Source organism: Caloenas nicobarica, chromosome 16 (assembly GCF_036013445.1).
Source record: "Caloenas nicobarica isolate bCalNic1 chromosome 16, bCalNic1.hap1, whole genome shotgun sequence".
NCBI classification, from domain to species: Eukaryota; Metazoa; Chordata; class Aves; order Columbiformes; family Columbidae; genus Caloenas; species Caloenas nicobarica.
Genome location: NC_088260.1, coordinates 10,705,585 through 10,825,657, shown reverse-complemented (window position 1 = coordinate 10,825,657; position 120,073 = coordinate 10,705,585). Strand labels below are relative to the sequence as shown.

The following is a 120,073-nucleotide window of genomic DNA, read 5'->3' as shown; positions in this document are numbered from 1 at the left end:
GCACTTGTAAGATTGCTGATGTTACCATCTTCTCTAGCTCCCTCCTGTTACAGAGATAAGAGTTGCCAGAGTCTGTAGTTACACAGAATGTTCAGGATTTCTCCCCAAGAGACTGACCATCTACAACAGATTACAGACTGGATAGGAGTTGTGGATGTTCAGTCCTGGGGCACCTACTGTCCCTCCAATGGCCAAAGGTCACTGTGGAGCTTCAGCAGATCCCACACCTTTCCCCAAAGCCATGTACCCCTCCCAAACAGAGTAAGAAACCTGTCATTTTAACTGGAAGGGCCCCCCAAATGCCTAACTAATAATTCACTGAAAGCCTACGTATAATGGTTACAGTAGGTCTTTGATGCTGGGTTGGCAGACTTGATCCTCAGAAAGCATGCAAGCATCTACCTTCACTAAAGCCAAAGGCGATCAGGGCGTCTACAAAGCTCTGGAAAGCCTGTGGCTTACTCTGTCCCACGCAGTAACATTATCTATGGCCTGACAAAAATCATGAGTATTTGTCCCTGCCTGCAGGTCATTTACTACTCAGCCCTTTGGTGAGCAGGCAGCCAAACCTCCTTTTGACTGAAGATGATCAGAGCCTGCTTTGCTGTAAGCACGACTGGATCAACAAGAAGGAACGTAGCTTATTTGGTGTATGGTGCTGGAAATCCTGCAATACTTCAGTGGGGACCTTCCCCACGCACTAGATGGGCACCTTACAGCTCTTTAACGCAGCCTACCATCACAAACCAGCGAGGAACGCCAGCCGGAGTTCAGAGATATCCTGCTGCTCTCATGCAATTTGCACACATTCTCCAAGCTCACGATACCCACAGGCCCTAATCTGTTTCCCTGTTGCTCTAATGAGGCTCCCACCCACACTGTCCCACCGCCACGGAGCGAGGTACCGTCAGCTCTGCCCTGCTCAGCAGCTTAGGTGCTAAATCACCATCCCACAGGAGCTGCTGTCTCTGCTCACTATGTACAGTGACAAGCTTTCTGCTAGAATTAGGTATCAAACACCTTCTTCTAAGCAGCAGGTAAGAGGTCGGTGGTTTGTTTTTTATTATTTATGGGATAGGACATCCATAATACCTCAGTACGAATACCCTTTCTGCCTACAAAGATTTGACCATTCCTGTATCTCCTTGTTGGCATGGAACTACCACTCTGGTATGAAATCTTCTTACACTGAGGTAGCTCCATGTTGCAAGGAGCAGAGTACTCTTTGGGATTGAAAACAACGGTAAAAAACTGAATGGTAAAACCTGTTTACTTGAAAGCAATGAAACCTGGATTGCAGATCCTACTCCAGGAAATTTGTAGGTAAAGCACCACCGATACAGCTTGATGCTCACAGGGAAAGGAATCTGGAGTCTCACAGGCAGGGAAGGACTGGACCTTGGCCTCTCTAGGCAATGCTCAGCTGTGGAGTATCTGCTTGTACCGACTTGTGCAAGTCAGGGAAAGGACTTAGTGCGGTGGCAAGTCCTCGCCCTCCCGACTTACCTGTGTTGTGACTCTTGATAGGGCAGAGACATGAGGCACGTGCTCAGCATCTCCTGCTGTCAGGACTCCATTACGCCCATCTACGTTAACACAAACTTTGATGCCTGCAAAATTAGGCGTGGATTCATGGATGCCAGCGATACCTGTGAACAGTTGTCTTCTACACGTTGTTTGGAAATGATGCTCTGCTGATTATGGGAGAGCCATGTGAACATCTTGGTCCTTACGGGCCTATTTTCTGCTGTCAGTTGTCACTTCCCAGGCCCCAGCAGCTCTTCAAGCCGCATGCCCAGCGGCAGCGTGGGACTCTACCCCCATAAGGATGCATGGATGTATGTACGTATGCAATCCCAAGGCAAGGGCCTTAAGTTATCCAATGAAGATGCCGTAATGAGATGAAGAAAGGTGCCTTCTGCTACATTTTTGCTGACAGAAAAGCAACTCCTTCAGTTGCAGGGGTATGCAATTGAAATACGCGGCACATCTCTTCATTTAAGGAGGAACCTACCTTAATCCCATTGCAATTTTATTTATTTAATAAGAGTGATGGAACAGATTGCAAGAGAAGAGTCAGCATGTTCTAAGGTGCCAGTTGGGTATGGTTTCTTAAAACTAGCCCTGTAACCCTAAAGATTTAGTTGCACTATTAAACCCTGAAATACAAGAGGATTGGGTTTAATGAACTGGACCACACACCAAAGGAGACCTCCTTGTGCTGAGCTGCTACTCAACAGGAACAGAAACTGCCTTAACACAGCAGCTAGGTTTTGTTTTTTCGTCTTCAAAAATCTCATCAACGCAGTCCTTCACGATCTCATTTGTCATGTTGTGTTTTAACAAGGTCCTGACTGTTTCACCTTGAGCTGTCATTAAAACACTCATCTCCATCCTGTCATGGCCAGGAGCCTGGAATCATCTTTGCAGCGTTGGGCTGGAAGACACTCTGCTTGTGATATTCGATACTTCTAGGACACATGGCGTAAAGGAAACATCCACTCCAGTGAATGAGATGGAGGAAGCACATTAATCCAGCAGGTACTCAGGATCCCAAAGTAGATCTAAAGAGTGGGATCAGCAGCTTGAAATACAACACTCACCCTTGTTTTCGAGATAATGGTAAACGAAACATTAGCGCTGCACAGTCACTGCTCAAACACTGCGCTGAGAGGAGATGCCTGCTGAGATTAAGGTTACAAAGAACTTCCCTACAGTTAAGTAACAGGTGACTGTTCAGAAAAGTGTTTCTTATGCCAGCCGAATGGAAAAGGATCAATCTCGCTTTAGGAAACCCTGCCAGGGAATCAACTGGAAACAAGGAACAAGTAAGTGTCAATGGGAGGCAAGTCACTAGCACTTTATCGTAGCCCAAACTTAGATCTGCAACTTGCCATCGTGGTGAACAATAGATCAGTTCATGACAACAGAATAATTTTGCACAGAGAAGCAAGAAGTGAGGTTACAGGTAGCGCTGCATGCACAAGGACTCGATAGCTGCACGCACTTGTCCTACTTAGAGTGGTAAACTCCAGATCTGCCTCCACATCAGGCAAACTCTCTACTCCCCACTGGCTATAAAAAGCAAGATTGTTTTAACCAAAAACCCAAGGAAGGAAGTGTCTGGGTGCTGCAGCAACGATTCCCTTCGATTGAGAGGGAAAAAGCACACAGCAGGGACAAGCAGAAAGAATGTATCCATAGATATGTACATATACCACAGTGCTGTAATTTTTGTATGTAGCAGTAATGTAAATAAATGTATGGTTTTTATAAGATACATATTATAAAAATCTATAAAGGCATATTTTTAGTAAAAATGCTCTACTTCTTTTGTAAATAGTTCTCTTCAGAATAAAACAGATCATTTATATGATACTGTCTTGGCTCTCTAGTCACTGCTTATCTTGCCTAGCCGCAGAACAAGCTCCCTTTTTGAACTTTCAGCACCTAACAGCACCTTTAGTACTTCATCATCGCAAGAAATTCAGCCACAGAAAGCACATAGCATGTGTTCAGAAGACGACAATCCTGGAAAAAGAACAGTTGAAGCTTTCGTATCTTCTGCCATGCAAGAAAACAGAAAGGCAAGCTTGTAAATCTCCTCCACCTTCCAACCATTTTTATCATTTACTGCCCTTTCTACCGCGGGATATTCAAACTCTGACAAGTTTAGACACAAAACACAGATGGACAATGAAACACCTGCAGCTTGCGCCAGGTCAGACCATCTACACATCCTCAGGATTCCCCTCCAGTCACAGCAGAACGGCGCGGCCACAAGAGGCATGTCCCCCCGCAGCGCTGGGCAGCGAGGACCTGCCCCCCACAGCCCGGCTGTGCGTCCAGGGCACGCGGGGGAGTCAACACAAGGGGCAACAAGCACAGCGGTGGTTGCACAGTTCCTAAACAGAAAAACATACCTTCATTTCCTGGGAAAGCAAGGAAAGAAGCCGTATGCTGTTTAATCACCCCAGGGCCTTTGAGGAGAAGCTTTCAAAGCTCACTCCACACTTTTTGTAGAAGAGAAAGACCAAAGATTATAGCAAGATCATGAGCATCTCACTGTCACGCAGAAACAAGGTTACCAATCCCAGCTTATTCTTTTATTCACATTTGAAACTAGAATAGCAACTAAACATTTGAAAGCATTAATTGTGGTTTTGCCCATTCTCCCTTTCCCAGAAAAAAAAACCCAACTCTACAAAGAGCAGTAGAGCTCACCCCTGACTTGCCACCCTCCACCTCCAGATGCTGGACAGCAGAGGAAACAGAGCCTCGAAAAAGATTTGGCAGCTTGTAACCTTTATTTTTAGTTTTTAAAAATTATTTTAAAAGCATAATTAGAAACTTCCATTACAGACATAATCCTAGCAAACCAGTTAGACATTCCATTGCTCGACATTTAGGAAACTTCACATCAGCACCACTACAGACACACTCCCCACCCCTTCCAATTGAATAGTCAGTGGCAAGAGCAGAGAGGTAACGGCTCCTCTACAGCCAGCTCTAGGAAAACACAACAAAATATCCCACCTGAAGCCAGGAAGCTGGACACCTGGATTGGCAGAGTTCAATCCATGGCCACAAAGACCTGGACTCAAAGAGGACCAATCTTTCCATACAAGAGAACACTCCAGGCTTGGGTGCACCAATTCCTCATTTTATTGCATCATTTCCAGTAAATTCAGACATTTTATTTACTCCTGCCTGTAGGAAGTTACTCTTTCTTAGATCTGCACACACGCTACCACAAGAGTCCCAAAGTAATGGAAGTGGCGACCGTCACGGGAGAGCTTCATTTCACCAGGAAGGTGTGAGGACCGACCCAGCTCCCACCTCGTGCACACACCACAGCCCACACCAGTAAGCAGATGGGATGGACTGGTGTCACGTCAGCCACCGCTTTCCACGGCCGCTCGAGTCTTACAGTGATCAGAGCTCACACTGTCATCCCAGCTCACTCTTATTCTTGGGTTACCAAGGAAAGATATGTGAAGAAAAGAGACGGGTGAAGGCAGCTGGGCACACACTCCCAGCACCTGAACTGATTAAAAACAAAAGTGTCACACATTCATAGTTTGCTTTTTTTAAAAAGTCTTTAAAGTGATTGATTGTGATGTGATTGTATGATTAGGGCTTTTACCACAACCCGTAAAATCTTAAAAAAATGCAGGCAAGATAAGTGACTAAAATTTAGCCTCTCCTCGGGGAGGAAGGGAGAGAAATGGGCTGACCCAAAGCCCATGGACCTCGGTGAATCACATTCTACCAAACTAAGGCCAGCAACTCCATACAGCCACGTCCTGACAAACCGAGTACGTCCACCTTCAAGGTCTTAAAGGAAGTCATACCCTCTATGCCTTTTAGTCATTTTAAGGAAAAATTCTTTTAATAATTATTATTTAAGCAATTATTCAGGCGCTGAGCATGTACTTTCAGCCCAGACATTTGATATTTTAGTTACACACACATACACTCTCCACCTTTAACTACATCTACTCGGGCTGATGAACTGAGCCCTTGTTTGCCCAGATCAGCCGACAAGGACCAGGAAACTGTTGCTGAGCACAGCGAGACCAGTTTATTTCCAAGGGTGATCCTCCACCACCACATAACCCAAGCAAGCAAGCTTTCCATTTCTTTAAGTTAAAGAGCAGTCCGCCTTTCTAACAGAAGAATCCTGGGAATGATCCTGCAGCAGCTTTCATATTCAGACATCAATCCAGAACAGCTGGATTTATTTTCATGCCTTTTCTCTCTCAAAAGCTTTGCCACCAAAATTCACATTCAAGTTCAGATCGCGTATTTGTGGACAGGGCAACAAGGACAAGTTTGGGGTTTTTTGGCAGAATCACATGGTTTTTTGTTGTTCTCAAAAGAAATGGACCCTCACTAAGGACCCTGGCAGAACCAGAAGCAGAGGTCAAAGGAGTTAAACTTTGCTTTAAAAAAAAAAAAAAAAAAAAAAGTTTTATCCAAATAAATCCCACTTCTGCAGGTCAGTTTGTTTTTCAGTATCTTGATACAAACTAAAGGAGAGCACAGGTACAGCTGGACTGCAGCACAAGAAGATGAAACCCAAGGACCCAGCCACAAACCTGGATCGTGGCAAACTGAAATTCAAGGCCCCAGCAGCAGCACCAGCTGCCAGCCCAGGGGCTGGTGATGTGAAACCCCAGGCTCCAGCAGCAACACCTGCAATCCTGGTACCTAGAAAAACAAAGCCTGAGCCCCAGAAAAAGCCTGGAACTCCAGGTGAAGCCACAGGCCCTTAGGGGCACCAGTTGCCAGCCTGGAGCCCAACAGAAACGAAGCCAGAGGCCCCAGGAAGCAGTTGCTGCCAGCCCAGGGCCAACTCAAATTAAGAACTTTGTACTATTTCTTTAAAAAGATGAACTCTGCAGTCCATGATTGGTTGACGTTAAGAAGGCATAAGCCAAAGCGACAACAGGGAGGCGAGACTGGTTAAAGCAATATACATTATATACAAACTCTTGGGTTAATTAGTCCACTTGGTAGGCAACGTCCTTTCTTGTCTACAAGGCGTACTGGAATGAGCAGGGGAGGAGAGGGGGGCAAGATTCCATCCGATACCTTCTTGGCACTGAAGTGGTAAGGTGCCAGCGCCTCTTGATAGAAAACACGGAGAAAAAATAATCTTTAAATAACAGCACAAAACTGAGAAAGTCCTCCCAAAGCCTGCCCCAGTGGAATTGCCCGAGTCTAGCTGGAGGGGCTGATCTGTCTCAGAGCAGAGTCTCTGCAGCGGGGAAAGGGCATTAGCAGCACCGCTTCTTCCTTTTACTGTTCTTCGTTAGCTTCACCACATCATTCTGTTGCTGCTGTTGCTGCTTTGCTAAGTTTTCTTTCTTTGCTCGCAGGACTAGCTCTGTAATGCAATTAAACATCTGCAAGAGAAATGAGCAAGTTCAGACCACCCAGGAACTCAGGCCAGCTTTTGTGGGAGTTGCTTCAACAGAACAGATATTTCAATAATGATTCGCGAGTCTTCCCCAATCCACTACAGGCCAAGCAGAAATACAGTATCTTCCTGACCCACTCCCACGCTAAATCAATCATCCCTCTATCCCCTTTCCATAACCAGTAAATAAAAACCAGTCAGTTTGCCAGCTGAGGCCAGGAGTGAAGACTGAGCAGTGCTCCCTCCTAGAAGCATCCTCCCTAGTGACAAATCTTTCCTGAGAACATCCCTGATACGTCAGCACTGTAAGGCTTGTGAAAATGCAACGTCGGCTCCTTCACTTCACTTCCCCAACTCTTCCAGGCACAGCTGGATGCCTCTTCTTCACATTTTACCTACTCACAACTTGTACAAAGGATTTGAACTTTATTCCTCAATGCGAAGAACGTAATTCTTTCTTTTTCCCCAAACCATTACCCCCAAATCATTTTATCTGTACTCTTCTGTGTATTATATTACCTCTTCCACATTAATATTTTCTTTGGCGCTGGTCTCAAACAATTGGATCTCCATCTGCCCAGCAAATTTATAGGCATCTTCTGTTTCTACCACTTTTCGCTCTGGGTCATCATTCTTATTCCCCACTAAAAAAGGAAAGAAAAAAAAAAAAAAAGGTCAGTTTGGTACTTCAGCAGGTCAGCCTGCTATAACCCCCTGCTCAGACACTTACCCAGTATTCGGCAGACATCATCACAATTTTGATTAATTTCATGCAACCACCGTTTTACATTCACAAAAGATTCTGCACTGGTTACATCATAGACAACAATGACCCCATGCGTTCCTCTGTAATACCTATGGAGCAGGAGAAGACAATAAATGTTAACTCAAGCTCTTTCTCTTTCACTTAGCTCCTACAAGACTCATAACAAATCCCCACATTACAGCAATCAAGTGCCTCCATTTTCTTTCCACTGGGAGTCATTTAATTCTTTTACAACAGCTAGATCACACGCCATTCCTCTAAACGTACAGAGTTCCCTGCTCGTTCAGCCCATAAAAGTAGGTTTCAAAGTCCAACGGCTGCTGTTTACTTCCTTGTTCAGGTTGTCAAGACGTTCCAAGATTAATACTGTCTTCCAGGTACAGGAGCAAAAGGAAGCGGTGACCCCAGTGTGTCCTCAGAACTGGCCATGGTGTGAACCTCTGCGTTGTACAAGCCACAGCAAGTTTTCACAGTGATCTGGTTATCTGTGAAAGATCACTTACAGACTAAAATTTCAGCAGATCTCCAAATATACTCAACCCTCAGTCACAGCTCTCTTGAGCTCACAAAGACTTGTCTTGTTGAGCGACCGTGTTCTGATCACACCCTCCTACTCAACAGATCGACTCGATATGTGCATTCAAAGCACTCTGCTACCTTTAGCCATTAAAAGTAAGCTTCATTTCAGTTTATTGCTATTAGTCTTGGGCAACCAGCACCTTTAAAAGATGATGAGCAATTCTGATATACAAGAAAAAGATCTGAATTCAAGTTCCAACATTATCACCTGCATGAACCTACTGAAGGCAGACAGTATGCACACCATGAGAATGCTACACAAAAAAAGCAAGCTCCACCTTCTCTGTTCCCAGCCACATTCTCAGGGCTACCAGGTATTTACTGCAAATGAGGCAGCTTTGACCGAAAAAACCAAATAAACCAAAAAAAGAAACAGTTGACAGTGAGATCTTTGCCAGCATCCTGTTTTCGTATGTTCTGTAGCTTTATTCTTTCCCTTTCATTTCCTCCTCTTTCTTATGATCAATATTACGATTTTTACTAAAACAAATTCAAGAACTCAACACATCAAAATTGAGGATTCTCCCTTAAATTGTGACAGCATTTCTAGACCTTGATCTCTTACCACAAGCACCTCTTGCAGCGCTGTCTCTTCCACTGCACTTTGCAGATCTCCACTGTGGCCACTCTGGTTCGCTTTGATCATTTATTCCAAGCCAGTGAACACATTTTGAACTTCAAAGCCTTTTAATCAAATCCAAATGCCCTACCTTAAGGAAGCTCTCAAAGCTTCACCTCACTTCTGCTACTGATGTGCCTGAGCACTTTAAGAAGACAGGCAAGTATTTCTTCCATGCCATGTTTTACCAGTAATTTATGCTGTACGTTCACTTTCCTTGGCAAGAACTCACTCAGGTAAGAATTATTTACTCCCAGACCATAAGAGATCCTGCACTTCCAAATATTCTACTCCATTTGGAATCATTTCCTTTAATAGCTTTAAAACTTGCTACAGCACTTCATTTGTGCTTCACTTTGTTACAAAAGCTCAACTTCATTTCATAACTTAGATCTTTTAGAGGGAAAAGTATTCCATAGCCTGAATCCACACATTGCAAAAATAATCCATCCTCTCCTGACACTAACATGTACTGCACACAGTTTTTGAAGAATACTGGGGTTTGTGATAGCAGCGGAAAGGGAGAGATCTCCGATCCTAACACCACACTGGATTTGTATACATCTGAACAATAAATTATCTTCAAACTCTCTCATATCACCTAATAGCCTTTTAATTCAGTAACCCCCAGGCTGACCTACCACTTCCTAACACTGAGAGTTACATTTGCAAAGACAACACTCAGCTTTAAAGAAACGCCATGGTTCATCTACACCTCTGCAGAGCTGCTTCGTTCTGCTGTGCACACCATAAACCACGCCTGGTATCCCTGCCACCCAAACCAGAGGGCCCGGCGGAGCACCCTGATGCTCTCACCTTGCCCACGCACCTGGGTTTTCTTCTAAGCAAAGCATATGATGTCAGGGAGTAGAATAACAGGCATCCTCAAAAGACGGATCCCACTCCTGACGTGCCATCAGCACAGTCGTTGTTTGCTCCCAGGGATGAGGACTTTGCATTCAAAACTCCGCAGGAGCTGGGAGCTCCTGCCACAAAGCGCTAATATTGCCAACCAGCCCATCAGAAATACCTTCCTTTGTGCCAGACAACAATCCCAGACTCCTGTGGAGTCCCTACCAGCACACGCTGCTTCTGTTTTTGGAAGGGAAAATTGTCTGGCACATCGTTCTAGAAAGGTTGCGAACCCCTCATCTACACTAAAATGTCATTTTCCCCACCGGCTGACACTACCTTTTAGCAGCCCCAGAGAGAAGACTATGACTCCCTTTTATTCTCTAACTCTTAAGCCACATAATACACATTTTTCTCAAAAAACTAGTCAGGCTGTTTTCTATCATTTGTTAGATACAGCCTTGTGTCCTAGATAACATTTCAGGCTTAACAAGTACAGCAAAGATTCTCCAAACCCAAGTGTAGGACAGTACTAGAAAACAAAATCCTATTTATCCTACCCCACACTTCAAATTTCAGAATGATGCAGTGCAGAATCGCTTTTATAACAAGTTGTAGGCTTTGGCAAGCAGAGAACAGATGGGGCTTTTGGCATTCAGGGAGGAGTAGGTGTAAATTTTGTGCTTTTAGCAACCAAGAGGTAGTCGATGCTTTGACAACAGGGAAAGAATGCCTTATCTTCTGCCCAGCCACATTTTAAGGAAGATGGAGACCATAGACATGACAGCAGAAGAGAAATGAAGTTCTCAATCTCAGCTTCCCATTCACAGACTAAACGACTGATGCTGTGCTCTATATGGCAGGAGCGCTCTGCCATGTACCCTAAAAACCTCAACAGCCACTCCCTGCTCCTGTTGCTACAGATAAATATGTTAATGAAATACAGAAGAAAAAAAAAGTTACAGAACAGTTATTCATGTTTAGAGTGTCTATGGAAGTATCCTGTTGAGGTAAAAGAAACTAAACCTGACCTGGACGTGTCCTTGGATGCTTGGTAGTAACCAACTATCTTCCATATGGTTGGAAAAGTTACCTAGTTCTACCACTTAGCTCTGGTGTAGAAAAGGCTTAAGAATGCGAATATTTAAGTTGAAATAAACACCTAAGTTGCTTGTTCTAGCTAGAGAATTATATTCAAAGAAGCTCAAAGACATAAACTCACTGCCTTTGAAACATTACCTACTACTACTGCAGACGTGACACAGAAAATCTCCAGAACTGGTTAACCAAACTCATCGTGTCCTTCAGCCACCTGCGTTCTCCCCTCACATCTCTCAAGACTGCTTCTCTGAGCAGAAGGGAACCTTCTGCCATTTGTTGTGGCATCCCCTACTACAAGATACCAATAAGAAAGTTCTTAGATTTCCTCTAGTAAATGCTTCCCAAGATTAGCATCTGGAGTTATAATAACTACTTCCAGGAAGCAAGACGGTAGCTAAGTAATATTTAGAAGAGACAGAGTATCATTGACTGTATCAGTTCAGTAGGGCACATATGGTCATTTTTCCAGAAAAAAACAAAACCAAAACCAAACAACAACAAACATCCCCCCCCCCCAAAATCCCCCAAACCAAACCGAAATAAAACACTAACCAAAAAAACCCTGGCCAACATGAAAGGCAGGTCATTGGTTCAATCTAGCATCTTTGTTAATACATCGCTAGTTTGTAATATACCTGTTTCCTTATTTTTCATCGCTCTAGAATTATAACCAATTCCAGAGACTTCTTTTTCATACTCATCTCTTTTTTTTAGGTTCCTGGAAGCACTTCTGTTGTCATAGGTCAATTGACTAATCTTTTGACCATCATATCTGGTCTACAAGACACATGAATTCTATCCTTTCAAAAAGCTATCCCTCTCTTGAGCAGGCCATTCCACACAAATGCATGGCAGAAAGTCCCTCTGCATTACTGTTCATCCTGAGCTACTATCTGACAACTATTAAAGCTTAAATCCTAAACCCAGAGTCCTGAATCAGGACAGAGTAGTCCTACCTACAATGGCAAATCAAGTACAGGAACTGGTTGTTCATGCATCTTAAGAATTCCTGCTAATACAGCTGAGTCCTGGCATGCTACATCTCCGGTGAATTTAAATCAAATTTAGAGTTTGCATGACATTCTATGCCAACCAAATTCACATAATTTGGCCTCTCTTCCCACTAGGCACCAGCTATCCCAGTATTTCCACATTTAATAGACAGTAAAAACAACTGCTGTCTTTTATACTTCCCAGTCTGAAATTCTGACCTAGTTTCTTTTTCCTGAGTTTCTATAGAATACTCCAGATCAATTTGATTTCTGTTTCTTAACAGTTTTATTATGCTTTTCAGCTTCTGTAGTGCTAGTCGAGTAAGATCAAAAGAGCATAACCTTTTAATGTTTCCCAATTTTCTACTATTAGCTTCCTACCACCTCTACCATTTTGCAATTCTAGGTCTACAAAGCAGTATTTCCAACCTATTGCTATTATTACCAGATAGGCTCTAATTTCAGACTTCCTTGCCAGGCTTGGCTCAACATCAATCTGAACTCTACCTTTAGACCAGGAAGTCCCTTTACAATTACAGTACTGCTGAAGGAACACCTTTTTATATTCTTAACTTCCATTTAAACCTCAGTCTAGTCAAAGACTAGACGAAGACTACTACACTGTTGACAGCGCACTTGCACTCCACCTATGATTTGGTAGCCAAGCCTTTTTGTAAGTACTACCATGGTAACTTGATTGGTCACTCAGTTTGAGATAAGCAAATCAGTTACAGCATCACTTTGCCAATAAAATAGATAGAACTATTTCTAAAATCCAAATATCGTTATCTCCTGTTTTTACAGGTGATATGTTTGGGCCCAGAATGACTCTTGAAAGATACTGGCGAACGCTAGACAGTCACAGCCTGCTGACCTAGCAGCAAAAGGAGTCCTCACCACAATGTAACCAGCATTCCGAAAGTGTTTTCTTCAACACTTCAAACGCACTTGGACACGGGAACTTCTTTGCTTCAAGTGGCACAAAATTAAAATCTTTCTTCCCTGACCATGGAAGATTCTGTAACTACCAGAATTAAGGCTGCAATGCTGGGGCCTTCACTTCCCCAACAGTAAAATATACCTTGCTGTGGTAAAAAGCTATGCAAAAGAAAGTAGCAGCAGAGTTCAAACAGATCATGGCACAACTGCCCTCAAAGCATTTCAGCTTCTCCATTTTAAATGTTAATTGAAGAAAAAAAAGACATACATCAAAAACTACACAAGGTTGCATTTGCAGCTATTCCCATTCCCAAAACAAAGCTCCCTTTCCTGGCATTCCCCACTCAGTGCCAGCCAGCACAGCGTTCTGAACCAGCTGGCATCGGCCCCGCCAACTAACGCTCATTAACGCAGCTCTGAGTCGTGTCAGGGAATCTGAAAACAGGAAGGCCGTTTGCTGACTCAGCAGTAATTGGGGCGCGCTGTGAGCAGGCTGTGCACACAGCTGACGGAGCCGCAGCCGCGTCGCTGCCCCCCCTCGCCCCTTCCTGCCCTGAGCTGCCTGCAGCGCCCAAACGAGAAGTGATGTCACCCACAGGAACCCTACAAGAGGCAGCTACGAGAGGCAGCCAAGTTTTTTTCAAGCCAAACACTTAAGAAACAATGGAAGTAATCCAGTAATATCCGTACAGAAGCGCAGAGGAAAGGGGCGGTGCACACCTCAGGTTCAGTTTTGCCATTTCTAGCTGTTTAGATGTAACGCGCATGCAACCAATCTCACTATTTTTGTCTGAGTAAGTTAACCAAGACATCAGCTGAAAACGATTCTGCTCTCAAAACAAGAGCCAAAAGAGAAGTCAGTCACCAAAGACCAAGTGAACCAACTAGGCCTTTCAAGAATTATTTTTTTTAAGTACCCAAAGGAAACAAAAGTTCGATTTCCAAGGGTATTTTTTTCTCCCCCCTAGTGCCACAGTGAGCAGTCCCACCTTCACTGCAATCAGCTTACAAATATATTTTATTCTTAGTTCCCACCACGGCAGCTCTGGGTGCGGCTTCTCCAGGAACAGGAAAAGCTGTGCACACACTGTTCAACAGGACAATGAGCATGAAATTGAACCCGAACCAAGGAAAAGGTTAAATTCATGTGGGCGCCGCTTCAACAGAACTCCACACAAAGATAGCTTCTGAAATGCATTTGTCCTAGAAGAAAACTAAGTGCTGGAAATCCTATTCTTCGATCTCAAAGCTACTCGCCAGTTACACCACAGTGATGGAAGGTTCACACTCTGTCCTTCTGCAATACAGAGGATGACCTTCTTGACTTCAGAGACAAGTTTTCTACCATGTGCAGAACAGTGAAATAATTCCAGTTCTACCATTCAGAAACTAGCAGGAGTAAGACAAAGTAACCATGGAAATGCACAGAAGAGTGAGGAAATCTGAAATCCCAGTTTCAAACTTGGCCACAATATCACCACCAACACGATTTGTTCTAAAACAGCTTAAAGAAGTCTAACTGTACAGACAGCAAAGTTACCATTCGCTAATCGACTGCAAAATTAAAATAACTAAACCATAACTCTAAACTACAAGATCCATACACTAAGCTCCACCTCACAAAGTCCAGTTATACTCACGTTGATGTAATAGTTCGGAAGCGCTCTTGTCCAGCTGTATCCCAGATCTGAAGCTTCACCTTCTCTCCATTGATCTCAACTGTCCGGATTTTAAAATCCACTCCAATTGTGGTAATGTAGCTGCCTGAAGAGAAAGCACAGACCAGTGAGAACCTAAGTCTTGTTCATTTTGGATGTCCCAAAGCATACTTTGGAATGCTATTTGGCAGCAGCACTCAGACTGGACAGGAGAACAAGGTTTCCCATATCTTTTAAAATGTCCTACCAGGTCATGCCGATCTGCATATTTTTATATGCAGCTAATAACAGATAAAGCCACTTCTCCCATGTTACCCTTAAAATTTAAATCTCAGTGGTACAAAGTAAAATTATTCTTCTACTATGCTGGTGGTCAAGAGTAAGCATCCAAATGTTTCAAGAAACAAGGAGAGTCATAGAATCATTTAGGTTGGAAAAGACCTTTAAGAGCGTCAAGTCCAACCATTAACCTACCTCTGCCATGTCCACCACAAAACCATGTCCCTAAGAATCTCATCTACACATTTCTTAAACCCCTCCAGGGATGGTGACTCCACCACTGCTCTGGGCAGCCTCTTTCAATGCCTGACAACTCTTTCAGTGGAGAATTTTTTCCCAAGATCTAACCTCAACCTCCCCTGGTGCAACTTGAGGCCATTTCCTCTGGTCCTGCTGCTTGTTCCTTGGGAGCAGAGCCCAACCCCCCCTGGCTCCAAGCTCCTTTCAGGCAGTTCAGAGATCAGAAGGTCTCCCCTCAAGGTCCTGTTCTCCAGGCTGAACCTCCAGGTCCCTCAGCCGCTCCCATCACACTTGTGCTCCAGCCCCTTCCCCAGCTCTGTTCCCTCTCTGGACTCACTCCAGCACCTCAAGGGCTTTCTTGGGCCCAAAACTGACCCCAGGATTCGAGGTTTGGCCTCCCCAGTGCCCAGTCCAGGGGGATGGTCACTGCCCTGGTCCTGCTGGCCACACCAGTGCTGGTACCAGCCAGGATGCTAGTGGCCTTTTTGGCCACCCGGGCACACGATGGCTCATGTTCAGCCGCAGTCACCAACACCCGCAGGTCCTTTTCTGCCAGGCACTTTCCAGCCACTCTTCTCCGAGCCTGTAGCACTGCCTGGGGTTGTTGTGACCCAAGTGCAGGACCCGGCACTTGGCCTTGTTGAACTTCAGACAATTGGCCTCGGCCCATCCAGATCCCTCTGCAGAGCCTTCCTACCCTCAGGCAGATCAACACTCCCACCCAACTTGCTGTCATCTGCAAACTTACTGAGGGTGCACTCAATTCCCTTGTCCAGATCGCTGATAAAGATATTTCGACCACGGAAATTCCGAGACAAAGCTTTGCTTTAAATGCCTGTGCAGTCACTTATTTTGAATGCAGTCTAAGTTTCCTCCCAATAAATTAGTTATGTCATAAATGTTAAGTGGTTTAGCCACAATATTCAATCAACCTAAATCCCAAATGGCCAATGGGAAATCTGGATGGATTTACAGCATAAGCTAAAAAACTAAGCTATTTCTGGAACCCTGTCAGTATTTACATATTGTGGTACTTTCAGTTACAAGTGAAGATCAGACAAGGTGGCTTGTGTAGGCTTATACCAGGAGAAGCAAAGTTAGAATCATAACAGATTCCTAGTACAGCGATCAGTTAGTAAATGCACAAGAAAAACTCCTGGTCAACCAGCAGCATGCAAGCAGATCTTGACCATTTCACTTACTGAAGTAAACAAAACACTCACCTGAGAACGTATTATCTGCAAAACGCAACAGCAAACTGCTCTTGCCCACACCTATGACAAACAAATACAACAAGATCTTTGAATACAGTCATCGTAGGTGTCAGGTAACATGACAGTATTTTACCCATTCATTGCATTCTTAACTCTAACTAGGATCTTCTCTCAGCAGATCATTTAATACCATCTGCCTTGACTATTTGTCTCAGCACTCTCCTTGCAGATTTGATCCAGCATGCTGCAGTTACTCCAAGACTCAGAATCCTTATTGTAGCAATTACAGGGCTTGTTTTGCTTTGGGGTTTTTTTGTCCCCTCCTTCCTCCAGCCCTCAGCAAACTCTAAAACAGTAGCTTTTGAACTGTGGTCAGTTCTAAGAGGAGATAGAAGAGTAATAACTAAAAAGTTTACAATCAGTAGACTTACATTTGCTGAGGAAAGATCTAAAAATGAGGGTGTCCTGCTAATTAACAAGCACTCAGAACACTGCTCTAAAATGCTCTGTTGAATTCCACTTGCACATCGTGCTTAACACCACTGCCTACTCCCCATTCACTGATGCTGTGCTGAACGGCAGTGGAATTTGGACTACTTAGACAATCAGCCCAGAGTTTGGTACCATAAAGCTTATGTTATCATGGCCACAGTTTAAAAGAAACCTAAACCAAACAAGGGAGTTGGGAACCATTGTTCTGTATTGCCGTCCAAAACAGGCTTGTTCCACATCTTGCAGGAAGGACACATACCTTTCTGAAGTTGTACCTTTCGCCAAAATGTTCCATGAAACATTTTTTTAAGTGCTTTGAGTAGCACTTCATCCAGGTTTTCCTTAAATGATTGTTTGCACCCTGAACACATCCTGGTGCAGGGAAGCATTTTTCACAGTGCTTCAAACAAGAATCTTAACAGACCCACTCCTGCACACCCAACCAAGGGAATTTGGGTATCAGAATGCCTCAAAGTCGTTATCTCTGCATAACATCTCTGCTGTTAATGTCCCTTCCTCTCCCTTCCCTCCAAAAAAGAAACTTGCTATAGCATGAAGAGGAAATTCAACTTCACCAGGGTGATTATCTATTACATCTTTTCAGGTAGAAGTTAAACTAATTGTTTTGATGATGTGTAACTTGCAAGTTCTTAACAGAAGACCTGTGCAAAACACATGAGCAAAGACTATACAGAACTCCAACAGTTCTCAGCTGCTGGCCTCTGAAGATAGCTACCAGCACACACACACAAAAAAACTCCCACAAACCAAAAAATCTGCATGATTCCAGATGTCATTTGCAAAGAGTACAAACCACCAGACATCTAGAGATGCCATCCTCAATTCTCACTGAGTGTTACAGATCTTCAAGAAACAAAAAGAATACTACTAAAAAATACGAAGTTACAGCATGCATACACTGAATACCTCTGAGCCCAAAAAAGGTAGCAGAGCTGTTCCTAAACTTTAACAGAAGACTGGTTACTTAGCAAGAGCTCGACTCCTGCAAAATACCAGTTGGCTAAGATTAAAATTTTTTTTTAAAGTTTCAGCAAGTACTGTGCTTCCTGATCAAGCAACCTTGGCCTCCAGCTGAATAAAAAGAAAGTAGATGGTGGAACCCACAGACTTGTCAGACCACACCACCTTCTTGAAACGTCAGTGAGCCTCGGGCTGTGCTGCAGAGCTGCACATGACCACTACGTTGTCACACTGTCCACAGACACCGGCTGGTCTGCCCTGCTCTCAGCACTCGGGCAGTTTCTAGAGAAAAGAAATCTCCTGGATTCAGGAAGTTCTACATGCTCCTGACAAGGATCTCACTATGCAAACGCTGCCTCTGAGCCACACTGTTCATGTACAGAGACACTACACTCCGCATGACCCTCCACCTCCTACACAGAGTTATTTGAAGAGCTGGAAAGAGAAGGCTGGCAGGGCCTCTTTGCTTATTGAAGACATCAAAACAAAACAAATAAAAAAGGCCTATTGGCTTTGCAAAATCGAAATTAAAAGCAAATTTCTGTGCCATACCAGTCTCCAAAGCCCATATCTTACTGAATGGCAGAGTGAATTAAAGAAGCACATGCAAAGCACAGATCAACTGTATTAATTTTAAGTATTTGGCACGACTGAGATCACCGGCAGCTTTTCAAGATGACCTGTTCTAAAAACACACAAACCTACTACCCTCTTGACATATTTGCATACGGGGAAAGCAGATGAGATAGAATCATCCTATCCAGCATCAGCCCACTTCCTATGGCAGGGAATAAACATCAATAAACAAGGCAAGCAAACTGTTTTGTGGAAGCTGGGACAAAGCCTTCCTGTTGGGGTGAGCAAAAACAAAAAAAGAAAAATCAATACTCAAACTACATAGTGAGATTTAATTACAACAACAGAGAACCACAGGCAACCCAACAATTCTCACAACGCTTTTTTCCTCTCACTATAGACTCCAGAAGACTCAGCTGAGAAATTTCATTTAATTGTTCAAAATGAGAAGTCTTCCTCAGAGTTTTCACCATGCTGTTTATCTTGCCTGAACAGTTTTGAAACTCATCAGCAAGCAACAGAGCTACTGCTCTACTCAGAATGCAGCATTTGGTTTTAATAATCCATAGGCTCCCAAAAGCGCTCAGGGTTCCAAGCTGGTTTGAAGCTGTTGCTCCTTCTCCCTCTTCCTTTTGTACTTCTTCATGCAGACGCAGCTTAGTATAGAATATTTTTACATACAGCTAAAGCTTCTGGAGGTGACAATTGCCAAGATCGTGCAGCATTACACTTGCACCCAAGCACCGTGCCTCGCTGCATGCCGGGACCTGCTGCCTGAGGGACCACACCTCTATTAAAAGCAGAGGGTGGATGCCATCTCCTCCAGTTTATGGAAATTAAACTCTAAGCTGTTGGACTGTTACCAACACCAAAGTGGACTGAAGGCTGGAACCTTCCTGGTCTCGATTCTTATGTGGCCAGACTAAAGCGCCAGACACAAGCTGAGCTCACACACCTCCAGGAGTTTCTGAAACTGCTGCAGAAGTATTCACAGGTTTATTTTCCAAAATCAAAAACTACTTCTTATCCATAGCTATTTCGGTATTTGCATCCTATATGAGAACTAGGAGTACACAAAGCCACCAGCTCTTCAAGGATTTTAAAAAGTGACAAACTCTAGAGCCGGGACTTCAGGTTGAAGCAGTACAAGAGTCTTAAGGAACAATTAAGATAATAAAGAGCATTAAAACGTCGTAGTCGCCACACTGGCAGCAATGGTCCGTAGGGCTGAGGAGCAGCCAGTGCTTCCCATGGATGCCTTGAACCGCCTGTCACAGGGCAGGGAATTGCCTCCTCAGCCCGAGGGATTAGTGGGCGCCCTCCAAACCCGCGGCTGAGGGCCGGTGCCGGCAGGAACGCCGATGCCGCCCTGACCTCTACGTGCCTAATCTGCCTTTTCCTACACCTGCCCGAGCTATTTATCAGAACATCCTGCGGCGGCCGGTTCGGCGGGTTCCCCGCAGACGCTCCCACAGCCCAACGCGCCCCCTCAGCGCGGGGTCCCCGGCCCGCCCGGGCACAGCCCAGCACCGCGGCACCGGCAGCACAGAGGCGGGGGAACCGGCCCTCCCCGCCTCCCCCGCGCCGCCCGGCCCCGCCGCCGCCCTCAGGCCCCTCACGGCCCGGGCGGAGGCGAGGGGCGGCCACCCCGCCAGCGGCCTACCCCCCGGGCCACAGCGCCCGCCCTCACCGCTGTCGCCGATGATGAGCAGCTTGAAGAGGTGATCGTAATCCCGGGCCATGGCCGGGGCGGCGGGAGCGGCCGCGGGCGGCGGAGCGAGCGGGGAGGGGGGGAGGGGGCGGCGGCGGCTCCTCCGGGCCGGATCCACTTCCCGAACAAACAGCCGGAACTGACAGCGGTGCCCGCCGCGCATGCGCAACGCAACGGGGCCCGCCAGCTGCGCCGGCACGCGGCCGCGCGTGCGCCGCCCCGCTCCCCGCGCGCATGCGCACAGGCTGCGGGGCGCGGGGAGAGGGCGGTGCCCCCTCGGGCTCCGCGGCTGCCGCTGCGCATGCGCTGTCCCCTCCCCCGGCACGCGGCCTGCGGCCGCGCCTGCGCAGAACGTGGGGCGGGCGAGGCGCCTCGTGCGCGGCGGCGGCCGTGGCGGGGACGTGAGGGACGGGGCTGAGAGGGACGGGCCGCGGGGGAGCTGCCGCCTGCCCGGCTCCGCGCCCTCATTCCCCTCCCCGGGAGCTCCTCTTCCTCCCGTGCCGGCCCACCTCGGCGGCGTGGCCCACCTCAGCTCCCGGAGGCCCTCGTGTGAGGCCCATGGATGCGGCAGGAGGGGAGGCCTGCCTCGGGAAAGCACCGAAGGCCTGAGGGCGCCTTAACGCTGCTTCAGCGAGACGCCTGTGCACCAAAGCAGCAGGTGCACAGCGGCAGGAACAGTTCCCGTCAGGGCCCGGCGGGCAGGTGAGGAAAGCACAGTCCCACAGCAAAGTCCTGTGAAATGGGTGGGTGTGCCGGGCAGGCCGGGCAGTTCAGGCCAGGCTGGAATTAGATTCCTGGGGTTTTAATGCAGAGGTGTGCATGGATATGGCTCAGGAAGAGCATTGGTTTCACACACGGGCAGCTGTGCCTGAGCCATCCACAGCCCAGAGACACAGGATTTCAAATGGCACTCCCACAATTGTCTAACACACAGCCTGAGTGATTCTTCTGTCACTTACACACATACCGCACAGACTGTGACTGTGATCACTTCCAGGTGGAGACACCACGCAAGAACAGCGCTGGTTTTCTCTTTGATTATTTTTCCTACAAAAATGTATGTTCTTACTGGTAATTCAGCTCCTTAGATCAAACAATGCAGTGTTTTGGTCTAGAATAAGTCAATTACTTAGGATTACTTCTTTTCCCAGTAACTAAGGTTCTCAATAATAATACATGAAACAGTAACAAAAGGCAACATACTAGGTATTGCTTGTATCTTAAAAGTAATTTTGGTTTCACATAGACTCAAACCAAAATATTGACATGATTAATTGATTTTTTTAAAAATTTTAACCACAAGTTTAGAATTCATTGACACAAATACTAACATGCATTTGTCTCTCATATGAGTAGAGCTTGACATTGACTGGAAAGCTATAGACTCTTCTCTCTGGATTTATACAATAGGGTTTAGTTAAGAGGAATAAGAATCGTTTTTTAAGGCAATTGTCTCTAACCAATTCTAATTTCCAATGTCTTCTCCATAGGATATTGTGGTATGGGTTCCACAGTTATATTTTTCATATTTGTATGCGGTTCTTCTGGAAAAGATGGCTAAAATAGCATGTTTGGATTGAAGATTATTTTTTTAGCACATAACAATTGCATCTCCTAAATATTTCTGATCAACAGTATGGCTAACATTGGTGGTTGTAGTTATAAACCTTCCTTAATCTCAGTCTTCAAGAAGCATTGAAGCCTTTAAAGCTCACCCCTGTCCAGTCTCACACATCTGAAATCCACCGAGATGATCTCCATCGTGCATTCACTATGGATTTAAAACACCACACCCTATAGCTCATTTTGCGTCATCCATATGACGTTGCTAACTGAGGAGCTGCAGTGTTAAAGGCTGGAGTGTTACCAGATGTGAACGTGTGTCATTTTACAGCCTCATGCTTACAGAAACCCTGCTGGAAAGCGGTTTGCAGCACCCCAAACCTAGCTTAGTGCTAAAGCAACTCCCCCCCCACCCCGCGTGTCACCTACCCAGTAAAGCACTTGGGCAGCCCATTGTGTAACCCAACACGTGCCCTGAGCATCGGGGTAACTGAGGGAGCTACGTGGCTGTGGGGAGATCCCTTGAATCCAGCATACAAACCACCAGCTCAAACCCAAAATGACAGCGACTTTATACCTTTATTTTTATACTCATGAAACCTCATCATGTGAAAAGCGTGAGACAACGTGCCGTTATCTAATAAAATGGACAGTACAAACTGTGACTTATCTATGAAAAAAAATCAAAATATTTGAATATTTTATACTTTCACATTTGTCTCATTTTCATTGAAATTTTTAGCGCCTTGTAAGTTTAAATATCTCTCATAAATTATTTTTTGATCTTCTTGAAATACACCCAATTGAGCTGTCACTCAGAGACAGTTGCTTGACAGTTCAAAGACGCTATTACAGTCAGTTGTGGGGAAAAGATTATCTTTTACTGACAACTGGTATTTTTAAGACATTTGAAATGAGAAAAAAAATAATTCTTTAGTCTCGAAGTCGGCACAATCAATTTATCAGATCTCATGTTGTGGCAAAAATTATGGGTATTTTATTATATTGCAGTGTATAAATAGTTTAGTGAAAAGTAGCTATCAAAATCTGAATTCAGTGTTATGCTCTAATTGAAAAATCAGCATGTTCTCAATAAGCGCAAGTGAGCTCCTGCCTTTTACTCCTCCCTCTGAGAAACAACTAAACTGAGTGCAGCAATTCAGCTGCTGTTTGGAAAGATGAATGAGTTTTTCCACTCACTGCCACATAAGATGGAAATACAAATCATCAAAATAAAATAAACAAGTTAATTTAAAAGGTTTCTATCTAACTGTAATTTTCTTTCACAGGTTTATGTGGAGCAGCAGTTAGAACCGGAGATAAAATAGGTACGCCAAGGTGTCCATGATCAAACAGCAATTTTTTTTCTTCCTTCTCGGCTGCAGTGATGAAGTGAGTGATGCCAATACAACCACTCCTCTTTTTACCACCTATTTAGTAGTTTTTGAATGTCAGAAAATCTTGTTAAATGTTTCAGTGCACAGATTTTTTGCATGGCATGGTTTAACTGCTGTTCCTTGGTTATCCCAAAACACAGCTAATTCACTACAGGTGAAACTAATCCTGATGACCTGAGACTGACAAATCCTTAGCAGCATTTAGTTGAGTTTTCACACTTTGATTATTACCAACTCAGTGCAAAATATATAGTTTTAAGATTCAAATGAAAATAAATCAAATACAGCTGAATTAGACTACTAGCAATCATGCTTGAGATCTTGTAGGTAAGAACTGAGATTTAGGACCCTGGAAGAAAGCAAATACGGTTTTGTTCTATAGAGGCAGGGAAGAAAGAAACACTCTGGAATTACTGACCAGTTCTCAGGATACTAAAACAAGTTATTCCCACCTAAAAGATGAGGGAGGGGGCATGAAAGAGAAACAAATGATAAAACTTTTGATGTCTAAACCTAAATATTTTAGCGGCATAGGCTTTGAATTTTACACAGCAGTGCGAGAAGCGTAACACTCAGACTAGATTAAGTGATTCCAAGGGATATCCACCAACAGTACTTGGAAGTTTTCAACTTTCTGTAGTTAGTTACAGCTCACTGGCAAACAATATGCAGCAAGTGGCTTTCTACAATGCATTACCCCAGGACTGGTGCTGCTCAGGATTTTCATTAATTATCTGCATGCAGGGATAGAGAACACACTTTCTAATCCGTAGAGAATAGAAAGCAGGACAGATTGGCAAGTATTTTAGAAGGCAAAATCAGAATTAAAAACCACCTTCAGAATGCAGGTAGATGTTATGAAATAAGTAGAATTCAATTTCAGTAAGACCAACTGGAAAATACTGCAGTTTTGTAGAAATAGCCAACTGCATAAATCCAAGGTTGGAAATAAATACCCAAAGAGTAATTTTGTAGCTTGGCTTCACAGCTGATCATAAACTAAATGTGTCAACAAGACCGTGCTGTTGCAAAAAAGAACACCCAGACCCTGTGTTGGGATAGACAAGTGTGTTATGTAGGGCTTGGAAAATCATATCTCCCCTAGAAAACCTGGTCCAGCAGTGGACACCATGAGGCAAATATGAATCAGAATGGAACAAATACAGAGGGCAGCAGTATAAGTTGAGAAAACACAAAAATATATGGAAAAAAAAAGACTCAGAAAATCTAAAATTGTTTCATCCAGGACTGAGAACACTGAAGTGACAATACAGTTGCTGCAAAAAAATAGCTATTTTCAATGCCTGTAGGAATAGGACAAGCAGCAAAGGGACTCAAATAGCAGCAAGGAAGATTTTATTTTTTTTTTAAGACATGAGGTGAGCTCTGACAGTCTGAAAAGTTTATATAATGAAATAGATGCCATCGAGAGGCTATGGAATGTCCATTGTACAATGCTACAAAAAAACAATGATACGGAAATCAGTTAGGAATGGTCCAGCTGGAGCTGAGCCTATCTAAGGTAAGGGGTAACGAGCTGACTTTCCCAAGTCCCTTCCAACACTATCCCAGTGACTCCTACGACACATCTCCGTTGCCAGGAGCCTGTACCACAGGCTTGGGAGCAGACATAACATCAAGAACTTTTTGACATGTTCTTGTACTTTTGACCAGAACAAAGCACAAACACTCCAAGTATCTCCTTGAGATCGCATCTTGCTATTTGAGGCATTAGTCCGGTGAAAAGAAAATGTTTTACTCTTTGCTGCTACTGCCATGGCAATTGACAAGTTGGTTCTAGAACAATGTGTGTTCCCATGTGGTTACATGTTACACTCTCAAATTTTACAATGTGTAGCATCATGTTCTCCTCCTCTCCTCATGGTCTGAGCCACCCAGACTTATATGCAGGGAAGATTCCCACCCTGGACACCACCTGCCCACTTGAAACAACAAATCTTAATGCTCTGGCTTCTCAGGTGCAACCAGCTTCTGTGTAGTTTCATAAAATAGGTAAGGCTTACTTAACTATTACTCTACATAGAATGTAAAGCTCATTTTTCCTTCTAAAATTTGCATTCTGCAACAAGATTTTCACTATTTCCATCAAGTGGCATAAAAGGTATTAGTAAATAAAAATAAACTTTTCAAAAATAAGTATATGTGGCCAGATAATATAAAATACTGCTTTTGTTGAGCAGCGCAACTCATTGACAAAAAAAAAAAATCTGTATGTTGGAAATACCAAGTATCTTGAGAAGACTTTGAAGACATAAAAATAGAGGACTTTTCACAAGTTGAATAACTAAAAAGCTGTCTGTAGTCAAAAATATTTTGGAAATTAATAGGAGTAATTACTTACAAATTTCATTAAATGTCAGGTCTGGCTTGGTTTTAAAGCCCTAGCTTGTCTCAGTTTTGCAAAAGAGTTTTATAGATCACAGTGCTACCCACTCTACAAACCATATGCCCTAGAAAATGCAGGTCCAAAAAAATAAATTACAGTGTAAGCTTGTTGACAAATGAATTTGAAAAAAGAACAGTTTACACCAGAAGGGATCAAAGTCAGAGCCTTTATTAAATGTTCCTTCTTTAAACAGACTGCATTTAATCCCCCTTTCGCATTTGCGACTTCTAAGGCTATTTTAAATACTTCGTTTTACAGGGATTTTCACTCTTCAGAACCGTCACAAGCAGCAAGTTAGCAGTACACAAAACCAATATACTTTAATCACTGAGTTCTATTCCTGCTTCACAGGGTCTGTAAAAAAGACTGACAATACTTCAGTACTGGACTTTTTGCACAGACCTGGGAAAGGAAATAGGTGTCACCAGAGTTTAAGCCTGATGTGCTCTAGCCACATCTCACAATTGGCCACAATTTACGAGTATTGATTAGTATATCTGTTTCTTGCACATTATCTGTTTCAAAAAGGGGACCAAATTTTCAATTTTCAGCTAATGCGGGTCTAATTAAGGCTATTCTGGTATATTTGATACTAAAATACTCTCTGGGAGTCCTTTTCATTAAATCCCGTCAGAATTATCATTTTCAAAAATGAAAACATTTAAAATAGGTGTTTGAGTTGAAATGCTGATGCAGTGGCCGGGTCAGCGTTTTCTTATCACGTGAGTATAGTGTCATCGATCTGTTCCTCCGAGTCGGCCTGGGCCGCCAGCTTCCTCAGAGATCGCCTGCAGCTTTCGTTGAGAAGCTCCAAGCTGGCAGCATCTAGAATCTTGGAAACCGACTGTGGAAGGAAGACAATGCCAATTACCGATTCCTTACAACATACCATTCAAAATAAGAATGTAAGCCCCGTAAAAGCTGTATTTATCTAAAATCTTTCAAACGTACCAAAATCCTTCATCTGGTTTTATGATTCCAGACATGGGAACTATCCAAAAGTAGCTAAGACTTAGAAAAGCAGTCTGGAAATGGCCGTACAAAGTAGTCCATCCCAAAATACTCTCTCTAGCAGCTCTACTGCTGTGGTGGGATTATACAAGTGACAAAAGCACTGAAGTCACAGTCCCAGCTAAGGAACTACAGCATGGTAAGGGTTGAAGGCATTTTGAAAGCAAGGCTACCACGTTAAACATGGGAGTTATGTTAAACACCTTGATTTTAGTAATACCACACTGTAGGGTTGTACAGTATCAGTATCGCGTATTTCTTCAAGGCTTAGCACAAGAATACTGATGCAGGTTTAAATCCAAACAGGAACGTCCCACTCTGGCTATTTCCTAACAGACTGAGGCTCCTGGCACAACACCGAACCACACGCAGAGCAACGTGACACACCTCTACCAATGATCACATATTGTTCTCTCTCATACCTCAAGTACTTCTTCACCCGCTCTCATCTTAAGAAGGTTGACGATAGCTTGGTCGCTGTAGGCTCTCACACTGGTGTTTTTGTCCTTTGTGTTGTCCAGAAGTGCTTTGAGAATTGGTTTAATTGTCGGAGGATCCAGTGAGGGAAGATGGTTTTTATTTGCCCACCAGATCATCTTTTCTGCCACTAGCTTTATGTCACTGGATGAGTTCTGGAGACACTGAAGGAGACAAAGATGGACTTAAATGCAGATATACCAAGGACAGGCATTTAAAGCAGTAGTTAATATTTTTTTTCTAATTTAAGTATTTTAAACTACAACGAGAAAAGCAAACAGTTTTCAACTCACAGGTACACAAGAGATAAACTTGTTAGCGACAAGTTTGACTAAACTGTGTAACAGTAAGAGAAGATCAAACCTTGAAAACAAGACACATTTTCAAAAGAAAACTTCTAAAAATGTGGTTGGCGACAGGGTCATAGGCTTCTGTCAACTGTCTCAGGGAATGACAGTGACCACTAAGTGCAGCAAAAGCACCTCTAAAATACACTCAATCAGCAGCAACAGCCAGGTCAGTTTCTGGTTGGCGTATAAGGCGCATTTCAACAGTGGATTTAATTTTAACATTTAAAAAAAAGAGCTTTGTATTTTTTATTTAATCTCAACATATTTAAAACATGAAAGCTGACATCTGAATGTCAGCTGCATTAATACTTGATAAAGGTATTGTGACAATGGTGATACTTGGATTTTAATGCAATACCATGATAGAAATTAATATATAAACGTAGGATTTCAAACAAAAAGTCTGCTTTGGAGAATGATGGTCTGCATCACGTCAGTCTACATGTTCGGTAGTTTTTTAAATAAATTGAAAATAAATGTAAAGCCTGAAGATGTAACACATTTTATTTACAATAAAGATGACAGCCAGAAGAAAAAGCAGGTCTCCTGCTCTAGCACTACTCCTATCTCCCTGTCTTTTCTAAAATGTTAAAAACATCCAGAGGTTCTAATGTTTAAAATTCAAATCCTGTCTACCATGAGGGATACTTTTATGGTGAAGGAAAAAAACAAAAACCAAACCAAAACCAAACAAACCCACAAACAAAACCACACACACACAAAAAACCCACAAACACAACAAAACCGCTACACAAAGCCAGAACATCCAAGAAAGGACGGACTTGTGAGGTAGAATATTTAAATATATGTCAGTTGAAAAAAGCATTAACTTCAATACTCTTTTATCTCAGTCTTTGGGATATACTCCCTTCCACAAAAGTGGAAGTCAAGGAGACCTGCAGCAAAACCAGGTAAGAGTTGGTATTTGATACATTTCTAACAAAGGCCCTTTGACCTTTAGCAACCTTAAAAAACTGACAACTCCCCCCCACCTCTTCTCTCCTCCTCCAACAGCTGTTTGTTACTGCAAATGAAAAAACAAATTCCTAAGAATCGAAATTTAAGTTTACCAAGGAAAGATCAAAAGTCAAATTTCCATATTACAGCAGGGGTAGTGGTATTGTATACACAGCTGCAAAGCGGGCTGATAAAGTGATTCTGTATTTTGCCACAAGAAGATCTATCTAGATTTTCAAGCATCAGGGGATTTAGAGCTTCCCAAGCTAAAGCAACCAAGCTTTCAGTTTTCATGCTGGTTACCATACAGAAATTTGACAGAGAAAGCCCCCCTTGAGTTAGATCCAACAAAGAGTCAGATGACAGGACAATACCGCCAGGTAGCTCTCGGAAAATGTCTTACCTTAATGAAGAGGCTGGAAAGCTTTGGAGGCAGGTTCCCTCCTCCTTCCATGTGGTATTTCATAAGGAAGCCCATCCCTCTGATGCCACTAACTGCAATGGGAATCTTCAACATAAAGATAAAAATTGGTGTTAATACAGCAGAGTTCAACGGCCTGTATAACTGCGCCCACAGTCACGTTGACTAGTGAGCTGCTGTGGAAGGCTAAACAGATCTTTAAAAGCTGCAGCATGCAAAGCAAGATAATGTTGAGTTAACGTTACTGGGTAATAAGAGAACTACAAGCCGCATGGAATAAGGTGGCAGGCCCCACAGAGCCCGCAAGTTCCCTACACCAAATTACTCATTCAACTCTAGACTTAAAATCTTCCTCCTAAAATGAAATATTGTTGTCTGTAAACCTGTCCCGTGGATGAGAATTTTAATAGGGGAACAGAAGCATAATTCCAATGAAAGCTACTCTGCACCTGAAGATTATTTAATCTTCATCTCCACAGAGATCAGAACTCAAAAGAATCACAACAGTCATGTAATTTCATTCTAAAACTGCATCTAGCCAAGGGAGAATCTTCAGACAGCACTTGGGGATTTTTATTCTGTCTGGTACCACAGCAAACCTGCACACCTTTTAAAACTACTCCCAACAAGAGCTTCCAACAGAACTGGCACACTCTTGTGTAGCACTCACCCTGTCGGCAGTAGCATTGCTGAGGATCATCTCCTGGACGCTGTTGTAGTATTTGGGGGAACACAGCCTGCTAGGAGCAACGCTGACAGCTACCGAGAGGGCCAGGCTTCGGCCGTGCCTCACCATCCAGTCGATGCCAGAGACATCTGCTGCAAGTGGAAAAAAAGAACAGATATCCATTCCTCTTCATTTGTCAGTCTATTTGTCAGTTCACTTCCATACAACGAAATAATAATCAGCATCTAAAGCAATGCCTTGCTTCCTCTACTCCTCCCAAAAAACCACAGAGTACTAACATGCAACACCTCTACCAGACAGGGACACCTCAGCAGATATGGAAACCAGACACAGGTGACTGTCTTGTTCAATCCTGTCCAGCCCACATCACTTAGTGGATGAAGTAGTTTGGCACTGGAATTACACAAGCTTTGGCTCTCTAATAAAAATATAAAAGTCATCTGTAATTTGAAAGCAGCTAACAGATTCCCTTTTTAATTCCATAGAGAATAATCCCATAGCACTCCCAACCACTCTGAGTTCCTACAAAATTCATGCTTTAATCTAACTTAGAGGCAAATTAGTTAATTCTCCAGAAGCTTCTGAAGCCAGCAGATGTGGTCCACTGTTAGCATAAGCCAACCTAAGATCAGTGTGTCATCAAAAAAAGCGGAATGGCCCCTCCTGCCCACCCTGCCTAAACGTCCTGTTACCTCCCATCCTCTCTGTCAGCACTAGTGATCACTCAGCCATGCTGGGACTTCCATCAACTGATGTGAAAACAAATAACCCCAAACTACAAGCACCACCCTGCGCTTGACTATGTACCGGGGTGCACAGATGAACCGCCACGAGCAAAGAAAAGTACAAGAAAATCTCGAGTGGAGATGCGGGTTTAAGATGAAGAGGAAGAACCTAAACAATTAGTCACCAGGTTTGCCTGAACCAATTCCAGTCACCGTAAACAGCTTCACCTACCCAGTAAGTGCTGGTGGAGAACAGTGCTGAGCTCCTCTTCCGACAGAAATGCGCACAGCTCTGCCAAGCAGCCGGCTGAGGCCATGCGGGTGGCATCCTAATGGGGAGAGGAAGAAAAGAGTAACACCCACTGAGCTCAATACTCAGAGACAAGGAACAAGAGCAGCAAGTGACAGGTGATGATATGAAATAGGAGGAAACATTTTAGTAGATACCCTTTCACTCCTATTACCTGTGGGTTTCTCACAGTTCCTAAGGTTTCTTGTACATAACAGAACTTAAAGCCAAAACCATAGTCAAAAAAACCCAGCAGAGAAGTGTTGGAGATCTTATATAAATTTTGATTTGTTAAATGGAAAAGTCATAAAGATGAAAGTGAATGTTTTAAAAGATGCGTTAAGAGTGAAGTTTAGGTTCACAGTCTAGACAGTATGTGTTACTTCCAGCCATCTCTAGATGAGCTTATCTCTGTGATAAACTCACACTACTTTTCATTTAAAACTGCCAGGTTTTGGTGCTTTGGCTGGCCTATGTGACCACCCCAACACTACTCCTCCTCACCCTGACACTTACTATCCAGTGGGAATTTTTCAATTTTTTTTATTCCAGCATGCCAACAGTTGCATGTCTAGGTTGCAAAGATTAAAACATAACAAAGAAATTACTAGGTCATTAAATTTAGTCTCAAAGATGATACTGTTGCTATCTGCCACGTACAGAAGACCCTCTGTTAAACATGAAGAGCTTCTTGCTCATTGGAAAAAAATCTGCCATTATCTGAAAAATGTCTCACACTAAATGATAAACCCACGTGAGAGCCTACAAATGCACGTATGTCCATATAGTGAAAGTATTGCAGGTTTTCTCCAAGATAAAAAGAAAATCCTGACTTCAGAGCTGCCTCAAACATGTTGGTGAGGAGCTGCAGGTCAAACCCACATATATGGTTGCTAAGGAAACATTAAACTCACAGATTTTCAGAGTTACCAGTGATTGGCTACAAATCTCTAACTCTTGCACCTGACTCTCAGCTAAGACACTACAAGGCACCAACAAGATCGATTTTACAGACCGTATTCAGTTTAGTGTGTCATGCCCAACCACATGCTTCTTTATATAAGTTTCTTTCCACTCTGTCATTAGTAATTTTCCCCAGAAGTTATTTTAGAAAATAATTCTGTTAGAAAGTTCAGATTTTCACTTTAGGGCTGTCCACAGCAGGGATCCTTTGCAGCTGGCTGCAGCCATACCTCATCGTGTCCCAGCATCCCCAGAAGCACCATGCTGATGTTCTTCCTAATGGCAGCATCTACTTTTGCACCAGCTCCTCGTGTTACAAACCGCAGGGCTTGCAGCATTGTGTCCCTGGAAGTGATCACAATGGACAGTCAGACACTGCCTCACCCCAAAGAAGAAACTGAGCTCTGGATACTGGTTACAGTTCATTATACAGCAATTACACTAATATTCCTTACAGTTTAGGAGACTGATACTCTCTGCACTGCTGAAAACTCCATGATAGATAACATTTCCATGTTTTGTCTCTCTCCTACAATGTAAATATTTTCTGACTATTCAAATATAAAAAAAATTCTCCAATGAGGAAGTTAATTTCTTAGGGATCTGTGCACTTAGGATACAACTTCTGCATTACTTTAGGTCAGATTAACAACTGAAACAGTCTTGTATCTGAAAGTAAGCTGCAGTGGGTTGCTGGGGGTTGTGCAGGGTAGGAGAACCAGGCCGACGCGAAGCAATGCTTCCCCAAGAAACTGTCACGGCTTCGTTCCTGACCCAGGACATCACTTCATCCACATTCTTTGGTTTACAACCCTTGATTAACAGTTAACACTGTTCCACTAATAAGTAAATATTACTCTCAGAATTAAGGGGGTTTTGTTCATTCACCCAAGCCCTTTCTTCCATCCTTAGTAAGCAGGAAGGCCCGAGGTATCACCCACAGCTCACCTGATGGCAGAGTCATCACTGGAACGAATTCCATTCAGCAGCTCCGTAAAGAGAGGATCCACTTTGACATGGATGACGATGAGTTTACCGAGAGCATCAGCAGCTTTAAGGCGAACAGCACGGTTTGAGTCTTGTAGGGCTTTGGTGAAGGTTGTTTGCAACTGGGGCAAGAATGGTTTCAGGGCAATCTCAACCTGTACCAGAGAGGAGAGAAGGGAAACTGGTGCAGTCAGGTCTGAAACAGTAGTTAAAATCAAAGCCTGACCTCTTCTACAGCAGTTTGGTATCACAAGTAGCCCTTACTCAGATCTAGCACACTGCTAAAATAGCAAAAACATGAAACAATACTTTACCACAAGACTTTTAACTTTTTCAAATCTTATTTTCTGCACACTGACATACAGGGGTCATGCTGCAAAATTTTACACTGTCATGAACAACCTTTTGTACACTAAATAAAAGCTCAAAGATACATAAATGATCACTTTGCACTTAATTCATAAAGATGGTGGACACACGAGAGACTAATTACATGGTAGTTTTTAATCACTTGAAAGCGGGATTGGCATTTAGCAATATTTCTAAGAAGCCCAGTGATTCAAGCATTGGGGGCTTTTTTGGTAGGCCAGGAGCTGCTGGGAGAATACAACCCAGTACCAGTGCCATGCTGAAATATCAAATCCACCCCAGCAGACAGCCGAGCTGCGTTTACACAAAAGGCAACAAATATTTCTGAAGGTTACCATGGCAAACATTCACAATAGCAGTCAATTACTTTGAATCTTACCTTAGCTAAAAGAAGGCTTAATGTTTCAAGCAGAGCCACCTTGACATTCCAGCTGAACCGATCTCCCAAGATCCGAATCAGTGGCCCAGTAATGCTCACCACAGATGGTTTAAGAGCTTCGGCAGAAGTAAGCTTAATAACCAGCCCTAAGGCCTTTGCTGCCTCCTCCTTCTGCTCTGGATTACCAGTTAAAACACCTTCCCGCAGCACCAGGAGTATGGAAGTCACTCCCTGTCACGAAAATCGGATAAGAAAGCTTAGACGCGAAGATGCGAAAAATGCGTATCTTATTTTTGCTCCCGTTATACACCAGATGCGCAAACTTGGGAGAGTTTCTCTCAATTTCCTGTTGACCTTCAGCTGCCTGCTTCCACATTTACAGAGCTACTTTTATTTGGTTTGATTTCATGCATCTACGCCTTACTAAGCCAGTTGCTATGAGAAAAGTGGTGGCAGCTCAGGCAATTTTTAAACCAGAGAAATTTGGCACAGAAGTCCAGCATTACTCCCCCACAGAAAGCAGCGAGCGACCATGACTTATGTGCATAACAGAATTGTCAAAGATCTTGTTACAAAAGGAGTCTTCTGTAGGGTAACAGTAGCAGTGACCTACAAAAAGCCTCTCTACAGGTTTGGAATGCCCAGACAGTCACTGCTTCTAATAGCTGTAAAGTTGTATCGATCAGTTCCCCCAAAAGTTGGGGTATTTTGGCTGGAACAAATCCACGCTCATTGTGACCCTTTACCTTCTTAGGAATACAGAATCCTGGCACATGTTCGCCTTTGGCCTCATTCCCTACGGTCCGGATATCCCTGTGCAGGTCCTCGATGAGAGCAAGCTGGTTCGCAGCGTCTAATTTCTGCAGGAGAGACGGGGAAGACAAAGATGAGGCAACATGGCAACCAGCTGTTCTTTGTGAATTCTTCTCAGGTGTGTCAAGAGAAGGCGCCTGTTTCCTGCCTCCTCCAAAGACCTGGCTACTGGCTCACAAAGCTGAGGCCAAGCTCATCTTAGAAATCTCAAATCTTTGCAGCGTTTGCAGATACAAATGTAGTTTACAATCAGAACGTCGGGTTCAATTTAGGTAGTATTTTACCAGTTATCCCCATTTTCTCCTTGACAGGCATTACCACTATAACCTTTTTCAGCTGCCTCTCACCTTGGTGATGGAATTAAGCGCATCCCAGCTCTCATTCAAAACTACAGGGTTGGTGTCATTAAACAGACGGATCAAGCCTGAAACCAAGCTCCTCAGATGACCAGTGTAGTCTGCTTTTGTCTTGGAGCAGTAGATATTCAGCATGACAGCTGCTGCCTGTCTCATTCCCAGCTCAGGGCTGCGGGTAGCTTCAAGTAAATCTTCAGTTATAATTCTTTGTCCAGCGTCATCTTCCACAGACAGGATTACAGACTGGCAGTTTGCCATCTCCTAAAGAGTCCAAATTAACTTCACATTAACTCTCAAATAGAACAAAGCCAAATTTAGCCCCTGGCTTCCCCATGTTATCCACAGCATTATGTCTTGGAGAGATACTACAACATACCCTGCTTGCTAATTGTTTCTCATTAAATAGCTGGTCATATCACCATTAAAGGCTCGAGTCAGTCCTGGAGCAGAGATAAGTATATAACCAGCTCTCAAAATCTAACAAGTGACCAAACTGTGGAACCGATTGCTGCGCAGGTTGCTTTCCAGCTGCAGAAGGGCTAATTTACAAAAATTAGAGTAGCTCAGTCTCCCCCATCTTACCCCTGAGAGACTGTGAGTCTTGTCAGATAACAGTTTTTTGATTTGGATAATTTAATGCTGTGCGTCATAATACTAATTACAAGCCGGTCTGTGAGTACATTAGAGATCTCCAGGTAGACTTGGGGCTAGAAGCTCATCTAATGGGCATCTACAGCAGACAGGCAACAGGACTCTGTCACTCACATTCCTGATTCACCAACTTATGTACATGTCTATCCGCAATCACAACTCCAGGATGTTCTCTGGAGTCCAAATATCAGATGTTTCGGAAAGCAGTACGGGAGCAGCGCTGCACGCAAAACAGGAGATTTCCTCCCTTCAGCCCTTTAATCTCTCGGTCTTCTATACCAAGAATAAATACAAAGTTAACTAGACACTCTGGCAGTCCTCCAAGAATAAGTAAACTGAGAATTATATCTTGTTGCAGGCGAAAGAGACTTTTATATGGATACAAATAGATTTGGAAAGCATACATTTTTCGACTCACAATATGCCACCAGGCAAAAAGACTCATCCTGAAGAAGCTAATGGACTGAATTAAAACATGCAATCTGGGACTCTAGAGAACACGGGTTCTGTGCGGGGAAGCAAACCCAGAGCTCTATCTTGAGGCAGCCTGTCATAACAAAGAGCTGAGCTGTGCTACTTGCCAACTGCTCTTCGCTGGTCCCCAGCTTCTCTTTCAGTGCAGACATCATAGCAGGCAGGATGACACCCAAGTGCCGTGTCAGAGCGTCCCCTGCCACCGACGAGAGGAAAGCCAGCACACGGGTGTTCACTGGGGGAGTAGTCAGCTAAAAAAAAGAAAAGCCCCAAAAAATGAGACAAGCAGAAAGTTTTTTCAGGAGGAATCTCACTTCATCCACACCATGAAAAATGTCTAAATGTAAACACATGACAACCCAAATGATAATATTTTGAGCACAAAATCAGAAGAAAATTTCAAACTATGCTCTTCCTCTTGGCATAATGGTCCAAAGAAAACTGGCAGCAAGCAGAGGAAAAAGCACAGTTCTGAAGTTTAAAATGTTTCCAATTTTACCTTTGGCACCAAATAAGGCAGCACCACACGGCTCTTGACAGCCATAACTTGTTTAAGACCATCCACAGCAAAGTTAGATGTCTCTTCATTATCCTACAGGGAAAGAGAAAGTCACGAACCTGAAAGATGATTTGTGACACAGCAAGCAAAACTCTGTATCAAGTGACAATTTGCCATAAGATCATATCACCAACACACAAGTCCTTCTATCCAAAAATGCTCCCATATTATCTAGCAAAAACTCAGACCAAGCTCTTCTGTCACATCAGGAAGATTTTCTGTGTCAGGAATGATGGCCAAGCTACTTAAGCAGGTGATGATGGCAATTCCCTAGCAGAGCCGAGGGGAGCAATTCCGAGGCCTGTGCTTCAGCCACAAGACCTTCCCTACCAATGGCTCCACGGAGGAGACAAAATAGAGCAGCCGCTCCCTGGAAGGTCTCCCACTACAATCCTGCTTCTCCTTTAGGCCAGTTATTCAAAACCTGTCGCACAACATCATTAATTGAGCTGCTGACTAATGCTGAGCAATGCTTACCAGCTGCTTCAGCAAAAATGGCAGGATGTCTTCAAGAGCTTGATGTCCAATTGTTGAGTGCAACTGTTCGAATGTTTTAGCTGCAGCCTCTCGGACTTCTTCCAGAGGGTCACAGAGCGCTTTTCTCACTGTAGGAACCAGGGACTCGGAGAAAAGCAGTACCTGAAGACGCAGAGATAAAATTGCAGAATGGCCAAAGCACAACAGACACACGCATCTCAGTAAAGCAGCTAAGAATGAAGAATTTGCACAACTGAAACTAAACTGCAGTTTGCTTGAAATATATTGGACGAAAAGTAGGATTAATCAATACAAATAGCTGCAGAGCTTTAAGGCTACCTAGTGGATGATTTCTATTATTATCTCTCATAAAAGTCAGAATTGTGCAATGTTTTAAATTTACCAACAGATATAAACGCTTACATTTTCCTGAACAACAGCTCACATTAGTTATAAACCCTGAGTTCAGTCCATAAATCAAGTCCAGCACAGCTGTTTTATTCCGTCTCAACTGCAATACCTGCGCCATAACATAGATACCTCAGAAACTGGAGATTTCCCCTTCCACATTTAACTCACCGCATCCCTGCTGGTGGATTTCATTATCTCGCTCAACCCAATGCAGACTCCTTGCCTCTCGTCACTCTTGTCTGACCTCAGTCCTTCTTCCAGAATAGGAATGATCTCAGGGAGGATCTTCTCTCCTAACTTTCGGACAAGGTCTCCTAATGTCCGTGCTGCAACCTGTCCCCAGAAATTTATTAATTAACTATTTTCCTGTTTTATAAACTTAAGAAGATGAACTGTGAGCAAATATTAACTTTTGACCATAAACCACTGTTCATAGTATAGACAGAGTAGTAGGAATGGGAATACTACTGTTGTAAGTAACCATAGCAAAATGGTTTTACTGTCATCACAGTTGCCATCAGCAAAGAGAGAACTCAGACATAGTCATGGTTAAATTAATTGTTAAATTAACGACAGCTTTGGAGTAATTTATAGAAAAGAATTATCCTGTGTTCTTCAGAAATGAGATCACACAGTCACCTGCAGTAATGGGAAGGCATTACTCAGTTTCTCACCGTTCGCTTATCTGCACAAGTACTGGCCAAGAATTTCAGCAGAAGCCCAAAGAGGGTTGGCAAAATTTCACGCAGCGTGCGAGGAGTGTTCGAGACCACGATCTTCCAGACGTGCAAGGAGGCCTGACGCACCACCAGCTGGGTGTCGGAGCGGCCCATGTACAGGCCTGCCAGCACCCTGTTCCTCCTCTCCACACCCAGAGCACTAATAATAGCCTGCAAAGAAATAGCACACAATTGTATTATCCACTCCTGAAACTTATTATAAGAACAAAATACATGATTATCCAATTTGCCTTTCCATCAGGATTTCCATGCTGATTTTTACAAAATTATAAGTAAAATAAAAAGGCACAAGAGACACAAACAGCTTTACCTTATTGGACTGGGCAGTTCCAAAGTTGTCATCCTCTGAGGCAGTTTCTGTGGTCATTTTTCCAGTGACTCCCGAGATATGGAAGAGAAGATCTCCAAGGAGCTGAACTGAGCTAAACCTGGCAACGGGAGCAAGTCAAGTGTTACAAACGGGGTAATTCAGGCGGTACCTGTCCAAATATGACAGTATGTCAAAAACAGACAGAAGCAAAACACAGGGCAAAGAGCTGGGTCAGCACCGAAATTCTGCATGGGCTGGTACATAAGATCAGTCTGCCCACACCACTGAGGAGCTGCATGCTAAAAAGAAAGGGAAGGAACAAATTCCAAGCTGATAGGGGCTGAAAGAATTCCTGTATCAAAGCAATGAATCATGGAATAGCCTGGACTCTACAAAGGAATGAGACAGCAGCATCAGTCCCAATCCAAAGGATCCTCACCTGGGATAGATGCACTCATCAGCATTCAGATGACACAAACCTTTTAGTACAGCTGATTTTTGAGCAATTGATACCAGCTGTGAGCGCTCCACTGCACATTTCTATGCACAGGAGAACAATAACTTACTCAGCATTTTGAAGAATGAAAAACAATACAGGAGGGCTAAATATTGCCACATCAACTGCCTTGGAAGTGCTTTTCAGAGTCACTACCAGAATTAATGACCTAGTAGGAATGCGCTGCAGGTACCAGGAAACCTGATCTACAGCTGGTAGGGCTTTGCAGACTCAGTGCTATAAGGCGTCATATTCAAATCAATAAGCAAAAAGAGAGACTTGCTTTTGCGTCCCAGGAGATCTCTGCATTTGCTTGAGGAGCAACCGAGTTGAAATCACACCAGTTTTCCAACCATGGAAGAGAACTGTCTGTGGGTAAGGTGGTTTTCTTTTACCTTATCCTCCACAAGTCGTCAAACAGGCCATCCTCAAGCTGCGGCAGGAGAAGTGCAATGGCAGTCTCAGCGTACATACTTATGATCCTCTGGCCAGCGCGCAGGGCGGTGTCCCGCACAAACTCATTCTCGTCTGCCAGTGCCTGAACAGGGAGAAAAGTGTCTGTGAAACTTTGGGGGGTTTTAAGCACAATATATAAAACCAAGTGGAGGAAAACAAAATGATATTTTCTCTCTCAGCCATGAAAAGTGAATGAATGATGGAGCTGTGAATGCACAAAGGTGATTTCAAAAAACTACTTGTGACTACAAACAGAAGATAGCAAAGCAAATCGCTTGGAACACAAAATAATTTATAATGTAAATTCTTTTACATTTTGTACAGTCCGAAGCTGGACAAGTCTCTGCATGTCTCACAATTACTGTAAATGATGCTTAAAATACTCTAGAGCATTCTTTTTATCCTCTAATAAATAAAACTCCTACGTACCTTAAGGATACAAGGAATGATGGGACCAACATAAGGAGTGAACTTGTCTCCAAAAGTAATTGGCAGGTAGTTGAACATCATGATATAACCATCTCGTACATGAGGAGCAATATCCACTTTACTGGCAGTAGCTACAATCTCTGGCATAAGTTTCTCCAGCTTTTCTACCCCCAAACCAGCCATAACTTCAGCCAGACCTGGGAAAAAAAAAAGCAGGTAACACAGTTGATAAACACAAGAATGAACAAGCTAATCTGATTTAATATGAGAAAGCCTGAGCTCAGTATTCAGCCACAACTGTCCTCACCTTGAGCAGCACCAGATCGATCCACTGAGCTCTGCTCATATGTCAGTGTCTCCATCAGCCACGGCAATAAATCCTCAAAGCACGATTCTCCCATCCCCTTCACCATGGCTCCCAGCGCCTTTGCCGACACCGTACGCACCTGACAGACAAGAGGAACGGAGATTTGCAAAATATATCCAGTCAAAGTTACTAAGACAGATGTGTCAGACTGATTACAGATCTACAGAAGATCGGGACAAAGTCTGACCTAATGCACTGAAATACAAATGGTATTTGTACAAAGGACGTACTTCAGGTACAGGATCCAGCAGAGATGCCTTCAGGCCGGGGGTCACACTGGGTAGGTAAGGAGCCAGATCCTGAAACAAAGAGCCCAAAGAGTAAGAACCAGATTCAAAACGAGAAAGAAACTGAAGCCACCTTCATGTAAAGGGCACTCAGCCCCTTATTATTAGCAATCATTCTTAACATCCTGAGAGTTTAATCAGTTGCTTTCACAATCTTGCAAATAAGCACAATGAATTGTTCTGCAAGTCCAGGAAACACCAGTTCTGTGCAGACCACTCAAAACCTTTTTGATGCTCACCCACAAGCTAGCGCCTCGTAGCTAAGGAAAATCCAACACTCTTAACATTTACACAAGGTTTAAAGGTAGAGATTATCAGCACCAAAATTAAACACAGATCTTTAGCCTACAGCGAGGTTGTACAAATACTTTTCAAACAAACCCTGGATTCATTTGTAAGCAGCTGATCTGTGTTTCACTGGTACTGGTTTTGCTTGCTTGTTTGTTAAGGCATTTCTTATAAGGTAAAAATTACAAGACCTTTTTGCAGGGATAAATCTGGTAATAACTAGATGACCAAAGTACAAAGCTGACAGTCTTAAGCACCTGAGAATTGCCACTGTGTAGCCATTATTTATTCATTTACATACATTTGATTAAAGAAGCTGTGTGGATTCTAATATTGTTTACCTTAACAGCAAAATTCCCAAACCAAATAAATTCTCCCTAGTGCTCACTCTGTAATCTCCTACACAGCATACACAGCACACAGAGAGAATTTTTAGCCCCGTACCTTCTGATCAGTCAGGGAGTACATGTTCCCAATGATCTGGGCAGCCATTTTCCTGGTGTCTGTGGAACGATCTTGAAAAGCTCTCTGGACGATCGGCATGATCAGCGCTAAGGATGGAGCATCAATGAAGTGGACAAATTTGGTATCCAGTAGAGTCTGCAGGCACTTCTGGGTCTTCCTGGAGGGGTCAGTGAGAGCATCCAACAGAACTGGAGCGATTGCTGAGCATTTTTAAAAAGGAAAGGAAAGACTTTATTTGTACATAAAACAAAAACTCGTGTCAGGGTGAGCTGGCGTTCTCTCACAGGATATTGTAGATCCTTCTAAACGAGCCAGCAGGAGAGGGACAGGGGGAACCTTGTTAACATCAGCTGTCAAAATGGATAGGAGGATTCAGAAAGCCTTGAAGCAGACAGCTGCTGTTAAGCTTTCATGTCATACTTTTCTAGGAGTAGTTTCATTTCTATAGAAGCTTGGATTTAATCCTCAATGTTGCAAACAAAAACCTTGCTATTATAAACCATGGTCACCTCAGGACGTTAAAGATGCAAACGGTTCTTACCCAGGATCTCTGGATTCCTGATGACAGACCCAATCTGCCGCAGAGCTTGCTGTCCTGCGTTCTGCACCTTCACGTGGGAATCCGTGAGCACTTCAGTCAGTTTGGGCACAATATTGGGTAAGCAGGAAGAGAGCTGTTTGGGAGCACAGTACGCCATAGCCCCCAGCAGTTCCACTGATCCTGTGCAGGAAGGACACAAAAAGAAAGAAAAATAGAAAACAAACAATACACACCATTAAAAAGAGGTATGAGAAGATGATCACATTTTCCTCAAACTCAAATCTACCAGTTGGACAACACACAGAATGTCTGAAATGCATTAAACTACTCTGTGCCTCTTAAAGACACTATATAAAGACACTAAAACTATGTGTTTGGGGGTTTTTTTTGTAACAGGCAAAAGAAGAGGGGGAAGAAACTTCCAGCTTCTGGAGTACTTAGAGAGAGATGGGGGTAAAAAGTGTCCTCTGAATCTGCTGGGGGAATAAAGTTGCTCAAATGTGTCAGGGTACCCATTTTTATCTCAGAAGCTGTAAGTTCCACAGTCGCTTACGAGACAACAAACTATTAATATCACAGTCATCTGTAGAGATGAAGGAATAAACCAGAGAACGACAGCGATGGGACCTGCGGGATACTCTCAGTCATGTCCGTCAGATATTGGTCCATACCGGCCTTAGTTCTCCACGATTCCTCTTCTAGTGCTGCAAGAAGTGATGGCAGCACCAGCTTCACTCCGTGAGTGCTCAAGTTGCTCATCACAGCTTTGGCACAGTCATCTGCAGCCTCCAAGGAGAAGAGAACATTTACAAGCTGTGTCACAACGCGTGGTTTTTCCTTCCTCAGGGACTCAATGGGAACAAAGCCTTCATGTGAAATAGTGTCTAAGTACAATGATGCAGCTAGTCAAGTAGCTCCCAATTAATGGCCGATGAAATAAGATGCTTTCCGTTATTATGAAGATCAAATTGTTATTAGCAGTGTCGCAAGGGATAGGTCCCTTCTCAGTTTGCCTCGTTACAAACAGCATTCATATCCATTCCATTTCAGTTTTCTCTTAACACTCTATGTTCTCAGAAATTTAAGGCATCTTACCTCTCGCACGTACTGGTTCCCATCTCCAAAACAAAGCAGCAAGTGAGGGAGCACATGAACCACGTAGGGCTCAAAGAGCTTTCCAAGCATGCTGCAGAGCATCTCGAAGGCAAACAGAGCCCCTACAGAAACAAAGAGGACACTCAGAATAAAATACAATTTCATTTAAAGGGGATGGAAAGATAAAATTTGCCAAATATCTGTAGAATTTCTCCAAAAGCACTCAGATCTCACAGGTGAAAGTTTCTTGCCTTCTTGCACTTGTGACTAGTGCTGTGGTGGGGATTTCTGCTGTCAGAAAGGACAAGAAGCCCAGCACCATTAAAAACATGCATCAGTCCTCCGAGCCCTCGCTCAGGTAAGCAGAAATAAGGACAGGAAACATCCAGCAGCCAAAGGGACAGCCAGGCTGTGACAGCCCCTCTGGACCAGCTGGAGGGGAACGTGTCCTGTCTCACGGGGAGCAGGAGCCCCCCCCCAGCACCACCCACCCATGAAAACAGGAGAGACGGGGGCATGCATGCTGTCTGGGACCAGAAACCCTCTTTCCACCACAATGCAAATAGAGCGATTTTAGGACACTATACACAATCAGTGGCCTCATGACAGACACTTCCCATTGCTTTCTCTGCAAATTTGAATAAAATAAAAGTAGATAAACCAAGCACAGGCGTTCAGGTATCATTTGATCTGAACACAGTGGTAGTAGGCACAAGAGAAATACTAAGTATTCCATGGGAAAAGCTTTTGTCCCTTACCCTCACGCCGACGGAAGTTCTTCTTGTCCTGGATAGCATCGGTCAGCGTGGTCATCATCTCCTGTTGCTTGAGAGAGAGGATGCCGAGGCCTTTCACCAGGCCTGCCAGCCCATAAGCCGCACCTTTGCGCTCAGCGTACTTATCAGACTCTAAAAGCAGCTGCATTAGCTTCTGTATCATTCCTCCTGCATCCTCCTTAATTGCAGGCACCAGAGGTGGCAAACAGCTCGCCACTGACTCCTGAACCTGTAAAACAATCCACCAGCTATCAGATCACAAAATATTAATCGCCAACATAACTTCCCCCAAGATCGCACCCACAATGATAGCTTCCTGTCACCAGAGCTTTTTTTCCATCTCTCTTGACATTCCTGAAAGTATCATAGTGCTAACCTGCCTCTGCGAGGAACCTGAGAGCTCCTCCAAGGAGGCTCCTACCTGCTGAGATGGTGTGGACAAGGCTGCAATCAGTTTGCCAACAATTGGTTTCACTTTAGGGTCACTCTTGTCCAGATGTTTTGCCAGTGAACCCATCAGAATGACCACACTTTGCCTGACAGCATCATAACTGGCATCGATAGGAGCATTTTTCAGGAATTCTTCAAACACTGGCAAGAGAGAGTTAACATTGTCCTGAAAAACAAAACCACAGAACTTGCCACTAGAGTCCACTCAGAATGCGATTTGCTGTGCTCACTGGACTTGTTTGTTCTTCTCTGAGCCAACAAACTGAACAATGACACTGTATTTACAGTTCACTTCATGTGTCACATCACATAAAACCTTGCACCACCCTGACAGGCAACAAATATTTTCTGCTAGAGGGAAGTTAGCTCTTAAAAATTAGATCCCCCAAACCTGCCAGCATGATCTTCTGCCAGAAGCAACACAAGCTACTAGGCAAGGCTGCCAGCCTCAACTTCAGTGCCTGCTCTTTTGCTTGCTGCATTTGCAAAGGGAGAACAGAAAGATAAAATAAACCTCACTGCTTTTCTAAGAAACAGAAAGAAAGAATGAATAGTATGAAAAATTTCCAATTTTCTCAGGCTAAACTGCAGCACTGTCCAGGAGACTGGCACACACAAGGAAATGAGAAGCTGAGCCATTTCCATCCTGCATACCTCCCCATCTAATGCTGCTGGAGAAGGGCTGGCCCTGAGGAGAAGGATGAGCCTCGATTCTCTGAGTGGCTTCAGCTGGGTTCAGTTTAATTAAGCCAATGATCAGCAAGCTTTCATGTTTTTCTTTGCATGAGGGCTGAAAGGGAATTCTCACCTCCCCAGGATTAAAAGATCTGTGGTCTAATTTTGCTTTTATTACTCTAGTTTTATACCATTTTAACTCCGCTTAATTCAGGGCTATTTCTTTTTTATAGCAACGACAGGGAAAAACTGCACTTCATCAACACTAGTCAATAACAGAATGACACTGAATACGCAGAAATTCCTACTACATGCGAGTTTTCAGCAACCTCTGAGAAAGAAAGAAAAAATAACTATGGGCTCCAACACAGTATCTACACTTTCATTCCATCTTTTTCCACTGCTAGAGAGAGAAGTGTTCAGACTTACTTTGCCATGAGTGTTGAGCGTTGAAAGGGCTGCATCTAACATGCACTTCCTGACTTCCGGACTGCGATCGTTCAGAGCGTCCGGTACAAAAAACTGGAAGAGGGGCTTCACCTGCGAACTGTCCAGATGCTGTGAGAGCTTGTTGAGGGCCAAGGCAATGCCACACCTGGGAAGACGGTGAATTTGTGAGCTTACTGGCTTTTTGCAGAATTTGCTTGAAGCCACAGTCACATTTGCTACCAGCAATACATTACAAAAATTGAGAAAGAACCACTACGAAACCGAAAAGCGTCAAGTGTCCAACCTACATGCATTTCCTTACACAACCCCACGCTGCAAGTTCCCAAAAGGACAACAACCCTTCAGCCATATAATTACTTTTATCCCAATTAAACATTACAGATACATGGGCCAACAAAGACAGACATCGGGATCACTTCATCTGCTGCTGAAAAACAGCAGCTCCGCAACAAGGTACATCAGCACTAACGAAGAGATTAGCTTAAGACAGGCAGTGAACAAGACAATCCCCAATTAAACCTGCATAGAGTGTACAAGTCAACAAAAAGTAATTACCCAAACTGGAATTTATCCAGTTCATTAAGGCTCGCACTGCTGCTCTTGAAACAATCAATTGCCCACACAGAGGTAGGAATACAGTAAGATAAGACAAAAATCAGACAGTCTGAGGGGGAAAGACTCCGTTCTTATCAGAAGGACATAGAGAAGATAGCATCAAATATTTGATGGAACTGAGAGCATTTCAGTTCAGCCTGCCTGAGGGGCACAAATATTCTCTACCAGAAGAGAGCATGAAACCAGCAAGAGAATACAACCCCATATATTTATTTCTTTTAACACTCCCCTATTTTTCCACTGCCTGAACTTCTAAATAAAAATCTGGAACATCTCATTTGGATGCACTGGAAGTGATGAGAACAATCTGAAGCTGACTGTACCTTGCTTCCCACTGGTCAGGTGGCGATTCAGATATCACTCGCCCCAAAGCATCCAGAACCGGAGGCGGCCTCTGCAAGGAGAAACGATTTCATCAGAACGACTTTCCCAAGGGCACGTCTGCAGAGAATACTGTCAGCCATAGCTGCACAGAGGTATGATACCACTAGTGGAAAAGCATCACAAAAAAACCCAAAACAAGCAGAGAGCTGGGTTAGGGCTAAAAAGACTTAGACTGACGCTTCCGTTACCACCTAAGGCCTGTACAATGGTACCATTACTGGCTGATAACTTGAAGATCAAGACATTAAAGTCCGTGACAAGCTCAAACACAGCAACAGTGAGCTTCATGCACATCCTTGAGACAGACAAAACGAAAAGCCATTAATAAAAGATACAAAATACGGCACAAGCTTGTGCCTGTCAACCCCTTAGGACTTACATAGAGCTTCTCCTGGTAAATCTCTGTGAGTTTATTCATGACCTCTGCTGCTCGGTTTTGATATTGAGCTACAGCTCTGGAAAGAGCTTCAGCACCCGCTTGTCGCACTGCCTCTTCATGGTAGATGACGTCTTTGATCAGCAGGGAACAGAGGTCAGGCTGCAGCTCCAGCCCCATGGACTCCCACAACCTGCAGCACACACAGAGAGGTGACGGATCAGCCTTCAGCAAGAGAAGCTGCTGCTCCATGCAGACAGCAGGGTGACCTAAACTGCCCTCCAGCCCCTGCCAGTGGAGCCCCACGAGGGGAGAAGAGAGCTCCCCTTACAACCCCATCAGCCAAGAAGAACCCTCACCTTCCTGCCAGCTTCTGAATCTCATCTTCCACATCAAACTTTACGACCCAAAGGCGACGCAACAGATTCAGTCCATTCTTTTCATCACTGTCTGGGGTTGGTAGAACCATTTGCAGCTCCATCAGTCCCTGAATTAGTTTACAGGAGAATCAGTGCAAGGATGTGATTTTAGAAACAGATACTGTAAAACACTTAAGACCTTTGCCAAGTCAAGTTCTCAGTGGTTGGAGGTGTCAAAATTCCTGTTTCCTTGCACAGCACACTGCCTGTGCAGATCGGGGACTTTCTTTTGCCACCAGGTGAGATGGTGAAGCTCCAGACCAGCGCTCCATCGGAAGGCTGCAGAGAGGCACCTGGGCACTACATTGTGCTCTGGTGCCTACAGTCTGTTCTGCTTCCTAGTACAGAGAAGCCAGCTTAGGTGAGCTAAGCTGAAAGTTGTTTCATAGCAAAGAAAATCAAGCATCCTTGTTTCTTTTTTCTGTGTTCTCAGAACTGACTAAGCCTGAAGCTTTCCAAAAACACTGGGCCCAGTGCAGACAAAGGAATTTTTTGACAGCTTCTCTTTAAGACTTAAGCTCTACACAACTGTAAACAGAAGGCGTTAAATTGCCGTAATTACACGTGTTTTAACAAAACAAAGGTGTGGATAGACCCAGAGTATTTCTTTTTGCAAGATAAATCTATCACAAAGAACATTACTTAGAGCATTATTGTTCAGTAGCTACTGCCTCCTGCAGACGCACTGCCTAGAGAGGCATCACAGCTGAAGCTTCTCTTCATCAGTGTCACAGAAGATCCACCTCCCAAAAAATGAAGGGATTCAGTGTGACTCTGAATGATTCCCACCTACCCTGAGAGCTGCATCTCGAACATTCATGCATGGAGATTGCAGGGCCTGTAGTAACACATCGATCTCCTCCTGCTCCGCGTAGGCACAGCCGTCCTCCCCGCTGCTGCTCATGCACAGAGCCGTCAGCGCGTTGGAAGCCAAAACCTAAAAGAGCCGTGAGGAAGTATTAGAGATTCTGCTGCTGACCTCTGCTGCTGGGCATTGGGTCAAAGCAAGCACAGGGTGGGGGTTCAGCACCATCACAAGAGAGGAAATTTTCAAAGGCCAGTGATAAGGGTTCATGATGAAAACAAGAGCTGGTGAGTTTGGTCCAACTCTTTGCTTTTTTGTTATTGACCTTTCTGCCATCTCAACCCTTAAAACAAACACACTGGGGAGCGACTACTAAACTTCTTTAACAGAGTAAGGCCTTAGAGAAGGAATACAATGTCACCGTTGGAAAACTGAAGAACATGTTTGCTGCAATAAATTGCACATGAAAAAAGATACAGGCATTTTATCCCCAAAAGAATACCACAAACCTATGATAAAACTGGTAATGTATCAACCACCAGCCTCAGAGACTTAAACCAGGCAGGTGTATTTCCCTTACATGCTGATGAAAGGCAGAATCCTGCCTGGGCTTATGAAGCCAAGGACTCACCTGTAACCGTGGAGAACCGGTTCCTATCACCCGCGTCAGCAAAACCAGCATTTCCCTCCGGGGCAGCAACTCTGGGCCATTCTGAAAGGTTGGGGGCAGAAAAGGCAGAGGAGAAAAAGCTTTATGTGAGAGAAAACAATCTTACATTGTTAACTCTAACTTATAGAATTCATCTGCTTTGCCTGGTTTTCACATCAGCTTTTTTACCCCATGCCTCATCCGGACAACTGTTGCCAGACGTCATCCAATCCCCACAGCTCCCGCTTACCTCGTCCACCAGCACAGCCTGGCTGTTTGCCGATGATCTCAGCTGAGCATGGACCGTAAGGATCTGCAGAATCTTGACCAGAAACTCCTCCTTGTCTTCACTGTCATGAGGGGTCTCCATCATAGCAGTCTTTAGCAGAGGGAAGACTAAGGAAAACGCCGGAGCTGATAATGGGGCAGCACCTGTGAAAAGGAAAAACAATCCCATGAGCGTAGCTGATCCTCTCATGCCTTCGTTTTATGATACGGACTGGTGTAAAATGTACACGTTGATAGTGTACAATGGATATGGACGGCTTCAGCCTTACGTACACACATGCTAAGAGAGCCGAAGCATTTCTAAGCCCCTAGAAACACTCGGCCTGAAGGACACTGCCTCGTGTTTATCTGGATTTACCGCACACAGCCCATGTTCAGGCCGTTGAGGCAGCGCACAGAGCTGGTACCCCCCGTTTCGCCTCTGTCACTTTGCCACTTCACTTAACGGCAACACTAGGGCTCCAACGGTGACATCTGGCATTTCGGTGGTAGCTCAATGGCTGGACTTGATGATCTCAAGGGTCTTTTCCAACCTAAATGATTCTATGATTCTACCTAATGTTGTTGTTGCTTGCTATGAGCTGGCTTTAATTAAAGTCACATCAGGATTCCAAATTACTTCCAATCCTTTAACAGTGTGAAAATAACCTCTGTAAACAAAATCAAAACAATTTAATGGATTGAAGTAGACAGACAGGCAAAACTGAGGTTTTGTCTATCCTGGAAATACTTGCAAGAAGGGGAGGGCAGGACACAAAATCAAGTCCATCATACAACCAAAGTTGAAATTAAATCTATTCTTTAAAGACCATTAAGTTTGTGTGCACGCTCTGATAATTAAAATGAATGAAACAAAAAAAAAAAAAAAAAAAAAAAGTCAAATTTACTTCTGAGCAGGAGGATCCACACGGGGATCTGATAAAATTTAACTAATTCACTTTTAAAGTTCATCTGTCCCAAAGTGGGGACCAGATTGCCAGTTACATTCCCTTTAAACACTTCCTACCAACCTAGCTAACCTGTCATTCCAGTCATCAGCTGGATTGTCGAGAATGAGGTTCCTCTAATTTTGGTGCAAGTGTCAACTACTCTTCCTCCTTGAAAACATTCAAGCTCTTGGATTCCTGTTGTCAAAAATTTTGCTCCTTACTTCTCATAGCAGCTGAACTATGGGACATCACAAATGCTCCTTCCAGTCCTCCAGTTAGTCCAGTTAAAATTCAAGTATTAGATATCTAGGGAAAACATTTGCTTTCTACATCCTATCTATGCTGTCAGAGAACGCCAGATTTTAAATTTCCAAGATGCAGATGAGGAGCACTGCAGACACAGTACTGCAGTATTAGTCAGCTTATGTAGGGCACGGAGACTGCAGAAGTAGTTAAAGGGAGAAATATTAAATACCAAACACACTGTGAGCTCCTAACGATTTCATATTAATAGCTTAGGTAAAACCCCCTCCATTCCTGATGTGGGATTTTTCACTCTGTTTACTCAGTATCTGTTTGCTTTTACACTTTTTTTTCTTTTTGTTTTTTAATTATTGGCCGTATATTTTTAGGCTTAAGCAACTGTGCCTCTATGTGCAGCAGGAGGAAGAAAGCTTTATCTCAGAAGATAAATGTTCTATTAATACAGTAGCTGGTATTGACCAATAGAAAAAATATTATAAAATGTATTTTGCTGTTTCAGCAATAAATGATAAATTCTATCATTCACATTATAAATGAGGTATGGTCTCTCTTAGGTTTCACGGTAACCTAAGAAATTAACACCTACTAAATAATACTGCAAAACTACACTCCAAAGAACTTTGAAAATTGGGAAAAATCATTTGGGAATACAACATGACTTGACCAGCAAAGTGTTACAGAACCTACTACCTTCCTCTTGCAGGGGAAGTGAAAAACAACAACAAAAAAATCAGATATTGATTCGATATTCATTTAACTGTAGGAAATCTTGAAGGAGGAGGGTTGAAAATACTTCTGCTCCTTCCCAGAAATAAGCCTGAAAATGGATGCAAATGTTAATGAACTTGCACTTACTATGGAAATAAATTACATAGTGGGGATGCTGAATTATCACTGAGGTGTTCAGCACAAAGTGCTGCTCGACATGGCCAAGTGCTGCTGCTGCGCTGTGACAATCACCTGTGCCAGAGTCACACAACCGGCAACAGAACAGCAAGAGGACTGAACTACTGGGGTAAGTGACCAAACGGAATCCTACATATCCTTTTAAAAATTAGAAACCTTCTACTACAGCAGTTCTTGACTGAGCTGGATGATGAACCACCTCTGTCACTGCAGTTCAGCAGAAGCCTGAAGATGGCTTAAGCCACCTCTGCCTCCCAAGGAAGCAGAGCTGCCCTCCCTCTTCTGTACTATTATCTCCAAGGTAGTGCTAAAAGTACTTATGCACCCCGCCACGAAGCACATTCTAGAAGTGATCTAAATTAAAGCCAACCCAGTGGGGAAAAGAAAAAAAAAACCCAGATCACATTCTTGCACTGTATAATATTGGCGCTTGCCTTCATGTTGCAGAGTGGGAAAGAACTGCTTCTTCTACAGCCATGCCAGAATAAAATATTCATGAACTGCAGCACTGCACAGCAAACAAGCAGAGGCCACAGGCACTTCACTGCTGAGATCACACATAACGAGTAATTATTTTGTCTTTCCACTTAGTCTCACTGAATCACTTATGCTAAGTGGTGTTGAAAGGTAGGAACTGTCCTTGGCAAAGATGAGTTTTAATTTCACTATTATTTCTGTATGAACAATTTTAGGAAAAAATATTGTTATTTCTACAGTTGCTACACTTGTAACATCATTTCTACTATTACCACCACATACTTATGAAGACTTAACCAATCTAAAAAAACCTATAAAACATTATACAAACCATCAAAACTAGAACAGTTCACGGAGTTATTGCTGGGGAGGTGGGTGTCAGAGGGATCTGCAATAGTTTTTACCTGGCTCTCCCTTGCCTGTTCGGCTAGGAATGGTGTGGGCATGCAGCAAGCTCACGACTCTGTTCAGAGCAGTAGGCAGCTCTTCTTGGCACCAGGACTCATCTAATTCGCATTCAGGTTTCATCAGGCGCAAGGTCACGTGGCTCACTAAAGTACCTGGTAGGAAAGAATAAAGAATCCATGAGAGGATTTCTTGGGAGAAAATCCCCAGGAAAACATAGAATTATAAACCAAGAATTATAACAAAGCTCTGGGCAACAGCCCAGGCTGCAGAAGAGGCAGAGAGAAGGAACCAAAGCCCCGAGGCTGACAGGGAACAGCTTCCTCCACAACAGTGACGTGTGCAAGTTCCCTTTGCAGAGTCTGGGGGACTCGAGCGCTTGAGAGTCCCATTGCAACTAGCTGCTACTGAGAGATGGGCACAATGACAACTCCGTGTCTTTGGACTCAGACCTATCCAGCAGTAGGATCTCCGGAACATCACAGTCATCAACCCACGCGCTGTTCCAGGCTGGATTTTCCTCTTGGTGGTCTGTGGGACATGGTCATGACCCACAGCTTGCAAAAGCAAAGACTGTCACCACCCTGCCATAAAAATAACACACCCTGCCCTTAAACAGCAACTGCAAACACTAACCAAAGGTTTTCAGTCGAGCAGGCATGACGCAGGAAGCTAAGGAAAGAAAAGGATTCTTAATCCTTGGAGCAGCCAAAGGTGATCGAAGAAGTGGCAAGAAGGAACCAACAAGAGCAGGGATGTACTGAGTTAAACCAGGAGGCCTTCTCTTTATAACAGTGTCCAGGAGTCCCAGGGCTGTTTCCAGCTCATTATCAAGCTGTAAGAGACACAATTCAAAAGGTTACCATGAAAAGTCCATCAGGAAAAGGTCAAGTTGTTAAATCTAATTTCTAATGAAACAAACAAATAGGTTGTTGCCAAATATTCTCTATGCTACTCCATTTTCCTTTTATCAAAATGATCTGGGTCACAGTAGCTGCAGAGGTGCAAAAAAGACCATCAAAACTTACCTCCTTTAGCCGTTTTCTTATCTGAGACTCCCTTTCCAGCTGTGCCTGCACCAGCTCCTTCTGCTTGCTTGTCAGTTGTACCTCATCCTTTATCCCTTTCTTCTTCTTTATTTCCTGCAGTAGAGAGCCATGGACATTATTAACCAGGAGCTATTAACAACGCCCCCTCAGACAGCAAAGAAAGCCGCACACATTGGGTTTTGGCGCAATTTACTTTTAGAACAGTACTAAAATATTCTTCCCAGCCTATTACTCTTAAGTGAAGATACGAAATGGAAATCAGTGGGTTAACGACACTTTAATGGTTTAAATTGGTCACAAATTATTTGATATTATTAGAAAGAGTCGTCCAGCTTTTTCTGCACTGGATGGGCACGTCATCCTCTCCAGAGCAAACAGAAGTCAACCTTTAATAAAAGAATGCTCCAGTCAGACTGGTACATTCCCTTCCTTTGACCAAATTCTTCCCCCCACCTATGCCCATTGCTCTGGCCAGACTGAACAGAACTGCTGGCTGTCTACAAGATGGAAGCACCTATTTAACTACCAACCCTTACCAAAAAAGTTACATGAGATACCTTGAACAAGAGACAAAGAGAAAAACCAAATATTATCAATTAGTAAGCACGCTCACAAACAAGTAGAATGCCACATAAATTGATACAAACACAAATATAAAAGAAACTAATACATACAGATATAAGAGCAGATAACAGGTATTCGAAGAAGTTCAAGGAATCTTTCCCAACTGTGTACACACACATGCCAGAAGCCACACAACAAAACAAATGAGACAGCAGTGAAGTTTTGACACCTGCCTTTCCTGTTCTCATCAACTCACCTCCTTCAGCTCCAGCTCAATGATCTGTTCCTTGAAGGAATAAGCTTTGTTCTCCCTCTTCATGTTAGCCTTTTTCATGCTATCCTGTTGAGCGCTGAGAAGAAAAAGCAGAGAAAAGAATCAGCACTGCTTGGACTAAGATCCAGGTACACAAATCCTGGAACTCCTGTCCAGAAAGAGCATCTGACAAATCCACTCACACACAGGCTAGATGCCAGCAGCAATTGATCCCCAGGTGCACTGAGAAAAGAAATTATAAAGCCTTACCTCTGTATTATAGATTTGTCATACAGTTCTCCCTCTGGTGTCTTCATGATGGCAAATTCCTCTCGAGTAACCTGGCACAGAGCTGGATTCTCCATCGATGCTGAGATAGTGCTGATGAGCTGTGGGAGCACTCTACCAGGTGAAAGCAGAGACAGAGATCCCACTGCATTCATGGATGACTATCACAAAAGCAAAGGAAAAAGCATTATTATCAGCATTTCTTGAAAATGTGTCCAAAAAGTATGCCCTTGTTGAGGCATCTCATGCTATGTTCTAATTCCTAACTCTTTGTTCAGTGGGTACTTGAATCTTAAACAGAATTCTACTCAGTTGCTGGTACACATTCTTCCCTCTTAAATTCCATCTCCTTTGCACTAGAGACGTTCTCTTTGAACCTGCCTTTTCCCCACCTTTCAGACAGATCTCCTTCCTTATACACCAGTTAGTACTTAACTCCTCCAGAAAACTCTCCTGTTCTAAAGTATCTCCCAAAACTAACAAAAGGAAAGCACAAGTTTATCACCTCATTCTCCAGAGCATAGGCAGTGATCCTGGGTAATATGTCATCCAGATGTTTGGCAATGAAGTCCTTGGGATCTATCTTCATTTTGATGAGGAGGGCTGGCCAAAGACCCGGCTGCACTGCCACTAGCAAGAAGAATAAATTAGCATAATAAATATGAAGCAGACTGCTAATACAATGAGACAAAAAGGTAAGATAAAAACCCCCATACACTGGCCATGAGAGTGGTCTCATCCCCTCACTTACCTACAGACGGATGGTGGGTCACCAGCAGCATCTCCAGAGCCAGCTTCTCCGGCTCAAAGGAATCGGCATCGAGCCCTGCCACGCTGGAGATGACACAGAGTGCCTCATGTAGGACACGGGGAGGAATGTACGTCTTTCCCAGCTCTGACAGCTCTCCCGACTCCATCACCAGGACCTCCTGAGGCAGAACCTGAGTGGACAACTTGTCATTAACACACCACACCAAACCTTCCTGAACCCTGAGCACACATCCCCACAGTAACACCACTGAACACCAACAATCAGCTCCCTCTGTCAGTACCAACAACCCAAAGTTTTCAAAGGAAACAAGGGATAAAGGGTCACAGTGGAACCGAAGCACAGAGATAACAGTGACAGAAACACCAAGAATGGGGGACTACACTAGATTTGGCAAGCAGGGCTAAAATGAAACTAAAATGATCATTTTTGGCAAAGAGGACTTTGGGAAAGGTTGAACCAGCTGGCTGGGAACAGTATGCCCAGCTTCTGCAGTCTAATTTTACCCAGTATCTTTTCAAAAATACTTTATTCAGGCTGTATCTGCGATATGGGAAGACTATTTACAAAGTCCCAGCCTTGGTACCTAATTAATGCAATTTAATCTATTATACAACTTGACAGGCTGCTTGCTTAGCAGCATGCCCAACCATATAGCACTCATTGTTCCCTTTTTTAACTTTCTTTTTATTTTTGATAATAGTTGCTACTAAAGTAATTACATTACGTTCATTTTAAATAGGCAGCCTGAGCCATAAGCCAAGGCCAAGGAACCAGGATACCAAGAAAGGAACTGAGCTTGGATTAAAATAATAGAAAGACATGGAAAATTGCAGCTTCCTCCCCAAATAATTTTCAATAATATGTCTTCTGTGTAGACAGGGGTGACTAGGCACACCACAGACACTGACACAGTAACATGCAGTAATCTAGTAACAAGTGGCATTCTGGGAGATGGTACAGCTGGAACTGAATCATCTTGATCTTGCACTGTATGTCAATACTAATGGCAAATCCAGGGAAGGGAGGTGACATACAAACAACTGGCTAAGCACAGACGAGGCTTCTTGACTACTGACTACTCACCTTATGGGAACTCAGAACCACTTTCAGCTCTTCCAAGAGCCCATATGCCAGTTTGTACCCTCCCAGAGAAGACAAGAGCTTCTTAACTGTTTGATGGGCTTGTCTTCGAACATGCCAGGTCCGACTCAACATCACGGCAACAAGGGCACGGTGAAACTGTCTGAAAACAGAGAAATAAACGGGTTTAGCAAAGGAGGCAGCTCTGCAAACCAAGTGGACACAAAAGCACAAAGAGTTCAACGCTTTGTGCAAAGTCCCAAGCCCACCCTCTCCACTGCCCGTCCTAACGTTCAGGGATCAAACACAGATCGGTGGCAGCAAGAGAACTCTACGTACTGAACTTTACTTTCCGGCAGCCGTTGTGCATGATCCAAGAGCAGGCGCTCTGTCAGCTGCAGTACTGTACACATTGCTGTGGGAAAAGACAAATATTTAAAATAGCATGAGACTTCTTAAGGATTTTTTTACCTAAAAACAAACAGCAAGCAGGACACATTAAAATAGCTAACCAAACAGAGCCTCTACATAATCTTCTCAGTGAACCCAGAGACAAATCCAACTCAGATCTGCCAAGAGTGGAAACAGAACCAGGATTTCACAGAAATGTTGTTAGCTGGACCCCAGCAGAATTTTCCTGACCACTATGTGTGACCTATTTTGTCTAAGTCAACAGAGCAAACCAAACGATAAACACGATGCTCACTGCATCAACACCATCAATTCCTAAGCGCTGCCAAAATGTCTTCAGTGACAATAAAACGTATACTGAATTCATACCCAAGGGCATAAAGCTGTTTGAGTAGTAGCCTTGGTATTTTATCTCACACCATCTTCTGAGCTTCCACTCTCACTAAGCCCTTTGGTTTGTGTATCAGTGTTCAACCATATCAATAAAAGCAGGAGCAGAAAGCCCTGAAACAGGGGGTGGGTTAAAACCCATGTTAACTATGGGGCAGGGGACTTTTGACATTTAAAGCATCCAATAGTTTGGGGATGTTATGCATGGCAGCTGGATGTTTTTGCTTAAGTAACCAATATCAAATCATGACAATATTTACTCTCAAAGTATCAGCATTAGGCTTTGGAGCTAAGATCCTAAGCGAGCAATATGAAATTTCCCAAATCATGCAGTTTCGGGGTATTTGTAGACTCAGAGGGAAAAGGAATGGATATACACAATGCCTTCAGGAAACAGGGATCACAGCAAGCAAAGGAGAAATTCTGTTCTTTCCCATTCAGAAAACTTTACCTCTTCAAAGCTTTGTACAAAAGATAAATTAATTCATTTCAGAGAAATTATTCACTAACTCATTTTCAAAACTAAAATGTAACGTATAAACTAATGTTTTTGTTTGGGCGCATTCAATTAATTTTTTTCAGTTAATCTTTACATACAAGAGAACAAACCAGAGCATAGATAGACTAATTTATAACCCAATTGATTTCCTATCTGTTATTACTCTTCCCCTACATACCTCAAGATTTCCACCTACGTGTTTTCTTCTCCAGCCTTATTTTACTTTTTCTCATCTTCTTAATTTTAGGCTTCTCCACATCCCTTAGATTGGCTGCAACTACATACTTACAAACTGGGACACCATGCAGATGCATTTTGCATTGGAGGCTTTTAAAGAACATATGGATTTGGAATTGTAAGTGTTTGATAACTCAGGTTCATTAAAATAAATTAATTCATTGTGATGTACTGCTGAAAGAGCACGATGCTCGTTTCAATCTGAAACTGGATCCTCCAAGGATCACAGAACAGGGCTAACAGCAACAGCAGCTCTTTAAAGTACTAACTAGTGGAGTTGAACAGCAACAAAAACTGACAATTTACCTTCCTCGGATGCAGACTGCAAGAACTTCTCAGATGTAAAAATTTGTTTCTTCTCATCCAGGATCAGCTGCCAGAAACCACTCAGCTTAGACTCTGACAGGAAAAGAAGAGATGTCTATCCAGGGTGTTTCAAAACATGTCACAACTCACCAGCGTACATAAAATACAGCAGAAATCTGTCTCCTGAAATCCCTCATTTCTAGTTCTACTTCAGTTATAAAGCCTTTCATCTCTCTCATTCGGAACTATAACCATGCCCAAAAAACACCTGCTGAAAAAAATTTCTCTGACTTAGACTTGTGAAATGTAAAAGTCTGTTTCACCTTAATCTTTCATAGGGCAACCCTTCCTAAAAATGAAGGAAAGGAGGAAACTGGTGTGTTGCTTTTGATAGACAGAACACATCTGGATTTTATAGCCTGGCAGATGTATGAACTCAGTTCTTGTAATATCCTCTAATGGAAGACAGAATTCCAGTCCTCACGCTTTTCAAAGACGCTTTGTAAAAATACTACACAAATAAGAAGCAATATTTTTAATGCATCAGCGAAGTCCTAACATGTAAGGTCTGGGTGAACGTCTTCTGTCAGAATAAAGAGGAATCCTGCCCGAAGCGTGTGGAAGTTGGAATTTGCAGAGCCATGGAAGAGCAAGAACTCTTCACTGACATAACTGAGAGAGATGGGAATAAATCTTTCCCTGGTTTACAAAAGGGCAGTGATTCTCTAGGCAGAAACAACACACAGGTTAAGGAATAGCATTTCACACACATGGTCAAGAAGTGTTAACCCTCAAAACCTGTTAATACCGGATTCTGCTAGATGTTTTGTGACCTTACCAGTTTGTCCCTCAATTACAGACATCCTGCAGATCAATAATGCTGCAGCAACTCCTTCAGTTACCATGGGAACCTGAGTACTTTGGGATGCTGCTTTTTCTACTGTCTGGATCAGCATCGGCAGCAAGTCCACTCCCTGTAATAACGTGTCACCTGAGGAGACAGAAAGTGACAAGTTACAAAACAACATGGTCCTTCACACCACAGGGTATCAATGGTGGTTCTGTGATCGTGAGACAAGGAAAGGAACCAGACACACTGGGCAGACGCTGAATCTCAGAGTACTTGACACTGACTGCTATCATTGCACTTTAGCTGTGAAAAGCTAGATGATACCCATTTGAGTCCTTTCCTCACAGATAAAACAGTCCCATCTCAATACAAGTTTCTGTTCATGGGATGCAAAATAAAATAGTAATTCAGTTACATTAAAGCAATTGGTTCAAATCACAGGAAGTCTGACTTCAAAGACTGTGTTCCCCTAAGAGAGAGAAATTCCTGGCAAGCTGTTTGAAGCGGAACAGATGGCCACATTCACAAAATGTTTGACACCAAAAGTTTAGAATTTCTGAAGATCTTTATTTCAAACCTATTAATTTTTTTTTTATGCTTCGAAGAGCCAAAGTCACAGATCAGGTTCCCAGTGTGCTGGGCACTATATAAAACAAAAGCATGGTCCCAGAGCTGGAAACCTTACAATTTAAGTGTAAGACAAAAATAAAGCAACCAAAAATCACTTCCGGGGGTATACGAAAAGACAGCACAATAGGCAGTGATGCTAATTATACAAGACGACAGACCATCTTTATAAACTTGAAGGCAAAAGAGAGTTTAAGGAAAAAAAGTAAAGGAGCTCAGCGAACAGACACTGCAAAATCTTTCTTAATCCGCACAGCTATCTATTAATACTTATAGCAAGAAGTACAAAAGTTGATCGCTCTTCTCTTAAGCCACACAGTCAAGAGAGTTATTAATGGCTGCACAGTTTTACCTTTGAAAGAGGCCAGCATGCACTGCAGGTAGGCATGTCTCACAGCTGAAGTGGAGGTTTTAAGGCTGAAGGCTTTCTTGAGCCATTCTACCAGCTTCTTGGGAACTTCCGTGGCAAAGCGAACACACCAAAGAGCCAGGACAGAGACCGCATGAACCAACGTGCCTTCGTGGACTACGAAATAACACAAAGCTCACGTCAGCACAGCAATTGCGTAAAACACGGGAACATAAAACAGAAGGCAGGTAACAACATTGGGAGGAGGAAGGAAAAGAATGCACATGCTTCTAAGAGACACAGCACTGTCACCATGGGGCTGCTCATCAAAACAGGGCAACAGATTTTATAACACGACAGGTGAGAATCCCAGTTTATTTATCCTGAATAATAGGCCATATGAAAATCCTGCTCAAGACAAAAGCAGCTTTGCAAACTGAGAACAAAGGAAAGAGGTCTCACCTTCTTGTTGCAGAAAAGGGATGAAAAGCTCAGCCACAGTTCCAGCCAGAGCTTGGCTAGAGGGTCCAGAAACCACATGGTGACTAAGGCTGCCAATCCCTGGAACAGCAGAATTCTCATTAGTTCCCAAACCACCAGCGCTCGCTGCAAAATCTAAAAACAACCAAGAACAACCCTTCACATCTCAGTCCTTGCACAGACATCTCTCCTTCTTGTCACTACATCTGGATGTCACTACATCTAGATGTCACCAACACTGCATGACTTCTGCCTCTATTTTTTACCCAGGATACAGACACCTTCTTCCTTTCAGAAAGCATTTTAGCCTACCCACCAACTATTTCCTTTGAGGAGAAAGTCAAGAACTGGCATGCGGTACCCAGCACCCTCTGTGACATTAACCACAGCCAATTTGGAATGACAGGTGGGGAATGCTAAAGGTTTAAGTACAGATCCTTTTCATTCAGCCTTCTGCTGATTTCTTCCACCAGAGAAGCAGCTTTTCTTCTGGGGTCCTCACCTGAGAGGACACTCATCTTCTGAGCAACAACTGTCAGCTTCCCTTCTGAGCCTGCCAACAAGAAACAAGTGAGTGATGGCTTAATTACAGACAGACACCGGCTATGTGGTACATCAAGAATCTTCTCTAACAACACAAAAGCTCGCCCCACCACCTCTGATCCAGGTTAAGCCATCCCACCCCATACAGGCAGCTAAAGACAACAGAAAACACCCTACCCAAAACTCCTTGAAGTGAGCAAATCTTTATTCGCCTCCACTGCTTATCATACAATTTACTCACCCCCTAATATGGCAAAAAGGTGTCTGCCCAGCGACTCCACAGCCGAAGGATCGCTACATTGTCGAGCCAAGTTCCTTAATGCCACAACTGCTTCATCCATCAGCTGCACACTGTTGGATTTCAGATGACCTAGAAAATAACACACAAGCCAAGAGTTCCTTACAACAACACAGAAAATCAGCAAGACAAGGACATATATTTACATGTGGTTTGACTCAGTGTCTGGAACTGTCGTGTGAACTAGTCCAGTTCCAAGTTACGGCATCATCCTCCCTCCCACATAAAACAACCTCTCCTCACCAGTCATCAAGCTGTAAGAGGTACAGCCAGAAAGTCGAAGAAAGCTTTATTCTGAATTCCTCATTCCCACCAGAAGTTAGAGTACTTACTGGCCAGTCCTTTCACAATGTCTAGAGCATACTGGCTGAGATCCAGGTTCACAGATACGAGCAAGCAAGAGATTGCTGAAGACAGAAGAGATAATGGCATATTACATTTCATTATGTTTTTAGCATTTTAATACACCCTTTCCCACAGTTCACATCAAGAGCAAACAGGGTCAATAAGGAGTGGGAAGAATAAAACACCGAAACTGATGCCCAATGCACAGATTAATTCAGGGTTTTTCTTAGCACTCAGCTGTGAAATTCTGTCCTCAGTGCAAACAGTAGCTATCACATACCCAGACACTTGAGATCACACCACAAATGTTGCTTCTCCACACCCAATCCTCAGACAGGAGACAATCCTGCCGCCTGTGCTCACAGGACCAAAAGCACAGTCCAGAGATACACCCCCCCAACTCCAGACCTGCGGAACAACTGTTCGTGCTCTAGACAGAGCAACGCAGAGAGAGGACAGACTCACTTTCAATTACATTCTCAGGGCTCCGTAGCAGCGATTTCTGCAGAGTGGGCAAAACTAAGTCCTTGAATTCAGCGTGAGACATGTACCGAAGGAGTGGGGAACAGCTGTCCTGCAAAGGGAACACGGTGCTCAGCGCAGAGGTGGACGCTGCACGTAGGACAATAACACAAACAGCTGTCACAGTGTCTCACCAGCACGTGTTTCTGAGGCTTCGTCTTGCTCATAAGGATGGTCTTCAAGTAGAAATCCAGAAGAGCACCCTAAACAAGTAGAAACACCAGATTACAGCCACATTGCAGCCTAAACACAGCTCCCCACACACCATCAGGAAGCCGGGCTTGACACCCCGCCTCATGCTCCTCCACGGCAGCCCCAGCCACTAAGCAGCAGCTTTGCTTCCACCCTCACACCAGACGCTCCAGTAGAGGTCAGTCAGTGCTCTCTGCTCTGCCCTTCAGCATAACCACCAAAATGCACCGAGAGGTAAATGCTGCCTTCCATTCCTGCACCACGGGAGAAGGCAGAAAGCCGCAGTGTTGGCTGTCTACATAAATGCACAGGCCACAGCAAAAAGCCACATAACCGGTACCTCCTCTATAAATCTATCCCAGCTGCTCTAGGCAGAAGTGCATTATGACTGAATTGACAGATAACGAAGCCAGGAATAGATGCAAGTACCAACCTCTTTGAGACATCTGTCCACCCCCCTTCTCCATGAACAGTGACACCACACACACACACACAAAAAAGGCAATAAAACAGATTTACCTTGTATTGTTTAATTATATCCATTTCTTTCTGGGCTGTGCAAAACTGCACTAGAAGTCCCAGCATTGCGGCATAACTCTGGTTTGGTTCAAGACCAAGAATGACAGACAGGTACTGATCCACCAGATCTTGGTTCTGAAGAGAAAAAGAGCACGGCACGTTAGCACAACAGAACGTAGAACAGCTGTTAGACATGACCGTGTAACACGCAAATCACCTCCTTCCACAGCCTGTTCAGCTTCTTCACGGCCCCATCCACCGCCTGCTTATGAGAACCTCCCAGGACTTCCAAAAGGAGCAAACACTGAACCTCCACCTGCCAAGGGAAACAGCCAAGAAAACCTTCATGCACCTGCATCTCAGAGAGCTCATATCAAACATTGCACATGCCAGCAATTAGCTGAATCTGTTCAAGAAAATGTCCTTAGGTCATTAAGTTCTTCCAACAAGCTGCCATTGCTTCCATGTCACACGTACCACTTTGCAGAACAGTTTTGGAAACTCTGATTTTGAAAACAACAATTTATATCAGATGACATCTCTTCTTGTGTTCCAACCGTATTCCAAAGTGCTAAGAGCATGGTCACAGGTTCAGGTTGTTAAAGGAGGTGAAAATAAAGCAAAAAGCTATTTGACACTATATAACAGAATATCACAGGCAACTACTTCAAGGGAGGCACAAGGAATTGGTGCCACACTGCAGCTCGCAGCGCGAAGGCACCGCTGGCACAGCCAGTCTAGAAACGCTGGTACACACCATCGTGTGCAGAGCAGCTCTGCGCAGGTGCACGACTGCCCCGCTCTCATGCTTTATACACCTCCTGCTTTCTCCAGCAAAATAGGAAAGATCAAAACACAGCAAAAAGCAAAGAAAATTGTCATGTAAACCTGGGTTTTAACCTTACATTATAAGTTACACTCAGAATTACTTGCAATGTTTCAGCAACTTAAAAGACAATAGAAATATTTAAGTCCTGATCTCCAAAGGGATATCTCTGCAAACAGAAATGAACCTACCAGTTTTTTCCATGTTTCTCCCTGTCTCTTTTCAGGCGTTGGAAAGACTGTGCGTACAAGCAGGCAGGTCCAGGAGAGAGCCAGCAGAGCTGCAGATCCACTGCTCTTACTGTTGTACAAACGGGAGAAGGAGGTAAATCCACAGCTCCCAGCACGTAACTTACACTTACTAGTCCACAGCAGACTCATCTTTGCCCAAGTCAGAACACCATCCTATAAGCGAGGCAATGTTATCACAGAAAAATACAGCTAAAGTCTTAGCTTTTAAAGGAAATAATGAGTCCTCAGAAGCTAACTATTTCAGCCCCTGTTTAACACCACTCAGAACTTCTGAATGGCACAAAAGAGGCTAAATCTCACCTGCTGGGAATGAAAAACCCTAGCAGAAGAAATACCATTTTTGGATCTTCCCAGTGGCATTACAGAAATGAGTTAAATACTTTGCCAGCTGCAAGTGCCCAAAACTTGACTCAAGATTTCTCATCTGCTGCTCATCTTTACTGTCAGAGCTTCCCAGCCTTAAACTGCCAAAGCACTTCTCAGCTGACATTCCCTCCTGGCACACCACTCAGCTCTGGTTTCTGCTCACTCCCATCTCCTCCCTTTCGGGTCATGGATCCCATTGAGCAGCTCCCCGAGGCTCCTCACCCCATTTCAATCTCTACCTCAAAAAACGTAGGAAGTGTCCTTGCACGCAAGGCCAGCCACCACGCCTGAAGGGTGAATATCGTTATCACCGCAAGCCTTTAAACCAGGATCGGGTATTTTTCTGAAAGCGACACTCTCCCCAGGTACAGCAGCACCGCAGGACGGCACTCCGGGGCCCATACCAGCGGAACAGCACCTTACGTCACCTCTTGGAACCACTGGTGTTCCGCAATAGAAGAGCCATGTGTTCCTCAGCTCAGCTTCGAGTTCCATTCTCTCCCTGTCTATAACAGGGTCTTGAATTCAACAAGCTGAACACCCAATGGGTGAGGAAATCCCCTTTCCTAATCATTTTGGAGATTGTTTCTTGATAAAAGAGTTTGTTCCTCATCTCTCCAGACTTGAAGGTTAACAAAGGCAAAACTGTAACTCAGCCCCACGCCACCAGCGGTGACACCAAGAAAGTCCTTCTGCTTTCCCAGAAGACACGAGAGAGGTAAGAGAGGAACATCTGAACAGCCACTAACAGCTTTGTCTCTAAATGTCATCAACCCCTCTGGCAAGCAGCAGCAGCAGCATCATTCTGAACACAAGAAGCACTACCAGCATCTCAGACCAGCTTCCCCACAGGGCAACCGATCTCGCACCTGGAGGCTCCAGCCTTGCCGCCGATCCCCGACGACTGAAGCGACTGCAGGAGGTTTTTTGCGGTTGCATCTGGCTGGGATTCCGCGAGCTGCTGAAGCGCCAGCTGCAGGGCTCTGCGAGATGCCGCATCACTAGGAAAAAAACATCACCGTGAACACCACGAAACGCACCAGCACTACACACAGTCCTACACTCGCATCACACAAAGGGCTCTGCCTTCTCACTTCAGCACTCGAGCTAATAGTTATTTTGTCCTTGCTGTGAGCAGGTTGCAGAAGAAAACACAGGTTCTCAACAGCTTCTCTACAACAGGTCCTGACTTAATGCAATCTAAAAGTGTCTAAAAGTGTCCAAAAGAAACCTTAGTCTTGCTTCACAAGGACACAGGCATTCGCTCCTGCAAACTGAACCACAGGATGCAAGTTTTAATGTCAAAATTAAAGGTGAAACACAAGGTGTTGTAAAACTTTTCAATGTCAAACCTAACTGAGAGCTAACTGCTAGACACACACATCTGTGACACCACATGCTGACCTGTCCAGGTGCTCCATACCAGTTTAACTAATAAATACATAGATACTGATGGATTAAATAATACAGCCTTTCTACATCAATTTACTCACCGGTATCGATGCAGAGTAAGGCAGAAGAGTTTGCAAAGGCCTTTCACTGCACCCTCTGGGAGATCTGTAACAGATTGGATTTCAAAATATTATTCATAAATCACTGAGCTGTTACTCTTTAACACAAACATGACTCACTTCACAACTGAAATCACTGAATTGCTTCCAGCCCCTATACAGCTATGAAATTGCTTTCAAGGATCACAGTCAGAGTTCTCTCTTTTAATGCATATTTTTAAAAATAAGGGTAAAATTGGAATACACGCTATTCCACAGTCATCTTCAAAAAAAGAGAGGAATCAAAAAGACTTTTAAAAATTTGTTTCAACTCTTTTATTAAGACTATTGAAATTCTTCCATGCTGTCTCTCTACACACATATATGTACCATAATATTAACTGGAAAAGCACACGTGCAACTAACTGGAGTTCTGTGTTACCTTCAAAACCCATGTTTAGAATCAACACTGTGAGAAAGCACAGACTCCAGATGCTGCCAGCCCCCTGCTTCAAAAAAATACCCACAGGTTTCACAGAGCCTTTGAAACCAAACATTTGAACGTTCTTCTCCACCCCGGTAACCAGAACAGTGCCCCAAAGCTTTTACCTTTCCCAGAAATGCATTTTCCCAGCTCGCTGAGGATCTCTCTCCGTTCCTTCACGCTGGCTGTAGTCACCTTGACCGCAAACCTCTTCAGTGTATCAGAAATCTAAAACCACACCCAGATGAAAAACCATCAGACTGCCTTCAATATCAGCAGAGACACAAAACCAGGGCGAGCAGAGCGTGTCACCTGCCACCTCACACCCCCTTGGTGACCGAACGGGAGCACCCGGGGTCTGGCCTGCTGGGGGAAGGGTCCCTGTCCATCGCACACCATGAAGACCAGAGAGCTCCCCTCGGGCTGAAGGAGCGTGCTGTTTGTTCATCTCGCAATCTGAGAAATACATTTAACCTTCTAAAAGTAGGACAGAGTGAGGGGCAAGATCAATAGCTTAGAGCACAGGACCTTTAAAGGCACAAAACCCCTGCGCTTGAAGAACAGCAAGGTGCTTTTCAGTGTGCGTTTTCCCCTAAAGCCCACGCACCCCCAAAGGGGATGTTAACTGCGGGTGACCCAGGGCTGACTGTAACTGTCTGTCCTAAAAATCTGATCTGTGGTTTCAGGCTGTTGACAGGTGCAAAATTCTGTACTCGGGCCCAGCAAAAGAACGAGCCACGCGCACCTCCTTTCCCAGAATTAACATGCACATCGCAAGGGTTTTGTAAATCAGACTCGCCAGACCACGAACGGTTGCGCCTCGCTGTCAAACTCCTCTGCACTATCAGAGGTGCCCAAGGTTACCTAAGCAAAACAAAAAATCCTTTCACACAACTGAATGTTCTTTTTTCAACTCTGCCAGCGTGTCTGGGTCTGCCAGTGGGAAGGGACCGAGACTGTTTACTAAGTTTAACTCCTGTAAACAGTTTCAGTTTTCAAGTGGTATCAAGATGGTGAAACACATTGTCTGGAAACACTGAAAAGTTTAAGCTCTCAGCAACTTGCCCCTTGAACTACTGAAACCATTTCCAAGAACTCCCAAATTTTGCAAGATGTGCCAGACAAAAGCCTCCACATGGGCTGAACAGGGGTCAGCCAGGTCTATGCTCACGGGTTTTCTGCATTTACATAAAACAAAACACAGCTCTCCAGGAAAGGCTTTTAAAATTCAGCTCTTAAACTGAGCAACTTCCTATCATAATCATCATCATCATCTTTAGGAAGGGCAGCAAACAAACATGCCTTTAGTAAGTCATCAAAACTGTTCCTTCCTTCTTCAGGCAAAACTCCACCAGTTTTGCCACAACAGGTCTTTTTCCAAGCACAGGAAACCCAGCAATTGCCTCCGTCCTTCTCAAGAGCTGCTGTGTCAGGTTTTTTGCTGACATGCAGGAAGGGTAAATCCTGCACAGCAGCTCCCTGGGATCGAGAGAAGCCGTTCACACCTTCCCGACCGGGTGACCACCTCGCACCCCGAGCTCTCCCTCAGCGGGGCTGCGACCCTGGGAGGTTCGGGCCGACCGGCTGAGGAGGAGCAAGGTCGTTACCACCTGCACCGACAGAACCAGCCGCCACCAAAGAGCCTGTCTTCTTTTAAACCTTTCAATTAGGCGAGTTCATCATATGCAAACTCAGACCAAGCTGCACTTACTCACGCTGCTTGATCACAAGCAAGGAGACGTACAGACAAGAAAAACACATTAAGCCAAGACTCTAGAAATTAAAAATATAAATCATGTACAACACTACAGGACTCCCTGGCAGCTTTGTGACTTACACAAACGGCACAAACTATGAGTCCTCACTCTCCACTGAGGAGCCACTGGAACACGCTTCAGGCACTTTTTCTTTTTATTAGGATATAAATATACACGTTAAAAAGTTAGAACACAAGCGACAGTGCTGCAAACAAATGCAGTACTGGTACCAGTAAGAACCTGATCCCCGGAAGGCTGAGGTTCGCCTTGGGAACACCCAACGCACCGGGGGAAAGTCCCTGAGGGTGGAACCGCCGCTCCCCGCAGCCCGGAGCGGTGACACCCGGACCGGCCCCGCTCAGCGACCCGGGGCGGGACAACGCTCGGGCTCCCCCGTTCCGAGCGGGACCCCCGGGACTCCCCGCAGCCGCCGCCGGGCGCACACGGGACGCAGCGGGGGGGCCGGGGGCCGGTCGGGTACCGGGACCTCACTCGGGAGCGGACGGGACCCGGCGCCACCGGCCCTTTCCCCCCCCGCCCGCAGCTGCCCCCGGCAGCCGCTCCGGGAGCGGGGGCTCAGCGCGGGCTGCCGGGCCGGCTCGGCGCTGGGCAGCGGGGCGGCCGGTCCCTTCGCCGCGGGCCGGGCGCGGTGCAGCGCTGGCGCGGCCTTCCCGCCCCGGGCCGGCTGCCACGTCCCCGGCCGCGCGCGGGCGCCGGGCCGAGCCCCGCAGCCGCGCCGAGGCAGCGCAGCGGAGCGGCAGCGGGAGCAGGCGCGGCCCCGGCGGAGCTCCCACCCCCCCGCCGCCATTACCGGCCGCGACCGCGGCCCGCACTCACCTGCGTGTCGGCCGCCATGGCGCCGCCAGCGACCCCGGAAGCGGTAGCGACTTCCGGGGCGGGCCGCGCGCGGAGCCGGCCGGGGCGCACCCGTCTCCATGGCGACGGCGCCGCGGCCTAGTCCGGCCCGGCAGCCCCGGGTCCCGCCCGGCGGAACCGGCCCCGAGCGCGGACAGCGGTTCCATCAGCCCCGCCCGGAGAAGCCGCCGGGCGAGGCCCCGGCTCAGCCCTGGCTGCAGCGGCCGCCCGGCACGCAGCAGGCACAGAGCAGCCACCCCGAGGTAGCAGCAGCACCGGAGCCCCCGGACTGCACTTGCCCCCAGCCCCCGGTGACCTGCAGACTACACATGAAGGTGTAAAATAGCTTTTTATTTCTCCAGCTGGACCAACTCTGACACAGACATGGTGGCTGCCCTTAGTCGAAGAGGCCGAAGCCCATGTCCTCGTCAGACTCCTCCGACTCCTCCTTCGGTGCCTCTTTGGCCGGGGCAGCGGCAGCAGCAGCAGGTGCAGCCGCTTCAGCCACCACAGGGGCGGCCACCACGAACGCAGACGGGTCTGCCAGGAAGGCCTTCACCTGCAATAAGGGGAAAAAATAAATACAAACTCAAAGGAAACAACCATTTTGAAGGACCGAACCTTTGCAATCATAAAGGCAATGCTGCGGCTTGCCAGAAGCCAAACAGACGCACTGATCAGTGCTCTGTGTGAAGAATCAAACACATCTCAGCTACACCCAAGTGCAACAACGCCCAGAAGGAAGGAACGCCAGGTAATTCAGCTTTCTCCTGCTGTTTGCACATAACATACGGAAGCAAAAGCCCCTTTTGAGGACAGGCCCCTCGCACACAGGCGGGTGTGAGCCCTTTCAGACCAGATGACATGCAAGGTGTTCCTGCCAAAGCACCCGGCTGTGTTTCTCACCCCCCAGGCTGCACATTGCTCAGCCGTTACCTTTTCGGCCAGCGGGAAGGTGTAGTCCGTCTCCACCGCCACAGCCAGGACCCGCTTGTACCCATTGATGATGGAGTGGGGCACAGAAGCGATGGTCGGGTACCCAATTTGCAGACAGACGCTGGCGACGTTACGAACACCCTGTGGGGAGAGAGACTCGTGTTTTCTGTGCTCTGAGAAATCACCTGGGAAAGCACGGCAGACCATGGCACATTTCTACACTGCTGAAGTAACGAGGGACAGTGTGCACGCACACAAGTAATGCAGCTCCAGAGAGATCAGACAAGGATTAAAATGGCCTCAAATGCTTTTTGAGGTAGCTTCGGATGAAAAAGCCCACAGAAGGTGCTCCCTGACAGACTGTCCTGGCTCTGCAAGACCTTGCAGAAAATATCAGAGAAGTTACTTCATTCAGAGGCAGTGGTGGCTGCCACAGCAGTGAGGCAAAGTGAGGTGGAACAGAACGGGCTGTGGCACTCACCTCCAGGAAGCGCTTGTGCAAGGTCTCCTCGGTGATGTCCAGCACTTCGGGATTGTAAATGCTGCCATTGTCAAAGACCTGCTGGATCACCAGCCCGAAAGAGAAGGGGGAGATGTTCAGCATGTTCAGCAGGGTGGCTTCGCTGGCACCCACTTTATCTCCGGTCTTGATGAGCTGCACATCGCTCTGAGGAAACAAGAGGCAAAGGAGTGAATACGCACAAAGAAATTCAGGCATGTCAATGCAACAGGACACAAACGCCCATTTCCAAGGGCAAGAGATGGAACTGAAGGGACAAATGAGCACAACAAGGGTCCAAGTTCAGCTCCACAAGCTGAGAAAACCCCAGATCCCACAAGCAGGTACATCTCAGCTGGAAGTTCTTCCAGCAGAGCTTAACCATGCAGCTGAGATCGGACAGAGAACTTAAATCCCGCCACACTGCACAGCGCAGCCAAGCCAGACGTCCTCCTCCAAGTTTCCCAAGCGCAGCAGCCGGATGGCTGACACAGTATTTCAGCATAAATAGCACTTTACAGCTCTGTCAACTGCCATAACCAGGATCCTCCACCCAAGGAAGAGCTTCACCAACAGCAGCACGCTGCTCACTAACCAGAATTTCAATGGTCCCTCTGGAAATCTTCGTAGTGATGCCCAAGGCCTGGAAAAAGGAGGTCTTCTCGGGGCCAAGACCGGTGTTCTGTGCCGGCACCGTCACGTCACAAGGAGCAATAGCGCCGGCGCGGGCAGCTGCTGGCACCTGGAGAAAGGGAAAGGAGCAGCTGAGGAAATGCTCACCTCTCAGGTCCCATGGGATGGCAGCAGCTCCCTCCCGAAGCATTCGTTCTTCCAGGACGGACGTCACCCAGGCACACACGAGTGACACAGAAGCTGAACCTGAGCCATTTGTCTAAGGTTGCAGTGGCCCAGTTCCCAATCCTTGAAGACTCCTAATTATCAGGTATCCCCCATGCAGTTTCAGTTTGATTTTTAATTCCCTACCAGCCCCAGAGACATGGTGAGGGCTGATCTCCCCTACCTTGTTAGCCAGCAGCATGTCACGGATCTCGGTTAGGTCCTCCTTGGTGAACACAAAGCCCACATTCCCACGGATGTGAGGCAGCAGCCTGAAGGAAAGACGACAAGCCCTCAATTCTGCTTCTCAGACAACGTCTCCTCCTCCCAGAGGACCCAGGAGTACATTCAGAGAGCATTACGCACTTTTCTAAGGCAGGGTTATTCTCCAGATGACCACGAATAGCTTTGCGCATCATCGTATTCTTCCCCATCAGCACAACGGCCTTCCCACGTAGGGACATACGGATCTGCTGCATCTGCTTGGATCCCACATTGTCTGCTCCCACAATGAAACATTTTGGGTAATCATCCAGGAGTTGCTATAGCAAGAAAAACACTTTAACTACACAAAGAAATCTGGACCAGAGCAGCATTAAAACCTTAACATGTCAAAATGTAAAATCTGTCAGAAGTTTGAGAATGCTCAGCTCAAGGCCTGAACCCTTCACTGAGTTATGCCCTTAGACGAGTTATTTCTGTAACTGCCTCCACGACTTCTCGCAGGAGCCTTTAAAACAGCCTGATCCGGACTGTCTTGATGTCTTTTTATTGCCATGTAACTGTTCCTCACAGACAAGCTCTGACACCATCTCTTGTTTAATCCTCCCCGCTCACACGCCCGCCCGGTTCTCGGCCACTCCCTGCGGGCCGGGATCGCCCCCAAGCCCATGGGGCACAGCGCCCCAGCAGAGCCGGGCCTCCGCCCTCCGCCGACACTCACGATGATTTTCAAGAAGTAGTTGGATTTCCAGGTAGCCCTGTCTTCCCTGGGCATCGCGGCGGTGCTCCAAGGATCGCCCGGTGGGTTTAAAGACGAGCTGGGACCTGCCAGGGAGAAGCGCAGCTCAGGCGGGCCCGCACCATTCCCTTCCCTTCCCCCGCCTCCGCCCCGGGGCTGCGCGCCCCCCGGCCGCGGCCCAGCCCCCCGGGTACGTCCCGGGTGCGCCCCCAGCCCGGCCCGGCCGCCCAGGCCCGCCCCGGGCCCGCGGGAGCCGCCGCGCCGCGCACCCACCTCCACGAGGGCTCCGGGAAAGAAAGGCCGGAGGGCGGGCCCACCGCCTTTTATACCGCGGCTCACGCCCAATGGCAGCGAGCCACAGAGCACCCTCAGCTCAACCCCATTGGCTGTCTTCCGCGTGTCAATCAGGGCGGGCCGCTCTTTCATTGGGCGACGCGCCTGTCGCTTACAGCACCGGCAAAGGAAGGCGCGGGCGGCGCAGGCGGCCCCGCGATAGCGCCCCCTGGCAGCCGGAGGAGCGCACTGCGGGCTCTGCCCTCGGGTCACCCCCCACCCGCTCGGGGGAACCCCCTTCAGTTCCGGTTCTTCACGAGCTGAAGGGCGACAAACAACCGCAAACACACACGTGAGAATTAACGGTAAAAATTTTATTAGCGTAACTGCAAGAATTTTAAATGGAAAAAAAAAAAAAAAGAAAGCGGAGTTAGAAGTTTACAAGGGAGAAAAGATACCAAATAATTGGCGACCCAGCACCCCCAGCCCACACGTGCTGTGAAAGCCCATCCCCAAGGGCAGCGCTTGCTCTGGGGGGGCTCTGAAGACTGAACCACCTCCCTTGCAGCTGCCGCAGCCCCCCCTCTCCGGCACCATCCCCAGCCCTCTCCCCCCATCTCTCCCCCCACACCACCCCAGAGCCCCAAAACCGCATCCGAAATCAAATAACAGGCATTTTGGATGTTCAGAGTGGCAGCAGCCACCAAAAGTCGTGATTTGGCAGAGTAGCAGCCCAGCGTGTCACAAACCACGTCCGGGCCCCGCTCAGCGTCTCGCCCAGGAGGTCGGTGTCCCACGATCTCCGTGGAGCACTAACGGGAGCAGAGCCCCCGCTTGGGCACCCGCAGCACCCGGGGGCTCCAGCGTCACTTAAGCCTCAACTCACAGTGAGGTAGGTTAAAGACTCCCCGCACAGGGAAACTGAGGCACAGGATTACACAGTTTGCAGGTGTCACACAACCAGAAGCACCTTCTAGCTCGTCTCCAGCACTCCCGACATGTACTGCAGCTTTTGTCCTCTTAGCTGGGCTGAAAGTTGAACTTTTCAGCAACATTAAACATGCACAACTTAGAAATGTCCGTTTTAAGTCAAATGGATTCCAAAGGTGAAAAGATGCACTGGAGGTTTTTCTTGCCTCGCAAACTCCCCAGGAGCCACACTCAGCCCAGCTGATGCAGCTTTAGCTCTAGTGCTTCCACAGCTCCCTCCGGTTTCACAACCACAAACTGAGGTTCATTTGTACGGGGAAACCAGTGCCAAAGAGTTTTGGTGACCCGAGCAGGGCAGCAAAGCACCGCGGCAAGGTTAGGCGGGACAGTAACCCGCAGGTCCCAGCCTAAGGTCAGGCTGGTTTCTGACACAGCTGCCCCCGGACCCCTAAAGCACCTGCCGAGCTGAAAAGCAGACCCAGATGCCAATATTGCTGCAGCGCTCTGGAGAAGTTATTCCCTACACCCGGGCTGTGACCACAGAACGCCATCAGGTATTTCAACATCGTATTTCACCTTCCACAGCACCCTCCAGCCAGAGACCTAAAAATGCTTTAGGAAACGTTAACTAAGCCTCACAATAACCTCACAAATCCAGGATAAACTGCCCCCATTTTACAGATGGGGAAACTGAGGCACAGTAAGGTTTTAGTGACTGGCCCAAAGTTACACAGCTAGTTAGGAGCAGAGTCTGTCTCTCCCAATTTCCCCTCCTTAGTCACAAGACCTTTCTTCCACAGGAGCAAAGCAACTCCTTCCCCAGGGAGCCCTGCTCTGGTTTCAGGTGCTGAAGAGGAGAAACCGAGGGCTCTTCCCTCTCCACAGCGTCATATCAAGACTCACTATACCATCCTGGAAGCTGCGCTTTGGGAGAATGGCAGGTGATTCAAATACAGCAGTTTACAGGTTACAATAAAAACCAAAAAAAAAAAAAAAATCACACCTTTAGGTGACCCAGAGGAGGAGAAAGAAAAAAAAAAAAAGGCTATTCACAGTTCACCTGCCTGTGCTAAGAAAAAAAAAGTCACATTCCCTTCCCCATAGATTCCAGCCCCTCCCAACCCGCAATAAAAAGAAAATATTGAATGCTAGTAGGCTTAATAAAGCGTTGAGGTTACAGATGCAGTAAACCAGCGCAACTGGCATACTGCCAAGAACAGCATGGCTTGATATAAAAGTTGCTCTCTTAAAATCACTTCAAAACCAATTTCTGTGTAAGAGGATTAAAAGTAAATTAGATATTAATTCAAAATCAGTGTAGAAATCTACAGTTCTTATCAAAGACAGGATACAGTATTTACTTTGATAGTAAAACTCCAAGTGTGCCACACACACCTGACCCAAGGGACTTGTTACACCAGTAACAGTCAATATAAAAGGTTATTGCTCTAGCATCTCTCAGTAGAACATGTTTAACAAAGAGCACAGAAAAAGGAAATACCCAGGGGCTGACGGGTGTCATTAACAAAGAGAGGAAGAAGAAAGGATGCAAAGTTTGGATCTGTTTTTTTTTTTCCTGGCTTCTTAAATCCCTCCACTTCTCCCTGCGCTTGTGACAGTTTCAGGCCAGATAAGCACACAGGTCACACTCGCTCAGGACAGGGGTGGATGAACAAGGCTGTGCTCGAACCTCTCTGCACCTGCTTTTAGAGAAGGGCTGGACCCTCCTGCTCTCTCCCGGGAGCAGATGCCAGGTGCTGACGGGGGGCCTGGCACAGAACGATCCCCAGGAGCGCCCATCAGTGCTGAGGGATGGTCGGGTTTCACTGCACCTCCTGCTCCAGTGTGTTGAGAAAAGGCAGGGGAGTAACGAACTAGGAAAAAAAAAAAACAAACACACCCCACACAGCAACATCTTGATTCCTCTTTAAAAGAAAAAAAATTAAGTGGTATCATCTCCTTACAGTGTAATGGAACTGGAGAGACCCTTGCAGGGTCCCGGCTGCCTGCGCTGATGCTCTGATCTAAGTCACACATGCCCTGTGGCTCTGGTGACCCGAGCCAGGGTGGCACCGAGGTCACCGGGTGCCCTCGCTGTGCTGCTGCTCAGAGGGCAGGTGCGCAGGCAAAAGCCTGAGAAAGAGGTGTCAGAGCAGAGGGCTGTGTTGTCTGCAAGTGTCACAATGCGCTCGGAGAGCTGAAAAACGTGCTGGCAAAGAGTCCTTCTGCCAGGAGGGGCTCGGTAAAACCTCTCTGCTGCAGTCCCCCAGCTAAACTCAGCTGTCGGTCACACACACAGACACACACACTGCAACGAGGGGACTCGGTCTCTCTCTACTGGGACACAGCAAGGGCATTTCCAGTTTAATGGTCCGTGTCATCTCTGGATCTACTGCCTCTCTGCAGCAGCAGAAAGTGCTCCCACCCCGCTCCCGCTCATCCTCCTCCCCTGCCTGATAAGGTTTCTAAATTGCAGTAACATTCGGAGAGACAGAACTGCCAAGGGGGTGGCAGAAAGATGCTTAGCGCCCATCTATGATGCCTCTAACAGAAGAGCTTGAGAAAGCAGTTCTGGCAGTAAGGCTTGTCGTTCTGTTCTTTGAAGGTTCCTTTGTTGAGCTGCTTGAGGCAGAAGGCACAGACAAAGTGTTCGGGGTGAAATTTCTTGCCCATAGCAGTGATGCAGCGTCCCGTGATTGGCTTCTGGCACCCGGAGCAGAGCGAGCCGCGGCGCTCGTGGTAATGCACCTCGCAGTAGGGCTGCCCGTCATGCTCAAAGAAGCTGCCGTTGATGAATGGCGTGAAACATTCCTGCAGAAGGATAAAGCAGAAGGGGATGGGTTGTATCACAAGCTGGGGCTGCAGGCAGCTCCACGAGCCTCCTCTCTGCTCCTTGGCACAACCTGGCTGTGCTGTGAGCAGGGGAACTGCTGCCTTTCAGCATCGTCCTGTTATCCGAAAAGCCAAATTCTGACCATCAAGAAGAGTTTCCAAGGAAAGGCTGATAAATGGATAGATACAAGCCACAAGCAAGGGAATTAACGATGCCCCTTCCCCCAGCTGGTTTCACTTCTACAAAAAAAATACAATAGATGAGTTACCATGTGTGTCCAGTCAGGAGAAAGGAGAACACTCCTTCCCCTGAGATGGGAAACACTGTAGCACCTTTCCCTTTCTTTTTTCTTTTCCTTTTTCCTCTAATCTCACTCCAGCTTCCCCGGAACATCAAGCAGAAGCAGGGACCAACACAACCTTTCATACTTTCACAGAGAAGAATTCAGATGAACGTGAGGCTGGTTCCAGCTGAGAAAATGAGGCAATTAATCTTCACAAGTGAACTCTCCGGAACGGCTGGCATTACACAGGTTCACTTTGTGCAGGATTGTCCATCCTGAAACATCTCCACCAGGTACACACACACATGGCTACAGGGAAAAACTGTTCTACAGCTAATGACTTTGAATAGACAAGAAAAGGATACACCAGCTATGTCCTTATCAGCATCCAGAGCTCCTAATCCCCCTCAGCATCACACAGCCGAGGCTGCTACGCTTCAGAATCTGCAGAATCTCAGGTTGAAAGAGGTTCTCCTTCCCCTCTACTCTGCCCTGGTGAGACCACATCTGGAATATTGTGTCCAGTTCTGGGCCCCTCAGTTCAAGAAGGACAGGGAACGGCTGGAGAGAGTCCAGCGCAGGGCAACAAAGATGATTAAGGGAGTGGAGCATCTCCCGTATGAGGAAAGGCTGAGGGAGCTGGGTCTCTTCAGTTTGGAGAAGAGAAGACTGAGGAGTGAGCTCATTAATGTTTATAAATATATAAAGGGTGAGCGTCACGAGGATGGAGCCAGGCTCTTCTCGGTGACATCCAATGGTAAGACAAGGGGTAATGGGTTCAAACTGGAACACAAGAGGTTCCACTTAAATATGAGAAGAAACTTCTTCTCAGTGAGGGTAACAGAGCCTGGACCAGGCTGCCCAGGGAGGTTGTGGAGTCTCCTTCTCTGCAGACATTCAAACCTGCCTGGACACCTTCCTGTGTTACCCCATCTGGGTGTTCCTGCTCCAGCAGGGGGATTGGACTGGATGAGCTTCCGAGGTCCCTTCCAATCCCTGACATTCTGGGATTCTGTGAACACAAGCACCCACCTTCCCTGCAAGACTGAGGAGACCCCCCTCCTTGTATGAGTGAGAAACTGAGGCAGCAGGGTGTGGGGGAGAGTTGAGGATATTGCCAGATTAATGAAACAAATCAGCAGCAAGGCCCAGAGAAGGCAGATTTCCAGAGTCCTGGTTTTGCTCAGGCCCAACACTATCCTCTTCTCCAGGGAGGACACACAACATCACACACAGCTAGACCCCGACAGGAGGCCAGCAAACAGTGTGCAGAGCCATGGACAGCTGAAAACTCGCAATACAGCAAAGAACACAGTTTGCCTGCAGCAGGTCCAAGACTTTTCTAATGCTGACAATGAGTTCAAGAAACAGTCTGCTCCCTCAGTCAGCAGGACAGCTGAAAAGTCTACTCTGCTTTAGCAAAAACAGGAAGAGAATCCCATCTCATGCCCTGGAAGATATCACTGCTGGCCCCACTAATACTCACACTGTGGTCGCAGGCAAAAAGAAAGCAGAACCACTGGAGAGGAGTCTCAGTCTCTGCACAAAAGGCACGGCCCTCCCCAGCCCCCCACAGCCAGGACTGGCATCTTCGGGCTCCGCTCCCCGCACACCACTGCAGGAGCCACAGACAGTCCCAACAGCACGGTGACAGTGACAGTCTGCTCTGAGCATCGCACCAGGAACCAGCAGCTTGTGGTTCTGCTGCTTGTTCTGCTCTCTGCCTTTCTTTCCCACTCTGGGAAACACTGGCTGATTTTGCTTATCTCTTGGGGCCTGTAAGAGTTAATATTTGCAATGCTCTCTGAAAAAGTGCCAAGCATTTAATCTGCAGTATTCCTGTTTATTATGCCTGTTGTAAGGAGCCTGCCACTATTTCACTGACTTGCATGTTTGTCTGAACAAGGTCAGTCTCATTAGTTTACATTGTCAGATGGAGCATGGGAGGAAGATCCTCAAAATCTGATTGCTGAGGCAAGTGCTTAGAGAGAAGCTTAGCTTATAATTATTTAAAGGTCACAGAAAATGTCTCTGTTTATCTGTGAGTTGCTGCAGAAGCCCATAACTGCAGCTGGGAACAGAAAGGGCAAAGCAACTAGAAAGTTTAATGTAAACAGGCAGAGGAACAAGAAGGTGTTTGGTTGCTGACATGTTTTTATCTTGTGGGGCTGGCTGCCCTTCACTACCCGAGAGACGCCTTTTCCTGATAAGGGACCGGATGCCTGCAGGGTAGAAACGAGAAGGGTCATATGGCAGCCGCGAAGGACCTCGGGTTTCTTACCCGACACACAAAGCACTCAGGGTGCCACAGGGTGTTCAAGGCAGAGATGTAGTTTTCCAGGATAGCCCGGGCACAGCCTCCACACTTGGGAGCAAACATGTCAAAGTAGTCCTTGCGGCAGTAGGCTTTGCCGTCCTTCTCGTGAAATCCTGCCAAGGGAGAAGAGAGACAAAGACCGTCAGCTCCTGATCTTTACCTATGACCAGCCACGTTCTGCGGGGTAACCAGGGTGGGTAGGATCATCCTTCCCTCTGCTAACACACAGACACAGCAGGCAGCTGCTCCTCGTTCTGCTGCCCTTCCTGCCCCACGCACACACACTCTTCCTCTCCAGGGAGAAAGGAAGATTCCTGCCAGCATCCTTCCTCCATAAACAGCTGTATCCCTTGGAATTTCCATCTTCAGCAGTTCCCCTGTCACCCATCAGGCTGCGTGCGACAGCAGCTCTGCCCTACACACTTGTCTGCAGTTCAGGGAGGAGGCTGCATAAACCAGCAATACCTTCAGGTCCGAAGAAAGCTCCACACTGGGCACAGAAAAAGTGTTCAGGGTGCCATGTCCTGTCCAAAGCCGTCACCACTTTCTGTTCAGAGGAAAACACAAAGTGGTAGTCATACAAATACTGGCTTCAGCTTGGAGGCAAGGGGGGACTGAATGGCGGGAAGAACACACTAAAGTTGGTGCTGACAAGAGCACGTGTTAAAACAGACTGTCCTTTAGAGAGCTGAGTCAATTCTCCCCCATCACTGACTCATTCAGGCTTTCCCCACTGCACACTTTTTTTTTTTTTTTACCCTAAAAGGACCTTACACAACACTTCCTCCCTTACACGGGGCCCCTTCCAGCTCTCAAGACTAGCTCTGGTGCCTGTTACTATAGGCTACCGACAGACAAAAGCTGAGCAATCATTACTGGAATGATGGAGCAATGTGGGGTTCTGAAGGAACTTCAGTGAAGGTAAGAGACACTAACTCCTCTCAGTGGCGTAAGAATTTGGGCCAAGTCGATCCCTTTCAGAGCCAAGGCAAAGGAAAAATAGAAGTCCCCAAACAAAATCTTCCATCCAGGACCCATGGGTGGAGTTTTTAACACCCAGGCCTGCAGCACCTTGCCAGCGCCCTTAATCCCCCCTCCCAGGAACTCACATCAAGGATCGGCCCGTTGCAGTAGTAGCAGCGAGGGGAGAAGAGGTTGTGATAGTCCTTCTCGCAGTAGGGCTGACCATCCCGCTCAAAGAAGTTCCGTGACCCGATTTCCTCCTGGCAGTGGGTGCAGACGAAGTGCTCAGGGTGCCAGGTTTTCCCCATGGCTGTAACTACCTGTTGGGAAGATAAATCATGAAGGACAACTCTACCTCTCTCTGCCCTTGACCACATGACAAGATACCAGCTGGAGGTCAGCAAGAATGACAAGTTCTACTACTTAAGTGAGCCCTGGACTGGGGTAGCATGAAAACTGAATTACCTATCATCTCAGGAGAGGGCAGTCCCTCAGGGGCAGGGTAGAGGTCACTGGAGGAGCTTACAGCGTACCTAGCCAGTGGATAAATAGAGTACTTCAGTTTCTCCAGCATCTCCAGTCTCTTCAGCCTCACGAAACAGCCCTCCCCTTTACTCCCAGCTGCAGCCCAAGATTCAGCAACAAGCCAGCACCTTCAACTCACCTGCCCAGCAATCGGCTTCTTGCAGGCTCCACAGACACCTTTGGCAACTGTAGCTACACCCAGTTTGTTCAGGTCAGACTGGAGACTTCCCAGCATGGTGTCCAGCTGACTGCCAGGTTTGGAGGCTGTGGATGGAGGGGAGCCGCTCCCAGCTTTCCCCTGTGCCATGAACTGCAGGGAAGAGAAAACAAAGACTGTTAATGTGAGTGCTGCTGCGCTTAAAAGAGAAATGGCTGCTGCTGCTGCTGCCAGTGGCTGCTCCGTAGAGATGGGCAGGGGAATGCCAGGAGACAGCTGCACTCCCTGCAGAAGCCGGCGAGAGCTAGGGTCAAGTACACACAGGTATTCTGCTCAGGCAGGGGCACACAGAGACCCTGGGACGTATAACAGCAGAGCTGTGAACTGAGGATTTGATTTTCCTTCACTGCACCTACAGAAGTCACCAGCAGAACCCAAGTACAGTGCTCTCAGCCTCTGCCAAAAAATCTCCCTTTACCTCACTAGTTCTGACAAAGCAGAGACGCCACCCAAAGGGACCCTTCCCCTTGACCTCTCGCTAACCCTACGCTGTTGTGCTCTCTCAGTTCCCTCTCCTCTTCCTCACTTCCCTCTTGGCCAGAATACCTTCTCCCTTTCCCTCCCTTTGCACCACCTTCTGCAGACCTTTTTGCCAAGTCTCTTTTGCTCCCATCAGGCAGCTCTCATCCCACGCCTGAACCCAGCAAGTGGAAGCGGGAAGGAAATAACTCCCGCTGTTTACCTACGGGGAGGGCAGCGCACTCACGGCCGAGCCCCAGCAGCCAGGACTGCCAGGGAACGCTGCCACGTCTGCTGCCGGAGCGCTGGGAACGCACGCGGGAGAGAGGAAAGGGATCCAGGTGTTTCTCTCAGAGGCCATTCCTGACACTCACACCGCCACAGTACTCGTGGAAAGGCTTCCCAGAAGAGGGGAAAGCTTTATGTAGGTTCATGACTTATAAAAAAAGTATACGTTCTCTTTGGCCACAAAAGGCCCCTTTGCAGGCAAACTGCAGTAATGAAATAATACAAATTATTTTAGCTGACTTTGCACTGCAATAGCTACTGTCAGGTTTAGAGACCCAAAGAAGTCCCTCCCTGAGATATTGGTTTGGAGCATGTTTTCTCGTACTAAGAGGACAGATTAAAACAACACCAAATGCGCAGCTGTGAACGCAGCACAGCCAGGGGAGCGGGGATGTGCCGAGGTGCCTCGCAGCCCTGGCAGACCCTGCCCTTCCAGCCCCAGGAGGAGCTCTGTTCCCCATCCTGCAGCTGGTCACACTTGTAGTCAACTAGTTTACTCAATGACAAACCCCAGGTTCTGCTTGTTTGTATAAAAAAAACCCTCACACTATACATAATTTTAGGTTGTGGTTTTTTTTTTTTAGGCACTTACCAGCCTTGCTTTGCATGCAGCACAACTCCCAACAGAGCCTAACGCTCAGCTTTTCCCCTCCTCTCTCCTCCCAGTGATCCTCATCACACCCCCATGTCCTGAGCCCAAAACAAACCCTCCAGCACACAGCAGTTACTTGCTACCAACCAGTTACAGTGAATGTCTCCAAAGCAAACCATTGCAAGGAGACTTGTCACAGGACAGCAACAATAGGCCTTTGGAAACAGACAGGGTAGACTCCCAGGACAAAGCCAGGGCCTCCCACACCACACAGCAGGAGGAAAAGGGCTGGACCGTGTCGAGAGAATCATATCCTCCCTCACTCTAACCAGGGGCTTGTGGCCACCAGGCAGGGCAGGCATACATGCCACACACAGACAAGTGACAAATACCATCTGGAGAGAAAACAGATGAGATGAACTCAACATGTAGCAACAGAGCACATCAGCCTTGCCTGCGGGGACCACACACTCCTGCAAGCCACAGCTGACCTCGGAGCGGGGACAACGGCCTGCAGACACTGCAACTTCTGCATGGTGATCCAGCCTTGACAGCTCACAGCTGAGTCCCCACCTGAAAGAGGTTTGTTTCCACCTCCCGCACACAGCACCTGCTGTTTACAGCAGACACCCAGCACAGCATCCACATAAATTCATCATGCAAAGGCCTTTTGAATTCCTGCCTTTCAACCACAAGATCAGCCATCACCTGAGTTCAGTTAGGAGCTCTATGAGCAGCAAACCAGGCGCTACACGACAGCATCTACATTAATGGCTCCGGGAGCTCTGGGAGCAGATCCCAGCAGCGTGTGTAGCACACTCACAGAGCAGAAAAGCACACCATGCCGAGGAAACAGAAAGGAGGTCCTGCCTTCTCGGACGGGCCCTGGGGTGCAGGAGCAGCCAGCACATTGGCACTGCGGACGCGGGGAGGAGCAGAGGTCACCTGGAAAGTACAACAGTGCAAGATGCAGAGGTGTTTTCTTGCTCACTGCTTGAGAGCTGCCTGTACACGTAACATTGCACACCACTGCAGCTCATATACATCGAGAATTCCAACCATCCTGGAGCTACAGCCCTTCCCTGACAGGAGATGCAGAACACAGCTCTTCATCATATCATCTCCTCCCCAGAATCCACTTGCACTGCAGACCCCTGTCTAAACAGGCAAACAGGACAGACTGCTGATTTGCTCCTTCCAATACTGAGATTTTGCCATCTTTTACTCCCTCCACTCCAAGAGAGATTGTGGCAGGAGGAGTTGCAGCCCACATTTCGGAGCTACCTTCTTCATCTCAGAGGGAAATTGAGTCCCTGCTGCACAAAGTGATCGTCGGGACACACAGGAACCACACACGCATCGTCAGGTTATTGCACAGACACGTACTGCACAGTGCTAGACAGGCAGAGGTGGGATTAGGTATTGCCGACGTCACCTCTCCTATCCAGCAGCTCACTACCAGCCTTTACCTGAACATTGTAGCTATTGAACTATCAAGTTGGGAGCAGTTGTTGGACTGGAAAACACTACTGGGGGAAAAAAAAAAAAAAAAAAAAAAACCACAAACCCACACAACAAACACATAAGAGAGAAGACTGCCTGCACCTGTGGGAACAAAGTGCCATCCTCAGTCTGACAGCCAACAGAAACAACTGTCTTGGTGCCAGGGGTCCAGGTCTGGGGAGAACAGGAGTGCCTAGGATCTTCAGAAGGAGGGGTGCCCACCACAGAAAGCTCATGATAATCATCATCAGAAGTTTCCCACTGGAATAGAGGCTGGGGAGCCAAGCTGAAGGAAGAGGAGGAGACCGGACTAGGAGCTGGGGTAGATGGCACATGGGAAGGCTGAGGTGGGAGCGGGAGGAGAGGTGCAGAGCCAGAGACGCAAGCAGGAGCAGCGTTAGCAGAGACTGGCTTTGGAGCTTCTTTAGAAGGCTGGAGCAGGGGAGAGGCTGGAACAGAGACCGTCCTCCTCGGGGGTACTGGGGATTCTGGAGGAAAAACCACCTAGAAAGACAGGGAGGAAGAAGAAAGGTGAATAAATCTAAAGAGGAACCAACAAGCGCTTCCTGCAACAGGAAGGCAGGTTGTTGCCGGTACATTTATTTAAGAGGAAAAAGCAGCAAGAAAGAGAAAGGAATTAGAAAATGTGCTTCTTTGAGGAGCTCAAGGAAGAGCATCATCATCTCACACCCAGAACTTCCTGCACAGGGACAATACTGAGGAAAACAAAGCACACCTCTGTGACAGGCTTCCCAGCGTGGTTTTAAAAATCATCCCCACGTGGAGATTTGCTGTGCGATAGCAGGAGACTGCCCAAACAGAAACCATCACCAGCACCCTCGGATCCCATTCCAATTCTTAAACATCAAGACCAGGACCCATGTGCTGGTTCCCTTTTCATGCCAGACAAGGCTGAGTAGAAATGTTAGTTCTTCATTTTGTGTTGCTTAGGACACTCAGAAAATCTGCACCTCCACACAATGCTATCTGGACAGAGGGACACGCTGGAGTGTCCCAGCACATGTCCCTGCTTTCTACCTTCTCTACTTGCTGTCCACCATTCTGCTCTTCCCCCTGGGGCCTGGCAGTGATGACAACCCCTTCTGTCAGCCAGTCGTCCTGGCTCTGCCACTCCTCCTGCTCCTGCTCAGCAATGCCCAGTCTGTCCTGCAGCTCTTCAATCAAGCGATCTTGGGACTCGGTCTTGTGAAATATGGCAGGACCTAGTTTACGCCTTGGAGAGAGGTCACGATACATTGGATGCACGTTTGCAGTCTCTTTTGTCCTCTTGATTAAAGATTTAATCTAAATGACAAAGGTAATAGTATCAGCAGAGAAGAGCAATGTCAGAGCAAGCCCCAAGATGCAACAGCACAAACTCAAGCCATTAGTGACAACCGTGAGCAGGAAGAGTGATGACATTTATTCCACAATGCCAAAATTCCTCTTGGCATAGCCCAGAACAGTGACTCAGTGCAAAGAAAAACCCCATAAGGATAATCACAGCAGCCAAAAATAACTAGCTAGAAAAGGAAGGGAAAGATTAACCAGCTGGAAGCCAAGATAGGGGGTGCAGCATGACCACTCCGCTGAACACTACAGAAACCTCAGCATCACAAGGACACAGAGCAGCCTCTCTGCGTTTGCCCTTTACGGGCAGAAGACTCTTGGTCAGAGACGTCTGGTGCACGAAGTGTACTCCAGTGCTGGAACACTCACAGCTCCAGCAGTGAGACCTAAAAAGGCGAGCAGAGCAGAGGAGCTGCCATCCCAAGTCAGGGACATCCTCCAGCGGCATGAAACAGCCCTTTGAATTTTTCAGAAGCCTCCGTGGACTGAGCCTTATCCCACTTAGGAAATAAAAAGTCCAGTTCACCGGGAAGCCCCTACAAACTGCCATGTTCCGTGCTGCTGACTGACATGCAGAAGAAGTCACAAGATAAAGCAGAGGATTTCAAACCTCCATGACATGCAGCTGTCGGTCACATTGCCCAGAGCCGCGTGCTGTTAGCGTGGGTGAGCCCAGGCACGTTCACACCACACACAAAATGTTAGAGCGCTGTCAGAACATTCCTGGCTAGGACTCGTCCTACTCCTACATTCACACAGTGCCTGCCTGGCCTGACGCAGAAATCCTCTCAATGGGTGGTTTGGAGATGCACGGCGGATCCCATTCAGTTTTCCAAATGTTTTCAGGAGATTCTGGAGCAACTGCAGAGCTTCTGAACTGCTCCTTTTCCTGGTTTCCTCTGGCTCTGTTCATGTTCACCGTACCTGCCTTCCTAGGAGTTCTGTCTCTGCCCTGCCTCTCCTTGCCCAGATCAGGACACCCATCTACCTTGGCTTCATGCACCACTTCAGCCTTCAGCTCCTGTCCTTGCTCCACTACAAAACCCAACTGGTTTTTAGTGTCTGGGAAGACATCCCACCGATCCACGGCCACCACAGAAGGCTCACGCACAGGATTCAGAACACTGTCGTTCTTTGTGTGCACCTCTGGCACATGTGCAGACAGCTCCAGGGCCCACAGCTCCTCTAAAGCTGCTTCCACATCTCTGCCCTGGGAAGGACGGGCTGAACTGTCCCTGAACGCTCCCTGCTGATCCAGCTCTTTAGGTATCTGCCCCTTCCCTTGACCATCTAAAGTGCTTGAAATTGGCACACTTGAGATTTTGGGGTCAGTTCTCTGCTCCTCCTTCTCAGCCTTTTTTGCAAAATGGTTCTCTAGGCTTTGCGCCTCCACATTAACAGATCTACACAGGAGCTCCACACGGGTAGCCGGCACAGCCTGGAAAACGTTTCTAGAAGGATCAGGCTTTCTGCTGAGCCGAACCAAGCTGGCAGAGGTCATCTGCTCCCCACGAGTGGCAGAACCAGAAGAGACCCGTGGTGGGGGCACAGGGACTGTTTGTGGCAAACAGGACATACGTGGGGCAGACGTTGGCACTGCCGTGTCCCCACTGTGACTTGCAGGAGGGTGTCTGGGATGGGACAGCACTGTTAAACTGGGAGGAGTGTTGCTGGAGTCTGCATTTGCTGAACTGGGAACTGGTTCTAGAGAGGGTTCAGAAATCAGAGACATAGTGGAACTAGTCTGCAAAAAGGAGACAGAAGGAATAAGGAGAGAAAAAGATAAAGGCAGAGGTAAGGAGAAGAAAAAAAAGCAAAGAATTAAGCATAACAGCAATCATGACCTCCAAATAAAGACCCATGTTGATCCAAAGCCAAGAGTACGGAAGGAAAACGAGATATCAAAGAGCAGAACCAGTAAGACATTGTGCTGATCTTCACGTGAGATTACAGGAGACAAAATTCTACAGCCAACAAGACTCTTTTCCTACGCCCTCCTGTGACAGCTCCTGTGCTCACCTGCAGCTGTGATGGGGACACGCAGCAGCTGCTGGGAGACCAGCTACAAACCCAGGAATGTCTAGACTCTGAATAAAGGTCACGTTAACTTACTGAGAGTTAGACACGTAAATTTTACATTTCAGAGCTAAAAAAAAAGCAATCAATGAATAGAACAAAGCATGACATTTTCTTCTTGATACGCTAATAAAATGCTCCAGTTGGCTGAGTACATGGCAATGAAAACAAAGCTGCGGGGCATTCACAGTGCGAGCAGATGACATGGGCTTTGTTCTATTCACATCACTAATCTCACCTTGGACGTGACATACACTGAATCTATACAAGTCTGTCAGTCACTCCATGCTCCTGTAAGCACTGCTTAGGTGGCTGGATTACCCTCTTCCCCGTAGGCCAAACACTCCACATTTCAATTGTAATAAAATCAGTATTAATTTTAATCCAAAATACACTCTAACGAGAGCAACTGATAAAGAGTCCATGGTTCTCCTTCACTTCGAGTCTTTTAAAGCAAAAGATCATGGGTTTTCCTTTCTCCTTTTTCAGTGGTTCCTGGCTGTGCTCTAGGCAACAAACTGTTATTATTCCATTTTCTTAAAAAGGGAAAATTAGAACAGTGGCTTGGACAAGTTCACACAGCAGGTCAACCTAGAACCAATGCTGAGCCCTCCCCATTTTAAAAATGTATCCACAAAGAATTTCCAAATCCAAGAGCTATTAATATAAAGACCTGCTCTGATTCTTAGTCGCGTTTTCCAAAGAAGCCCTGAGAAGTTGGATGCTCGTGCTCTGAGGCAGCAGAGCATCAAACCTCCTAAGCCCACGTATGGTATCTCAGTCTTTACTTACCTTTCTGGGATAATTATCAGGAATAAAAGGATAAAATTAACCAGAACATACACAAAATCTGCCAGTAGATGGAAGGGACATAAACCTTCAGCTGACCTAAGCTGCTGCCATCCCGAAGGGTCAGGAGCTGGTACACACAAATTTGTGAAGTGCCAACAGCAGCGCTACGGGGAGACCACAAAAAGAAAAGCGCAATAGGGGACCACAATTCCTTACAGATTGCTCCTCCCCTCGAGCAGCACAGCAAGACCCAGTCACAGCAGAGAAAAAGGACTAAGTAAGTACATTCAGTAGTTAAAACGAAGGGATTTCCTAAAATTGCTCTCCCTCTGTACTTTGCCTAGGCTGGGTGTACCTGCACAAGTAACCTGGTTTTATGCCATGGTTTACACTTTGCTTCCAGACTTCCTAAAATTAACTCAGTCATTTCCAAGGCAAGCCTACCATTTCACTCAAAAGTAAGTATATCCAGCATACTAAAAACATACTAGCTCCAAAATAAGAGCAGCGGTTAAACACTTAACAGTAACAGAACAGTTAAATACAGGCATCTAGCTATGCAGTGAGCAGGCATCATATTACACAGAAATGGCAGAGGCTGAAAAAACAAGTGCATTAAGTAATCTCAGTGCCCACTGACTGATGAGCCAGATAACCAAAATCAAATGGATTCCGTAAGCAAAAAGAATGAGCAACTCATTAAAGCAGGCAAAAGATGATAAAAGGTTAATGTATCAGCCTGTAATAGCACCTTTTACTCTGGGGTATGAGGGAAATGAAACATCAGTGCCTCTACTCCTCCCATCTCCACCTACTGCAACTTCCAGTTGTATCTACTACCAACTCCAACTAGTTACACACCATACTTAGTTCTTCTGTCCTATTTCTTGCAGCCACACACAGCTCTGGCACTCAAACAAGAGCCTTTCATCTTTCACCTTTACAAAGACTCCACTTCTCTCCCATCTTGGCACTTGTATAGAGCAGAAATCCATTTTTACAGACAAGCTGACACCACTCACTAGTTGGCACAAATAGAGGAGGTAAAAACCAAACAAGGATTAAAGGGAAAATGAAACAACCCAGAGTACAGGAAAAAGGAAAGTAACTGTTAGAAACAGCCAATGACAATATTAACAAAAGGAAAATGATCACAGAAACCATGTTCTTTGTGCTTCAGGAGAACATCTAGACACAGATGAGTTCAATGCCTCACAAAAATGCTAACGCTGTGTTTATAAAACCCAAATCTTGAAGTGTTGCTGCATATCAGTTTGCTCAACCAGAAACTAAGCCAGGAAGGCAGGCAGGCAATATTACAGAATGCAGCTTATCCCCATCATGTAGGTTTTATTGAAGTTGCACAAAGATTCTTAGGCCTTTTCTCCAGACTGCAAAGTATTCGAACACCCACACTTAGAAATGTCCCCTCCTTGTACCTCAGAAGGAAAACCTGTGCTGGGCGAGGTCATTCTCAGGTGCCAAGAGCTCACCTGGGAGCAAAGGCTGGTGGCAGCAACCACACCCCAAGCTTGTTTTCCGAGCCCTGATAAAACCAGCAGCGACACGAGGCCGTAGCTGCACGCACAGGGAAGGAGCAAGGCAGAGTGTGCCAATAGTACAGGGGGGACTCTCCAGCTCCACAAGAGCGCGGTTTTTCAACCAGATCAAACAGACGTTTGTGGATATCCTGCACTCCACCCTAGGACCCAATATGGAGAAAGAATGGCCACACTACTGTGTCAATATTTGCAACTGACTGAATACACACTGCAGGAAGTCTGGAGAAAACAGTGAGTAACTCCTAGATTCTCACCAAATGAGTCTGCCAGAAACAGCAGACTGAATTCAGTTCCGGCAAGTGCAAGCGCAGTCTGTCAGAGCAGGCGTGCTCACTGCTGGGTTCCCAACTGCACACTTGGTCAGAATTCTGGGTGCTGTAAAGACCCCCACGAAACCATCAGCACACATCAAAAGTGCTCACGTGAATGGTGGCACAGAGAGAACAACAAATAGCAAAGCTGTCACTGAATGTCCTGTGTACCACTCCTCACAAAACTCCTGAGCTCGGGCTGCCCCACCTGAAGTTGCAGTAGGAGGAGAGGTGAGCTCAGCACAAACAAGTAACAAAAAGCACCAGTGGAATCTTCCACATGAGGAAAAACCAGAAAGCTAGGGACTTTCTTATAGAAGGCAGACTTGTGTATGTAAGAAAGGCAAACCCAACAATGAGGACAAAGAGAACATCTTAGATATCTGCTTTCTCCACCTCTCTCAGAACAAAATCAAGTGGATAATTCAGTAAGGCTATAAGCAAACCAGTTGAAAGTAGAGGGTAAGAAGAGAAAATATTTTTCATTTTGCTGTGACTATGGGTAAATGAGGTCTCATTAAAATAAGTTCCACAGTTGATCATCTAGTGGAAGAGGGATAACATACCTATGTGAATAAAAAAAGAAGTTACCCAGGGACATATATCAAGTGCTTCACTTGCCAAGATGACCATGGGCAAGTTAATCCTGAGCTTATTCTATCATGTGATTTTTATGTGCTACTCGTGACTGAAGTAGCAGTTCTTTTCCAATACAACTGTTTGATTTCCAAATGAGATTCTGCATAGTATTTGCTATCCTCTGCCTCCACAAGAAGCTCAGACTTTAATCCCATTTTGAGGCAAAGAAGAGATGTTTTAAGATGGAAACCTCTGAAGTCTCCAACTGTCCAATGCAAAAGCTTCAGTGCTCATAGCACGTGCCTAAAAGATCCTCCCTGGGGAAAACACATCAGGGTAAAAATACACTCCAAAGAGGAGGGTCATCCCAGAGAGCAGAAGAGCTTGGTCTGTGTCAGTGAGCATACTCATGTCCCATGCTCCTCTACTTCTTGTTAAGTTGCAGCACAGCAAAATAATTCACTCTGTACCGAGCTCATTATCTTTGGCAAGCAAACTGCAGAACCAAAGGAAAAACAGACCCCAGAACTGCCTTACCCTGCCAATGATGAGAATTTATAGCAGCACTCAGCACAAATACCACCATAGGCCATTTCTCAGAGCAGGTTTGAGAGGTAGGGAGGGCATTCTGGAGACCAAACAAGGTCAGCAGATGTGGCTAATAGGCAAGAGAGTCTGGGGGTAGGGAGGCACAAGATGAAGCATTAAGTTGTCATGACAGGGCACCTTGAAGTCAGAGAGAGATGCCATCAGCTCATCCAGTTCTCGTGTAGCTGAAGAAGCAGATATACGGGTCTGCTGCTGACTGGCGGTGACACGCTGGGGGCTGCTCACCTCCCCTTGGCTCACAGTGATTGCAGGGCTGACAAGGAACAGGAGAAAAAAAAAAAAAGGGAGGGTGGAAACAAAAAAAAAAAAAAAAAAAAAAAAGAGAGTGCATTTAAGCCTGGGAACGCACTCCTAGACTGGAAGTCCCACTGCCCCCCCACACAAGCACAGCACGATGCATTTCAGCAGTGCTGCTCACCCTGGCCAGCCCTCCCCAAGATCCAGCTTCCACAACACACCCAGACCCCATTTTTCTGCTGAGTCTTAACAGGAGTGTGTACACACACACACATATCCCCTTCCATTAAGGAATGGACAACCACCAAACATTCATTTTGTCAGACAGTGGGTATTTGTGATCAGCTATAAATCTGAGTTTCAACAACCCACCTCTCGTAAGATGCTTATGTACTTTTTCATCCAGTAGATAAAAGATCACCAGCATTTTCATGCATTTGCTTCATTTCCAACCCTTTAGACAAAGCCCATCTTCTGTCTGTCACCCTCCTGCAGCACCTGTCCCTATACTACACTGTTCCCACGACAGCCAGTCCTACCCCACCCAAGCCAGCAACCACCAAAACACAACTCACACTGGACTTGGCACAGAGCTCTCCAGCTCATCCAGCAAGCTCTCCACGCTGGGACGCACGTCTTCAATCCCACGTGCACCATTTCGCTTTGGCTTTTCTTTTGTAGGGGGTGCAGCCTTCCCTCCCGCAGAGCTGCTGCTCTCTGGGAGGACATAGTGAGGTCCAGTCACGCCAGGCAGTGAGGGGCTTCTGCTGGCTTCATCTTGAGAAAGGGGGAGCAGAAAAGAGTTGTTCAGACCCCTAGGTCCATACACACCTGCCAATCACAGGCAAGAGCAACAAATTTCCTAGAAACCTTGTGGAACATCCACCTTTGAGGATATTCAGAACTTTACAGCACAAGGGCCTGAGCAACCTAATTTAACTTTGAAATATAAGTTAGGGCCAATCTTGAAGGTGGAGCTCAAGAGATCCCATCTGTGCTAAATGAGACTTTCATCAGCGGCTGGAGGGGTCTCCCTCAGTGAGGATGTTGGAAGCAAAAAGTAGGCTACTATTTTGAGAATTAATCTATCCACTCTTTCCAAATGTCTCGCTGCTCCTTACCTGCTGGGAAGCCGCTGGCGGGATTATGTTGAACGGCATTCAGCTCCAGAAGAAGTCTGTCCAGTTCCGAGAGGTTGCTGCCCAGAGAGGAGCTGGTCATTGTGGGAGATGGTTCCGCAGACTTCTGCTTGTTCGGGAAACTAAAGATAAAAGCGAAGCATGAAACTTCTACATCGAGATACAGCAGAAGGATGCAGGTAAACTTGCATCGGGTTCACAAAGTTTACACATGTACTATATTCTTTTCAAGCTGATGCTTTTAGCTCTGCTGGAAAGATGATGTGTGCTTTGTGAAATGACTACAATGCAGCCACACCTCCAGCTGTCAGTTACAAAGAAGCAGCATTGATGGACAGGACCTCACATTTTAGGACGCTGTGCTGCACACCCCTGTAGCAAAGAGTTAACTGTCTGCAGATCCAAGATGCACAGAACGGCAGTAGAACCATTAGCTTGTGTTCAGGAAAATGACTTGTTTTGCTGACATCACACACACAGCAAAAACCTCTCCCCTGAACTAAGGGAATGCAGGGCCAGCACAGACGGAGAAAGAGGCAAAGTACAAACCTCAAGCTATCAACAAAAATCAAAAGCAGCAGGTTACGCGGGAGCCTCTTGCAGCACTCAAGGTCTCTTTTCGAGTCCTCAAACCTTTAATTTGGGAAACTCTAATCAATTTATAAAAAAGTAATTTGGAACTATTTTCTACTGTGTTAAATACACAAGTCCTGAAGGAAGTGTAGCTGCACACAAGTGTGTATAAAACACTGGTTGTAATTATTGCTTAGCCTATATGGGTGAGCCCATTTACACACACAACTGCAAACTGTTTCAAAGCAAAACTCAGCACCAGTTTATCGTAATTACACTATAAGAGTCTTCCCATTGTCAATGGCAGGGAGATTATTTTCTCCTCGTTTTACAAACAGAGAAACAACTTCTAATGCTCTAGAGGTTCTTATTTTATCAAAAAGATACTTTCCAAATCCAAAATGCGAACTTCTGTCTTGCACATACTACCACGTTATGCTCAGAGAGTTAATATGTAACAGGCTTTAGGACTCTGACATCTACAACATCAGTGATAATTATGAAATTCCATAAGGGCAGTTATCTTTCTCTTCAGACTAGAAAAAAAAAATATCCACACATGCAATCTGAGGAGGGCATGCCTCATCCTGACCCAAGCACACAAGCTACAATTCACACCAGAACCAAGCCATGCCAGACCCTTGTAGAGAAGGACTTATGGCTGTAATTACCTCCATTTTGTACTAATTGCATGCAGCCATCTGAAAAAATTGCAATTATTGCCTCCATTGGGCCATCTCTGGACATGCCTGCCTCTATCAAGATTTAGTTTTCGTTGAAAGCAGCTTCCTGCTCAGCAGAAAGAGCTGGGCATGGTTAGAACACACCAGAGAAACACCAGTCTCCTGTAAAAAGGTACCCGGACAGAGGGCACTGCAGAGGGCCAGAGATGAAGTTCCAACAGCCTCTTCCTCACCCATCCCCACGTCAGCAGAAAGGTCTGTCCTACCGCACAGGCTGCTCCTCTGATCTCAGTGTAAGAGGAGCTGCCTTTGCCAGTACAAACAACATATCCATCATCTACTGAGATTAGTTTTAAAATTCTAACTTACTTGAAAATTCAAGTCATTGCCCATCCTGCCAGGCCACAGGTAACTGCATTCCCTGCGATAACTAACCCAAAGGCCACCCACTTCTAAACAACTTTTGGGCTGCTTAACAGGGGGATGGATTTGTCACTTGTCTCTGCATCAAATCCTTCACAACAGAATCCAGACCCTGTTCTGTCTGAGGGATCCTTAACCCCTTCTGCAGCTGAGCAAACCAAAGGGTCAGGTCAAGGCTTGAAATGAGTATGAAAGTTACAGCAGCCTCTTACAAAAGAGGTGATCAGAACCAACACAGGGCAACATAACATACAGAGGGAGCGCAGTGAGGCACAGCAGGCTCAGGCTGTGAGTCAAGCTTATCTCTTAAAAGGGACAAGATACCTGTAGACGTGTTCCTCTTCACTGGCACGGGGAGAAGGAGAGCTGAGCCCGTCTCTGGGAGCAGAGGCACTGGAGCTTTTGGCACTAGAGCTGTATATAGGAGACTGGGACTGGGGCTGTGGAAATGAGATTTGCGTTGGGAACAGAGAACACAAAACGAACAGGTACACTACCGCATTGAAACCCCACATGTGGACTGAACAGAACAAAGTCCAGCAGAAGAAAAAAAAAAAAAAGTGCTATATAGCTGAGCCAGCCTCTATCAGATGAGCTATACTAGGAACAACTATTCTCCGCTTGCTTCAGATTTGCCTATGAATCGCGGATTTGTGCTGGAAACCCCCAGACTGCTTTCTGCAGCCTACGAGACAGATGACTAACACTAATCTCATCACACTACCGTTTTGTTGGAACAATGACGATGGGTTTCAAATTCTGTGCTGCCATTTGCTCCAAACAGTTAGTTGTACTAAAACCCCACACCTCCCCCCATTTCCCCACTCTGTTCACAGCCAGACTCATCCTCACTTCTTGCCGTTCCCTCCCCTCGTTCACTTCCTTGAGCGATACCGCACCAACAAAACAAGCACGTGCCCTCCCCATCCGCAAATGTTCACTTACTTGCTGGTGGACGTATCTGGATACGTTGGGTTGCCACTGATCTATGGGGTCAATCACGGTGCCGTTCAGGGCCTCATTGGAAGGTGGCGGGGGCACGGGAGGTGGCACCGCAATCTCTTGGTACGTGTGGTTTCCAGTTGGATAGGAGTAAGGCGTTTCTTCTGTTAGAAACACTGGCCGTTTGGAAATATGTGAGGTGGTGGATTCCAGGTCTGCCAGTAAAGCGTCTGCAGGAATGAGGAAAAAAAAAATAACGATTAAAAAAGGTAAAATCCCAGACTACAGATTTTTTTCTTTTGTCTCATTCAGGATATCTGTATCAGAAGGTCTTCCGGAAGATTTTTCATCTGGGGTGATCTACTAAATGCCCTGAAAAACATTAACCCACTCAGTCCTGGGCTGCAGTAATCAAACTTTTGGTACAAAGAAAACACCAAGAGGTAACAAAGCTGCCAGAAAAACTGTCAGTCTCAGATTTTTGTCTTAACTGGAAAAAACGGGGACTAACAGAGACCTGTAATCTCCCTGCACCTCGCAGAAGAGCAACCTAGGAGAAACCTGCCCAGAGACATTGACACAGAGTAATTACAGACTCCACATCATCAGAGAGTCATTTTTTGTGGCCAGCGGCACCAGTTTCTGCAGGAAACAAGATGTTGGGAGGGGTTTTGTCCAGAGTCTAAGGTAGTGGAAGAAGCACAAAACTCTTAAATTAGTCCATCGGCACAGCAGGCATATGTGCCTCAGTTTGCCTAACAAAAATACATCACACAAACAGTTAACTGGTTTCCAGAGACTGCCAGGTGAACACCATTTCTTCTCCTGGAAACAATTCTCAACTTGCTGGGTGGAGACTGCTCACAAATTCCTGAAGAGAAGAAAAACTTCCACCAGCTAGAAACACCATCGCCGATGCCAGGCGGAGGAACCCACGTCACACAGTTAGCGCCTCTCCGAAATCTCAGAGCAGGAGAAATGCCCCTCAGAGACAGGGCACGAGGAGGCATTCCTGCCTTCCTGGATTTCCCCCTGCCCATTCCCAAGCCAGGGCTCCTCTGCAGTGACTCACAGGGAAATCCCAACTCAATGGGCTTTCTGTCCCATGAACCCACCCTGCGGAGCCCACTGCGGTCCCTGGCGGGGGAAACTCCGGCGAGCGGCTGCAGGTCTGCGCTGTGCTCACTTTCTAAAGAAAGCCTCGCTGGCCGGGTGCCCGGCTCTCCACCAAGCTCTAAGCACACCTCGTTGAGGCTGTTAGAGAGGAGCTGGATCGCCAGGGACATCAGTGCTCTCCATTATAAGAGCATCAGGACATACCTGTCAGGTCCCTTTAGAGATGTGGAATTCAGCCAGACACCAGGGACACGACTTTGGCAGAATTAGCAGAGGAGGCTCTCAAAAAACCCTTTGAATCTCCCTCCCCTCCATGCGGACCCAACTGTCTTCGGGCAGTCTCATGTAGCAGGATTTGTCTTTCTCCTCCTGTGCACAGCAGGTACTCGATACTCATGTTTGGGATGTGAAGGCTCAGCCTGTGCATAGACATCCTGCAGCATCCTGCAAGAGTGTCATGAGGAGCCCAAGTTCTCAGGTGGCACCAGAATAGCAACCAAGCAACTGCTAATGGCTGCGGAGCATGTGTGAGGGCACCTGCCAGCTCCAGGCCGCTTCCTGAGCGCCACAGACCACATCAGCCAAGGTACTTAGCAACCCTCCAAGAAAATGTATTGAAGGGTCAAATGGAGGACGGTATTATCGTATTACAAGACGAGGAAGGTGCTGCTTTTATATTCATTGTCATCCACAAATCAAAGCATCACGAAAAAAAAAAAAGGCAGTCCTGCCCTCAGAGAACAGAATACAGCCATTAGCAAATTAAATATTGTGTTAAATTAACTCTATACACCTTTCATGCAGCCAAGATGTTCCAAATCATTTAAGCCACAGGCTTCTTCTTAGAGGGGCCAAAATACCCCAGAATCAGTTTCACTGAAGGTATACAAGCTTTCTGCAGCTGGGGGAAAACGAACTTAACCTTCTTTTTAAGCAAAAGAACAGCTGGTGGATTCCAATATGAAAAAGGCACATACCTCAAGGGAACCGCTGAAGTGCTGCTGCAATTCCTCCAGCCAGGCAGGTCCTGTGGCTGGAGGTCTGTGCACACAACCTCCAAGAAGTGCTGTCCCAGAAGGTGTGGTTTTTGCTTCTCCCCACCAATGACAAAGGCAAATCCAACTCCACCAGGAAGTGAAAACCCCAGGAGAGTGCTGGGCTCCTGCAGCCCTGCAGAGGGGACCCAAACCCTTTTTCCACCCTCCACCACCAGCCCTCACTGCGGGACAGGCAGATGTAACCACCTCGCCACAAAACCCTCCTCCTGGGTCAGCACTCTGCTGAATGAACCATCACACAGAAATCCACCGCTTTTTACTGACGGTGCAGAACTGAGCTTGGCTACATTTGCTGGTTTACTCTTACACGTCTGCAGAAGAAGAGGGGTCTGGAAATGCCAGGAGCACTCTGCCCCCAGGTTGTGAAGGAGTTAAGGAGAAGATATTACAGTTTAATGATTAACTTCCCCCATACCCTCCCCCTTCCTGACTTGAGCAAACAAGGCAGAGCTGGGGAACAGGAAGCGGAGGGAGGAGAAAAGGCTGGAGAGGAATCACTCAGTTACTCATACTGCACTCCAACTTTACAACCCACAGCGAAGCAGCTGCAGGAAGACATCCCTTCCCCAGCAGGACAGGGAACGGAGCAAACCAGGGGCAGGACAGGCCCTCACATGCTGCTTCACGGCTGCAAAGGCCTCTCCTTGGGCTTGCTCACCCCATGTTCTGCAAACCCGTAGTCACCGTTCCTCATGCCCCGGTCACTCCCTCCAAGGTCATTGCCACGAGACAGGGAAGGTCTTTCCTGTTTGTGTCCGTCCCTATTGCTGCTTCCAGCCACACAAACTGGTTGCCTATGCAATCCCATCAGCAAGCAGTTTCCTCAAGTTTTGCGGGACTGGGGATTTGCGCCCATTCAAAGGGTCCAACAACGGGCCCCAGGCGGCACCTCAGCCCAGGATGTTCCAAAGCACTGTGCGTTCATTTAGGATCTATGTAGCTTTTTAACACCACCAGAAGACAATGTGAGATAAGAGATGTGAGAGAAGAAGGGGCACTTATTAATGGAAGAAAGATGCATGCCTCTTTTTCTTTTGCAAAAGGGACCAGAGAGCTCTAACCCGATGAACTGTAACAAGGATGCTGTGCCTTGGGCAGCACTTCACATTACAGCGCACTCACTACAGTGACCACTCCTTAAACAGAAATATTAAATATTTAAATAGAAATATTACAGGTTCGATCGATTGATTGGGTAATGAAGTGTTCCTTCCCAAGGGGACTCCTGCGGGACAGTGCTGCAGGAGGTGTAAATCCTATAAATCCACCAGTGAGCACATCCCAGTGTGGAGGACGCCGTGGGCTGGATCATCCCAAGGCTCTGACGCAGAGCAGCTCACACAGCCACCCGCCGTCAGAGGGCACCACGACATCCCTACATGGACAGAGATGAAACCCCACAGCAATGGCTAACTTGGCAGTGACTTCACACCACTGCTCAGCCCGCTGAGGGGGGAACCTGTCCCTGTTTTGGGCACGCAGAAACTTTCTGCACATCTTTGCGCCAGCACACGCTGCAGCATTGCGGGCGCTATCGGCCAGTCCTTGAGAAACAGCCACCCACACTGATCGCACCACAGCGTTACCGCTGCCCCAGACGCTCCCTAAAACACTGCAGACACAGCTCCAGGCGGCAAGCTTTCCCAAGGTTAAAAGATCAGAGATTCATTTCTCTCTAAAGGACAGATTTAACCATTTTGGAGCAATGAAGTAACACAGACAGGGTCATGCTACATCCCCAAGCCATTGCTCCTCCACAGGAGCACCCCTCCTTCCACTGTCATCCCTGCAAGAACCCGCTAACACAACCCACAGACAAAATGACAACTCACAGACACGTGGATGGAGTAGAATCACAGAGTCCAGTTACCAAATGCTCAGCAGGGCTTAGCCTACCCACAGGCATGGGCTGTGCTTTTCCCCTCGATGAACAGTGTGCTGTTCAGTGGGGTGTGGAAGAGTGAGGGATACTTGCTAAACACCACCAGCCCAGGCACTCCTGTTTGTCATGGCCATGGTGCACTCACACAGGTGATAAATCCCTCCCTTGCTGTCCGCTGCAGCACGGTGCATCTCAATGTGTGCACACCTGGGTCCTCGCGGGCTCAGGTAACTTGGCCGAACACCCAGCAAAGCTGCAAGTGAGCATGAGACAGAGGCACAGGAGCAGAGAGTCCTCCTCCCTACGCTGGGCGACCCAAAAATGATGTGAAATGATGTGGCTCAAGTGAAATTGTGTTCAAACCACATCCTCCCCAGCATGGGAGGACATTTGTGTTCACATTCAAGTGGTTTTCCTACACAGATTTTCCTGTGGAAGAAGGACAGCTAAAGAACAACATCACATTTGGTAGCTCTACTGCTATAAAGCACTCCAAGACATCTGGAGGTCCAGGTGCATTAGGTTGCCCCCCTCTCTCTTCTCTTCCTTTTGCCAAAAACCAATAACTATGAAGTCCTTGGGATTCTGGTCTTCAAATCCTACACACAGCTCTGTATATACATCAAATATGTATGAGTGGCCCTTAATACTGCCTGCATTGCTTCAAGGTAGTTCCCAGCATCTGCCAAAGCTCTGCTAGTCAGACAGCTTGGGACAAGAACTCTCAAGCTGATGTCCAATGCATTGGATGATTCAGGAAAAAAAAAAAAAAAAGAAAATATCCCTTTTACCAAGAAAATCAGTGAGATGAAAGAGCAGGACAATACCTTTGGGTAAGTCCCACTTACCAGTTCAAGCTGCACTGAAAGAGTCATCATTTCCCCAGTTTTACACCACACATTCCTGCGCTATCTCCCAGCCCACAGCTCTGTCAGGCCGAGAGCAGCTCAGCATTCCAGGGGCTCCGGCGGAGGCTCCTTCGCCATCGCCGCGTGTCAGCACTCGCTGTCCTGCGAACGCCGTGTCCTCCGGTGGAAACAGCCTCCCATGCAGCCGCGGGGGCACATTCTCCAGCTTCCCACATCCCAGGTTTGTCTGATAAAGAGCAGTAACACCAGACTGGGGACCACAATGTAGTTCTGAGGTACAGAACAGGAATGGATAACACGGGAGCCCCTCTGTACTGATGCAAACATCAACCCCCTTTTCTATAAATCTGAGCCACACTCAGCCCCCTTAAATAGAGTGAAGTTATTAAAAAGAAAAAACATTTACACACAACTTCCCATGCGTATCAAAACATCCTCTTTTGTTCACTTGCCTCCTTCCTGCGCCTTCTCTGCATCTCAAAAATGCTCCTGGATTAAGGTGGCACAGTGAAGCAAAACGCACCATGAACTAGTTCTGGAAAAACCTACATGACGAGGCATTGAAAAATTCACATTCACCAGCTGGCATTAAGCAGTTTTTTAACGCTAATTTTTCCTCAAGCAGTAAATAGTTTTCCACTATTCATAAGCAGCCTGTTGGGGTTTTTTTATTTTTGTTTTAAGTGAGGCAATTTAGAGAAATGTAAATGTGCTTTCCTCTGTTAAGAAGAAACCTTCTACTACTGAGTGTCCAGCATAACTCCAGCCCCTGCGAGGGCTAGAGACACACAGCAAACTCAGATCAGCATTAGTGCCAGGAGAGAAAACCACCTCAGATTTCCATATGTAGTTCACTTCTCTCAACAACTGAGGATGAGCTATTAAGCCACACTGGCGTAGCAAATCAGAGCGTTATCAATGTAGTAAGTAGATCAAAAGGATGGTGGTCAAATTTTCTTCTACATCTCATTTACTGCTGGGGAGGAAATGGAAGCATAACTGAGGCGAGATACTTCAAATGCCTCAGATATCAGTCTTTCATTTTCAACAGCTGAAAGCCACATCTGCACATCCATCAAACCGCACGTTGCCCGGAGCTCTGCTTCTTGCATGGGACATCTGGAAAGCGAGCGACACTGGAGACAGGATTCTGCATCCAGCCACCGCATAGAGCAACCGCCTTCAGCTTTCAGCCAGGGTCCCATCTCCACTGCCACAGCACGTTGGGTCGGGTGAGATGTCTGAGCACAAAATACAGTATTTCCTCTAATGCAGCAGCGGAGAACAAGTGTCTGCACCTCCCTGCTTCTTCCCCATGCCCCTGTTTACCCAAATAACTAGAACTGCTACAGGCTTTCCTGGCTGAGGCAGCAGAAGGTTCCCAGATGATTGGTAAATGGAAACATAAAACAAGACAGGTCTAAATGAGGATGTGACATGGACTTTACATGATAATCATTTCTCACTTGGCCTAAGACAAATTGCAGACCTCTCGTTTGCAGAATGACACGGTGTTCTCCAGCCCTTTTTTCTTAATACCTGTAAGATGCTGAATCCAAATCCTTGGGTTTTGCTGTCCCCTAAAAGAATGACGGGAAAGGCAGCTCTAGAAATGAACCCTGAGACTGCAGACTCTGCTGAGCAGCTTCTTTGCCAAAATCCCTGAATCCAAACTTTAAAAAAATCTTGCTAGGTTCAAATCAGTCTTCCCTACCCCACCTCTAGGAGTAAAGGGAACTCCAGCTCACATACTGGAGTCAGCTCAGGGTGGTAACCCAATCCCCGGCAAGACGGTTTTACACTGTGAGTAACTGCAGAGGAATGGGGAGCTTGGGTATATTTATCCTATTAAACAGCCTTTGAAAAGAAACATTCGCAACTTGTTGGAGCCTTGCTTGTCACTGCCCTCCAGTGAGGCTGGAAGGGCTGGGGAGCCCCAGAGAGCAGCACTGACAACAGGAATTCCCTTCTTAACAGGAGCTTTGACTTTTCTCAACAAAATGGAAGAGAATTATCGGATACGGGAGAACCACGAACAAACAGGTGAATGCAGGCATTAGCTTCCAGGTAAAAGAAATGTACCAACAGGCTCATAAGGCATTATATCGTCATCAATGTTTTTAAATGCAAAAAGATCAGAGACTATAAAAGCAATAAAATACAAAGACTACATTCAAAATGAGACCTTAAACATTTGAAGTGCAATTAGATGCTCTTAAAATTCTGAAGTTCTCTCATTCACATATGTGGAAAGCATGTTAAATAGGCTGGCTTACTTTCTAGAACATTTTGAGAAGGAGAAATTTAGAAGTTTTCCAAAATTTAACCAATATGTTGAGAAAGTGGTTAGAATCCAGGACGTGTAACAACTCTGAGTTCTCTCGTCAACCAGGGGACAGATTGTTATTTAAGACACAGAAAAATTCAGGACACAAAAGATAAGTCACATGCCAGACCTACCAACTGCTGGAGGACCAGTACAGAGCAGCCACTGGTATTTTTACTTCACATTGTCTAGACCTGCCTAGAGGAAGTTCAGATGATATGGTCAAAAGAAAAAAAAAAAAGCGCTTAGCTATTTTTTAATGTATTCCAGTGACTGACGTTTATTCAAAGGCGTGCACTTTCTCATCATGAAGGTATTGGTGCAAGTCATGCCCTGTGTCACTGCTTAATAAAAAAGAATGTCCAGACTAGTACCAATACATGATATGGTGAATGCCAATAGAAGACAATACGCATGAAAATCCTTGAAGCTTCACTTTTCTTTGAAACCAACACTGCCCTCAGAATAAGCAAGACTCTGTATTTGTGGCACTGATTTACAAGGTTGTGTGGGTGCTTCAGAAAAACTTAACAGCAAAGGCAATGATCTTTGCAGCCATTATGCCCAGCTACACCAGGCTGCGCGACAAACTAAACAAGAATTCATCCCATGACACAGAGAATTGCTTTCAAAATCACGTGAAGGCAGCCACGGTGAATCCCATGTATGCCATAACTTGCTTACAGCCAGCCAAACCAGCCAGCTTGCCCCAGCACGGCAGCCCAGGCGCCCAGTGCTGGCCACGATCAGCAAACGTCTGAACAAAGCCAAGACTCTGCGCTGCGAGATGTGGTCTGCACCATCCGCAGCAGCAGTGATTGTGGCTTCCTGGCCCCACCACCGAGACCCACCCTGGAGACTTCACCCAGAGCTTGTGGCCAACTAACTGGTCACAAGCACCATGCACCATCACCACCCCGAGCACGAGGTCATAAAAGGGTGTACAAATGCAGCCTGTTTAAAGCACTGTCAGTAACTATTTAATCAGTAACTACTCACCGCACATGTGGGGATGAAACACAAACCCTATGAGTGCTCTGGCTGTAGTTTGGGCAGAGCTGACACCACCACACTCTGTGCAAGGGAAGGGCCCGACAATCTCTGCTTCCCCCAGCACGTAAAACCCACGCTGCTCCTGGAACTCACTCTGCTGATTGCCAGGCATTTTCTGAACTAATTCGACTTACTAATCCAGTAAAAAATTGCTTAGTTGTTGATTTGTTTGGGGGTTTTTTGCATTGTTGTTTTTTGGGGTTTTTTTGGGTTTTTTTTTTTAAGATAAACTCGTTACATTTCTTGGAAGCATAGCTCCAGCCACTCTGTGTGTTGAGCAGCTTTTATAAAATGTTTTAAAGAGAACAATGCCAGAATTTAGCCCCTGTTTAAAGTCAGTGACTAGAACTTCCGCTTTAGATAGGAAATTCCATACTTCCACCTCCAAAACGCAGACCAGGACACAAACTGTAAAATCCAGCCCCATCCTGCCATTAGTTGAAAGAAATCATCCATCCTGGTGTCTGATTCCTGTAATTAATCTGCATCTCAGATGGAGACGAGAAAAATCGCAGCCTGAAAAGGGAGCAATCAGCAGACAGCGCAAACTGAAACGCTCTTAAATTCTGGAGACATCCCTCCCCACTACCAGTCACTTCACCTGAGCCTACGTTGACATGGTTTTGGCTTTGCAGCCCCAGAATGACGATATGCCTCAGTCAGCAGGGCTGCACACCTTATGTACCTACCGGTGCCATCCCATTTGTGCCACTGAGCCTAAGAGTTAGTTTTTGACACAACCTACTCCTGACCATAAAATTCTGAAGGTGAGGCAACTCTGTGTGCTACAAAATCCCAACAGAAGCCATCACGTTAGCTCAGACCCTCCACTCTACCCCTCTGAGAGGCAAGGGGGTTATTTGTACAGGTGCTGGAAAACCATGAAGGTCACTGCAAGATCCTTCCTGGACCTGGCCACGCCGTTTCCCGTCCGATTAACACAAGCATTTCACCAAAACTCAGACCTGCCCTGTAACCTTCAGCAATGGTGTATTTGTCAGCACGGTGGGGATGCCAAAGCGTCAGCATCGCGAGGGCTCAGTGAGCTGCCGTGTAACCCAGCAGCATGGCTTTCAAGGGCACAGAGACGCCGTAGGAAACCAGCTGACCAGTTTGTAGCGCGACACCAGCAGCCCCGGGAAATCACAGCATCTCGGATCCACCTCTTGTCCTCTTTGATGCAACAGGCTGGGAAATCCTTCGAGCGCTGGCTGTGTTCACATCCCCAAGTTGGCAGGAAGGTAACCTCATCTTAACTAGACCCACAGGGCATGAAATTATCAACACAACGTGCAGGTTGAGAGACACTGGAAACGCCTCAAAGATCTGAGTCAGCACAGTTTCCTGGATGAAACAACACAAATCCACAGCCCTCTCTGACCTCCAGTCCAAGCTGTGTGAAGGAACCACAAAAGATTCTCCTTTAGGACCAGAATTTTTCCACTTAGCTCTTGAACGCTAAATTAGACCTCAGCTCAAACTGGCTGAGAGAAATGAACCACCATCTACAAAAGAGAAATGTGTGGTCATTCTGCCTTCCTCCGATTTCCTTAGAAAAATTTCCATCCCTTTTCTGCTACCTCAGAACGGTTCATTAGATGGCCGAGATAACACAAGTCTCACAAGGCACTTAATTGCTTACATGGTCAGAGAGAAACATTCCTCAATATGTTATAAGTCTGGTGAGCACCCCCCCACTGGAAGTGATTTGTGATTTAAATACCATCTCCTTTCAGAAGGGATGTTCCTGATGCTCCAGAAAAAAAAAAAAAAAGTAAGGTTGCCAAACCAATTTCCAGACAAAATATGATTTGAATGTGTTTTTTTCTGTTTTTCAGCTGAAAAGGTGCTAAACCAAGTGTAGCCTTTTCAAGTTCCTCAAGTTAGCCTAAGCTGTCCACTCCAGTGCCGTCCCTATCGCATTCGGAAGCTGTTAACAGAACCTGGGCGAACAAACTCTCACTGGCACTGAAGATTTAAGGACAGCATAGAGCAAAGCAAGGCCATGCAAATCCAGCTAAAACTGGCTGTTGTGTTCTTCACATATTGCCTCCAAGAGTACTTGGACGTACTAGCAGCAGGGTGACATCTCTGGTTTCAGAGCCTGCCCCCTCCCAAAGGTGTGTCCTCCCACTTCTCATTTCCAGCAAGCGCTGGGGAAGGGGAGGGAGGGGTGATTTCCTGTTGGCTACAGCATCCTCTTTTTTATAGCATGGCTTTCTCCACACTTGAAGTGAAAAGAGACATCTTATATTTACTTCCCTCTGTTTATAGTCCTGAGCAGCAAACAGCTCATACCGGGAAAAGACACCCCACGCTAAGACCTGGTGCCTTAACCCGAACTTGTGTTCCAACTTACATTAAACAAATAAATGTTTTCAGTTTCACAGCTACCAAAGGCTCCTGAGAATGCCAGAACCACAGATACACAAGCCTTCAATGCCAGTTCACAGACAGACAACCCACACTTGTGTGAAGCTAAAAGAGAAAATAACCCCTTGCACGGTTCCTTTCTAGCTAGATTCACTATACTCTCAAACCGAGTCCTAAACAACAGGAAACAATTACCAAACATGGATAAGCTTAGTAAAAAAAATTCTTCCACTGCTCTGTGAATAGTCTTCAGAAAGGTCAGGCAAAGTTTGTAAAGGGTTTGCAAGTCATAGCTCCAGCACGTCCTGCCACACAGCGCATGCAACAGCAGTCAGCAGAGCTCAGCTCGTCACTCGTACAGTGTTTCAGAGCACAGAGCCAGGCTCTGGTTTACTGAACAGAAAAGTTGGAATTTGCACAAGAAGTTTGTGATATGTCAAATGCTTCACACAGACTTAAGCAGCCTTTACTCAGTGCTCAAATGCACGCAATTCAGACCACCGTGATTTCACGTTACTGTCCCCAGACAACTGTCCCACCCACAAATTACAGCACCAACGGCAGAAGTTGAAGCCATTTTCAGCCACATTTTTCAGTCACAGCAGTTGACAGCTCCACACCCTAAATCTAAACCTCCACATATTCCATTTTATAACGATATAACAGGCTGCAAGCTGCAGAAACTGTAGACAGTGAAGTCTGCAGCCACCGCACCTGAATTCCAACAAGGATCACAAATCAGAATCCTCACCCTAACATTTACACTGCCTTGACGGCCCAAAAAAATCATCTACCTTTCAGAAACAGAGAACTGATACGCAGCCCTGAGCGGCCTGACAGAACATGGCAAGTCTGCATTATATCAGAATAGAAAGCAAGTCTGACTCTCAGGCCTGTACTAAAAATACTTAAGTTGGAATTCCTCAGTCTGAATCCGTAGCCCGCTACCAGTTCCACCTGCTACCAAGTCTTTCATCAAAATCCTCTCCTTTTGGAAGCAAACAGACTGGGGTTCCTACGGGCGGTTATAGTTAGCCCTGTGAAAGATTATGAGGACCAACAATCTGCACAAATTAGAGTCTCCATCTCTCTCACTGTGTGTCAACTGCTAAATTGGAAACTGCTTTGGTCTCCAAGGAGGGCAAGTACAGCCTCTGACAGGGCTCTCCTCGAGTGGCTCTTCTTGTGCAAGATCTATTTCTGATCTCTGCCTGACAGCAAATAGATCTTCAGGCATTTCCAGGAAGTCCCAGACAAAGGCATTAGCAAATGGCCGGTATTGACATGACCATCCGTGGGAGGGAGGCGAGTTGGCTCAGACCAAAGGAAAAGGACATTAGTTCTGTTCAAACATGGCAACGCTCGAACAAGAGTGAACTGGTATCCTGACTGAGTTTGGTGGAAGGAACAGACTGGAGCGAGTGTGAACATTTTACACAAGCTACTAAGTAGTTAATACCATCTTAGTACTGATGTGGGCTGCATTTCAGCCAATATCCTAGATAGAAAAAAAAAATAAATAAAAACATTAGTTGCCAATGCACTAACATTTTCAGTCCTCTCTCTATCCTTACATGCATGAAATAGCAAGTCAACCCTCCCCGTGCACGTTGTAAGAATTTGTATTTGCTGCTGGATTCCATCGGAAAGTTTCTAGAAACTGGGATCAAAGTTCAGAAAAGTCCAGCAAGATCTGCTCTCCTCTGCCAAAACAACAACAACAAAAATTCACGAAAACCAAACAAGCAGCCACTGAACTGACTCCTCAGGGACAATTTCCCAGGGCCAAGGCTTCTGAGCAAAATCCCAACTCCCTTGTATTCCTGCAGGAAGAGGGGCTCAGCCAAGCCAGCTATCGGAGGAACCAGACCCTTCCTGCCGCATCAGCTGCAGCCACTCCACAAGCACTAGGTCAAAACACAGCGCACTGCCATTTTACAAACATCTAACAAACCCAGTACAAAGGAGACCTCCATTAAACAGAGCAAAGAGTCCAAGGACGGGTATAGAAACAGCAGGAAACAAGACACTACAGACTTTAAACCACAGCACTGGTAAAGGGAATAAACAGAAGCTCAAGACGTTTCTGGTCCCTTGGCTGATCAGCCAGGCAAACGCCCATGCAAATAGTGCCAGGGGGCAGGAGGAGCACCGCAGCGCTGGCAAGTTTATTATATCCTACAATTTTGCCACAGTGGATGCCACTCCAAACCCACACTGCTCTCTCCAAGCTAGGTACATCGGGTTGATGCCATTTCATTATTATTTTGCCAAAATTCATTTTGCCCTCCTTGTGCAATGAAAGGAAAGCCTCCCTCTACCTGTTATTCTTCTTCCCTAGCAGCATGTAGAGCTGCTGGGAAAGAAAGTCATCCGTCCCCTCCAGCAAACCAGCTTTCTTCCTTCGGCACGAACATACACTCTTTAGAGACCTGAACTGGGCAACCCACTCTCACATCTTCCTGAAAGAGAGACAGGCAGGGAACGGTAACAAGGACAAGGATGGCAGCCTAGAGAGGAGAACGTGGCCAGCGTTCGTGTGCCAGCCCCTGCTCGGCCCTGGGCTACAGCACTTGGAGAACAATGGCCAAGCGCAGAGGTGTGCGGGGCACAGCTACTACCAAGCAACCCTCCACATGCCCACTGAAATGAGAGTAGACAAGGGCATTTTTTAGGGCCTGGGTGGAAAATATTTAGTTGAGATTTACATAACTGTAGGCAGTTGGGTCTGACTTGAACTGAAAATTGCCACCAGCAGCACTGAGGTTACAACACATGCTAATCCAGTGCTGGATAACTCTGAGCAGCTCCTAAGCGGTAGCTTAGTGCCATAAGCAGCGGCAAAACAGAACAGGGTGAACACACAGCAACGGTTTCCAAATCTTCAGGCGATGGCAACCCTCATCTGCTTGGACTCCAGAGCCCTGAGGTGGAAAGGACAAGTGTGTAAGTTTAACCACTTAAGGGGACGCCTTGAACAGCTGCAGAGTACTTAACACTGAGAGATCATGATTTGGGAACTGATGATTCTAACCCGTCCAGGGAAGGAAAACATGTTACATCAGCGTTTACATGGGAACAGAGCACAGGAGTTCCACTGGACAGTGAGAAACACAAAGGATACAGTTTCACAAGATACAGGAAGGAGAATTAACAGCCCACCACTGCCAAAAATGGAGAGGTTTTACTCCCTCTTCCAGACATGTGCTGCTGCCACTTACTTGTGTGGGCTCTGGCTCTCACAAGACCCCTCTGTGAACCAGTTCAACAGAATATACACCCAGCCAAAAAAAATTACTGTTTTCTTTTGGGTCAGAAAAGAGAGATGAGCGCAGCAGTCAGCAGGAAGGAAGGAGTATGAGGAGTATGTCCAAACAGCCAGATGAGGGAGAAGAGAAAGGTTAAGAATGAATGAAAGTAAAGCCATCCCCCCTTTCAGAAGCAGCAAGATGTTTTATCAGCTGTCAGCAGGACTTGCCTCAGACACCCCAGCATCTCACCTCTGTCACACAGATAACCATAGTCAATAATAACATTGACAAAGATCGCTACTATCCTATCCATTTGCACGTGTAAAAATGGGTTTGGACACAGGGACAAAATACTGTCAGAGTTTGCACATTCTAAGTTAATTATCTGCCTTTTAAAAAGTAACAGGGACAGGAAAGCATGTGGACCCTATAACCAACAAAGGGAAGGGTAAGATTTGCACCGTTATGCAAGAATAGACATGAAACTTCAGGGAGGAAAAAAAATAGCATCTTTTAAACAGTGGAAATCCTATCCAAGCAGCATAAACAGATCTGAATATAGACCCATCCAGGCAAAGTGCCAGTTACAAAATTTGAGACACACATAAAGATGATGAAATGAAGGATAGAAATATTAGTATAAATTCTGAATTCATTAAAAGCATTAGAAGCACAAATTCTGCCCATGAGATGCAGAATGCCCTGGCTACCAGCAAAGGGAGGATTCCAGCAACAAAGAACGGAGACACTAAAAAGACACTGCAATTGTATGGACACTGCAATTGTATCCATATTTAGTACAGTCTTACAGAGGCATTCCTATTCTGAAGGCTCTTAAATGGGTATCAAAATGCAGACTTGAGAGATTTAGTCCTTGAAGAGAATATTTCTCATTAACTCCAGCAACTTCCCATTCAGTAAGTAACAAGCAGATCTCCCAAGAGCATAAATGCAAAGAACGCTCAACAAATGCAAATCTAACCTCAAAAACCAAGGTATCTCAAGTTCAAAAGGCCTGTGCCTGTAAGGAGAAATAAAGTACCAGCAAATATCACCTAGATACTGGGGATGCCAAATAAAAGGTTAGTGTATTGAGATATAAATAAAGACAAGTTTAAAAGACTTGCTGGCTTAACCCACCTCAGAGTGGTTAGCAGGTCATTTCCCATTTTTTTACAAAAGGAACTTTTGTCAAATGTGGTATGTGGTTTAACTGGCTTGTTAAAAATCTAATTACTAAGAAAGTACTCTCAAAATGGTGGATTTTTCTTTTTCAGAAGTTCGCATTTCTGCAAGGGTTCTCCGCAGAGAGTGGGAGCAGACTTGGAAGCGACACCGAACTCTTCACGAGCCAAAAAGTCTAAGTCAGCAGCAGCAACTGACTTTACACGAAGCGCTGCCAAAAGCACAATGTAAACTCACAGAGCAAGGCGGGGGGAAATGACAACAAAATATTTAACATTTTTCAGTCATGTGGATCTTAGTACTACTTATAACTATAATAGGTAGAAAGTTTCAAAAGGACGCTTTCAGTCTGATGAACATTCTCCTAAAACTCAAATATACCTCAAGTAATTACAAATAGTGGGCAAGCAACATCTTTGAAAGACAGAGTACAAGGGGCCAAGCAGCAAATGGTTAAAAATCTAATTAAAGCAGCTTCCTTTTACTTTAAAAGCAGCTTCTGGGAATGAAAGAAGAACAATGTTCCAGAAATGAATGTGGGAACTGGTCCCCCGGTCTACTCTGGGATAAGATGTGGGTGGTAATTTGATGGAGATGGCTGATGGCTCTACAGCTCTAGAGTTCTGCATTTATTTATTTTTTTTAGCATTGGCAGAAGAATGTGGCTCAAGAGTTTCACAATGTCATGACAGAGGCCCACAGAAAAAAAGGAAATCACTAAAGCCAGACAGAAAACTAAGAATTTTTTGAGCTGGAATATATTATAGCCAGTGGACAGAGAAGAGCTAGAGAACCTGTTTAAGGCTTTCTTATCTCTTCCCACTGTGAGGAGGCAGAAAACCTACAATTTTACTTATTATCTGGCATCATGACAGAAATACCAGTCACAAGCCTCTTGCTTGTCTCATCACCAGCAAGGGGAATAGTGAGGATTTCTTTTTACCAAGAGCAGTATTAATAAAGCAATTAAACGCATGACAGCTTCTTCATCTTGGTGCCCTGCACAGAAGTTGTTGTTTTGTTATTAGACAAAGAAAAATTTTATTCTATCAACCAAAGGCTTTTACTCACACGAGAACTCATAACCACAGAAAACTGCAATTGAAAAAAAAAAAAGACCAAGGGGAAAGTAGGTTTTTGAGAGGTAAAGATGAGTAAGAGAGACGAATCTCCAGCGCTGACCAAAAATGGAAATGCCAGCAATACTGAAATAGCAGCAGCATGAGAATAAACTTCCCTTCTGTAGGTACATGAAATAAACCCTTCTTCAAATTACTTTCTAAAAAAGGGTTTTCAGCATGATCCCTGATTGCCCCTCCACCAATCCTACGATAAACGTCAACAATCGTCTGAGATAACTGGAGAGGGTATTTTGCACTAGTCTACAGCAGTCAGGACTCCCAGCCCCTACATTTCTGCTTTGCTGAAAATTAAGTTGACTTCTTTGTCTCAACTCATCATATTCTTCCCAGCTACACACTGAACTAGGACTTAGTGGAAAATTGATTCATTTTCCTATCAAGTACCTGGATGCATATATATTTTATATGGACACGTACCTACTCACGTCACTATAATCTCATTATTGTTGAGTACTTTAAAACTGATCTGATCCACTTCAGAACCCACATTCACAGCCCAGAGAATCAGACGGATCAGGCTGTTCAGTTTACACATAATATACAAAGACAACCTCCCACACACAGGGGTGCAACTGCCCCCTCGCCAATATTCCGCTCCTATCTCTGCAATAAATCCAAGCCTAACTGCTCAAAGCAGCTGGAAAACAGACTAACTCCAACTCTTCCCCCCTCCCCTCAAAATAGAACATTAAAAAAAAAAAAAAAATAGCTGTTTCTGCCAAGCAAGCACTGAAAACACTGCATTCCATTTCATTAAAACAATTACTCAGAAGCCAGCCAAGAATTACATAAAGCTTCCTCCCTGCACCACCCCCAGCCCCTTCTCCTCAACCCTCCTCCCCAACACGCAAAGCGCGTCCCAGCTCCACGGCCGGGACACACCAGAGCGATTCTGCTCCAGTGAATGTGGCACCAAACACCTCACATCGTGCTGCCTGTTCCATTCCTCATAAAGCGATTTTCAAACCTAAGCAATGCAATCAGAGCACTCCAGCAGATCTGGGAAGGCCTGAATTTCACACCACTGTACCATGTTGATCTGATGTGGTTACAGAAAAATTAATGATAACCTAAGAGATTTTCTCTCTAACTCAAATACCCAAGGCTTTGAAGCCTGATCCCAAGGCAGAAGATGCTGGAGGCACCAGATTTAAGCAATTACGAAGCACAGGAGCAGCATGCCAGAGCAGCTGTGCTTGTGGGGCACTGCCCACAGGAACTGCTCAGGACGGCCAAGTAGCACATCTCAGATTAAGTACCAGCAGGACAGATCAAAAACTACAAGTTTAGGGTTGTAAGAACCTGACAAACTCATCCCAAACTCCACACAGCCTCTCAGCGGCTCCCAGCCTGACAGTGCTGAGCTCCTCGCATTTCGCAGCACTGAAAGGCAGCTCCAGCACTGCTCATCTACCCACAACGCAGAGTTGGCCACTGATAAGAGGTTTCATGACGTGGATGAAATGGCATTTCGATCCCTCCTCCAGCGCTCCAGCTCTCCGCAGGGATCCTGTCTAACTGCTGGAGCTGCTCGTGGCCAGGCAGAATGGTTCCAGCTGTGTGTCACACTACCTCACCAGACCTACACAGCCCGAGAAGAGTCTCCTGCGTAAAACCGTAACATATGGAGGGAGAGCTGCAATCCAGAAATCCTGCTCCTCGGCATCTAGCTCTTGGGGATCACCTCTGCCCAAAAGGGTTAATTTGCCAGCAGCAACAAAAAACTCTAGTCCCAAGGCAGCTGCCAGCATTGGGGAATGGGGAGCAGCAAACATAACTAATGGCCAAACACCATAAGCAGCAGAGAAAACCATCATCTTATTCCAGCTCACGGGGCACCAGTAACCCCAACTGATGGGCAGCCCACAGCCTCGAGCACTTTTGTCTGACCCAGCTGAAGTTAGTGGCTCCAACCTAAAAGAAACCTTTTCAGAGAGAAGCCTTGAACTCATTTAGAACCATGAAACAGGATAGAACAAGGGAGTATTAATCTCCTAATCTGTGGAAAATCATTTACAGTCCTCCTGCCCATGACCTTTTCTACTTCTGGCTTTTTTCCCCTCTCTTGCTCTTAGAAAAACCCGGCCTAATCACAGTCCCTGAACCACCGCAAACCTCCCTATAGCACGAAGTGAAATTCTCTGCTTACCGTGCTCTTCAGGGATGGAAATAAAGCAAGATCCTATCAGGTGTCTAGACAGACAGAGGATTAAATCTGTCTGCCAGCTCAATTTTGTGACAAAAACATGGGATTGGTTTATTCCTGGAGACCCCATACAGTTTGATTTATAACTGAGCTGTTTAAAGCACAATTCCCCATACAAAGTGTCGTTCAGAAAGTTAATTCCCTGGAGCACCATTTACTTTTTTTGATGTTCTTCATATAATTTGCAAAATGTTAGAGGTTTAAATGTGCAATAAACAGTAAAAACAAGAAATCAAGCTACACTCTACTGCGTGCTGCCAGCCAGATGTGCTCAGTAGCTTACCCAGCAAAGCCACGTACTCCAAACTTGCACATGATAGCAAGATCAGTGTGAGAACTGGTATGAAAAACTGCATTTGAAGACTTCAGATTACTCATTTAAATAACTTGAACTAAACTTGTTCACAGTGTAGACACAGTCCAGCACAGGGAAAAAGGAGCCACACAACAATGCCTCCCCTGCGGCCTGCCGGAAATTCTCCTGGATCCTCAGCTTATAGTTGTCTCAAACTGCTTAGATAAATTTCCCATGTAAATTCAGAATAATTAGTCTGCTACAAGAAAAAGCTGTGTTTGTATGAGCAGAAAAGGAGCTTACCAGACTCTTAAACAGCACAAACGCATAACCTCAGGGACTCAAGTTCCTATAACTGAGACACTAACACCAAACTTGTTCCACAGCGCTTTGGTGCCACAGTCGCCATTTCTGCTTTTCTTCATCAGGATTTTAAAATGTACATGCACAGAAGAGAAAACATGTTAAAATCATACCAGTCAATCACGGGAGACTGTCCCCAGCCAGCTGGTTTCTGCTGCTCTAAGGCCACTTGCAATGAGCATAAGCGAGAATGGGAAAAATAGCTAAGAGTGATATGAGAAAGTCATCACCCACCTCCTATTTTTATGGTTTCTCTTTAGCACACAACAGTCATTGAATGACTTCACGATGCTCTGTGGTAAAGCGAAAGACTAGAGTAGGAATATTGTGGGGAACTTGGAAGGGAAAGGAAATCATTTCGCCCTACTCACAGCCTGGCATAGCAGAGGATGAAGAAAGGATGAGCAATCAGAAATGTAGAGAAGGAACATTAAACAGGCCTGAGAAGGGAATAAGAAATTATAAATCTAATTCAAACTTGCGATCATAAGGTCTTCCAGCACTGGTGACCGGAGAAGCTTGAAAGAGGAAAGAGTTACTATTCTGATATCACAGAATCACAGAATGTCAGGGATTGGAAGGGACCTCAAAAGCTCATCCAGTCCAATCCCCTTGCCGGAGCAGGAACACCCAGATGAGATTACACAGGAAGGTGTCCAGGTGGGTTTGAATATCTGCAGAGAAGGAGACTCCACAACCTCCCTGGGCAGCCTGGTCCAGGCTCTGTTACCCTCACTGAGAAGAAGTTTCTTCTCATATTTAAGTGGAACCTCTTGTGTTCCAGTTTGAACCCATTACCCCTTGTCTTACCATTGGATGTCACCGAGAAGAGCCTGGCTCCATTCTCGTGACACTCACCCTTTATATATTTATAAACATAAATGAGCTCACTCCTCAGCCTCCTCTTCTCCAAACTAAAGAGACTCAGCTCCCTCAGCCTTTCCTCATAAGGGAGATGTTCCACTCCCTTAAACATCTTTGTTGCCCTGCACTGGACTCTCTCAGCTGGAAGCTATTTCAGAAACACAAATATCTCAACAAATATTAATCATACTTTGCAGGTATGGAGCTATTATCCCCGTTTCACAGATGGAGAAAAAATATGTCTAAAGTCAGGGCAAGCTTTTGAAGCTATGGATAAATGGTTACCTCATGCCAGATGAAAAATAAGCCACAGCTAAAAGAGGTGGCCTCACCTATTTCCCAGCCCACTGTCCATGTAAAAAAAAAAAGTCTTTCACAAGAATCAGCTTGCTGATGGAGCTAACTGTGCAATTGTTACTGTGGACACAAGGAAAGGAGATGGAGAGGCAGGGTAGGAGAACACAACACACAGCAGCAGTTAGATCGGGTGAAACCAACTTGAAATCACAACTTCCACTTTCTCTCCAACCCATTTAACTTCAGCCCAAAATGGAACAGAACAGCACCACTCCTTGCATCTACACCGCACCAGATCCAGTTACCTCACCACAGGGCGAGACAGTTCACCTCGCTGATCCAGCAGCAAATCATCTGTTCAATTTAGGGGAAAGGGCTGGTTTTCCAAATGAACAGAAATTTGAACCAACTCTCTCTGGAGCCTGATACTCACTAAGTAAGCAGCATGGACACAAGAGATGGGGAAGCTGGAATCACCATTTTTGGCTGCACTCTGAAACTGGATGAGATGCGAGGTGAGATTTTACAAACACTGAAACAAGAACAGGACACAAAGGTCTCCACAGTTCCTCATCTAGCATTTTAAAATATAATAGCCGAGTGGTCATGACAACCTGTACTTCCAAGGCTTGATATTAAAACTCAGTTAGTCAGGACAGGCTAAAGCGAGCAAGAAACTTGTTCCCTGAACCCATTTTCTTATCACAGCCCGGGGAAGCCTCCCACAGACAATGTCTCACTTTCAGGCAGCTGGAGCAGAAGAGCATCTTCATTAACAGCTTCCGCATCAGACAAAAAGGGACAGAGAAGATCAGCGCACAAAGGGAGGGCGGACGCAGTCTGAGACGCCAAGCAGGAAGCTGGGACCAGAGATCCTATTCATTCACACTGATGTTCCACTAGCACAACACAACTGAATCCAGAATCTGTCTGGCTATCTCCAAAGCTGCAGCAGATCCTGGATATCACAACTAACACATTAGTTCAATTCAAACAGATTTGTGGTCGTGGACAGGCTTTTCCCGCCTTCTAATTGCACAGATTTGACTTAAGGAATTTATATATGTCTGTCTCAGCAGCAGATCAAGAAAAATAACTCTAAGTAGAAGTGCGTTGTTATTGCTTGTTCTACTGCCAGATTTCAGAATTTTATCCATAATTTCTGCAGTTTCACAACTTGGTTCATACAATAAATACACTTTGAAAGAGCTGTGGAAAAAGGAGTCTGGGGAAATTAGTGTCATGATTCCCTGAGAAAGGAAGAACAAGCAGAGACAGAGTTAAACAAGATGTATGAGAAGTTACCCATTTCTTTCTCTATTGGTAGCGATGGTGTTGGAGGATCAATTTTAACCAGGAGGGCAGCTGAACACTTGGGAGAAGTTGACCTCTCCCAGCGAGGGACAAAGGAGCTAAAGACAGCGCAGAGTCCAGCCCTTCTATGGAAATAGAGCACCAAGAAAAGAAGCCTCTCTCTGCACCACACACTGCTCGAGGCAGAGGACTCCCTGTCTGAGCCGCTCAGGACAATGAAGTCCCTGTTCTACGAGGGGTCGGGACAGCTAAGAAGCTGAACCAAGTCAGAACCCCATTGTGCAGAGTATTAGTTCTGTTTACAGTCTTCTCGCCCAGCAGCAGGAATGACTCAGAAACCTGAGCCAGCAGAAAGCCAAGGGACCAAATTACTTTACCAGTGTTTTCCCCCCAATGCCATTTCCTGGGCGTAGCTGACCACAAGCAATTTCGCACTAAACCTGCAGTCAAATAAGACCAAAACCCACTGCATATGACTCCCAAACTGAAGGAACTGCATCAGGAACAGGCAAGCGTCCCCCTCAAAAGAGGGACGGACAGTATAACCCTGCAGAGCACAACAATCTTCCAAATGTTAGGAGAGATGACAGACGGAAACACGTGCACCCCCCTCCACGCTCCCATGAAAAATCAATGGCAAGATTGCTCCCTTTAAAGTCAATCTTGAGAGGATTAAGCCCTGAAGAGAGGGTGGCTTAGAGTTCTTAAAACAGAGGGAATAACTTCCAAAAGTAAAATCTCTTGTGCCACTGAACCTTTGTGCCCAGAATTTGGAAGCCACGTTGCTGAACAAATCTTCTGCAAAAGAAAAATCCTTCTACAAGTGAGCAAGCACACCTAAAATAAGAAGCTTACAGTCTAGTTTACATGCATAGCCAAAACACTGCCATAATTACATCCTTCTTAAACAGAAATAACTTCTTTGTAAAACACCTTTTACAAGCTCTTGTGAACGCTGTTTTGGTTTTGATTACAAAATCCAGTTTAAAAATATTTGAAGCCTTTAAAAACAAACAAAGAAAAAAAAGCAGTAGAGAATCAAGATTTTCAAAGCCATCAACAGAAAACTTATAAGAGCAACGCTATTTCTGTCTGGAGTTACCAAAGCTTAAAAAAAAAAAAAAATTCGCAGTAGTATTTGCAAACAACCCCTTTCAGAAAAAGGCTACAAAAATCATTCAAAGTCAAAATCAAACAGTATGTGACTAAAGCAAATGTAAAGTTTCCTTTCTCCTGCTCCTCTCACCATGTAATACATGACACACTACACAAATTAGGTTTCTTCCTCCGCAACCAGCAGATCCTGATGGACTGTTCACACATACTACTTAGACAAGGCAGCAGCACAGAACCAAGAATAATTCAACATCTAATTCAGTATCTCAAATCGTCTGAAGCAAATATGTGTGCTTGGTCACTTGTGTGCTGGAAGCCCAGCACATAACACCACCACACTGGGCTTCGATAATCCCCTGAAAGGAACAATAGCCCTGAGTTAGGATTTTCACTCTTTAGGACCAAGTTTTACTCCCCGTGCCGATTTACACCACCACAGAATGACAAACTCATTCAGCAAGCTTCCTGTCCAACTCCAAGCACATCCGCAGAACGTGCTTCCTCAGAGAGATTCGAGGAAGACAGTCTGGACGAGTGTGGTCAGCTGCTGGAATCCACCATCTCCTCCCCCCTTCCCACAATGTCCTATTCCAGTTTAAACTCGGCCCCAGCACCAAGGGTCCTGAGCCACAGGGGCTCCTCCATCTCCATGGGGTGCACGAGTTCCGCCTGCGGAGCTGTGAAAGGTTTTCCTGTGCGATCCGTGCGCCCTAACACCACTTCTTCAACACTGAGGGAGGAAAAAAAAAGGAACAAAGTTTTTTTTCAACTCGCCAAAGCAACACAAATCCGTTCTCACAGATGTTTCATAACCTCATCAGCCCAAGCAGCATGAAACTGAGATACTTCTGCACCTCCATTTTACAGCACACAAGTACACACAGATCAACTCCGCCAGCTCCAGCAAGAGCTTTTTGATAAATTCCAGGAGTTAAGAACACACACACCAACGGGCTCTGAGAGGTATTCACTCATTCCCAGCAAGGTCCATCAGCCACTGGTCATTTCTGCACCACACGAATACAGATCCATGGTGTGGAAATACCTAAACTGACTTGACTTCACGTCACCGCTGAACCTGCAAGGCGTATTAGCTCGGGCTCAATGCTAAACTACTTTTAGGCCAAAACTGACCCTGGAAGTGGCACAGCTATGTCCACATGGCATTGAGCCCGAACCAACAAGTCCTGCCCGACCAGCTTGACTCTGGCCAGAGCCAGCACAGACGCCTGTATCCATGGCACAGTTAATCCACAACTCAGATAATCCACCCAGAGATAATGAGGGAAGAAAAACAAACAACTCTCACTTCAGTTCAGAAGTTTGACTTATTTCAGGGCAGTTGTATCAGCACATCATTGTTCCCTTATGTATGCAACCCAAGGGGAATGGCTTTAGAAAAATAAGTGAGCAATTTTGGGGCTAGCAATGATTTGCAGAGGGAAAATAGCTGGTGTGGCTTTCCATGGTGAATTTTGTACACCAAAGAAAAGATTAGAAAGGGAAAGGGTCCCACTTTTTTTGTTCGACTGCTCACTGTTAGATAATCAGATCTCGTCCAGCCTGAAAGACTGCACAAAAATTGAGACAGACACGGTGTAATTAAGACTTGGTGAAATCAAGTTGCTGAGACAAAAAGTTCTGTTTTTAAAAATCAGATCACAACTTTAACTTTTGGTTGTGCCAATACATTTAACACCTCAGAAGAATAAAACAGACACTAATTCAGATATTTTTCAGAATTTTTTTGCAGTTCACCTCTAATCCTCCTACCGAAGAAAGGAAAAATGTGTTGAAGCTGCAGTAGTCTATTCGGACAACTGGAAAGTCACGCTACCACAGTTCAAGGAATGCAACAATTTGCAGTGGGCACAGTGCAGCCTCCATGGTTCATTAAAGCACGTGTTGACGAGACACTAAACTGGCCCTACATGCTATCTGTGCACTCTCCTTGAAAGGCCACTCAGCAAGTCAATACACAGACCAGGTGAATCCTGTTCTGACTAGCAACACATTCCTGAACACGCTAGAAACTTGCACCAAATCTCCATGAGATAACCAGGCTGAGGGATGGAGAAACGGTAAACAGAAGTGTCTCCACCTAGAGAAACAATAACTGTGAGAAGAAGTTGCAGTAGAAGTTCATTCTGTTTGCACCACCAGCTACCTCACCAGGGCAGAGGGTGAGGTTTCGCTCCCTAAGAACGAATACTTCGTGGTGCACGTTTCACCAAGCAGCCACGCAGCTGCCGGACTCCTCGCCCCCTACGTTTTATCATTAGCCCAATTCAGAGCCTGTTTTCTGAAGGTGTGACCACCAGCTTTATGCTGGAACCAAAACGTGACCTTCACATCCAGTAATAAAACTGTGATATTCCTGGAGCATAACTTAACAGAAGGTCTGGTTTCTATTAAAGGTAGGATGGAAGTAATGGATCGCGGCCCCACCCCAGTGTCCGAGTTAATCAGTTTCATAAGCAGAACTCAGTCACTCTAATGTCTCCCAGAGTACAAGGGATTTTGGCAGATCCACCCCCTTTCCGGCTTGGTACCAAAGAAACTCAAACTCTCTAGATCTTTCCAGTGAGCCCAGTTGCCTTGCATTTTCCCGCTACACGATTTTGGAAGGTTTTGGCACACCTGGGAGAAGCAAATGGTGGAGGAGGATGAAGCGCCGAGCCCGGCGGCACTTTGGGCAGGGGTTGTGCCCCGCTTACCCCCGGGGGCTCCCAGCGATCGCTCCATACCCAGCAAAGTTACAGATCTCGCCCAAGAACAGGCTGGGGAGGTTGCGGCAGGGGAGGAGGCGGCTGCTGAAACCCGAGCGCGCTCCCCGCAGCTCCCGGGTACGGGACCGGAGGGCGCGTTTCCCGGCCGGGACAGACACCGCCGGCCCGGAGCGCGGGCGGGGTCGGGCGGCGGCGGCCGCCGGGCAGCCCAGCCGAGGGGCCCCGGGGCGGCTCCGCGCGGCGCGGCGAGCCGGGAGGGCCTGCGCGCTCCGCGGGGAGCGACACGTCCCCGGGCGCCAGGCCCGGCCCCAGCCCCACGGCGCGGAGCCGCCGGCGGCTCTGAGGGGCGCAGCGTGGCCGGGCGCGCCGCGGGGGGCTGCCCGGGGCGCTGAGGGGCGGCGCCCCCCCGGCCGAGGGGACGCGGCGCGGCTCGGAACTCACCCAAGTCGTCCATGGTGCCGCCGTGCCCGCTCCGCCGTGCCCTCCTCGGCGCCTCGCAACTTTCCCGACCCGCCTCCGCGCGCCCCCGCCGCCCGTGCGCGCCCCCGCCGCGCGCCGCGCCCCGCGCCCGCTGCCCCCTGGCGGCCGCAGCGGGACCCGCCAGCCCGGCCCCGGGCGGGGACACGCGGCTCCCCGGCCCCGCTTGGCCGCGTCCCCCGCCCCGGTGCGCAGCCCCCGGGGTGGAAAAGCGCCCCGGGAAAGCGCGGGCGGGGACAGCAGCGCCCACGGGCCTGGCGCAGGCCCCCGCCCAAGCCTGTCCTGCCGCATCCTGCACGCCCGGACCGGGCACCGGCCTGCAGCCCTATGCACGCTGAGGCTGCCATTGCCCGGCCTGCAACCACAGCCCAGGACCCGGTTCTCCTCGCTGGAGGAGCAGGACCCAGGCCGGGGGCACATCCCCCCGGGGGCAGCGATGCAGCCGTGCCAGGCTCGGCTGGGGAGCTGCAGCCCTGCACTCTGCCGCTCCATGCCCCAAAAACCATCAAACAAATGGACGTTTCTGAGCCCCAGATGATTTACACGACCCACAGGGAAGCTGGGGCAGGTGAGAACCTTTCTGAACAGTTTTCCACAAGCTGTTGCCACCATAAAGGAAAGCCACCAGCCACTTCTCCTTTGTCCTGCTTAAAAACCATATCAGCTGTCCTGGATTTATCATGCGATGGTGTGTTTTGAACCACCATTTCCCATTCGCTTTTCCTTTCAAACCGCTACCGAACCACACTCCAACGCAGCAAAGTCCTCAGCCTTGCCCCAGCCACAGAGCAGCTCCACCCTCGGAGCTCGTGTTTACCATGGCGCTCCAGCCAAGTCGGCATGGCAGCAAAAACAGTCGCTCAGCCCAAGTG

At 46.1% G+C, this 120,073-nt stretch overlaps 4 protein-coding genes across 8 annotated transcripts; all 4 read right to left on the bottom strand.

Annotated features, from left to right (window-relative positions):
* Positions 1 to 4,297: 4,297 nt before the first annotated feature.
* On the bottom strand, positions 4,298 to 20,063 carry RAB35 (RAB35, member RAS oncogene family). Its single transcript, XM_065646293.1, has 6 exons — positions 19,904 to 20,063; positions 16,174 to 16,224; positions 14,414 to 14,537; positions 7,656 to 7,780; positions 7,445 to 7,569; positions 4,298 to 6,911 (listed from the first exon to the last, which is right to left on the bottom strand). Exons 1-6 carry the CDS (start codon positions 19,953 to 19,955, stop codon positions 6,783 to 6,785), a joined length of 606 nt encoding a protein of 201 aa, XP_065502365.1. The 5' UTR covers positions 19,956 to 20,063; the 3' UTR covers positions 4,298 to 6,782.
* A 5,380-nt stretch (positions 20,064 to 25,443) lies between these two features.
* GCN1 (GCN1 activator of EIF2AK4) lies at positions 25,444 to 67,631 on the bottom strand. 2 transcript variants are annotated; one of them, XM_065646181.1, is made up of 58 exons: positions 67,576 to 67,631; positions 65,107 to 65,209; positions 64,501 to 64,564; positions 63,877 to 64,008; positions 62,582 to 62,690; positions 61,782 to 61,880; positions 61,565 to 61,699; positions 60,988 to 61,056; positions 60,797 to 60,905; positions 60,319 to 60,393; positions 59,930 to 60,058; positions 59,648 to 59,698; positions 59,128 to 59,226; positions 58,669 to 58,842; positions 57,678 to 57,830; positions 56,840 to 56,932; positions 55,336 to 55,411; positions 55,000 to 55,159; positions 53,896 to 54,085; positions 53,650 to 53,774; positions 53,127 to 53,305; positions 52,860 to 52,953; positions 52,019 to 52,132; positions 51,627 to 51,825; positions 50,990 to 51,145; positions 47,972 to 48,153; positions 47,704 to 47,784; positions 47,061 to 47,204; positions 46,208 to 46,335; positions 45,852 to 46,041; positions 45,412 to 45,482; positions 44,453 to 44,618; positions 43,320 to 43,514; positions 42,881 to 43,127; positions 42,123 to 42,244; positions 41,699 to 41,813; positions 41,028 to 41,207; positions 40,466 to 40,686; positions 39,677 to 39,745; positions 39,387 to 39,525; positions 39,080 to 39,276; positions 38,590 to 38,732; positions 37,699 to 37,816; positions 37,323 to 37,538; positions 36,817 to 36,981; positions 36,238 to 36,399; positions 35,701 to 35,793; positions 35,309 to 35,452; positions 34,068 to 34,337; positions 33,654 to 33,767; positions 32,908 to 33,138; positions 32,121 to 32,314; positions 31,403 to 31,517; positions 30,153 to 30,249; positions 29,178 to 29,326; positions 28,490 to 28,594; positions 26,725 to 26,943; positions 25,444 to 26,135 (listed from the first exon to the last, which is right to left on the bottom strand). In XM_065646181.1, the coding sequence occupies exons 1-58, from the start codon at positions 67,591 to 67,593 to the stop codon at positions 26,010 to 26,012; spliced, it is 8,013 nt and encodes a 2,670-aa protein (XP_065502253.1). In that variant the 5' UTR covers positions 67,594 to 67,631; the 3' UTR covers positions 25,444 to 26,009. The 2 variants fall into 2 exon arrangements, with proteins under 2 accessions (XP_065502253.1, XP_065502252.1); XM_065646180.1 differs by having other exon boundaries at positions 29,178 to 29,323; positions 67,576 to 67,606.
* Positions 67,632 to 67,923: 292 nt separating this feature from the next.
* Positions 67,924 to 71,162, bottom strand: RPLP0 (ribosomal protein lateral stalk subunit P0). Its single transcript, XM_065646579.1, has 8 exons — positions 71,100 to 71,162; positions 70,809 to 70,912; positions 70,232 to 70,407; positions 70,050 to 70,137; positions 69,624 to 69,770; positions 69,011 to 69,196; positions 68,530 to 68,670; positions 67,924 to 68,152 (listed from the first exon to the last, which is right to left on the bottom strand). The coding sequence occupies exons 2-8, from the start codon at positions 70,860 to 70,862 to the stop codon at positions 67,991 to 67,993; spliced, it is 954 nt and encodes a 317-aa protein (XP_065502651.1). The 5' UTR covers positions 70,863 to 70,912; positions 71,100 to 71,162; the 3' UTR covers positions 67,924 to 67,990.
* A 554-nt stretch (positions 71,163 to 71,716) lies between these two features.
* Positions 71,717 to 119,246, bottom strand: PXN (paxillin). 4 transcript variants are annotated; one of them, XM_065646573.1, is made up of 11 exons: positions 119,166 to 119,246; positions 93,289 to 93,515; positions 92,668 to 92,783; positions 90,647 to 90,786; positions 90,101 to 90,302; positions 89,406 to 89,541; positions 79,090 to 79,260; positions 78,572 to 78,745; positions 77,928 to 78,009; positions 77,427 to 77,575; positions 71,717 to 74,840 (listed from the first exon to the last, which is right to left on the bottom strand). In XM_065646573.1, exons 1-11 carry the CDS (start codon positions 119,176 to 119,178, stop codon positions 74,574 to 74,576), a joined length of 1,677 nt encoding a protein of 558 aa, XP_065502645.1. In that variant the 5' UTR covers positions 119,179 to 119,246; the 3' UTR covers positions 71,717 to 74,573. The 4 variants fall into 4 exon arrangements, with proteins under 4 accessions (XP_065502645.1, XP_065502643.1, XP_065502644.1 ...); XM_065646571.1 differs by lacking the exons at positions 89,406 to 89,541; positions 90,101 to 90,302; positions 90,647 to 90,786; ... (1 more) ...; positions 93,289 to 93,515; positions 119,166 to 119,246 and adding exons at positions 81,377 to 81,451; positions 82,112 to 82,513; positions 83,048 to 83,314; positions 84,126 to 84,861; XM_065646572.1 differs by lacking the exons at positions 89,406 to 89,541; positions 90,101 to 90,302; positions 90,647 to 90,786; ... (1 more) ...; positions 93,289 to 93,515; positions 119,166 to 119,246 and adding exons at positions 82,112 to 82,513; positions 83,048 to 83,314; positions 84,126 to 84,861.
* Positions 119,247 to 120,073: the final 827 nt, after the last annotated feature.

Coding starts and splice junctions, on each gene's coding strand:
- RAB35 (XM_065646293.1), bottom strand. CDS start 19,955: ATGGCCCGGGATTACGATCACCTCTTCAAGCTGCTCATCATCGGCGAC. Junction 14,538..16,173: donor TGCAGATAATACGTTCTCAG/GTGAGTGTTTTG, acceptor CTTTCTCTTCAG/GCAGCTACATTACCACAATT. Junction 7,570..7,655: donor TGATGTCTGCCGAATACTGG/GTAAGTGTCTGA, acceptor TTCCTTTTTTAG/TGGGGAATAAGAATGATGAC.
- GCN1 (XM_065646181.1), bottom strand. Junction 40,687..41,027: donor CAGGAATCCAGAGATCCTGG/GTAAGAACCGTT, acceptor AAAAATGCTCAG/CAATCGCTCCAGTTCTGTTG. Junction 39,277..39,386: donor TCGATCTGGTGCTGCTCAAG/GTGAGGACAGTT, acceptor TTTTTTTCCCAG/GTCTGGCTGAAGTTATGGCT.
- RPLP0 (XM_065646579.1), bottom strand. CDS start 70,862: ATGCCCAGGGAAGACAGGGCTACCTGGAAATCCAACTACTTCTTGAAA. Junction 70,138..70,231: donor AATAACCCTGCCTTAGAAAA/GTGCGTAATGCT, acceptor TCTTTCCTTCAG/GCTGCTGCCTCACATCCGTG. Junction 69,197..69,623: donor GAGGGACCATTGAAATTCTG/GTTAGTGAGCAG, acceptor TTGTTTCCTCAG/AGCGATGTGCAGCTCATCAA.
- PXN (XM_065646571.1), bottom strand. CDS start 84,860: ATGACCTCTGCCAGCTTGGTTCGGCTCAGCAGAAAGCCTGATCCTTCT. Junction 83,315..84,125: donor GGATTTCTGCGTCAGGCCAG/GCAGGCACTGTG, acceptor TTTGTCATTTAG/ATTAAATCTTTAATCAAGAG. Junction 77,576..77,927: donor AGCTTTCTTCGGACCTGAAG/GTATTGCTGGTT, acceptor CTCCCTTGGCAG/GATTTCACGAGAAGGACGGC.